The following is a 117,325-nucleotide window of genomic DNA, read 5'->3' on the forward strand; positions in this document are numbered from 1 at the left end:
ATCTAGTTCAACCCCCGCTGCCAGTGAAAAGTGCTATATAAGAGCCCGATGATGATATTTGTAGCTCTGCCTTGTGCTGTTAATAGCACCTCCCTTCTCCCAGGAACAGCCTTTTGTGTGCACAAATGACAAGACGCTTTCCCCAGCAGGCAGCCCCTTAGCGGTGGTCTGGGGGCGCTTCTGCCGGAGAGCTTCTCATTGTAACACACACAGCAGGGAGGGAGGGTAAACTCCCCCCAGCCAGAGCTCCTGCCTCCCACAGCGCCTGGCCCGCCGGCTGGTCGCTCGTGAGCGCCCTCAGCAGGGCACCGGCTGGGACTCCCTCTAGGACCCGGGGGAAGCTGATCCCGGGCAGTGGCCGGAATGCAGCCCCTGCGCAACGCATGAGATGTATGAATTCTAATCCCACCTCTTGGGAACCTGGGGCATCCCGAGCAGCCGCCGCAGCCATGGAGGCGGGGTGGAGGTTTGCCCTTAGAGGCTGCGGGAGACAGAGCAAAGCCACTGCAGCTGGCCACTAGGAGCAAGGCAGCCCCTGTGCACGCTCCGCGGGCCGGCCCCCTTTGCCCCGGCCCCCCCTTGCCCCGGGAAGGAGGATGCACCGCACGCCGTGGCTTTGAGAGATTGGGCTGATTTTATGCAAGCATCAGACCTGGGCTGCGTCTGGCGGGGCGGATGCTGAGGCTGCGGCTCTCGCCCAGCTTTGGGCTGGCTCCCTTTGTGCATTGATTGACCACTGAGCAGCTCCCCACCCCACCCCCTCCAGATCCCCTACCCTAGGGAGCCTGACAGTAGCAAGTCGAGCCCAGCGGGAGGAGGGGGTCGGGGGAAAGTTGCAGCTCAGCTGCTGGTGGTGGGGAGATGCAGGCTGAGGCTGACCTGCAGGGGAGAGAGGTGGTTGCTGTGTCCAGGAGGGGCAGAGCCCCGTGGGCAGCTGCAGAATCCAGGGCCAAGTGAAGAAGTGCAACGGACAGCACCATGAAGCTGCGGCTGCACCAGGCCCTGGCGGTGCTGCTGGCCTGGGGTGAGTGCCTTTGTTGCTTTGATTTTAAAGTGATTTGTTTGCGGGAGAGCTAATGAAATCGCGGGGAGAAGCTGACCATCCCAGCAGAGTTCTGTCCGTTGCAGAAGAGTTGCTAAGTTAAATCGGCTTGGACAAAGCCCTGGGAATAGACTAGTGGGGTCGATCCTGTCTGGGGACCAGTGGGGTGGACTAAATAGGATTTCTCTATCACTAGGAAGCAAAGTCTTGGGGAATAGACCGTAGGGACCAAACTGGTTCGGGTCCCCAGCACCTGGCGAAGTAAATGGCACCTCCCCTCTTGTCCCTTCTGTTACTGTAATTATTAAATAAAACAATAACTCGCTGGGTGTGAATGTGAACATCCAGGGAGAAAAGAAACCAAAACCACTCTGATCTCCCGGTCCTTCACCTCTAACAACCTAGGTAGCTCCCCAGAAGGGAACATGACTTGTTATTAGTGAGTAACTCCCCTCTTCTGTATGTTTCCCTGGAGTTTGAGTTATGTGCTGAATATTCAATGCAGTGTGCTCTTTACTTCTGTGCAGCTTTGAGATCTTTGCTGGGCAGCTTCTTCTCTCCCTAAACCATTATTTTTAGGGATATAAGATTAAGCTCACCCTTTCAAGTCTGGATTTTGGGACCCAAGTTTGGCTTCTATTCTTTTTCCTTCATTTGATTTTATGAAGGGTGCACGTCCACTCCAGGATAGTTGTAAGAATCATTTTATTATTACTATGCAGTGTGGGGATTTTTGGGGAGGGGGGAATCATTTGCTACTTGTATGTTCTAAAAGTTTATGTCTTAGGAAGAAGAATGTGTGTCAAGGCTGCTAAAAATGTCTTTGGGCAGGGAAGGTATATGCTACAATAAGCACTTGTCCAACTGAAGTAAACAAGGTGGTGTTATTATGGAGAGGATGGAAATAGCTCTGAATGTAGCATGCTTTCTGCATGCCATTCCTTGAGCTGGGATTCCTGCATGCTGTTGTTTTCCCCAAGGGGGCTGTAGAGATGCCACTATTTTGTGCTGCACAAAAAACATCTTTATTTATGGGCTTTTTCAGTTTACCAACTACTGTGAAGTTACCAAAATAAAAAGGAAGAGGGGACTAAATAGAAACAAGTCCACTGGCCCCAAAGATCCTAATCTTGAAATTTGGAGAAGGGGTGGGGCATTAATTAAAGCCGATTAAGCACATAAGTAATTATACTTAGACTAGTTATGAGGTCTGTGCTGCTATTTTTATATAATCTGCTTGGAGATGTTTTCAAACAAGGGGCCCCTCTCAAAGAACTCTGGGAAAGAGAGTTTTGCCTTTTAAAAGAAAATTAGTTTGAATTTTGGGGTAGTGCTGTGAAAACAGAACTTTGGAATGGAGCATTAGAAGTGTAAGCCTTCTTTGTCTGGGGTCATTTGATAGTAGCCAGGTTTGAAGGCATCTTATGCTGGATCTGGGAGCATCTCTCCCTGAGTGTAATGAAGGGCCAGTTTCATTAAAAGGGAGCTCGTTTGCACTAGATGATGCACTGCGGGCTCAGTAATATCCCACTTCCTGATGTCAGTCAAGGGTACACCCCCAAAACAGCCGAAGGAGAGCTATCAACTGCAAGTGCTTTGGGGCAGGAACTGTCTTTTGATTCTTTGTGTGCAGGGCCTAGCACAATGAGTCCTGGATGCCTGGTTGAGGTCTCTTGGCATTACAATAACAGAAAGAATATCTTTTTTTTAAATAATAAGGAGGTAAGAAGTTATAGGACATGAAGGATCAGAGGGCCTATTTAGGGGACTAGTACCAACTCCCACCATGGTGCTGAATCATCAGTGGTGTCCCAACTGCAAATACTTGTGGTTTCTTCCTGCCCCCATAGTGGGTGGACATCCCATCACTTAATACATTTCAAACCAAGCTGCACCAGTCATATGAGAATGTGCTGTAAGGAACCTTCCTGCTCTGTGTGAAGGAAGATAGACAAGCTGCAACCTAACAGTTCTTCTGCATCTCTGATTTCTGATTCAGCTGTTTACCTCTGTGTGCTGGCACTCTGATTTGCAAATACAGCTCAGAGTGCATCGCGGAGTGAGTGTGGAGCCCTGCACCACCAGAGATTCAGCGGTATCCCTAGTACTCTTAGCATCTTAAATCAGCAGAGCTCTGATGTGGGGGTAGGGGTAAATGGGCAAATCTTTGCTGGTTGGCTGACTATGCAGCCCACCCCAGTTTATGGAGTGATACTCATGGTGGTCCAGAAGTGATTATGTACCCTTTTGTCCCCATCCCAAGTTGGTGAGATGATAGTGGGGCAAAACGGGGAAAGAGGGGCCCACCAGTGAGGTTATATGGTGGGGTGGGGAACTCAGAAACAAAATGTGGTTTAAATTATGCCACCAGAGTGTGTCTTTGTTAGGAGGAGGAGGGATCCAGTGTCTACCCCTCTTTCCACTGAGGTCATCCAACTGTTACAGGATCAGGTCTCAGCCCATCTCCTAGTGAAAAGTTCTCTACAGCATAGAAAGCCACCACAGCTGGGACCTCCCTGTTGTGCATATCTGCAGGAGACCCCAGCAGTGAATGAGGATGGAGACAATGACCTTGTCCTTGGGGGGTGAGGTGGGGAGGTCCCTGGAGTGGAGCAGTACGTATGTGGGACGGTTGCCCTGCTGCTTCCCAGGCTGTAACTGGTCTATGCATTGAAGCTGTCTTTTGGGCTTAAAGCCAGCAACTTTCACCAACACTAACTTCACAATTATTATTTTAAAGCTACGTTGGTTACACAGACAGGCCCTTGGTTGGTGGCGTTAAACGACGTCTGGGAGCTACCGGAGTTGGGCTACATCATACCAATATCAGTTGGAGACGCATAGACCGGCGAAACCTTCCAAGTTTCATTTCAACTTCTGGAAGGGCCTCTCTTTCTGCTGAGATGCAGCTTTGTAACTTTAGAGTGATCCTCCAGCTGACAGCGACAAAAAGGGGTTTGGTCCTTAGAACTCTCCCGATTGTTTCCCTCTAACAGCACCTAGATAGTATGGGGATGGGAGGAGACGCTGAGATGGGCACAACTTAGTACCAGCTGAATCCTTAGGCTAGTGAAACTGGTGTTGTGGGGGGTCAGTGGGTGAACTCATTAGCCAGCTGCCTCTGGAAATCTGGATTCTTACTTAGTGTAGAGGTCACAAGTGAAGAATGAGGAGTCTGCAGTGAGTCTACATTGCAAAACCAGCGCATAGTTTTTCATGACTGGCAGTCCCAGCTGAGGAGAGGTTCAGGTCTGGGATAACTGGGGATGATGCAGGACAGGAATGAGGTGTAGCAGGGGACTGGAATAGAACGGGAGGCTGCAGGTCAGGAACAAGGTGCATTGATGGAGCTTCAGCTTGAGACTCCAGGACTGAAATACTGTCTGCTGCAGATTGTGTTTAAGGTACACTGGCCGAGCTCTGGGACGGTGGCAGGTCAGAATTGAGGTCCACTGTCAGATCTGGCAGGTAGTCAGCATGCCATTTGCCTGAGCATTGCCTTACTCTAGCCAGTTATCTAAGACCTTTGCTTTCATGAGGTTAAGAGAAAAACATCTCCCTCCTCCTCCCCATATCACCCCAGGTGTCTGTCTGCATGTGGCTGTGTGAGTGCCAGGCTCTATTAGATAATTCTTTCCTCTGCGTCTGTCCGCTTAGACAATTCCTCGTTAGTACTGTATAAATGAACCCATGCCTAGGGAGCATAAATCAGGATGGATGAAAATTCCCTGCAGTCAATTTTTCCTTTGCCTCTTCAGTAACATAAGGAAATGTTCACTTAATTATAGGCATCAGGGGTTGAAATAATTACATGGAGCCCTCGAAGGGAAGCTCCAGGCGACAGGCTACAGATCAGAACACATAAAAGTTTTCCCTCTGCTCAGAGTGGGAAGCAGCTCTAGAGTTTTGTGGGTAAAATAAGCCAACGGTAGCAACAAAGCAGGCTAGACTGCAGAGTACAGTGTAAGGGTGAAGGTGCACTGAGTCCTGCTGCTGGCGACCGTGTGAATTTGCTGCCAGTTCTCATTGGTTATTTAAACACGTAATCCCAAAAGAATGGAGACAAGCTATTTGTCACCCGCACGAGTGCGGCCTGGGCAGAGGCACAACGGAGGCAAAGCAAACACATGCAGCCATTTGTTTATGGGGTAGGGATGCTGGCAAGGCAGTTGTGCCCTGCTTAGCTAGGATCAGACCCGTGCTGTTCAAGTCCCTGGTTAAATCCAGTTGTTGGCAGGATTCAGGCATGGATTCCTTGGTGGGGGGAGAGAGATTGTGTGTGTGTGTGTGAGAGAGAGAGAGAGAGAGAGAGATGTTCGAGCTCTCCCTCAACATGACAATTACAACCAAGCCTGGTTACACTACTGTCTTGGTTTGCTCCTGTCAATGTTGTAGTCTAGCGTGGAACGAACAGTGTTTTAAATGATGTCCCCAAGCTATGCTGAACCCTTGAACATGTCCAGAGGTTTAGCCCAGTTAAGGAATATGGATGAGGTCCTGACTAAACTACAGCATGAAACTGTTGAAATTGGATCCTGTGGCTTGGATATAAATATAGTAGAGGGGCCCAAACCAGTGCATCATCTAACAGAAGGAAGCCTTGGAAGACCCTTTGTCACGCACGGGCTGGAACTGAATTTAACTGCTGTGTTTAAGCTTAGTTGTGGCAAAATCAGTGTAAACACCATTTGGCTGACTGTGCTGATGGGGCCTCTAGCATAGTTTGGCTAGCGTGTTTCTTAGAAACCTGTTCCTCTCTGCTCTGGTCAGGGAGCCCTGGCTCTGCAACAGCTGTGCTGTTGGAGCCAATAATGCAACTTTGTTTGGTACACCACAGATTATATAACACTTGGAGGGGTTATGCAGTAAACTGGGAGAAAAAATGAGAGGCAAGGACAAAGAGAAATTTTTCAGCGGATAGTGGAAATGCCCTGGAATGGTGATGGAGCAGAAGGATCTGTAGGGCTTTCTCAGACAGCGGGAGGTGCAGAAGGAAGATGGTGGAAAGGCAACTACTAGAAGAATGGAAGGAGCAGGAAGGGGAAGGAAACCAGGTCTGTGAGGATTTGAAAACAAGGAGAGTAGTCCTGATCTAGATCCTGGAATGAATGGGGCGGGGGAGGGAGGCGAGGCGGGTTTGTTCGATGCTGGTGGATGGGATCAGTTTTCGCTGTATGTGTGAGGAGGCATTGGGCAATGGTCTGCTCAGCATCAGTGACACATGCTGATGATGGGTGCATTCCCTACCTTTCATAGTTGGTCAGTGTTAAGGACCTGGCTTTTCAGAAGGGCTGTGCGTCTGTGTTGCGGATTGAAAATTGCAACCAGTTGAGGTCAATGGGAGCTGGGGGCGGGGAGGGTCCTCAGCAACTTTGAAAATGAGCCCCCAAGATCAGGGCCGCTTGGTTCTGAGGCGAGGTAGCCTCTGCCCAAGGAGAGGCAATTTACAGCAGTGCCTGAGCAGAACCAGTTGCCATGTGTAGGCCTAGATTCTCTCCTGCATCCTCCCTGAAACAGCAGTGGCGCTACCTTCTGGTGTGCACTTCTTTGTTAACTGCGGTGCCCTCCTCCCGCCAAATGCCTCCCAGCATTCCAAGGTCGTCTTAGAGCAAGAGCACCTGTCTTGCTTGGTTTGGTGGCTCTGGTGTCTTGGTTTGGTGGCTCTGGTGTGGAGAAGGAGCATGGTGGTACAGATTTACCCCTTCCCATAGAGCTCCTGCATCCTCTATAACCTCCCCGCAAAGAACTCTCCAACCACAAAGACCTGTTAGGCCACATCTTGCTCATCCTTCTCCAGTCAATGGAGAATTGTTCCCATGATGGGTCATTAAACTACCACCACCACCACCCCGGCCTCCCCACACACATACATCCATCGCAGTAGTCCAGAAAACATACTGGAGTCCAGGGAAGATAAGTGTGTTAGAAAGAGCCCTTGGTAAGGCACCTGTGTGCTTACCCCTTGGACTGTGCCAGAGGCATGCCAGCCTTCAAGCTGTGTTTTCCGAAACCCTAATTAGAAGTGATAGCTCCCCATGGCTTCCTAATCCAGCATTCAATTTAAAATGTTCCGCTAGTAAATGAGAGCGACACAGCAAGGGGGAGGGATAGAGTGAGGGGGGGAGGCAGGGAATCTTGTAGGGGGAAGGAGCAGGGGTCAAATAATCTGTAACAATGAGCACACATCAGGCCGATTAACTCTGGCTGGGGTCTGAGCCTCTCGTATGTTTCTTAGTGCAAGTCACTGAGTTTCCGTGGGGCTGCTGCTGATGCAGATGATAGAGGGGAGCATCTGAGAGTAGCGTCACGTTCCTTCTCCTTCTCTTCCTCCACCATCAGTACCTGGGATCAGAATGATCCTTGTGATTTCTCAGTTAGTTTTCATTCTGTGTTTCACGCTGCTTTAAAGAACCCAGATAATAGCTGGGCACTGAGCAGAGACAATAGTTGGTTGACATTGTAAGTTTTAGCCTTAATTCCAGATCCGTTTCCTTCCTCAGCTCCCTGTGCCCACACCTCCCTCCTCTCTTAATGCCCTTGGGCCTCGCTCCCTCAGCTATTCCAGACTACACAGTGTTTTTGGATTGGAGGGGGAGGGGACATCGCTGGCAGATGCTTCCCTCCGCCAGTCATTGTGCTCCTGTCCTAACTGATTATCAGTAAGTGACCCCTTCCTGACCCTGCTACCCTGGTAAATAACATTTGCTGGGCAAACCCTTGGACCTGTTTGGGGTAAAGCTTGAAATGGAAGCCGGACAGCAGCAGGACCAAACTCGGCTGGAGCCCTGAATACTTCATTTTCCTTCACTGTGTCATGGCTGCCCTCTTTCTGGTTGGGGACAACTTGAGACCCTCCTGACCCTCTGTGGTGCCTGTCACACACCCAGTTGGGAGGCTATGGTACAGAATCTGCCAGTCAGAGACATGCCCCCATTGAAGAAACTGGCTAACACTCCCCACTCGATCTCTTCTGCAGTCATGGTGTTTTGTTTGCTTGTGTGTGTTGTTCTCCTATCAGTTGATCTATATTTAAAGTACCGTGTCAGAAAACTGACACCAAATGGAAATCATTTGTTCCCCCTTTGCTCTCCAAAGGAGTCTGGCTTAGGAACAGCCTTGCTGGGTGTTGGATCTCCACTCCAGCCATTGTCCATTTCCTTCAAGGTATGCTCCTGCCTCTGCTTTGAGTCATCCATTGCCTGTCTTGACAACTGCCATGGGTCTCCCTATGAGGCACTTGGGAGAATGTGAGGGGTGTGTCAATAAAGATTCCAAAAAGACATCCTGGGCCTGATTCTCCAGGCCCCTGCCCCTTGTGTTGCCCCTTTCATCTGTGCAAAGTGGATGTAAGACATTCCCATGCATGTGAGTGAGGTGGTTGCATTTTATACTTACTATGCGCAAGTGTAAATGAATACATGAAATGCAGGATAGCAGAGAACGAGGCTGCGAGTGTGTGCCAGGGCTGGGAGGTGTCCTGAGTCCCATTCCTCCATCTAACCCCTCTGTGACACTATTACAAAAGTAAACACCCTGCAACAGACCCGGAGCTTTCCCAGGGACTAAAGCAACTACTTGGTCTTTCACCTGATGCTGGATGAAGTCACTTCTCTCGCTGCCATGCTCTCTGACAGACCCAGAGGCGCACTTGCATTTGGCAGATGTCCCTAGAGAGAGTGGGTGGTGCCCACAGGAACCATCTCTGCTGACAACTCACTGCAGAGTTTGGGACAGAGTAATTTCATCTTGCGCTGAGGGTAGTGGAACTCTGGGCTCATCAGAATTTGATTTTTATTATTTGGTAAATTCCACAGTTAAGATCAGTGATAACAATTGGAAGAAAAGGTTAAAAATAAACAATGCTAATACATTTTCACAGTTTCACAGCAGAGCTATGGGGAGCTCCTTGCATGGATGCGGGGCCATGACAGCAGGGTCGAAGGGGGCTCGCTGTGGGGCTGGTGACACCAGATTCCTGCAGGTGCAAGTTTCAGAGCAGGCTGTGGCCTTGGTGGGGCAGAGCAGAAACCCTCCCTGCCTAGGACTGTGAGGAGGAGGACAAGTCCCTGGCCATGAGGGAGACCACCCTATCACTGAACGGCTCCGGCCCAGGGACAGCCCTGCACTCCTAGCTGTTTAATGAGTAAATGGGGCCGTGACAGTGGGGCTGCAGAGGGCCCCCTGTGTGGCCACGGGGCCCGGATACCAGATCCCTGAGGGCACCAAATGCAAGGGAGGCTGCACTCGCTGGCTGCTGTCGATGGATATTTAGTTCGTTGATTTCTGTGTAGGGTGACCATATCTCCCATTTTGGCCAGGACAGTCCCCTTTTTTAGCCCTGTCCCGGCCGTCCCGACTTTTTTGGCAAAACTGGGCATTTGTCCTGTTTGCTCTTGCCAATTGATCATCCTGCACAGTTTTGCCAAAAAAGTGGGGTGCAACTCCTAGCAGGGAGTGGAGGAACATGCGGGGGAGAGTGGAGCAAGCAGCAATGCCAGCCCTGCACAGGAGGGAGGGCTCAGGAGAGCGGCTTGGGCTGGGCCAGGCGGGTGGTGGGGGTGCTCGGGCCGGTCTCGCACGCGGGAAGGGGGAGAGGGAGGCCTCAGGTTGGCCCAGGGTGGGTGGCAGGGGGACTCCAGCCAGCCGTGCGGGCATGTGGCAGGAGGGTTCAGGAAGGGGAGGGGGACCTCAGGCTGGCCCCACGTGGGTGGCAAGGAGGGCTGGGAGGAGGCTCATGCGGGGGCAGGGGGCCTCAGGCTGGCCCTGTGCAGTGTCCCGTTTTCCCTTTGAGAAAATAGTCACCCTATTTCTGTGTGTCAGATAAAGTCGATGTTTACCAACTACTGATGATTTCAATCAAATCCTGCCCAGCTTAGTTATAGCCACCTAGTGGGGAAGGTCCAAGAATGTCTATCTGCCACCACCATTTTGCTATAGCAAAAGTAATGGGGAAGGGTGGAAATGCTCTACTCCAAATAAATAGCAGCCATTTTTGTGGGACCTATGGAAAAAAGGAGCTGTGCTTTCCTCCTCTTGGTATTGCCCCAGCAAACCACGTGTGTAGCAGGCTAGAACTTCCTGGGCATTAGAGATACCAAAGGTGGCCTTGTGGTTAAGGCAGTGCGTGGGAATTCAGAAGATCAGGGTACCTTTCCCAGTTCTGCCACAGACTCACTGCATTACCTTGGGCATGTTGTTGCACCTCTGCTCCCTCACCTCTATAACTGGGAAAATAACACTCCCTTTCTCCCACTCTGTGACTGTCTTGTCCATTTAGATTGTTAGCTCTTTGGGGCAGGGATTGTTTTTTACTGTGTGTGTGTACAGCTCCTAGCACAGTGGGATACCCTTCTCAGCTGGGGCCTGAAGGTGCTACTCTAATACACATAATAAATTACCAGCTGTTTTTGCATGAGAACAAGAAAATCCTGAACAAAATTGTGTCAGTTTAAGCTCTTTAGAAGGGGAGAGCACTCCAGTAGAACTGAACCTGTGAAGTCATTGCCTATCAGGGACTATCCCATGTCTAGGCTTCTGCTGCAAAGCTCAGGATGTCTCAGTCCCATTGAGTGACTCAGCCACATGCCGATGAGTTTGCCCATCCCTTGGGATGCCTGGAAAAGTATCTCCACTGGCTGCATTATGCTGCAGTAGCTTTCCTTTCCATAATGCAGTTGCTTCTATCATAGTTTCTTTCCATTTATCTGTGCTGGGCTGAGCTGATCTTGTCTTAGATCAATAGAACAAAATTAGCAAAACCAAGCAGCACTTGGGGACAGGTGGGGGGAGAGAATAAATATTTCCTACATCAGTAGTGAAAAGACTCTTGAGGCCAAACACAGGCAGCATGCTTGAGAAATGCAGCCTGTCATTCCCAAGTTTCCCAGCAACAATGGCAAGAGATTTCATTCTAGAGCTCTGTACAGGAGTGGGAGGTCTGAGCACTCAACTGGGCAAGTCACCTGTGTTTCTAGGAGCTCCTTAAATCAAAGTACAGAGCCTCATTAGCTAGTAAATGATTCTGGGCTTCATTGATCCCCTGTGCACTAGATGGGTATTCATATAGCACTGGCTAAAGGCCCAGAGTCCTGTCCCAGGATGCACTGGGCTCAGTGGATGGAATTTGGGGCAGGACTGGCCTTGTCTTTGGTTGTTCCAGAGATCTGATCTGGAGTCTAGAGGGAATATCCCCAAGTGATACATCCTCTGTGCCTCAGATTCCCTGTAAGTAAATGGGGATAATACTTAACCACTTCCCAAAGCTCTAGTGATGATTAATTAACTAGATGGTTGTGAAGTGCATGGAACATGACCATCACTATAGACAGGCTGAGTCTGTATTTAAAAGTATGAAAGAGAAACTGACAAGGTCCCATGTTGGATATGTTCTTCTACCCTAAATCTGAGAGCATCTCGGTCCCTGTGTACAGTGCCCCCACAAAATCTTTGTTCCATGTAGGTACAGTGAATGGCAGTTAGCTCTCCACTCCCCAGGTGTTTCAAAATAGAAGGGTCGCTCATTCAGTTACGGGGAAGAGCCCCTTGCCTCTGTTCCTATAGGGAAGAGCTGAGCTTCTGTAGAGGGCTGTAGCAGTGAGCGAGAGAGCTGTATAAGGCTCATGTGAGTGAGTTGAATTATATGTGTAACATGCCCCTGTACAACGTAGTGTGCTCCTAGGAGAGAGAGAGAGAGTGTCAGTGTCAGTGAGTCAGACTTGGGGTGAAATCCTGGCCCTGTTGAAGTCAATGGAAAAACTCCGATAGACTTCAGTGGAGCCAGGATTTTACCCCGAGTGTTTAAAATTCTGCCTCCTCTCCAGGAAGGGTGTTTAACAAGAATTCAGGGTTTGTCGATCGATTTCAGCCTGCAAGGCAGGACATTCCCTTATTATTTATTTATTTAGTCATTGACCACAGTGTGCCACAGGCCCTGCAGACAAATGAAAACAGCCATGTTCCCTTCCCTGAATACCTCCCAGTCTAATGGTAGTTGCAGCACAGCAGATGATACAAGCAATTGGGGTGGGGAAAAGAAAGGGGAGGGTTACAATCATAAGGTCATGCAGTTACTTTGGTTTGCTGTATACATCTCCTGGGGATCCACCAGTAGAGGTATACACACATGCAGAGGATGTGTCTCTCTCACCCCCACAGAGTAAATAATGACTGGTATCTTCTCTAACCTGGTGTGATGAAGGTAGTTATCTCATATTCAGAGTACTGGGCACTTCTTAGCCTGGTTAGGAGATTCCACCGACACCGAGTCCCTTCAGGACAAACGGAGTTTTTAAGGTTCCAGGACTGCAGGTTTATATCTGACCGAAGATGCTTCTGTGCTTAATAAAGAGCAGGCAGGGGCACACTTTGGTGGGGCTGGGCAGTAAGTGAATGCATTAACAGAACTGTTCCCTCGAGAGAGTGGCTTAGCAGGGTAAGCCCTAGGTTGGTAATGTCTAGAACCACAGGTTCAACACTGCCTGGGTCAGCTCAGCCATTCATCCTTCTCATACATAACTGAGCTTCGTGCAGTTGAGGGAAGATCATAAAACTGTCAGTCTCTGTAACATGCACCAAGATGCCCTGGCTTAAGTTGGAGCCTTTGGATAAACTGTTCCCTCCCCATCCCTCCCGCTGTTCAAAGTGGTGACGCAACCTGCCCTAGAGGTGGTGCATTTCAGAGGTGCTGTCTCTGTGCAGCATGGGAAGCCCTTTGAGACAGAGGACCCTCTAGGGATGTAACATATGGTGGTATTATTTAGAAAATGGGTAGGACTGCAGAAGCAATCTAGCTTGTGTTTCCAACCTGTCTAGGTTATCAGACAACCACCACATGGGGCTCTGAACTTGATGGCTGCATCAGCCTCTCTTCAGATCCATTGGCCCAAGACAAACTGCGTTGCATTTTTATCCCTTCCCTGCTTATTTGTCATTTAGCATAAAACTGACTTAAAACGAATGTAGAAAAACCAAACACACGAGCTCCCAGAACATGAGCCTTCTTATGGGCTGAGGATTTTAAATGTTGCCACTGCATTCATGCAGTGTAGTCGTAGCCATGTTGGGCCCAGGATATTGGAGAGACAAGGTGGGCGAGGTAATATCTGTTATTGGACCAATGTCTGTTGGTGAAAGAGACAAGCTTTTGAGCCACACAGAGTCTTCTTTGGGTCCACTGCAGTCAGGCAACTTTGGCCCCAGCCACATTGCGTCTGATAAATTCAGTGGGGCCAGATCCTCAGCTGAGGTAGATCGGCCTAGTTCCCTTGAAGTCCATGGAGCTGTGCTGGGGTAAGTGCCTGGGGCACCACTGACCTCAGCAGAGTGACACTGCTCTACACTAGCTGAGTCCGGAGGTGAACTTCTATCTGTGTAGCTTCTTGTGTATGTTTCTTAAACAGCCATGATTGTTTTTGTCCTAAGCTAACAGTGCCCTCAGCCTGAGGGGGGAGAGGGGGCTATTTCAGAGACTGCATCAGGAAGCTAGATGGGCTGATGTGGTTTGACAGGAGGCAGGTTACTGGGTTAGATGGTCTTGTTGGTCTGACCCAGTACAGCTGTGTCTGGAGCAACAGAACCTGTGGTGAGATCAAAACCCCTGTGTCTCATTTCATCAGTTCCCACTACTGCCTCTCACTCTGTTATTCTGACATGGGTCTCCCTGTCATTGTGTAGGGACCTTGTGCCTCTGCCTTGTTTCATCAGAGGAGCCCACCGCTGAGGGTCTCACCTCAACCTCCTTGGTGGAGTTTACAATGATGTCCCATCTGGAGCTACTGGATTCCAGCGAGCAAAGCAACCCGGAGGCCACGGAGCCTGACCCCGTCCTCAGTGCCCTGCATGCCTCCGCGGGATCAGGCTTTGCTAGTGAGGAGAATGAGGAGTCCAAGATCCTACAGCCCCCCCAGTACTTCTGGGAAGATGGGGGAGATCTCAACGATTCCAGCCTGGATCTGGGACCAGCAACAGGTAGGTTAATTTTATCCCTTTCTTCCCTTCCTTCCTCTGGGGGAGACTCTGTTCTCCTCCCTTGACATGATTCTTGCTAAGAGGAGCTGGGATTAAGCATCAACTCTGTTATCTCACCTCAGTATCTGATGTGTCCCTAGGGAACCCTGGGCATGGGCGGATATTAAAAAACAAGGTACATCTGGATCATTATTCACAAGCTGAGGAAAGAATCACTTCTATCGCTGTCTCTTGCTCACCTCATCCTCCCCCTTTCTGTCTCTGTCTCTTATTCTCCCTTCAACCACCTTTCTCTCTTTTCCCTTGCCACTGTGAACTAACCTAAGTGCAATCTAGCCCTCTGAGCATAAGCCTTGAGGAATCCAGGCAGGGCCCTGGGTTTGAGTCCCAGCTGAACTCACTAGGCCCAATTCTAAGCCTTGACTTCAGTAGTAGTTTGGCCAGAGTATGGGCTGGCTGTGTCCTGTCAAGTAACTCAACCAACTTTCTTGGGCAGCCTGTCAGGCTAGCTGGAAAACTGGGACAAAAAGCAAGGACCCTCTGACTGTAACTGGGTGCCATGTCTGAGCTGAAGTTCCTCTGGAGAATGTAATATACACAGTCTCTCCCACTTACCCCCATACCAGATCCACTGGAACCCACTGCCGTGCCTGGGCTAAGCCTCCCCTGGAGAACATAAATCTATACACGCCCCCCGCTTCCTCCCAGGCCCACTGGAACCCACTGCTGCATCCAAGCTGAGCTTCCTCTCTGTTGACATTACAAAAATCAAGTTGAAACTAACCTGCCTGTGTTTGTCTATGTAAATATGGCTCCTACTTTAGCCCCCTCCTCAATCTCCCTGAGCTTCTTAGCAGAAGAAGACTTAACTTTTGAGACGCCTACTGGGAGAGGGACGGGATAGGGAGGGGGAGTGTTTTGCAGGCTTTCCTATAGCTTATGAGATTATCCCACATGATCCTGCTCTAAATTCCAGGCTGGGTATGTTTAAATACAGTGCAGGAGACTGACCTTCAGCCCCCCCACCACATCCTGTGTCGTCAACTCTTTCTCAGTAGGCACTTTCCTAGCTTGATTGAGATCTGGAATTAGAAAGCTGAAGTCTTTCTAGTCTTCTCTTTGCACTGATTCCTCTGACCTTAAAAAGACTTGCGCTTCTACTGGGATGAGGGTGGAGCAAGCAGCAGCAGCAATCTAATTGACAGTGGTAGAACACATTTATGCCAGTACACACACGTGCTCATACTCTTGCTCCTGCATGCACTGTCCTAGACTGTATGCTCCTTGGGGCATGGATGTCATTGTCTTAGGACTTGAAATCACCATGGTCACTAATTGTGCTCTGTACACATCCTAGTCTCACACATGGTGACACACACAGAGTCACAGGCACTCCTACACATCACACACTGTACATGTACACTCCCCCTCTGACACTCATGGATCATGCAGATGCTCCTCAGGCACTTGTGCTCATGGTGAGATACACAAACGTTTACACTCCACCGCCCCATCTCTTGTATGCTCAGCCCCCAGCCTCTCACATGTATAGAGAACACGCTTCGTTGTCACTCAGAAGCACTTTCACACATGTGTAAGCACGCACAATAGCTTCAAACACACACACACACACACACACACATACATACCCCTCACATCCCCATTGGCTTTTGTATATCTAGCCAAAGAATCTCACCTCCTCATCACACTTGCACATTAACAGCAATAAATACAGAGCACCAAAACCAGCTTCATCCCATGCACACACTCATCATGCAGAGCACACCCGCCTCTTCCCACTCTCGCACACAGAGTCTCTCACACGCTCTCTCTTTGCTCTTCTTTACACACACACACACGTCCTTATCGACTCACCACCAAACAGCTGCAGTACTTCTGAGGGCTGGCCTTCTGCCAGCCACTGCTCTGTGCAGCTCGCATCTCAGAACCTCAGTTAATACAACTCCTTGAATTATTCAACAGCTCGGGAGCTCATTTCTATTTAAAATTTAATTAGAAACCTGGCGTGTGTCATTTCATAATAAAGGATATAGTAATAGCGTCCCTAAAACGGGAAGCTTTCCCCAATCACACTTGGTCTACAAGTCTATGATATACGTGCCACACGTGTGATGGAAGTGCCGTGTGATTCCCTATGGAACTGTGTAACCAGTTGCATTTATTATGTTACTTCTAACATACCAACCCGTGAGTGATGGATTGTTATTGTTTTTTTAAACCAACCTGCCAGAGAAATGTTTGTTTCATTCACCAAATGTAAAATTTCCTCCCAAAATTACAGTGGAGTAAGGCCCATTTCTGGAGCAGTGACAGGTCTGAGGTCTAGTATCAATCAAGGCTAGAAATGGGTCAGAGATACTATTAGAAAGGAATGATTCCCAGCTTTGTAACAGGACACATAACATTTGCTTCTTTCACTGTAAAGTGTAAAGATATTGGGCCTCAAATTAGCAGTCTGATATAGGCCAGATTCTAGAGATTTCAAAGCTGTGTTAATTTTTTCCCTCTGAAGTCTGTAGATTTGGACTTAGCTCAGCCTTTTTGTGGCTTTGCAGGTGGGGGATACAAAATGTAATCCCAATACATTTCTTTGTAATGTTCTCAAACTTTCCTAAAATATGTGTGCTTTTCGTGGCAAACACGTGACATGTAGAGAACACCTGGTACTTGTTTGGGATGGCTGGCATCACTCACCTTGTGGCTTTGTTTCTCCTGAGTAACACGCTCCTGCTGATAAAATCTTCATGCCACACCCCAATATATTTACATCGGCTTCAGTGGGTCCCTGCCTGAGTAAGGACCTCAGGATTTGTCTCATACTGTCTTGGATTTTAATCCATTTTATCCATGCTCCTCCTCCATGACTGTGCATTGAAATGCACAGTCCTCCACACTAGCCCATTGGTACCCCCTGTGTTTTCTATATATGCACATCCATTACCCATCAGTTACTCAGTATTCGACTCTACAAGATAAATTAATGGGGCTTGGCACAGGGGTTTCTGTGGTGGTCAAGGTAGGCGTTGGAATGCTTTTTCCTTAGGACAAGGAGCGGCAGCTGAGTTGCTGTACAGCTACGACTGCAGCAATTGCACAGGAGGGTTTGACTGGCAGATTCACGTATTTGTGGACCCACCAGGCGTGCCCCTAACTCTTCCTTGCCCTGCTTTCAAAACCCTCTCCACGTACATGCATTGAGGCAAATGGCCTGCAGAGCACGGGGGGTGGGGAATGGGGCATGATTTCTCTGAATCCAGCCTTCCTGCACAGTGGAGCAACATCCGTGCCTTGCCTGTTGGGCTGTGCGTGAGATGGGGTTTAGGATTTACACCATTGCAGCAGCCCTGCAGTGGCTGGAGTCAGCCCACAGCACCAAAAGTGTCACCCCTTTAGCCTTTGCTTAATGGGTTGGCAGGTACGCTGGGGAGCACAGAGGTGTCTGGGGGCTAGTGCAGGGGCATGGATCAGTGTGAAGGTATTTTATTGCGTGTGTGTGTGTGTGTGTGTGAGGGCCAGTGCTAATTATCTGACTTAGTCTGAAAACCCCACAGAGGATGTGCAGAAAAAAGTAAAGAGAATTTGTAATATATCAGTGTCTCACTGAGGACTGGGGAATATTTCAACGCAGGGTGTTTGGAGACTTAGTCCAGAGTTTCCTGCTTCTCCCAAATGCAGAATGAGTCTCTTCCTGCTGGAATGGTGGCTGTAAATTGGTCTCCAAGGCATGATTAAATGATTCTGAATGTCTTGGGAAGCATTGGGGGTCTTCCTATGATATTAGGGTGACTGATATGTATATGCAGTAGAACATATGGCACCCCAGCCAGAGGATGAGTACACCCAAGGCCTAAAGTTATTGGCACTTCGGTCACTGACTTCAATGGGAACAGGATCTGACCTTTGAAGTTTAAAACTCTCCCTTGAGGATGATGTGCTTGGCCTTTGTCTCTGTCTTTGTTTCTGAATGCAGCTGATACTCTGGCCCAGGGAAGAAGTAGTCAGTGCTGTGCATGAGAGTCACATTACAGGGCTGACCAAGGACCAGAGCAGAGACTTGGAGGCAGATCACCGCTGGGGTGGATTACTTAAGGAGAGCAGATGTTAGCATACAAGGAGGGACCAGTGGAGGAAGAGTCAGGGCAGGGCTAGTGCTCAAGTCAGAAAGATAGACAAGGGAGGAGGAGCCCCTGTAATGTTGGAGCTTCCTTCTTGATGTCAGCAGCAAAGCTCTGTGTGTAACACAGTATTGATTTGGTCCTGTTGTAAGCATGGGGAGGTGAATGGGCTGTGCTGTGTTCCACATGGCATGTGTATATATGACAATTTCCTGTAATATCCTGGACAAACCCTATTGAACTAAGGTTAAGTGTTTTATGAGTTCATTGTATTAAAAATGCAAATATTTCTGTATTATTGTGGGATTGTGTGTAATGTCTCATGACTAATGTAACCCTGGGAAGTGTTATGAGCTTCAAAGGACTCTTTTAAACAATGTGCCAGATGAGAATGAACTTTTAGTTGAGTGGGTTTCCTACAACATACTTGAGAGAAGAGGAAGGCAAAGTCCCACTTCCGGACCCTGAGGAGAAATCCATTGTCTGCTCATCATCTGTTCCTGGGGTCCCAAGATCAAAGACTCCAATTGTATGAAGGAGCAACTCACAGATGCATGGGTGTTCTTGTTCTGAGCAAAAGGTGTTATGAACTTGTAACCACAGAAAAAACCCTGGGTGGGGTTTGAAGGACTGATCACCTCCCAGAGCCCATCTTGGAGTTGGGGGGTGACCTCTGGTAAGCTTATTAGTATTCATGTAGGTTCTTTGATTGTTTTAATATATAATGCTTTTACCTTATGAATAAATGTGCTTGCTTAGAAAGGGCTGGGTGGTACCTTCTAAATGTGGGCAATTATGCTGCTTATTGCCTCTGAGGAGAAAGCAAAGCAGACCTGCTTAGGCAGTTTGACTTGTAGGGGAATGCACAGTTTCGCAGGGGACTGTGCTGCTTGGAAAAACTGTGATCAGGAGGGAGAGATGCAGGTCTCTGCCCAAGACAGGTGATGGCAGAGAAGCTGGAAGCCTAGAGTGGTTGCCCTTGCTGGACCACAGAGAGGAGTACAGGCACAGTTGCTCTGAATTATGACAGCATGTTGCAGACTAAAGGACCAGGAGGCATGACCTCCCTCCCCAGCTGTCCTCAACTGCCTCCTGGTCACCTCCATTGGTCAGGTTAATGCTAGATGACCTGGTTTCCCCAAAGCTCATGAGGAAACCAGAAGCTGTTCAAATTGTCGTTTGGGTTTGACTTTTTCATTTCTCCTTTGCAGTAAAATTGGATTGAGTGACTCCTGCAGGCACTTGCAGCAGGGTCCCAAATGACTTCTATCCCCTCCTGTTTCCTCCTAAGGCATTGCCTCTCCATGGCAAGCAATGGGGTTTCCTCGCTAACTTAAGAGAAAGAAGAATGGGGTCTGCTTTTAAAAAAAAAGGCTTCAGCTCCATCCCTGGTGTAACCCCACTGACCTTTCTGACTTCATTGACACCAGTAGAGTTGCACTGGGTCATATCCATCCCTGGTGTGTCTGCCTGGATCACAAATCGATATGTTCTTCTTAGGCTCAATCAGAATCAGTCCCACTGCCCTTCCTGTTGATTTTTTTCCCAGTGGTGGGAAGTGTAGGCCTCTCAAATCCTCCATTTACCCCATCTGTTCCTCTCCTGCCAAGGCTCCCTGGCTCAGGGACAGCTCTGCGCTCCCCGTCTGCCGAGCAGCAAAGTCTGTTCCGAGAAGGGTCGCTTAACATGTTAGCGTACGTTAAACCAGGACGTAAACAAGCGGCATCCCGGAGCTGAGTGCAGGCAGGAGGCTGGTCAGCGCTAAGCCTCTTACACATGGTCTTTACCAGGTGCTTCATTGCATTAATGCCTTGGCTGAAGATGGGATTAAGAACTGTAGATTTGCTGTCAGTCTGGAACGGGAGGTGGCTCATTTCAATGAGCCTGGTGCCTGGAGGGGAGAGGAGGGGATAGCTGTGGTGGAGGGCAATTAATGCACTCAGGAGAAAGGGGGCTCTTAATAAAAGGGCGATGAAGTGGGAAAGACCTTAATTCACTGATTGTGTAGTTGGAATTTATAATTGTAATACAGTGTCCAGCCTGTCTCTCCTGTTACCCCAGCATCTTCTCTCTCTAGGAGTGGTCTCTGTTAAGCAGGGAATATGTGGGAAATTAGAAAGGGTTTTTTAAAGTGCCATATGCCACTGTAATGAACCACAGCCGCATGTATAAAGACCTGATAAAGCAAAATAAACCAAACTCCTAAAAGGGGAGAGTGACTGAGAAAGCACCTGCTGTGTGAAGCTTTCTTAACTGGGGAAGAAGGTGAAATTGAGGCAGCAGCAGGGCCCCAAGCCAGACTGGGTAAGTCCTGCTACCTGGAGATGTTAGCATCCTCAAACTGGAGTTGCAGACCTCTCCACATGCTGTCCTCTTGTGCCATTCTCCTTTGGGATACAGGTGGGGGGTCCCATGCAGGCTGAAAACCAGCAGGCTTCTGGGCAGCTGCCTTTTTGTGTCACTCACCCTGCTGTGCTGCTCTACTGTCTCTTAAATCTTCATTACTGGTAAATGTAGTAGATCCTTCCACAAGGAAAAACTCATCTTTGAACACGGCCCATATGTACCCAGGTATGATCTAATCTACCACCGACTTCAATGGAATGCCCATAGAGCAGAGCAGCACAGTCGGTAGAATGGAGATCTAGCTGTGAAGGGGTTAATGATGAGACTGCACTTGCTCGCTTCTGACCTCTTCTCTTCACCTCTCTCTTGCATCCTTCTACTCCATAAACAGGTCTCCACTTCCCTGTTGAAATATGATGCACTCATAAACCAGCCTGACGAATCTGGCATTGCAGCCAGCTACCTAATACCCATCCTGTTAACATAATACCCAGCACCTCCTCGCCAGGGTGAGTGCAAGTAACTTGAGTCAATCTGGACTTCATATTCCATGATGCAGGGTGACAGGATGCAGTTACTGTAGAAATCTCAGTAGTACTCTGGCGGGGGCAGGGGCAGTCTAGCAGCTCGGCACACTGGGGAGGATATCACCTGACAGTTCTATTGAATCCAAGTTCTGTGACTCAGACTACAAGAGAAGGTGATCTTGGGTCTCAGCTTGAGGTGCCTTACGGAGACCTGATTAATAGATTCATAGATTCTAGGACTGGAAGAGACCTTGAGAGGTCATCGAGTCCAGTCCCCTGCCCTCATGGCAGGACCAAATACTGTCTAGACCATCCCGGATAGACATTTATCTAACCTACTCTTAAATATCTCCAGAGATGGAGATTCCACAACCTCCCTAGGCAGTTTATTCCAGTGTTTAACCACCCTGACAGGAACTTTTTCCTAATGTCCAACCTAAACCTCCCTTGCTGCAGTTTAAGTGCATTGCTTCTTGTTCTATCCTTAGAGGCTAAGGTAAACAAGTTTTCTCCCTCCTCCTTATGACACCCTTTTAGATACCTGAGAACTGCTATCATGTCCCCTCTCAGTCTTCTCTTTTCCAAACTAAACAAACCCAATTCTTTCAGCCTTCCTTCATAGGTCATGTTCTCAAGACCTTTAATCATTCTTGTTGCTCTTCTCTGGACCCTCTCCAATTTCTCCACATCTTTCTTGAAATGCGATGCCCAGAACTGGATAAAAACAACAAGGAGTCTGGTGGCACCTTAAAGACTAACAGATTTATTTGGGCATGAGCTTTCGTGAGTAAAAACCTCACTTCTTCGGATTGTTGTTTTTGTAGATACAGACTAACACGGCTACCCCCTGATAGAGAACTGGATACAATACTCCAGTTGAGGCCTAACCAGCGCAGAGTAGAGCGGAAGAATGACTTCTCGTGTCTTGCTCACAACATACCTGTTAATGCATCCCAGAATCATGTTTGCTTTTTTTGCAACAGCATCACACTGTTGACTCATATTTAGCTTGTGGTCCACTATAACCCCTAGATCCCTTTCTGCCGTACTCCTTCCTAGACAGTCTCTTCCCATTCTTTATGTGTGAAACTGATTGTTCCTTCCTAAGTGGAGCACTTTGCATTTGTCTTTGTTAAACTTCATCCTGTTTACCTCAGACCATTTCTCCAATTTGTCCAGATCATTTTGAATTATGACCCTATCCTCCAAAGCAGTTGCAATCCCTCCCAATTTGGTATCATCTGCAAACTTAATAAGCGTACTTTCTATGCCAATATCTAAGTTGTTGATGAAGATATTGAACAGAGCCGGTCCCAAAACAGACCCCTGCAGAACCCCACTTGTTATACCTTTCCAGCAGGATTGGAAACCATTAATAACTACTCTCTGAGTATGGTTATCCAGCCAGTTATGCACCCACCTTATAGTAGCCCCATCTAAGTTGTATTTGCCTAGTTTATCGATAAGAATATCATGCGAGACCATATCAAATGCCTTACTAAAGTCTAGGTATACCACATCCACCGCTTCTCCCTTATCCACAAGACTCGTTATCCTATCAAAGAAAGCTATCAGATTGGTTTGACATGATTTGTTCTTTACAAGTCCATGCTGGCTAGTCCCTATCACCTTACCACCTTCCAAGTGTTTGTAGATGATTTCCTTAATTACTTGCTCCATTATCTTCCCTGGTACAGAAGTTAAACTAACTGGTCTGTAGTTTCCTGGGTCGTTTTTATTTCCCTTTTTATAGATGGGCACTATATTTGCCCTTTTCCAGTCTTCTGGAATCTCTCCTGTCTCCCATGATTTTCCAAAGATAATAGCTAGAGGCTCAGATACCTCCTCGAGTATTCTAGGGTGCATTTAATGAGGCCCTGGTGACTTGCAGACATCTAACTTTTCTAAATGATTTTTAACTTGTTCTTTTTTTATTTTATCTTCTAAACCTACCCCCTTCCCATTAGCATTCACTATGTTAGTCATTCCTTCAGACTTCTCGGTGAAGACCGAAACAAAGAAGTCATTAAGCATCTCTGCCATTTCCAAGTTTCCTGTTACTGTATCTCCCTCTTCACTGAGCAGTGGGCCTACCCTGTCCTTGGTCTTCCTCTTGCTTCTAATGTATTGATAAAGTCTTCTTGTTTCCCCTTATTCCCGTAGCCAGTTTGAGTTCATTTTATGCCTTTGCCTTTCTAATCTTGCCCCTGCATTCCTGTGCTGTTTGTTTATATTCATCTTTTGTAATCTGTCCTAGTTTCCATTTTTTATATGACTCCTTTTTATTTTTTAGATCATGCAAGATCTCGTGGTTAAACCAAGGAGGTCTTTTGCCACATTTCCTATCTTTCCTACTCAGTGGAATAGCTTGCTTTTGGGCCCTTAATAGTATCCCTTTGAAAAACTGCCAACTCTCCTCAGTTGTTTTTCCCCTCAGTTTTGATTCCCAAGGGACCTCACCTACAAATCCGCCTTCCTGAAATCCATTCTCTCTATTTTGCTGTACTACCTTCTACCCTTCCTTAGAATTGTGAACTGTATGATTTCATGATCACTTTCACCCAAGCTGCCTTCTACTTTCAAATTCTCAACGAGTTCCTCCCTATTTGTTAAAATCAAGTCTAGATGTTCAGAAAGTGCTGGACACCTGCCCGCTAAAAAATCAGACTCCTTTGAAGTGCTTCAGGTGGGGAACTTAAAATCAATAGTTGTTTTTGAAGATCTAGGTCCTGATGTACACTAACTAGAGAGGCTGAACCATCACTCCAGATCCCTGAATTCTGGAGGTGTCTGAATCCCGATTGTGATCTGGATTCTGCAAATATCTTTATAATGGGCAAAACCAGTGCCTGCCAGATCTAAAAACCCCTGAACTTAGGGGCAGTCCAAGGCCAGATCTGAATTTTGTTCATCTGTAAGGTAACTGGTAGAACAGAGTTCTTTGCAGGATTTTAGGAACATTTAGGTTTTAATCCATGCCAGGTTCTTGCTGGGCCAGACATGTAGTAGGACCCTGGGCTTAGCGTGCAGGGAGGTGGTGCTGGTGGGGAGTGGAAATGTTAAATCGATTAGCACTGAGCCTGAGGACTCCTGCCTCTGCTTCCATCTCACTGACTCACTGCTGGAGAGAAGCAGCTCAGGTTTCAGTTGTAGGCTGCCCTGTAAACAGGAGCCTGCTGGGAGGTGCAGGATCAGTTCTCTCTCAGCTTTGATCTTGGTGGTGAGACAGGAGGCTGCAATCCATCAGCTTCCCTAAGGGCTCACTCACCCTGAGTGCTCTCTGTTCAGAGGATAGCAGGCAGGCTGACTCAGGTGGGAGGTTTAACCCTTAGGGAACTGGCTAATTCCCAGGTGCTCTAACAGTTTAAGAAAAGGTCAGTTGCAGGTTTCAAGGGAGGCTGATGTGCCAGGAGGGTTTCCAGCTGTCAGGGAATAGTGCTCTTGCTTGCTACTTGGCCAGTTCCAGCCCTGTGCAAGGAATCTGCCTGCTTTCCTGCTGCGTGTCTTCGTAGTCCAGTGTCCCATCTCTGACAGTGCCCAATGCCTTACGCTTCGGGGGAGGCCAGTCCTCCTTTCCACACCCATAGTGCATCTGTGCAGGCGCAATTCCTACAGTTCTCAATGGGGCTACTGTATGGAATGCAAATGCCAAGCGTTTCAATGGAAGCGGAAGCCCGAGAGCCTGGTGAGGTGGGCTAGTCCTCCCCCGCCTAGTGCCCTCAATCCCATGGTCATTCCTGCCATTAACCAGCCTCTGGCTAGAGAGGCAGTGGCTGCTGCATTCCTTCAGACAGGAGGATGACGACAGGGCACTTGGAAAGGCTGGTGCCAGACTGCAGCCAGGGAGAGGTTTTCTCTGCCTGGGCATTAGCTCACTGCTCTTGCAGCCACCTTGCATGACAGGGCATAACCTCTTTGCTAGCCAAAGAGCGGTGGTGGAGAGCTTCAGGTGGCAACTGTCTCCTTTGGCCCTTGGAACTCTTGAGTCTATCGATCCCGTTTCAGGGGTTTTAGAGCACGTTTGCTAGTGAAGAGGCACTTGCCCAGTAACATGGATTTATGCCATATGCCCTTCAGAGCTCGGATTGAGCCTAAGAGCCCCAGGTGGCCCAAGTGACAGTAGATCCCGGTGCCCCGTATGGGGCCAGAGGTGGGAGAGGCCCCATGGGAGCCCAGTTAACAGCACCCTGGAGGAGCTTGACAGGCTCCGGTTTCACTTTGAAGGAAAGCATCAGGAGAAAGTCACCAGCTCCCTGTCACAGTGGGGGTGGGGAGCACTGAGCCATCACAGGCATATAAAGTAGCCTTAGGGAGAGTTGGGGGCTGATTTTAATATAAAGCTACTGATGTGGGAGAGTCATGTAAATCAACCACCAGCTGGGTAGGAATTTGTCTGTGACACGTTTGTGGTCACCGTTAGGGGTGAAAGGATCAACTTGCTTCCTGCTTTGGGACTATGGGGGCTGAGACCGATGAGTTGCTCTGGCAGCATGGAGAGGTTTACCTGCTATGGAGTATCCAAGCGACTCTTGCTGACAACACACTCTCCCCACCCCTGCTCTCACCCCCCAACTGAGCTCCAGACGCAGCAGCAGTAAGCGGCGGTTTGGGGACGGGTGTCATTCGGAGGCTCCTCTCACGGACGCGCACTGTAAGGCATCCAGACGGCTGCCTCCCACCGTGCTTAATGAAGCATCCACTTTGGCAGCCAGGCAAGAACACGGGCTTGGGGATGTCGGACAATCGCTTATTTATTTATGAAGAATAACCACAGCCCAGGGAGGTGGGAGGGCCGGTGTTTTCTGGCTGCAGCAAGACCGCTTTCTGGCTCCCAGCGTGCACTGCGCTAGGCGTGGGGGAAAGGGGACTTATTCAGGAGGGTGGCCCAGTACTCAGCAGCATTGTTATTGGCAGCTTCTTGATAAGGATGGTGGGTTTCCATTGGCCTCAGGGATGAGTGTGGCTGGAGCATGTGGCCTGTCAATTGTCAGTAGCTGATCTTGCTGTTACTGTGTCAGTCCAGGACATCTTAGAGGTCCTTGCTGGGCTTCCAAGAGGAGCCACTGACTGGTCTGATTTTCCTGCCGTGAGGCCTAGTGCTCCCTCGCCCTGATATTCCACAAGCTGCTGGATTCCCCTCAAAACCCCGCACATGCTGGCCTTCCAGAACAGCACCATGCTGCAGTTAGTGAGCCTTCAGTTGGGGATGTGTGGATTTAGCTCAGTCCCTGTTTCTGTCCTTTATTCCCTCGGCTAAACAGCTTCTTCAATAACCTGGTGGTTTGGAAACCCAGGAACCATCTGTGAGGTGATTTTATGCTGTGAGATACTTTCCTGACCCAGGTTAGTCTGTATCCGGAAAAAGAAGAACAGGAGTACTTGTGGCACCTTAGAGACTAACAAATTTATTAGAGCATAAGCTTTCATGGACTACAGCCCACTTCTTCGGATGCATATAGGAGTTGGTGAGAGGAAGGAGGGGGAATGGTTAATTTCTCCTTGTTTTAAGATCCAAGGGGTTTGGATCTGTATTCACCAGGGAATTGGTGAAGGTTTTTCAAGGCTTCCCAGGAAGGGAATCCATTGAAATGGTGGCAGCGGAACCAGAGCTAAGCTGGTAGTTAAGCTTAGAAGTTTTCATGCAGGCCCCTACATTTGTACCCTAAAGTTCAAAGTGGGGATACAGCCTTGACATGCATCCGAAGAAGTGGGCTGTAGTCCACGAAAGCTTATGCTCTAATAAATTTGTTAGTCTCTAAGGTGCCACAAGTACTCCTGTTCTTCTTTTTCCTGACCCAGAGTCTGCTCTCAGTGACATCCTAGTCAATCCAGATTTCAGTGGCGTTACCTGTGTGTAACTGAGAGCAGGATCAGGTCTATCATTCTGTCGTTCCTTTCCCCCTTAATCTCTATCATTTCCACCTTAGTCTGATAGTGGCTAAATGGCGGTACAGACTGGTATCTGTTTGAGAGCCCCTGTATTAAATGAATTGCAGGATCTCAGCTTAGTTCCTAGAGCATGCAAACCCACCTCATGAACACTGCCAACAGAACTGGCATTGATTGGCCCCTGGGTTGGCAGGCTCAGTGGAGAGGCCTGGTACAGAAGGGTCTGTGAAGTCTGAACTCCCCTGTCATCCCTAAAAGGGTTCCTCCAGGCCTGGTGGTGAATGCATGGGAAGCTTGCACTGCTGTTGCCCAAGCTGCATCTGCCAATCATATTCTTCTCGCTAACATATGAACTTAACTCTATTAAATGAACCCATTTCCCTCTTTGGTGGCAAACACCAGGGCACTCTCATAGGGCCTCCAACCTCTGTCATCTGTGTCCCTAAGTAGATAGACCCTGGGCTTGTTCCCTCCTCTCTGCTTTCATCCCCCAGTCTTTCAGCATTCATGATCATTTGTGATAGACTCCTAACATGAAGCATCTTGGATTTGTTTTAGACTACAGTTTTCCAGTCACCTCTCATAAGGCCCTGCCCAAGGGAAACAGGACGCAGGTTAAAGACAACTGGGAAACCGCCCCCCTTCAGCCGTCATCGGATTCCGTGGAGCCTGACCCACATACACCTTTCTCCAGTGCTCTGGAGGAAGAGGAAGGGCTGCTCCCCATAAACCATTCTAAGGGAGGGCAACAGAGCAGCCAGACTCAATGGCCAAAGGACATATCTTCAGAAGCAGCTGGCCAGGAGGACTCCTTGTTCTCCCTCCTGTTCTCCACAGCCTCCAGCAGACTGGGTGTTGTGACTGAGGCAGCTGTAGAAAGGCAAGAGGAAGACTCTGTTCCTGAGCACACTTCTTTGGGCTTTGACCTAGGGAGCAGCATAGGGCCAAGTCTGCTGCCTGTGTCCTCCATCCTGTCGGTCACCACTTCAGGATCCCAAGGTGTCGCAGAGCATGCCATCCAGGTGACTTCAGAAAATATTGGGGCTACAGTGGGAGTAGGAGTGGAGCTAGCAGGGACCGTGGCAACAGCAGAGTCCACACAGACCCTGGTGGGAGCTGGAGTGGAGACCACAGAGCTCCCAGTGAGAGGGGAGCTCATTGAGTCCACAGTACGAGAGGGTGGGGAGCAAATGGGGCCCACAGTGCTAACTGGAATGGAGCAAACAGAGGAAGCTCCTGAGGTAACATCTCCTGGAGGCAGCCCCCAAGATCCCAAGATTGTTTCTGGTAGTGGTGATGGCCCCGCAAATGCCAGCTCCTCGGTGGCTTCCTTGGATGGGTCTGACGAGCCAGCTGCAACTCCTGCTCAGAATGGCACGAAGCTGGCTACTGAGACCATGGCAGCAGAGCGGAGCTTTGTGCCGCAGACCGGGGACACCCACCTGGATGTGCTGTCAACAGGACTGCCCTGGAACTCGGCACAGGTATCCCATTGTGCGGGGGAGGGGGACTCATTATGGAATATGTTTGGGTATTAACCCTTCTTCTTCCAATGTTGTGTGGATATTAACTTATACTCACCTCTCCCTGCTTTCAAATGCCCCATCATCAGGCTGGTGGAAATAGTTGCTGGGACTTTTCCCATGACCTCACTAAAGGTTGTAGGGGATTGTTCCCTCTTTCATGGCACATTGTGGAGACATCTCAGATACTGAGTGTGTGTGTGGGGGGTCAATGCACCAAGAAACCTTCCCACACAGTTTTGCTCCTACCCTGCTGTCTATGCATATCTAATGTAATCTTTGGGCAGAAAACAGCAGTGAAAGGGTTAATAGTTAGCTCCTTTCAAGTCCAGTGATATTTCTTCAGGTTGCATTATTGGAAATATAAGTGCGTGAATGGCCCCAAACACCTCTGGGAGGTGCCTATATCACCAGTACCTGCATCGCTACCTGCGCTGCAACTGTTAGTGCCTGGTCAGATGCAGGGCACGTGGAGCAGGGCAGCAGTACACTGATCTTTGTCAGCAGGTTAGTACAGGAGAATTGCAGGGAGGGAATTGCAGGACAGACATACAATAGAGTTGCAGGGAGGGTTCAGAGGAAGGATGGTCCAGTGGTTAGAGCACTAGCCTGGCCTGTGGGAGACCTGTTCAATAGCTGCCCTTCCACAAACATCCCATTTGATTGTGGTCAAGTCACTTAGTCTCTCTGTGACTCAGTTCCCCATCTTTAAAATGGAGATCATGGTGCTTCCCTGCCTCAACGGGATGCTGTGAGGATAGGATTGTGAGATGCAAAGATATTATGGTAATAGAGGCCATATAAGTGCCAGGATAGATGGGGGTGGAGGTTACAAGATAGCAGTACAGTAAAATTGCAGGTGGTTGTGCGATTGCAGGGTACCTGTGCAGTAGCACCTGCTTTGAGGTCTATTGAGGCTTCTCCTGTGTTGCAAAATTTTCTGTAAGGGGTAGATGGAGAAAGAGATCCAGAGCTTTTCACCACTAGGTCAGCCAATTTCAGTGCCACTCAAGCTGGTAGTGAGTGAGGTGACCAAGTCATTATTATCTGATGGCTGTGGAACTGGACTTTGTCTAGTTTTGAAACCATCTGCAGTTTCTAGGAGTTCAGCTGAGGAGAAGGGCTCCATTTCAGCCTGCCTACAGAGCTGCTTCTTAAGGACCGTGAGGCTCTGGATGCAGTCTCTGTTGTGATAATATGCAGGCCACCTAAACAGCGGATCCAGCTACCAGAGTGTCTAGCTCCATTTGGACGATATAACGCAGTAAACAGGTGTCCCTATCACACAAATCAGTCTGGCAGTTAGCACTAATTGCCTGTACCCTCCCCCATTCTTATTCTGAATAAGGGAGCCAAGGACTGAATGCACCATTACATAGCCTCAGGATAGCAAGGCTGATTGGCATGGCAGCCTGTAGGGAGCTTACTCGGCCACTGATCGGACTGTCCCTGCTCTGTGGATTAACAGAGTACAGTACCGAAATCCACTAGCACTCAAATGAAAAAGAAGACATTTCTTTTCTATGCATGTATGTCACAGCCTGGAGAATGGGGCATGTCCTCCAGTATCCCGTCTTTGGAGAATCCCCTCCATATTGGAGAACATGCAGTTCCTCCAGAGCTTTCCCAAAAGTTCAACCCCCTGCTCAGCGTACAATACAACCCCTCACTTGCTCTGCTCAAGCTTCTTGTGCCTTCAGCAGGAAGCTGCATTCTCCTTCCAAACCCAGCTGTATGTGTCTTGTCTTTTCAGGTGATCTGCAAGGACTGGAGTAACCTGGCAGGGAAAAACTACATCATTCTGAACATGTCTGATAACATCGACTGCGTAAGTCAGACACAAGAGACCTGAATACAATGAGAGTAAATGGGAAATAGCTAGAATACTAACATGGGGGCTGGCTCTGCTATACAGGGCAGCAAAATATTTGTTAGTGTGATGGATCCTAGGATTCATAGGACATTTTCTAGGGCAGGGGCGGGCAAACTTTTTTGGCCTGAGGGCCACATCGGGTTTCCGAAATTGTATGGAGGACTGGTTAGGGGAGGCTGTGTGTCCTCAAACAGCCAGGCGTGGCCCAGCCCCTGCCCCCTATCTAACCCCCCCCCCCCCTTCTTGCCCCCTGATGCCCCCCCAGGACTCCTGCCCCCTCCAACCCCCCCATTCCCTGTCCCCTGACTGCCCCCCGGACCTCCCGCCCCTGACTGCCCCTCACTGCCCCATCCAACCCCTCCTCTCATTCCTGACTGCCCCCCGGGACCCCTGCCCCATCCAACCACCCCTTCTCCCTGACCACCCCTTCTTCTTCCTGACTACCCCCCCGGAATCCCTTCCCCCATTCAACCCCCCTGTTTCCTGCCCTCTGACCTCCCTGACCCCTATCCACTCCCCCGCCCCCTGGCCATCACCCTGAACTCCCCTGCCCTCTATCCAATCCCCCCACTCCCTGTCCCCTTACCACACTGCCTGGAGCACTGGCGGCGCTACAGCCATGCCACCCAGAGCACCAGGACAGGCAGCTGTGCCGCCCAGCTGAAGCCAGCCATGCCACCGCGCAGCACAGAGCACTGGGTCAGGCCGCGGCTCTGCAGCTGCGCTGCCCATCAAGAGCTCACAGCCCCACCGCCCAGAGCATTGCATCGGCAGCACAGTGAGCTGAGGCTGCGGGGGAGGGGGAACAGCAGGGGAGAGGCCGGGGACTAGTCTCCTGGGCCAGGAGCTCAGGGGCTGGGCAGGAGGGTCCCACAGGCTGGATGTGGCCCGTGGGCCGTAGTTTGCCCACCTCTGTTCTAGGGCCAGCACAAATCCTATCATCAGCACTGCTGTCAAGAAACTGCAGCTCTTGTGTGTTGCATGCACCTGTATGTGCATTTTCCATCCTCTTCTTTTTCTGGGGGTTAGCAGGCAAGATAGTGGAATCAAGATGATCCTAGGCTTAGGTATAAACCCAGTTTTTCATAGAATGTCTGTCCCAGTTCTTCAAATGGGCTTTTAAAAAAGTGTCTGCAAGTTTTGCATGTGCAGCCTTCACTTGTCCCTCTTGTTTCTCAGTCAACATAACTAGAAATTTGTGTAGGGAGAGTGGGAACCTTGACTGAGGCCATCCTCCCTGGGTTATGATACTTGATACATGTTCATCGCACTTTCCATTGGAGGATCTCAAAGCACTTTACTTTTCAGAAATTCACGGGACAGTTTAAAACTGAATTTTTTTAATTGATTTTTTTAATCCAATTTCCAATAGAGCGACCCCTTTAAGTACTAAGGAGTGCCTGAAATTAAAATACATATATTCCTTACATTTTATAGATTATTTTCTGCTATTTAGATGGGCCTCTTCAGTGAGGCAGTTTCTCTTTTGTTAACTGGCTAAACAAGAGAACAATGATATGTCCATTCAATAACATTTTGTGTATCATCAATATAAATTTGAAAATAGCTTTTTGCTGTATTTCAGTTTTAGTGATCTTGGATGTTCATTGTAACTAGATTTGGTATAATAGTTTCAGAGAGAAATGTGATGTTTTAAATTGACTGTGTTCCTTTAATTGAATCAAGTCTCTCAACAGGCCAGTGTTGTTGGTAAGCATTATCTCAGTTTTACAGCTGGGGAAACTAAGTCACGGAGCAGTGAAGTGACTTGCTGCAGGACACACAATGAGTCAGTGGCAGAGCTGGGAGTAGATCTCAGATTCACAATCCTGTGCTTTTAGCTCAAGCCCATCCATCCAGAAGGATAGAAATTGAGTTTATAATATATAGCCCTTGGTTTGCATTTTCATATTCCAGACTTTTTACAACTGCTAATCGTCACAACCCCCATGGGAAGAAGGTTAATATTATTCCCATTTTACAGATGGGGAAAGAGTTGGCAGCGAAACTGTTTTGTCCAGTGTCGGATCTGGACTTAGACCACAATAATTCCTGGGTAGAAGTCCAGTGCTCAAACTACTAGCTCATATTTCTCTTTCACACTCATATCTTCTAAACCAGTGTGCCATACTGGGTTCTATGCTGACAATGCAGTCACTGTGGAAGCAAGCACAGCATCTGTTCTTAGCTTAGCAATAGCTCTAATACAACCTGAGAGGTCAGAACCTATTTTACTGCAGGTAGGAACATGGCCTAAAGCACCAGGTTTGGGATCTTTAATTTCCACCTGGATGACCACCAGATGGGAAGGAGCCTTTTTTTTCCCATCTCATCTGCAGGACAGTACCTGTAACACTGCATTCCCTAATCATGCAATGAAGTGGCAAGATTGGGATCTGATCCCAAGACCGAGACTTTTTTCCTCTCCTCACTTTTGGGGTATGATGTCTCTGCTCATGTTTCTCTGATGATTCTGCAAATAAAGACTCATTGTTTCCAGAGTAAACTGGTTCAGACTGTCACTAAATCTTCTTTAAGTGCCTCTCCTCTTGTCCCCCTCGCCTCCCCCTTATCTTGTTTTCTTTCTCGTTCTGTTAACCAGAAGTGCTCTGCTAATCCAATACTCACCCATCAATCCCTGAAACCTGCAGTTAATTGATGAACCCAAAGCCCCTTGGGTATCTCTGGTAAAAGGGCCCATTCACCTTTGGAACCTCTCATGGGCCATTTATCAAACCCTTAAAGACCAGTTATCAAGAGGACAGGGTCAGGTTGTCCTTTGTGATTTTTAAACCGATTTTTAAAATACATGATTACTTTAGAAATTTGAAACAATGTTTCTCTGATGAAATATTTTCTCCTCTCTGTGTATCTGTTTTTTTTTATCATAGGTCCCTGCACTGGACTAAGCGTGCTGTTTTTGTTCTTGCGGGATTGCTGTTGAGCACTGATCTATGCACATTGGTCTTTTTTTAAAAAAAAGAGAAACCCTGAAGGATTTGGTTTAGAAACAATAAATATAGAGAATGAATGATGATAACTTTCTAAAGGGGTATAAGAAATATGTTCCTTTCAGTAAGCCTCCTGACGTTAGCATTGCCCCTTCAAACAGAGAACTGTTTGTCCTTCATACCATTTTAAGTGCTTCTGTCACAACTAACATTTACAGTTCAGAACATCAGCGCTTGAAAATAAGCTTGTGATGGCTCATTTCCTATCCACCTCGGTCATCATCCCTCTCTTCCCCATTTCATCTGAGTACTACACAAGTGCAATTTTGCTGTATGTAATAGCTCTCATCTCTTCCTGTTGCCATTTGCAATCATTGAGTTTTAACCATTGGAAGGAGATGAAAAGTGAAAGCAAAAGTGCGGGGGACTGGAGGTGTAATCCTCGGCTATTCCCTTGCCAAACATAGATGCCGCCCTTGGGCAGGCAGGACTGGACTGTTTTTCTACTTGACTTCATGTTTCAAAACAAATATTCCCAATAAGTGGTTTATGCTGTCTTCAACCTTATTCAAAGGAACACCTGTCAACTTAAATATCTAACACAAATGTTTCCCTTCCCTGTGTTGTATTAGTGTTTTATATGATTGAAACTGAAAGGATTTTTGTTGTTTAAGTCAAACTCCATCCTCCCCCGCCATCACAGTTGATGCAGTTTGTTTACTGTCTGTTGAACTTCATTCAGGTTGGACAGTGGAAGTAGACAGGCTGGCTTCCCTTGAGTATATCAGTTTTGCTTTCTGGCTCCTGTACACTAGGTCCCTGCTGGGTTTTGTTTGGGTTTTCAATGCTGCAGGAGTGTATTTGCATTTTTAAGCGATTTATTGATATATTTAAATTAGTTTAGAAAAAACATGCAGATATTTCTTTTTGTTTTAAGGGCCTGATGCTATGACGTGCTGAGCGTCAATGGGCACCTCTCAGCATCTTGCAAGATTGGGCCCTAGGATTCTGTACCCGTTACCACAAACACACATTTACCAAGATCTCCATTGTAGACCCAAGTTGGCTTGGTCCCTTTATCCTTCTAATGGGTTCTAAGTGCCCAGTCCCTATTTGGGCAAAACTCTCATTGATGTCTGTGGGAGTTTTGCCTGAGTAAGGACTGCAGGATTGGACCTAACAATGATGCATGTCCATTCAGGGCCCTGCCTCCATTCACAGGCGATTTGAACCTGAAGTCTCTCTAGCACTGCGAGTTATCCTTTTGCTGGATTAAAACTATGTCATGGCCGCCGTCTTTTCAGCCAAGGAGAACTGCCTGGGCTGTCAGGGCCTCTTCTGTCTCATTTGCTTCCGTTACTTCAAATATTCTCTCCCCTGCTACTTGTGCCCCCCCCCCCCCCCCCCGTTCTTCTCAGGCTGAGTGTGCTACCCCTCCCTTCAGCATCCCCAGGCCCCTGCTGAGCCATAGATGGTGGTTGTGTCACAATGCGGAGAGCTGGCCACTAGGACAGTGATGGCTGCATGGCCCCTGTGCGTGGTTCTGAGCAGGAGGCCCCTGCGGTAAAGTTGTGGAGCAGTTTCCCACCCGTGCCCTCTTCCCATGCCTCTCCTGACTGGCTGCATACGCTCCCTCAGCTGAAATCCATAACCCTCGCCTGATGAGACATGGCACTGATGGGCTCTTGTGATTCAGGCCTGAATCCTAGGTGTCTTTTCCAATTAGGCCATTCACTGCTCAGGCCTGTGCCTGCCCTGAGCACTTGGGATTGCCATGGCAACCAGGAGCGCCAGCATTTATTAATCATCCGGGTGGCCTTTGGGTTGGCATGGCAACTGCAGACAAGAATAGAAACACAGGAGTGGGAAAGTGGCAGAGGAGCTGCCAGGCAATGGCACATGTCAGGCAGAGCTGGGCCCCCCTGACCCAGTGCCGGGTGCTGGGAGAATTGAGGCCTTCCCTTCAGATCTGGCACTTTTTCTTGGCTTCTGAAACAATTTTACTTTAGGCTAAGAAAACAGCTCTGCACATGGGAGTGATTCTGGGATCCCTGCCTGCTGCAGGGAGGGGCTCAGTTGAGACTGGAGGATGCTACAAAGACAAACTCAAAGTGAGGGTACAGGTTAGGACAGAGATGCTTCAGCACAACTATGTGGGCCAGGACTGGACTGAAAGGAGACGCTGTGATTCTTGATAGAAGAGCCACTGCAGATCTGGACGTGGAACAAGCACATTGATGGTTTGCTTTCAGAAGTGCTAAATTGACTTAATTTACACGTACATTTAAACCATCCCTCAAGCCTATATGGTTCCCTTCCCACCACCCACAAAATAATCCCACCAACGGCCCCATTCAGCCCTGCTGTAAACAGGTATAACTCCATTGAAGTCAGTGGCATTGCACTCACTTACACCAAGTCTGCATTTGTCCCTGGTTTTCCACTCCACTGGTTCTACCTTGCCACGAAGTAGGGTAAGATGCTCTTCAATGTTCCTTGTTGCAGGAGGAGTTCCGGCTGGAGAAGGGTCCCCAGCTGCTGGCTCTGGTGGAGGATGCCTTCTCCAGGCAGACAGATGGACTGCAGGCCCAGTGGCTGATCTCTCTGAGCAAACCCAATGAGAATGACAAGCACCTGCTAATGACCTTGGCAGGGGAGCAGGGTAAGTGTTGGTAAAAAAGCGGAGTGGTGGTGGGAGAACTGGGAAGAGGTGTATCTGGCTTCAAGATTGTTTTCCAGTGGAGATTTCCAGTGATGCTGGAAAGCGCTTTCTCTGCCCTGTTACCCCCAATTTTTCTCCTGGTGATAGTGACATAATCTCTCCTGCTATACAGTACAATGCTGCCTCTGTTAGCTATATCTGGTGATTGCAGGCTTGTCGGTGTGTACATAGAGTATAAGCCTCTTTCCCACCACACACCATGTTACCTCCCATGTACAGTCCTGCGGTGGTTTTCCCTCTTGCTAGTCACATCAGATTCCAGCTTCTCCTCCTGACCTTCAAGACTCTGTGCTCATCTTTCTCCTCCCTTCACTCCTTCAGGGCCTCCTGCTTCACCCCCTCCCTTTTTATCCTTGCACACATTCATCTTTGTGCATTTTTTCCCGTGCTTGCCTCTGTGTCTCCCTCCCTCTTCTGCTGCAGAAGGTGAGATCGTCTGCTTTTTGTTCAGATCTGCAGAGCCTGCCAATGCTACCCAGTGAGGGTTAGAAGAACTATTGCGTGTCCATTGAAAAGCAGTCCCAATGGGAACATTCCAATCAGCTGGGGCTGTCTCTGTTCTGTAGTCTGTTTAGGGTATAGGCTTGATGGGGAAGGCCCTATAACTGTGAATCATAGAATAGAATATCAGGGTTGGAAGGGACCTCAGGAGGTCATCTAGTCTAACCCCCTGCTCAAAGCAGGACCAATCCCCAACTAAATCCCCAACTGGCCCCCTCAAGGATTGAACTCACAACCCTGGGCTTAGCAGGCCAATGCCAGGGCAAGTAAGAAGTAATATTATAAAATGCACCACAGATGTTGGGAAATAATGTTGATACTTAAGAGGTATCTTCTACGTGCTTGTTTAAATTAGTGTGTTTCTCCCAACACTGTGGACCATGCCATGTACCATTAAAAGGCTCTTGTAAGCACATGCGGCCCTAATGTAAACCTTTCTTTCTAGTGGAGGGGATCCCCTTGGGAATGAGAAGCTGGGCTGTGTAATGCTAGTAGCACAGCCAGGCTGGGCAACTGTCAGAAATGGAGTTCTGTGCCCAGTTAGGAACCCTGGAATCGTCAAGGGCTGAATCATTTTCTGCTGTGAAGAATGAGGCTCTTGTTAGGTTCCCTCTCTGTTGCTGGACCGAACTGGAGAGGCATCTGGAGAGGGAACAATTCTCCTTGGTCTCTAAATCCTACTGACAGGTGATGCTTTTCTGGCTTGCCAGCTTGGAGAGTATCCTGTGAGCTATGTGGGAAGGAAGCCACTTGGGGGCCACTCAGTGATGGCTAGTGACTCCCTAGCAGGGAGGCTTTTGCAGATTTCTTTCTGCCAGGAACAAAGTTGTTGCAATATGCCTCCTGACATGCCTGGTAGGCTGCCTTGCTAGGGATCCCTGCAGAGCACAACACATGTCCTTAAGGATGCTGCAGGTCAGGAGAGAGGTGTATTGACAGAACTGTGTAAGCACTCAGGAGTAGCAAGTGCTGCAAGTCAGGGCTGAAATGCATTGGCGGAGGTATGTGTGAGTAGCACAGTGCTTAGCCCCATGATTTTTGGATTCCAGTTAGTCCACACTTTCAATCACACTTGCATGCACCCGGAATTCCTGGCCAAACATTGCTTTTACCGCATAAAATAGTTTGTAAACTAATAAAACGTGTGTCCCCTCCTCCACATCCTGCCCTGGAATTCCCAGGGAATGCTGATGTGCTGAATGCGTGAGCCAAAGCAGAGCATGTAGGGCTGACCACTTCTGTCTGGTTCTCCTCCTCTCACCAGGTGTCGTCCCTACAAAAGATGTCCTGATGGCACTGGGGTATGTTCAGAGGAGCTTAGCCGAGGTAAGAACCTGTCTGCTTAACCTACAGGCTGAAGGCAGCCAGTGTAATTAAAATGGGATCATGCTTCAGTCTAAGGGGGCTCTGAACCCTTCATAAGCAAATTGCCAGAACCCCCTATTCCCTCCCTGATGACTGCAGAATGATCAGATGTCAGTTCCCATTAAGAGTGACTGGCTATGGGGTCATCTGCTGTCTCTGGAAGGCTTCTTTGAAGTTGCTGTCCACACTTCAGGGATCCTGCATAGACCAATCCCTTCCCTGCTCCCCACACCACCATCTGCCAGGATGGGTTGCAGATTTTGTCCGTAGGATTTTTTTATAGAAAGATGAGACCTGAGATCTGTCCAGCTCCCCATATTGTCCACTTAGAGCTCTTCTTGCCAGTAGTTGCTCAGCCTCTGCTGAACAGTCCCGGTGAGTTCCCGCACTGGGCAGAATGCCCTCCAGGGTTTCTCAGCCCTCTGTTTCCTAGGGAAGTATTTTTTAAATTGTTTTTGCCTGTCTTCGTATTCCCTGTGTAACTGGGACCATACTGAAGAGCTGAACCTTAGATTTGCTCCAGAGAGGGGGGACACCTGATGAATGCAGGTGACTGTGTCTCGCTTTCTTCCCTCCCCCCAGTGTTCAGGCTTGCTTTTCAGTCCCTCTGACATCACAGCCTTCAGTACTCCATTTCTCTCATTGACGGCACTATTCGAATTCCATAGCAGACTACAGTTACTCACCAAACATTCCCCTAAGAACCTTGGTGCCCTGGATGAGGAGCAGGGAAGAAGGCAAACTAGTCTATTTCCTTTGAGTCTGCCCCTTTAGCTCATTGGACTTGAAGGCATTAAGAGCCTGATTCTGCTCTCATTTACACTGGTGGAACTATATTGACTTCCGAGGAATAACTCCAGTGTAAGTGGGTGAGAGCAGAGTCAGACCAGAATGTGTTGGCAGATGCATGTCTTCTCCTAACCTAACAACCCAGTGCAGCTAGACAAAGCAAAATAAGTGCTCAATGTGGTATTGATTGGCTTACACCAGAGAAAGTGCTAAAAGCCCTATAAGGGGCATTGCTGAAATTGTGTAAACAAGGTACTAGCACCCTGAACTGTCCTTTCCATGGAAAACATGGGAGGAGACTTCAGGGCTTGCTTGGTGTTGTTTGAGAGAACAACAAAGCTACCTGCAGAGATCTTACACAACTTATATTGTACCTCAGCACCTGTAATTCTTTCTCCAGCCGTATCAATAATGAAACAGACTCTTTATCACAGAGACGTTGTGTAATCATAAGCTTGGAAGAAAGAGGGAGGATATTCTTTTACACTCTTCATATATACTATTGAATTGATACATAACCTTTTTGAAATCTGCCAAGTCACTGAGACCAATCAGCAATGTTCAGCTTCGTTTGCTGACATGCCGTTTCTAGCAGGCAAAGTTTGGTTTTGTTTTTTAAAGTTTTGGTATCATGCTTGTCTGGAGTGTGTGGCCTGGGGGAGTGATCACAGGACAGGGAGTCGGGAAATCCAGTGTTCTAATCCCAACTATGAGACTGACCTGCCATTGTGACTGTGGGCAAGACCCTTAACCTGGGTTTCTCCCTTGTAAAGTGGGGCCTTTCCTGCCACCAAGGAGTTTTGTAGATTGAAGTGAGTCTTAATGTGCTAAGATCATTTCTGTGAACACTCCATAGGTGTGTCTACACTGCAGTGGGGAGCAAACCTCCCAGCCCGGGTAGGCAGAGTTGGGTGGGCTGCACGAGTCTCCACCTGAGCCACACCTTCCACACTGCTATTTTTAGCGTGCTAGCTCGAATGCTGCTAGCACCAGTCTGTCTGCCCGGGATGGGAGGCTCGCTCCTAGCTATAGTTTAGAGACCCCATGTGTCTGATTGGCCTCTAGAATATTCAGTATCCCAAGTAGAAGCTGGTGGAGTGGGTCACTCGTGTAGGAACAGAACGCCAGTCTTCCATGGAAGGAGGTTTTTATCCAAAACTTTATTCCTGCCCTCCTGTGAGCCCAAGTTAGAGCAAAAGAAACAGCAGGTTGGTGCTTAAACATGTAACGCCCCACCCCAGGTTACACTCATCTGAGTGAGTAGTTCTGCCTCCCCGACAGGCTTTCCTCCCCTTTGCCCGCTAGGTAGCTGTTTCTAGAGCATTTCCTCCCTCTTATTGGCCTTGAGCCACAGCCCCTGCCTTGCTACCCCACTCTGCACACCTATGTGAGCCCAGAGCAGGGATTAACACCTGGTGTGCTGGTTTCTTCCCACTGTCACTCCCTAGAAGGAAGATGTTATGACCTCATGGTGGAAGATTTGTAGATAGTATTAGACTGAGATGTGCTTCCTTCCTTCCAACTGTGCAGCATAATCCCAGAGCGGATCCCACCAGTCTAGCTCTTGTCCCTGTTGGTCACAGTGAGCCTGTGCACACTGCCAGAGCTCTGGGATTCTGCACAGGACAGTGACTGCAGCTCCATTAACCCCCAAGTGGTTGAGCATGCCTTACTTTTCGGTTAATTTTAGATTGGCATCCAGAACTACTCAACCACCACAAGCTGCCAGTCACGGCCCAGCCAGACCCGCAGCGACTATGGGAAACTCTTTGTGGTGCTGGTCATCATCGGTTCCATCTGTGCCATCATCATCATCATGGGGCTTATCTACAATTGCTGGCAGAGGCGCCTGCCCAAGATGAAGAACATGGTGAGCACATGGAGGGTGGGGGAAGACATCTGGACTTGGCTCTTATCCCTTAGGATGGAAGGAGTGGTTCCTTCTCCATGTCCATCTTCCTAGATGAGTTTGGTAGAAGCACCTGGGCCAGATCACCATGGGTTAATGGCCGTGTCCAGATTAGAATTTGGGACCCTGATAGTGTTCTCTTATTGGATCTAACCCAATAGCATGAAGCATAGCCTGCAGTGGGCCAGATCCAGCTCAAAGAGTTCTTCAGTGCAGTCACCTCCATCTTTAATATGAAGGTGCTGCCTGCAGATCCCAGCATGCCATGCTCCATCTTGGTTCAAGCAGCCTGAGTGCATTGCATGCTGGCAACAATGTTATCCACCATAATTTACCCCTTGATATTAAAGTTATGACTTCAGGTGGCTCCATTTTATGTAGAATAGGTGCAGCCTTTGGGCTCCTGGCATGTGCCACCTCCTTTCCACCACGAGGGCTAGTTGACCTTCACATGGGGCCATGAACAAACTCCACCCAGTCCTGTTCCCATGAAAACAATGGCAAAAATCTCCATTGACTTGAACAGGAGCAAGATCTGGCCCTGGCCTTGTGCCTCTACAGCATCGGGATCTTTTCTCAGTTTCTGTGTCCCATCCTGCCTCCTCCTCCTCCCCCTTCCAGTCACACGGCGAGGAGCTGCGCTTTGTGGAGAACGGCTGCCATGACAACCCCACCTTGGACGTGGCCAGTGACAGCCAGTCAGAGATGCAGGAGAAGAAGACCAGTGTGAATGGCGGAGGTGCCATCAACGGCCCCGACGGCTGGGATGTCCTGATCACCAAGCGGGCGAGTGAGGACGCAGGTGTCTTTGAGGAAGATACACATCTTTAAAAAGAGAAACAGCTTAAATATATGTCTATCCTATCTTGACTTAAGGACTGTGAGGTGAGGGGCAGCTTCTCAGGAACCTCTTATAGGGCTTGGGACAGAGCGACTCTTTCTTGTCGTGGTCCTGAGGCTGCGTCCGAATCCTGGAGCGAGAAGGGTCACTGTGAGTGGAGGGAGGCGGGTGGGGCACTGGGGTATGTATGTGTATGTGTCTTTTGCTATCAGTAGCGCCAATGCTTTTTTCATCACTTTTAAATGCACTTATTCAGCTCTTCGGTAGCGGTTGAGAATGGCTGGGTTTGAGAAATAAAATGATGAGGCTAAGATGGATTCCAAGTGACTGGGGAGTCAACTCACACTGGGTGCCCAGCAGGGAGATGGCAGGCCAGACCCTGACCTCACTGGCCCCTGGAGCTGGAATCAGAATCTGTCCCAGCAGGTGCAATAGGAAAATCTGTGTCTTGTTCTGGATCTGGGAAGCAAAGATTCAGTTGATGTCCTGGGCAGAGAGTTTGCATTCTGTGCATGTATGAAGGTCAGATATTCTCTAGTTCCCTTGCTTTAGCTTCTGATGGGACGGGCTGTTGTGTTGTTCAGATGAAAACATTTTCCTGTGAGCTCTCACCTCTGCCTAATACCCCCCCAATCCCTTTTCGGTTCCACAAGCACCACGTTTAACCTGAAAAGTTTGAGCACTTTAACTTAGCCTGGTTTGGCTGGATGATTGCAGAGAATTCAGTGCTGCATTGCAGAGCCTCTGCTGGTACATCAGTGTGGGGTGGGAATTCACCTGAAAAGGACAATTACCTGCCTCCTGGCAGCTTGGGAGGTCACATCAGCAAAAGATCCCTTGTCTAAATCACAGAGTAGGAGGCCTTTTCTGCTCCTATCCCATTTTCCATGGTTGTGGCCTCCAGCTGTGGTTGATCTTGTGAGATGAACATACAGAGCAGCTAGGATATCTTAATGAAAGAAAATAAGATCCAGAGACTGAAAACTTCCCCCTTCCATTTGGGACCTTACCAGATCTGTTTCAAGGGAGAAGATTCTAGTCTTACTCACATCGGTATAAAGCAGGAGTAACTCCACTGAAGTTATTGCATTTAAACTAGTATAAAAGTCAATGTGAGGTCAGAATCAAGCCTAAACGCCCATACGAGTGCTTCTCAGGCAAGCCTTGGGCAAACCTTAAGGCCCCAGCTCCCTGAGGATGTGATAAAATGAACTTGAATATTCATAACTGTGCTCCCAGCTCTGCCTAAATCATGATGCTCAAAATTACTGCTCTTTAGTTTGAAATGTTTTGTCCCTTTTTTTCTCCTCATTGTTTCATGGACCTGGGTCCAAAATAAATACATAAGAAATTCCCCTCTTCACCCTGTTTTGCATATCTCCATTTTCAGGCTAGCTGGCTGCCTGCGGCAAGATGCTATTAAAGTTTGGTCTTTAAGGGAATAACTGTACAAAAAGATCCAAATGTATTTAATGAGGATTAGCAATTAACTTGTAATTCAAATCTATCTATCTATGTCTGTAGGATGCTCATCACTGATATCAGAGTGCTGAAAGTGAGGATATAAACGATGTTGTTAATACAGATTCATTTTTGCATAGCATCTTCCATACAAACTGACTCCCAAATCAACTGAATTGAATAATGCAGGACTATAATCAGTTTATGTTATGGAATTAAGAACCACTATGTTTAAAATGCTTTGAGGTTCTTCAGGATGAAGAGATGCTATATAAAATGTAAGACATTATATGGTGAATAAATAAAACATTGAGTTAAGTTATGTGTTTATACTGCACCTAGCACAATGGGGCTAACCTGCCTGTGGCCTTTAAGCAGCCCCACAGTATAATGTTAATAATATAGCCACTAATCCTCATTAAATATGTTTAATATTCAGTAGCTACTATAAAAAATAAAATCATATTAAATCAAACATGGATTAGGACACCCACACAAAATACATTTTTCCTTTGTTGGTTTCCCTCACTTGTTACTTCAGTGCTGGGTTGCTTTGCCACTTTTGTTTCATATCCTCTCACCATGTACAGAGACAGCAGAGGGCTGGTCAGCTAATACTCAAGTCCAACGGTGACATAAGTCACCATTTGTTGAGATGGCAGGGAGCCACCAAACTTTAAATTATTAAAGGTTTGTCATCGAGGCTTATTAATTAGCAGCTCTAGCTGTGAAAGCTGCCAGCTACCAAGCTCTGGTGGCTTGCTACTCCAGTTCCTTATGGTTAGAGTAGCACCATGATTGTATCTCAGGAGGCAAATTCTGAGGTTCAGGAGCTCTCCAAACGTCTAGAGTGGTCTTTGGATGTCTGTCACAGTGGCCAGATCACTTGCTTCGGAAGCATCTCAGAGGAGGTGTGGCTTGGCTTTGTAATCCCAGCTTGTCTCCAAAGGTCTTGTGGCTGATAGCATTTTACTATTAAAACTGAGAAATTTTTAAAATTTACCTTCCCCACTTAATTTACTATTTGCATTTGGCTGATCTTGGGGGGTGAAACTTCATGCATCAGTTACACTGCATGGGCCTGATCCTGTAATCCTTCCATGAGCAAAGAGCTCTTATTGACATCCATGTGCAGGATTTGGCCATGTATTCCTAGTCAGTTTTACTCTGGGTCTTGTGTTTGGGGTTTCTAATGCTGCAAAGGGAGATTTAAAGGAAGAAAAGAACCATTTGTTTTTTTAATTGATTATTTGTTTAAATCATGGAAACTTTTCTGTTCATATAATTTTGTCACACTTTTATTTTTACCGTAAACCCTCAGTGTTGGGCACCAAACTGGACAGAGGATAAGCTGACAGTTGAAAAACTTACTTCACATTCAGAAGAACAGGAGGACTTGTGGCACCTTAGAGACTAACAAATTTATTAGAGCATAAGCTTATGCTCTAATAAATTTGTTAGTCTCTAAGGTGCCACAAGTCCTCCTGTTCTTCTTTTTGCGGATACAGACTAACACGGCTGCTACTCTGAAAACTTCACATTCAGTAAGGTTTCTTTGTAGTCCTGTCTGCCACGTATTAGGGTACACTGACACCTGGTGGCTTCTGGTAGTTATAGGTTAAATGAATAAAAAGGACAGTTTTCTCTTAACTCTGAATGCTCATTTTTCCTGTGATTTTTGTTAGCACTTTCAATTGATAACCACTCACATCTTATTGATACTCTGTAGCTGTTGAAATAATTTGTGATCAGAGGGTTCGGTATGAGGTGAAGTGAAACAAATGCTATGTAAGCACACCCCTGCTTTACCTCTGCAAAGCAACAGGGAGCTGATCTATTGTTCTTTGGGGTCACAGTGCAGAATTCTGAGCTGAGATCTATAGACAGCAGTAGATGTTGCAGTACACCACGGGACATGTACTCATAAATGAGATGCATCTGCATGGAAATAAAGGAGGTTTTAAAAATAGCTGTCTCTGGTGGTGAACAGCATACATGAAGAAAAGATGTGAGTTGGTGCTTGACTGGAGTGATGGGTAAGTAGGAAGGAAGAAAGAAGAATGGCTATCCAGAAACATAATGAGCTACAGCCTGTATATTTGGTGGGGTAAAAATCTAATTTTGGGGGGGGGTCAAAGTACAGGCCTCTAGCCAAATGTAGCCCAGGGGTGTCTGGAATGGGACCTGTGGCCACCGTGTTGTTTAAGCTAGAGATGAAACCAAATGAATCAAGATGTATGCTAAGACTTGTCATAGCTATAGGCTACATCTCTAGGTGTAGAGTGTGGGGAAGGTATCCAGTAGTGAGCCAGCAATTATAGTTTGTAAATTGCCTTGAGAACCCTCTGGATGAACAATGCTGCATAAAACATAGGGATATTATTATAGAAGTTATTAGAATGATTATTTTGAGAGCAACAATGGATCTTTTTTACCCTTTGCTGCTTGTTCTCTGTGGCAATAACCTGTGTCCTGTCCACAGACAAAGTTCCCGGCAATACAGCAGCAAGAGTTTCTCCTGTGCAGTGGGTTGGGGTTCATGGGCCTGACTTTCAAAGGTGCTGAGCACCCTCAGCTCCCATTGCATCAGTGGGAGCAGTGTGTGCTCATCACCACTGCAAATTGGGCCAATAGCCTCTAGCTTAGACAGCAGTGAGTGTTCTCAAATTCATTGTTCCTGCTGGACTTGGCTGCAGCAAGCCACCCTTCGTATTTGTTGGGGCCGTGGCTGAAGAAAGCTTATGCTTGGTCTACACTGAAAAGTTATATTGGCACAGCTACATCAGCCAGGGGTGTAAAAAACCTAAACCACCACACCCCTCTGTGAGCATCATAGCCATGCCAACAGATCCCACCCCCCCCCCCCACAGCTATGTTGACAAAAGAGGGTTTCCATCAACACAGCTGGCTTTGCTGGGGGAAGTGGTGTTCCTACACTGACAGAAAAACTATTGTTGGTGTAGGCTGTACCTCCAGTATGGGGCTATGCCAATATAGCTATGCCAGTATGGTGTCTGTAATGTAGACACACCCTGAGAAGCCCTTGGGGCTGACCCTTAAATGGGCAGGATTGTGGCGGTGATTTGTTTATTTATTAAACACACTAAAAATACCTTCCGGGTGTCTGAACACTTAGTAGGGTGTGAGAATCCATGTTTGATCACCCCGGCTTCAACTGGCTTCTCTTGCATCTGCATACAGACATTTACATACACCCGTTGTCTTTTCAAAAAATAAAGCTACCCAAATCTTAGTTCCTCTAAGCTGAAACGATTGTTACATTAACTAACCCTCAAAGCTAGGTACACTGTTTCTGCTCTTTGATCCTTTTTATTCAAAGGCTTGGCTTCTAGGGGATAGGGTGGGAAGATACCTACTGGACTATCCAGTCTAACTCTCATGCCTCAAACACAAATATATGGCTCTGTCCATACAACTTTGCCTGGAACGCCTCCCATCCTATAATTCCTTCACCAGGCAAAGGGATTTTCCTATCTGCTCTGCCACATGGCTTGGAAGGTCTGACTTCAGTGGGTCTCTGGGTACTGGTAACATTAACCCTTTCCCTGCCTGTATTCCGGGGGATTATGATCATCTTCTGCAGCAAATGCACAGTCTGGACTGTGGTTTGCATTGCAGCTCTCATCTCTGCTCTCCTGTGTTCTCACCATTCCACTAAATAAACTAACTTTACAATGGTTACTTCTTTGTTTTCCTTTGCCAAAGTACAGTGTTAGCTCACCCCTTCCAGCCACCCCAACACCAGAAGCTGAGAGATGCTGCTGCAATGTCTCCACCTGGTCTCTTTTTCAAGCACAGCTGTAAACTAACGTGAAGAAGATGTGGGAGTGACTTTAATTCTTGTGGGAGTGACAAACACAAAAGGTAGAGCCCAGGCCCACTACAGAGCAGAGAGGCGGCTCTTCAGCAAACCCCTCTGCGCTATTCTGCTAACACAATTTCTGCTTTGACTGCAGCATCACAGGGGGCCTGAACCTGTTCACGTAAAGATTGATATTTGTATATTGTTGGAGTGGCTTTATGGTGTGGACAGATATCTACAGGACCAGGGATTAGGATGATCCTGTAAACTCCTTTCCAAATTTATTTCAGGATTTCAAACGGGATCTCCAGAATCAGAAGGCTAATGGAGAAATCTCTGTGGGTCCCTGTCTCACTGGCCAGAATGTACATGTTGAAAAATTTTTACCAGCCACCTATTAACCAGAGGGCTAATGTTCCTAGGCAGAGTCTGGGATAAAAGATAAGGGAATGGGACACATCAACACAATCTGTGGAAATGTTCTAGTGAGAAGCCCATTCAATTTACTCCCCACCAGGTGGGAAGGGAGAAGGCGTCACACTTCCTACCAGGTGCTGTTCATGATCCTATGCAGGGGCTCTATCTTTCATATGGGTCTCCAGCTCATAGGTGTCTGATAAACATAAAGCCTTCCTCTCCCACGGGTGGAAGTGCTGCTCTCTCAACCCCACCAATGTTCCCAGCCTCCTATCTACTGGGATGGAAGAATAACTATACTATCCTCTTCCGGCCTCCTAGCTGCTAATAAGTACAGCGTGTCTCTGCTAATCTATTCCTTTAGCTGTCTGCCTATTATTCCTTACAGAGAGAGTCTATATGGCACTGCTCTTCCTCAGCCTTCAGTTTTTGGGTCATCCTTTCTCATGAATAGCTTCAGTGTCTGATCCTGCTCCGGGCTTTCTAAAGTAGCAGTTGCAGAGTGAAATTAACATAATTCTCATTAATTTCCTTGCTGCATACTGGTCTGAATATCTGAGCACTGAAACTCACCACAAAGGTGTTAACATCAAACTGATGCTTCTTGGGAAAGTTATGAGCAGGAGCAGAGACACTGCAGCTGCCTGTGTGCAGACTCAGGAAAACAGAATTCCATGGTCTCATTTGAAAGATTTTCTTCTAAACCAATGGTGCTCAACCAGGGGTACATGTACCCCTGCGGGTACACAGAGGTCTTCCAGGGGGCACATCAACTCATTTAGATATTTGCCTACTTTTACATCAGGATATATAAAAAGCACTAGCAAAGTCAGTACAAACTAAAATTTCTTACAGACAATGCCTTGTTTATACTGCTCTATATACTATACACTGAAATATTAAGTACATTATTTATATTCCAATTGATTTATTTTATAATTTTATGATAAAAATGAAAAAATAAGCATTTTTTTCAGTAATAACGTGCTGTGACATTTTTTGTATTTTTAGTAGGGCTGTCAATTAATTGCAGTTAACTCATGCGATTAACAAAAAATTAATTGCAATTAAATTAATTAATTGTGATTAATCGCACTGTTAAACAATAGAATACCATTTGAAATTTATTAAATATTTTTGGATGTTTTTCTTCATTTTCAAATATATTGATTTAAATTAAAACACAGAATACAAAGCATAGAATAATAATAAGGCACAGAATACACAGTGTTCACTTTATATTATTTTTTATTACAAATATTTGCACTGTGAAAATGATAAACAAAAGAAATAGTATTTTTCAATTCATCTCATACAAGTACTGTAGTACAATCTCTTTATCATGAAAGCGCAACTTACAAATGTAGGTTTTTTTTTGTTACAGAACTGCACTCAAACAAAACAATGTAAAACTTTAGAGTCTACAAGTCCACTCAGTCCTACTTCTTGTTCAGCCAATTGCTAAGAGAAAGAAGTTTTTTTACATTTACGGGAGATAATGCTGCGCACTTCTTAATTACATCACCTGAAAGTGAGAACAGGTGTTTGCATGGCACTGTTGTAGCTGGCGTCGCAAGATATTTACGTGCCAGATGCGCTAAAGCAGTGGTTTTCAAACATTTTTTCTGGTGACCCAGTTGAAGAAAATTGTTGATGCCCGTGACTCTCAACAGAGCTGGAGATGAAGGGTTTGGGGTGTGGGAGGGGCTCAGGGCCGGGGCAGAGGGTGGGGTGCGGGGGCAAGGGCTCTGGGTTTGGGGGGGGGCTCAGGGCTGGGGCAGGGGGTTGGGGTGCAGGAGGGGGTCAGGGCTCTGGGCTGGGGGTGCAGGCTCTGGGGTGGAGCTGCGGATGAGGGGTTTGGGGTGCAGGAAGGGGCTCCGGGTTTAGGGGGGGCTCAGAGCTGGGGCAGGGGATTGGGGCATGGGCTTACCTCGGGTAGCTCCTGGGCAGCGGTGCAGCAGGGGTGCTAAGGCAGGCTTCCTGCCTGTCCTGGCACCGTGGACCACGCTGCGGCCCGGAAGCGACCACCAGCAGGTCTGGCTCGGTGGAGGCGCACAAGTGGCTCCACGTGGCTCCCATTGGCTGATACTGGGTCGTGACCCACAGTTTGAAAACCACTACGCTAAAGAATCATATGCCTCTTCATGCTTTGGCCATCATTCCAGAGGACATGCCTCCATTCTAATGATGCTAGTTAAAAAAATAATGCGTTAATTAAATTAGTGACTGAACTCCTTGGGGAAGAATTGTATATCTCCTGATCTGTTTTACCCACTTATATATATTTCATGTTATAGCAGTCTCGAATGATGACACAGCACATGTTGTTTTAATAACACTTTCACTGCAAATTTGACAAAATGCAAAGAAGATACCAATGTAAAATTTCTAAAGATAGCTACAGCACTAGACCCAAAATTTAAGAATCTGAAGTGTCTTCCAAAATCTGAGATGGATGAGGCGTAGAACATGCTTTCAGAAGTCTTAAAAGAGCAACACTCCGATGCGGAAATTACAGAACCCAAACCACCAAAAAAGAAAATCAACCTTATGCTGGTGGCATCTGACTCAGATGATGAAAATGAATATGCTTTGGTCCACATGGCTTTGGATTGTTATCCATCAGAACTCATCATCAGCATGGATGCATGTCTTCTGGAATAGTGGTTGAAGCCTGAAGGGACATATGAATCTCTAGTGCATCTGGCATGTAAATATCTTACTACACTGGCTACAACAGTGCCATGCAAACGCCCATTCTCACTTTCAAGTGACGTAAACAAGAAGCAGGCAGCATTATCTCCTGCAAATGTAAACAAACTTGTTTGAGCGATTGGTTGAACAAGGACTTGTAGGCTCTAAAATTTTACATTGTTTTATTTTTGAATGCAGGTTTTTATTGTACATAACTCTACATTTGTAAGTTCAACTTTCATGATAAAGAGATTGCATTACAGTACTTGTAGTAGGCGAATTGAAAAATAAAATTTCTTTTGTTTTTTACAGTGCAAATATTTGTAATAAAAAATAAATATAAAGTGAACACTGTAGACTTTGTATTCTGTTGTAACTGAAATCAATATATTTGAAAATGTAGAAAACATCCACAAATATTTAAATAAATGGTATTCTATTATTGTTTAACAGTGGAATTAATCACGCAATTAATCACAATTAATGTTTTTAATTGCACGATTAATTGCGATTAATTTTTTAATCGCTTGACAGTCCTAATTTTTAGGTCTGATTTTGTAAGCAAGTAGTTTTTAAGTGAGGTGAAACCTAGGGGTAGGCAAGACAAATCAGACTCCTGAAAGGAGTACAGTAGTCTGGAAAGGTTGAGAGCCAATGTTCTAAATCATAAGGGCTAGATACTTTTTTTTTAATCAAAGTTTAAATTCTATCCCACTTACAAAGGAAAGTTTCCTACTCACCACTGGCAAGTGGATTTTTCAGTTTCTGGCATAAACTGTAAAACATAGAATTTCATTGCATCTGTGGTTTTCCAAAGTTTCAGTTCATAATCATAGGGGAATCATTCTGGATCTGAACATGTGTATCACACCTCTGTGTGCATACATATTGCACATGTATGTATGTCATGTATGTTACATTGTTTATTGCTTGGCTAAAAAACAACAGAAACCCACCTGCAAATATCTGAAGGCTCACAACATCCAGGAGCTAAAGGAATAATTTAGAAAGGCCCAGAGGCTATAACTAGGAGTGATGGAACTAAAAGAAGCAAAGGAAAATGTAGACCATCATGAAACATGTCTACTAATGAGATCTAACAGAGTCTGGAACAGCGTCTTACAGGGGAAGTGGTGGATGATCCATCAAAATGGGACAGGACAAAGCACTAGAGAGTATACTGTAGAGAATGATCCTGTACTGGCCAGGGGATGGATAAACTGACCAACCTGTCTACATGTTTATATGGCTCCCGCACTCTTGTATCTGAGTACCTAGATCTTATCTGTCTCTAATTTCTATGATTCTATAATCAGCTTATCTATGAATGTATGTTCATTAAGGGAATTTACTAAAAGACTATGATCCCTCAGAGAAAAAGACTTTAATTAAAATGTAGGGAGACTAGCCAGCCTAAGTGCTCTGAGGAGGGAAAGCTAAACTGGAGACTAAGGCCTGGTCTAGGCACATATTTTATGCCACTATCGCTGCCAACTAGGAGTGTGATTTTTTTTTAACCAATATAGTTTACTCCTGGGGGAATTCTGTGCCAAAAGAAAAAAACCATTCTGCATGCAATATTTTCAAATTCTGTAAAATTCTGCATATTTTATTTGTCAAAATAACACAATATAATCACACCAGTTTCAATTATTTTTGGTCATTTATTTCAAAATACCTGTCAGCGAGTATGTCTGTAACAATACAGACAACAAAAAAGATTCAGGAAATGTTTTTTGACAAACAGATTTCTTACTAGTCATATTGATACAGAACGCTGAGTAATAATTCATTTAAACTACAATACAGAACCGTATTTCCCGCACCCCTCAGAAGCAGTGCAAATGCTTGGGGGAGTCAGGGATAATGGAGGAGCTGAGGGAGAGGGAAGTAATTGCTGGGAAGGAGCCTGGGTGTGAATTTGGAGGGGTTGTTGGGTATGGGTGGGAAAAGTATGGAAAGGTTTTTTTGGAGGGCGGGGAGGAACTATTAGGGAGCTCCCCCCATGCAGACCCTGGCTGACCCCTAGCCTCTCCCATTCAGTCAGGCACATCTGCTCCTCTCCCCATGTGTCCCTGCACCCCCATGTGTCTTTTACCCTCTGTCCACGTGTCCCTCCACCCCCACTCAAACACCCACTCCCCCCTTCCCAATATAGCCCTGCACCCTCTGCCCCTGTCCCCATGTGTCTCTGTGCCCCCACTCAGCCACACCCTGTCCCTATGTGGCCCTGCACATTCTCCCCCATCACCATGTGGCCCTGCACCTGCCTCTCCCTGTGGCCCTGCACCTCCATGCCCATTTAGCCCCTGACCCAGTCTCTCTTCCCCCACTACCCCTTATGAGCCCCTGTCTGACCCTGCAGCAGACCCACGCTGTCTGTCTCCAAATAGCCCCCGTCTCCTGCCCTGGCCTGACAGGCGCTGTGAAGAAGGCACTACAGCAGTGGTTCCCAAACTTTAACAACCTGTGAACCCCTTTCACTAAAATGTCAAGTCTCACAAACCCCCTCCTAAAAATGAATATTTCCAGGGATTTTCTCCTTTATCTGAGTATAAATTACAAAAGCAGTGATCTTTGGAACTATAAAATTTGTTTTTATGACATGCTTATTACACACTATTTATTATTATTTATCATTACAGTCTTTTTATTACATTATGAAAATGGCAACACTCTTCCAAGATCTCACTTCCGTAGCTTGTATCACTTTGAATAAGCCTGTTATAAGACAAGGCTCCTATGTTTCATCAAGGAGTATGAGATGTGAGACAGCACGAAGGTATTTAAGAAGCCAACTCAAAGAGTTCCTCCTACACAAGCATTCAGGTCTTGAGCAGGCCAGGCAAACAGCGCACGTTACAACAAAGCTTAAACTTGTTCTTCATAATATTTTAAAAACAATACTAGCTGCCTATTTAATTTTAAAAACAGCAAAAAATATCCACCTCCCTTTCCATTTCTTATAAGGAGTCTTGAAGTTGAAATCTCCTCAGTGTTATAGATATACTTGCTTTGATCTGCTTAGTTCTTGGAAGTCCAGGGGCTCCGGGCTGCTGGCCCTGTGCCGGGGTCCCTAGGGACAGCTCTGTCCGTCATTAGGGAATTTTTCCCCAAGAACCCCCTGTAACATTTCGCGAACCCCCAGGGGTTCACGAACCCCAGTTTGGGAACCATTGCACTACAGGCTCTTTCTCTTCCCAGAGCTGCTGCTCTGGTCTATTGCCACAGCGCCCTCTGTTGGGCAAAAGGCAGAATTGCTGCAACTTTCCAGCCGAAGTTTTTTCTCCTGGGTCTGGAGGGGGAGGCTGCTCTGTTCTAGCACCAGAGCTCCCTCTGGTGGGCAACTTTCCAGCAGAAACTTTCATCTGCACAAAAAATTAAAAATATGTGCAGCTCATTAATTATGTGCACGCGCAGTGGCGCAGAATTCCCACAGGAGTAATAGTTGCACTGGTAAAACCTCTAGCATGGACACAGTTATTGTACTCATACTAGGGCAGTGGTTCCCAAACTTTAACAATCTGTGAACCTCTTTCACGAAAACGTCAAGTCTCACGAACCCCCTCCTAAAAATGAATATTTCCAGGGATTTTCTCCTTTACCTGAGTATAAATTATAAAAGCAGTGATCTTGGAAATACACAATTTGTTTTTATGACATGATTATTACACACTATTTATTATTAATTATTATTTATCATTACAGTCCAAGCAGTCCAGGCAAACAACGCACGTTACAACAAAGCTTAAACTTGTTCTTCATAATAATTTTAAAACAACACTAGCTGCCTATTTAATTTTAAAAAACAGCAAAAAATATCCACCTCCCTTTCCGTTTCTTATAAGGAGTCTTGAAGTTGAAATCTCCTCAGTGTGATAGATATACTTGCTTTGATCTGCTTAGCTCTTGGAAATCCAGGGGCACTGGGCTGCTGGCCCCATGCTGCCCGGGGTCCGTAGGTACAGCTCTGTCCACCATTAGGGATTTTTTCCCCAAGAACCCCATGTAACATTTCGCAAACCCCAGTTTGGGAACCACTGAACTAGGGCCTAGTCTACACTTACAAATTATGCTGACATAGCGACACCAGTCAGGGGTGTGAAAAATACACACACCCCTAGTGCTGAAGCTATGTTGACCTAACCCCCAGTGTATATGCAGCTATGTTGATGAAATAATGCTTCTGTTGATGTAGTTATAGTAGCTCGGGGAGGTAGTGTTCCTACACTGAAGGAAAAACCTACCTCTTCTGTCTTTGTAGACTGCATTTGCACTACAGGATTATTCTAGCATAGCTCTGGGAACCTAGCTATGCCAGTGTAGTCTCTGTAATGTAGACATACTCCTGGGTTAATTTATTCCCCTTCCCATACTAGAATAAATTAAACCCACATAAGCACTTTTACACTGACATAACTGTGTCCACACTAGGGGGAGTTGTACGGCTTTAACTATACTGGTACAGTTAAAGAGAGTACAAGTTTTGTGTATCAAAGCAAAGTCAGATCTTGGGTATTGAAAGATCAACTTCGAGTGAAGCAGGATAGCTGTGGTTTATATAGACTGCAGCTATATGCCTTGTAGGAGCACAGCGCATGAGAAAACTGTATAGCGCCTTTTGGGAACATCATGTTCCCGAGCATTTACACAGAACCCCTATCTAGAATGTTGCCTGGAGAGCCTGTGTGGCATATTCTAACCCAATGAGCAGACAACTGTGTGGAGATCGAGTAGAGCCCAAATGCTCATCTAGAGCATGTCTAGACACCACATCATGGACTAGAGCAGACCCATCCATTCCCCCGTTTTCGAGAACATCTGTGGTTCTTTACAGCTGGCTGAAGGCACGCAGGGTATGTTGTTTTAGATCCAGTACAACAGAAAGCATTCCAGAGCAATGCCCCCTCCCACGGGGCACGATATTGAGCAGAACGCTCCCAGCCCATTCTAGAGCTCGCGGCAGCCCCGCACGGTCTAGAACAAACGGGGAGGGCCCCCGCGGCCATGTTCTAGAGCGGCGTCGTTCTAGAACCGCCCGCCCCGGGACAAGGGGTTGGTTCTCGGACTCCTCGCTCCCCCCGAGCGCCGGGGCGGGACGGGGGCGGGGAGCGGGGCCGGGCTTCGCGGTGTCAGCGCCCCTCCGCCCGCCGCAGTGTTTACATCCGCCGCCGCTCGCCTGCCCTGGCCTGGTCCGTCCCGTCCCTGTCCCCGTCCCCGGCCCGGTCCCCGAGGCAGAGCCAATGCGGCGCCGCCGCCCCTCGCCCCGGCCATGGACACCAGCGACCTGTTCACCAGCTGCAAGAAGGGGGACGTGAGCCGAGTGCGGTGAGGCTGGGCAGGGCCCGGGGCCGGAGCGGTCGGGGGAAGGGCAGGGGAGCCGGGCCTTATGGGGAGGCTGGGAAAAGGGGGTGCAGGAAACGCGGGGCTGGGACTTGGATACAGGCCAGCTAGGCCGTGGGGGGGTCCAGGGATAGGGGCCTGGGGCATACGGGCCAGGTTATGGGGCCCTGAGGAGAGGGGCACGGGGCATATGAGCCAGGTTGTGGGACCCCGGGGAGCGGGGCACATAGACCAGGTTGTGGGGGCCCCCAGAGAGGGGCACAGGGGATACAGACCAAAGCGTGGGGGCACTGGGAGAGGGGCCCATGGGATAAAGGCCAGGGTGCGGGGACACAGGGAGAGTGGTATGGGCCAGGGCACGGGGGATACAGGCAAGGCCTTGGGGGCACAGGGAGAGGGGCAGAAGTTGGAGCTGAAGGGGAATAGGGGGAGAGGACATGGGGTGGGCAGGGCCGGGGGCGTCATAGAGAAAGAAGCGGGGAGAGGCAGCAGAAAATGGAAGGTAGGGGTTGCAAAGAGCAATAGGGAGCTGGGATTATTGGTGGCAAAGACAGCTGGAAAGGGGCCAGGAGAGAGCAGTCCCGCTTGCTGCTCCCAGTAAGTTCTGCTGGTCTGTGGGATAGCTGTGAGCACCTCCCCCACATATAGAGTCAAGAGGGGGTAGGTGTGTGGCACACTCCTGTTATGTGACTTTTCACCATTCTGTAAAACCAGTATCAACTCCCTGTGCCTCTGGGAATAGGCTGGGGATCAGAGAGGTGGGAGCATTGCACAGGGAGTAGGAGGTGGCTGAGCTGAAGCAGTGGTATGATATTACTAGGCATTTCTATAATACTTCATCCCTTCAAAATGCTTTATGTCCACTAACTTCCTGACATCCTGTGAGGGAGTCAGCATCAACACTTTCCTGTTACAGCCCAGGAACTGAGGCGCAGAAAAGTTGAATACCTTGCCCAGGGTCACCCCCAGTGATTCAGTTGTACAGCTGGGGTTAGTACCCAAGAATCCTGGCTGCTAGTCCCATGCTGTCTCTGAGGTACGATGGGTAGGCAGAGGGACTTCTGAGTACTTACCCCAGGTCTGACACTGGCTCACTGTGTGACCTTGGAGAAGACATCTAATCCCTTTGGGTATGTCTCCACTGCAATAAAAGACCAGGAGCAGGGTCGCAGCTGACTCAGGCTCACAGGGCTTGGGCTGTGGGGCTATAAAATTGCAATGTAGATGTTTGGGGTCAGGCTGCAGCCCAGGCTCTGAGACCCCTTGAGGGAGTGGGTCTCACAGCGTGGGCTCCAGCCCGAGCCTGAATGTGTACACTGCTATTTTTAGCCCCACAGCCTGAGCCCCCTGAACCTGAGTCAGCTGACCCAGGCTCTCAGGGTATGTCTGCACTGCAATTAAAAACCCTGCGGCTGGCTTGGGCTGTGGGGCTATTTAATTGTAGTGTAGATGTTCGGGCTCAGGCTGGGCTGCAGCCCCTGCTATGGGACCCTCCCACCTTGCAGAGTCCTAGCACCTGGGCTGCAGCCCGAGCCTGAACATCTGCATCACAATTAAACAGTCCCACAGCCAGAGCCCTGTGAGCCCGAGTCAGCTGGCATGGGTCAGCCATGTGTTTTTTAATTGCAATATAGACCTGAGACTCCATGCTGCAGGTTTTTTATCTCAGTATAGATGTACACTCTGTGTCTGTCTTACCTATCTGTATGGGCTAATACTTGCTTAGTTTCCACTGGTTTTGAGGAATGAACTGTTTGATATCTGATGAGAGGCGCTAAAGAAGATTCTAATTAAATAGATATGTCACAAAATATTAATATAGAAATATTCACATGCACAACAAAGAAGAATGGATGTGTAAATAGAACAACTTCTTGTGATTGTGTTCTCTTTTCTAAGGAGTTCCTTGCATCTGTAACAGTGTTATCCCTGCTAGCTAGAACCAGAGTTGTGCTTCCTTTACAAAAAGTGCTCTAGGATAGTTTCCATGTAACAGTAAAGTTTGTTACCATGAGCATGTTTGACTTTCTCTCTACACCTCTCTATTTTAATAGTTTTGCTTTAATTAAATAACTCTAAAATGGACCAGGAATTTTGTAAGAGGATACTAAGAAATGTGTTCTTTCTCCTATTACACAGCATGCCATTTTCCCTTTATTACTGAATGCTCATTTAATTGGGCTGCCTAAATTTAACAGTCTGACTTTGTAATATACCAGGGGTAGGCAACCTATGGCACGCGTGCCAAAGGTGGCATGCGAGCTGATTTTCAGTGGCACTCACGCTGCCTGGGTCCTGGCCACCAGTCTGGGGTGGGGCTCTGCATTTTAATTTAATTTTAAATGAAGCTTCTTAAACATTTTAAAAACCTTACTTACTTTACATACAACAATAGTTTAGTTATATATTACAGACTTACATTTTAACATTTTTAGAGGGTCTCTTTCTATATTACTGGCACGCAAAACCTTAAATTGGAGTGAATAAATGAAGACTCGGCACACCACTTCTGAAAGGTTGCCGACCCCTGTAATATACCATTACCATGTTGCTTCCTAACTGGGTCTGTGGTCAGGAGAGTATGGGCGCTAGCATTTATGAGAATTCTTAATTTATCTAGCTCTGGATATCAGCTAGACCTCATAGCCTGAAACAGCTGATGACTTTAGATAGCAGTCAAAACACCAAGAGAGAGATGGATGCAAAGGGGAAAGTCACTTTTTAAAATTATAAACATGTTTTTCCCAAGTTGTTGGGTGTACTGTGTTTTTCTATTCTAATGTATTTGGCTTTGCTTTAGTTTGATATATTTCTTTAAAAATCAGTTTTTCCCAAGTTGTTGGGTGTACTGTGTTTTTCTATTCTAATGTATTTGGCTTAGCTTTAGTTTGATATATTTCTTTAAAGATCAAGCATCTCATCAGATCAACTGGTCCTAGTGTGCATTATTCACAAGGAACCAATCTATGGCAGCTGTTTCTAGTAGTCCTCTTTTTCTCTCCAGCTGGTCTCTTTCTAGAATAATTTCATACCAGTGCAAATATAATTTACTTTTTACTGCAATATTGGAAAATGATTATTAGGATATTTGCATGATGATCAATAACACAGTCCCATTATCTAAAGAAAAGGCTGAATATTTGCTTTGCTGATGGTATGAGTAACTCTGTGAAGCATTGGAATGTTAAATTCAAAATTATAGACTTTCAGGTCAGAAGGGAACATTGTGATGATCTAGTCTGACCTCCTGCACATTGCAGGCCACAGACCCTCACCCACCCACTGAATCTCTGGCTGAGTTACTGAAATCATCAAATCATGATTTAAAGATTTCAAGTTACAGAGAATCCACCATTTACTCTAGTTCAAATCTGCAAGTGACCCATGCCCTATGCTTCAGAGGAAGGCAACCCCCCCTCCAGAATCTCTGCCAATCTGACCTGGGGGAAAATTGCTCAAGTCTGTTCTCCTGTAGTGAGGCAGCATGGTCTAGGCAGGGGACCCAGAACTAGTTAGCAGACCAACATTCTTTTCTTGGCTCTGCCGCTGACCAGCTGGGAGACCGTGCGCCAGGCACTATATTACTCTGTGCCTCAGTTTCCCCTCCAGTTTTCCCTCGGTTTGTGTATTTTCATTGTAAGCTCTTTGGGGCAGGAATTGTCTCCCACTTTGTATATATATAGTGCTTAACACAATGGAGTGCTGGTCTCAGTTGGGGCCTCTAGGTGCTGCTGTAATATAAATAATGGATAATTTATTAATCTTGTGAGCAGAAACAACGTTCTTGTTAAATCATGTGTTATGCTTGTAAAAAAGAGAACAGGCCTTTTAATCCCCAGCAGAAACATTTGGGATGGAGAAGAGTCTGTGGTTTCTATAGCAAGCAGTATTAAAGTCAGTTACTTTAGTTCTGAAAGTAAATCTGCTCCCTTGTACATGAAACAGTTACATAGCACAGTACCCTGTGAATCAGTTCACCCTACTGTTCAGCCTTAGACAAAACTAGAAGAGGATATGTTAATTTAAGAGCCAGGCTCAGCTGGAGAGCAAAGGAAGCATTCTGTACTGTTACCAGCTCTCGTGACGCTTTGCCTTCCTTGCTCACTGTAATGATAAATAATGATAAATCCATAGGTCCACATTTTGTTATGGATTGTAACAGCACTGATTATGAGTTGAGTCCATAATTTTGTTTCATGTCTTTCAGTTCTACTTTATTGTTTATCTATGAGAGTACCCAGGATGTCGTAGGTCATTTCCAAATGCTCCAAAATGACCTCTGCTCTGAGGAGCACACAATCTAAGGACAAACAGGCAAATAGACAGAGATTAGGGAAACAAGAATAGACCGTTCGTATGCAAGTTAGCACACCTTACTGTGAGCAGCGCAGCAGAAGTGGATCTTTGAGAGACTTAATTGTGGACAGTGGTGGGGCCTTCCAGATGAGCTCTTGGAAATTGTACCAGGTTCAGGGACTGCATGAAGGAAGGCATGGAGGCAGTTGTGGGAGAAGTGGACCAGGCTGGGAATGCTGGCAGAGTGGAGCAGATGAGGAGGTAATGTGAAGCTTTACAGTAGTGGCTAAGTAAGGAAGGGCAGAGTTATGTAGAGCTTTGAAGGTGGTTAGAGGAATCAACTTTTTGGTGCAGTAGCAGATGGAAGGAATCAAAGAGAGGAGTGATGGGCAAGGAAAATGACTTGAATGTTTTGTATGGACTGAAGGGGGCCGATGTGTGCTCAGAAGGCCAGAGAGGAGGATGTTGCAGTAGTCGGGGCAGGCTATAATGGGACACTGAATAGGAGATGTGTCTGTGGGAATGGAAAGAAAAGGACCGCTCTTGGAGATGTCGAGGAGCAAGAAGTGGCGGGATTTGGCTATGGCCTGGATGTGTGGGGCAAGGGAGAGAGGAGTCCATTATAACCCCTAGTGACAGGGAGGATGGTATTGTTGTCAACTGTGGTAGAGAATTCTGGAAGTGGGCAGGAAGAAAATAAATTCTGTTTTGGCTATGTTATGTTTTAAGATTTTGTGTGTGTGTGTGTGTGTGTGTTCAGTTATAAGTAATTGCTCAGCAACAACTGTTGCAGAAGAACTTGGAGGTGGTTTTTTAAATCATCTGGCTTGGTCAGTGATTTGTCACCTTAGGCTCAGAAGGTTGTGGATTTGAGTCCACTATCAGAACTTCAAGTCAGAGCCAGCACTGACACCACAATGCCGTATCATTGAGACAGACTGCATGGGTACAGCTGCTGTCACTCAAGTGGGGTGTTAAACTGAGATCCTTTCTAACCATCTCTAGCGGTTGCCCAGTTGGAAGTTAAAGAATCCAGGGAACCTTTTGATAGTTATTACTGTACAAACCCAAAGCTACATCTTCTAGAGGGGAAAATGTGACATAACAAGTGTCTAGAAGAAGTTATAACTTATGAGCTTTTTCTTTCTTCTCTTTCAGATATCTTCTTGAACAGAGAGATGTGGAAATAAATGTTCGGGATAAATGGGACAGTACCCCTTTGTGAGTGTTACAGACTAGAGCTCCAGTGTGAGGTATTTGGGTGGGGGGGAAGGTGGGAGATTACATATATGAAATCTCTAGGAATCCTGCCTGGTTGGATGCTCTGCTGAATATTTTATTCTCCCCTTTGTGCATTTTGTGCAGCCAGGTGCTTCCTTGTCTAGCCACTGAGGCAGTGGATATAATAATCTGAATGGGACATGCTATGGAAGTGCCAGAAGAATCCCAAGGCAGACAATGGATCACTGCCTCCGCCTCTGGAGTGGGGCGTAGTGACTGATTTAGAGGTGTACAGGAACTCTGCACATCAGTGTGGGACAGGGAGTGAAGAATACCATGTTCACTATTGAAGTCTGGTGGGAGCTCTGTGCACATAATATGCTGATTCCAAAGTGCCTTGAGACATCTGCAGTGTATTCTGAAGACTAAATATCTTCCAGAAAGTTTGTACAAAAGTTAAGCAGTAAAGATGAAGGAGGTGGTGGTGTTTGAGTGCCAAAAGTGTGTGAGACACATGATCTCAGTTGGTCCCCAGGCACACTCGTAATAAACATGAGTCCCTGAAAGTTTACAATCCAAATAGGCAACATATAGACAAAGGAAGGGAGATGGGATGCAATAAGAATGAAGGCGAGTTGAGGCTAAGCATGTGTCTTGTTCCATGACAGTTTAGAACTATTTTTGGATGTTTTTGTGAAGGCAGGATGAAGGTTTACAGGCCTCCTGGCAGAAGTGTGCTTGCAGAGGGACTCCAGGGAAAAGAGCAGAGGCATAGTAGACAGGGCATGGAAGATGATGTGGAGATCAGCGTGGGTGAAATAGTGGGAGTGCATAGTCTAGTGATTATTGGGGAATTAGGAGTCAAGACTTACGAGTTTAATTTCCAGCTCTGTTACTGACTTGCTGTGTGACCTTGGATAAGTCATTTCCTGTCTCCCTGCTTTCCTGATGGAAAAGTCCTCTAGAATTCAATAGGGACCAAACCACCAGTAGGATTCTAAAATGACTGTAAGATCTGTAGAACTGAATAGAGACTGAGATCTCTTCAGTAGCTTTTTGGATAGTTCAAAACACCTATATAAAGCTTCTCATGTATTTCAGTCTATAGGACTTTTCTATAAGGGCCAGTTTTATCTGTCTGTAAAAGAGGGATAATACCTACTACATTGAGGGGTTATAGTCTTAATTGATATTTATAGTGCAATTTGAGATCTTCAACTGAAAGGTGCAAGAGAAGCATAAAATACTTGGGTTGTGAAAAGATGCCAAAAGGAAAATAAATCCATCCTAAAAGGGAATTGGGGACATTGGTTTACTGTACATCTGACATATGGGGTTGCGCCTACAGCATTCTAAGTATGCAATAATGAATGTGCCTGCTGAAGAAGCAGGAGTGTGTTTGGGGCAGTGGGGCATGGAATTGCTGGGTGCACGTGAAATAAACGAATGAATCAAGTTTGGCAGCCTAGAGGCATTACGAGGGGCTGAGTCAGGGTTTGGACCCTGAGGTCTCCTGGCAGTCCAAGAGGACCTGAGTGTGCTGAGAACAGAACCTGTCCAGCCTTTTGTATGGAGGGGGCACCTGGGGTCATTCCTGAGCAATCTCCTTACGCTCCAAGAGGGGACCAATGTTTAACCCCAGAAGGAGCCATAAGCACCCCACCACTGATGGAAGGACAGGTTAGTGCAGTGTGGGGCCTGTTGGGGAAAATAGGGGCCTCTTGAGGCATTGTGATACACTCTCAAAGCAACAAAGGTTTCACTTGTTGTAATTCTGACTTTCTTTCTCTTGTTAATTAACAGATACTACGCTTGTCTCTGTGGACACGAGGAGCTTGTATCCTATCTTCTAGCCAGTGGTAAGAGAGGGTGTTGAGATCATGCTGTTCTCTTCAAGTATCTGTCCCATTGCTAGCTTTCCGTTTATCATTTGCTGCTGATGTGTGTAGAAGCCTGTATCACTTTAACTGTTGCCTGCAGAGCCACATCATAATATAATCAAACCTCTGATTAAAAAACCTTGACTGTTGTGGGACTCCATAGTCAGGCTGAACTTACTAATGTCCCCTTTACAGACCACTTACCTCTTGGGCTTCCTACAGGGAAGGTTTTGTGTGTGTGTGTGTGTGTGTGGGGGGGGGGGTGTTTTCCTGGTGGCAGTAAGTTCACCACATGAAGCTGGTGAGTTAGAGGCTCTAGTGAGGGCTGCCTACAGTTACAGCAGACTTTTGCAGGAGTGTAATGCTGTTATCGTGTCAGAACTGCACCTTAGTCAATGAATCACCTGGGTGAGCTTTTTCCTTCTCTTCCTTTGTGGCTTTCTACTCTTTCTTTTTTTTGTTTTGTTTTGTTTTGTTGAAGTTTTGCTCCAGACACGGTATGTAAAGGCAGAAGCTATCTGAAGCCTGCATCCCAAACAAGGGGGAAAAAGTTCATAGGGAAGGGTTGCAGACCAAGCTGGATGAGCAAGCATCTTGAACAGGTGACTTAAGAGAAAGCAGAATGCCTACAAGGAATGGAAGATGGGAGGGATCAGCAAGGAAAGCTTCCTCTTAGAGGTCAGAAAGTGTAGGGATAAAACGAGACCTGCCAAAAGCCAAGCAGGGTTTGACCTTGCAAAGGGAATTAAAACCAATAAGAAGAAAACAAGGAAAGAAGAAGTGGGACCACTAAATATTGAGGATGGGGTGGAGATTAAAGATTATCTACGTATGGCCCAACACCTAAACAAATAGTTTGCTTCAATTTTTAATGAGACTAATGAAGAGCTTAAGGGTAGTGGCAGGGTGGCTAATGGCAAAAAGGATATGAAGGTAGAAATTACCACATCCGAGGTGGAAGTCCAACTCAAACAACTTAATGGGACTAAATCAGGGGGCCCAGATAAACTCCATCCAAGAATATTAAAGGAACTGGCACATCAAGTTACAAGCCCAATAGCAAGGATTTTTAATGAATCTGTAAACTCGGGGGTTGTACCCTATAACTGGAGAATTACTAATATATTCCCTATTTTGAAGAAAAGGGGAAAAAAAGTGATCCAGGAAACTACAGGCCTGTTAGTTTGACCTCAGTTGTATGCAAGATCTTAGAACCAATTTTGAAGAGAAAGTAGTTAAGGACATAGAGGTGAATGGTAACTGGGATAAAATACAACGTGGTTTTACAAAAGGTAGATTGTGCCAGATCCACCTGATCTCCTTCTTTTAGAAGATAACTGATTTTTTTAGACAAAGGAAATGCAGTAGATTTAATCTACTTGGATTTCAGCAAGACATATGATGCAGTTCCACGTGGGAAATTATCATTTAAATTGGAGAAGGTGGCGATTAATATGAGAATTAAAAGGTGGATAAGGAACTGGTTAAAGGGGAGACTACAATGGGTCATACTGAAAGGTGAACTGTCAGGCTGGAGGGAGGTTACTAGTGGAGTTCCTCAGGGATTCGTCTTGGGACCAATCTTATTTAACATTTTTATTAATGATGTTGACACAAAAAGTGAGCATGTGCTAATACAATTTGCGGATGATACAAAGTTGGGATGTATTGTCAATACGGAGAAGGACTAGGATATCATACAAGAAGATCTGGATGACCATGTAAACTGGAGTGATAGAAATGGGGTGAAATTTAATAGTGCAAAGTGCAAGGTCATGCATTTAGGGATTAACAACAAGAATTTTTGCTATAAACTGTGGACTGATCAGTTGGAAATGTCAGAGGAGGAGAAAGACCTGGGTGTATTGGTTGATCACAGGATGACTATGAGCCATCAATCTGATGTAGCCATGAAAAAGGCTAATGCAGTCCTAGGATTCATCAGGCGAGGTATTTCCAGTAGAGACAGGGAAGTGTTAGTACAAGGCACTGGTGAGACCTCATCTGGAATACTGTGTGCAATCCTTGTCTCCCCTATTTAAGAAAGATTAATTTAAACTGGAACTGGTGCAGAGAAGGACGATCAGAGGAATGGAAAACCTACTTTGAGAGGAGACTCAGAGAGCTTGGCTTGTTTAACCTAATGAAAAGAAGGCTGAGGGGAGATATGATTGCTCTTTATAAACACATCAGAGGGATAAATGCCAGGGAGGGAGAGGAGTTATTTAAGTTAAGCACCAATCTGGACACAAGAACAAATGGCTGTAAACTGTCCATCAACAAGTTTAGGCTCGAAATTAAATGAAGGTTTCTAACCATCAGAGGAGTGAAGTTCTGGAACAGCCTGCCAAGGGGAGCAGTGGGGGCAAAAAACCTAACTGGCTTTAAGACTGGGCTTGATAAGTTTATGGAGGGGGTGGTATGATGGGACTGCCTATGATGGCATGTGGCCCATCGGCGACTGCCAGTAGCAAAAGTCCCCAACTGCTGGAGATGGGACACTAGATGGGGAGGGCTCTGAGTTACTACAGAGAATTCTTTCCCAGGTATCTGCCTGGTGGGTCTTGCCCATATGCTCAGAGTCTAACTGATTGCCATATTTGGGTTTGGGAAGGAATTTCCCCCTGGGTCAGATTGGCAGAGACCCTGGGTTTGGTTTTTTTGCCTTCCTCTGCATCATGGGGCACGGGTCACTTGCAGGTTTAAACTAGTGTAAATGGTGAATTCTCTGTAACTTGAAGTCTTTAAGCCATGATTTGAGGATTTCAGCCAGAGGTAAGGGGTCTATTTCAGGAATGGGTGAAGTTCTGTGGCCTGCAATGTGCAGGAAGTGAGAATAAATGATCACGATGGTCCCTTCTGACCTTAAAGTCTGCAAGTCTGAGGGCTTGTCTACACTACCACGCGGGGTCGATCTAAGATACTCAACTTCAGCTATGTGAATAACATAGTGGAAATAGACATACTTAGATCTACTTACTGTGGTGTCTTCACTGTGGTAAGTCGACAGCTGATGTTCTCCCATTGACTCTGCTTGCGCTCCTCGTTCTGGTGGAGTACCGGAGTCGACGGGAGAGCACTCAGCAGTCGATTTATCACGTCTATACTAGACGTGATAAATCGACCTCCGCTGGATCAGTCGCTGCCCGCCGGATCAGCAGGCAGCATAGACAAGCCCAAAGTCTAAATGCAAAAGCTTTTCTTAAAAACAAACCAAAACACCCTTCAAACTTCCTGCTTTCTGTGCCAAAATGAGTGACTGTCCATTCAGTACTAAGGCACCCGTCACATCCCTCATTCTGGCAGACAAACCAGGGCACTTGCAGTTCAAGATCTCAGGGAGATGATTTGTCATTAATGCTGTATTTAAACACTTAATGCACTTAAACAGCTTATTAATTTCTCTTGAAATCTAATAAATTTCCTTCTAATTCTCTTTTTTAATAAAACTTTTGCGGTTCACCTTTAAAAAGGGTCCCTTGCTTTCTGTGTAAAACAGAAAATTGGTTTTTAAGTATCCTGTGGCTAATAGCACCATTCACACAGTGAGTTTCTTCCTCCTTGAATGATGGAGTTATGCCAGGGCTGAGGCCCAGATCCTGCTGTCACAGAAGATACATGAAACATCTCCTGGCTCATTCATGAAGGTGCGGTAGTGGTGGGAGGTCAAACTTGGAGTATGGATGGATGGGGAGCCTAATTTTGGCAATTGAATTCCAGTTCTGCATGGGATGATGATTCTCATAAATCATATAGTCAGCCATAGGACAATTCCCTCTATTTAGCGAGGGAGCCATCTTTTAGAGGTGTATGTGCTGTGTCTGTCTTGCAGTGTTACACCTGTTGCCATTTTGCAGGTGCAAAATGTGAAGCAAACACTTTTGATGGGGAGCGTTGTTTGTATGGGGCTTTGAGTGATGCCATCCGACGTGTGTTGAAGGAATACAAGCAGATCACAGCGAAGTGCATGAAGAGAGATTATTACGATGTCTTCTTGCAACGGTAAGGTGATGGGACAGTATTCAGCACGTTTCAGAATCCCAGCCTGTATGTCAGCTAGGCCACTTGAATCTGCTATTCTGGCTTAAACCATTTGCAGGTTGATCAGAGCCCTGCCTCATTCTATACACACTTTTACATATCTTGTCAAATTAGGCAGAGCTTAAAACATACCCTACGGATCATTTACCACATACATCTGGCTGTTGAAAGAAACCTCCATCAGCTTACATACACACACAGAGGCAGGGCCAGTGGAATGTTGAGAGCGCATAGTAAAAGCATGACATATGCAACGTACATTTTTGAACCCTTGACTGCCAAATCAAAACACGTTTTCATCAGGTTGCCAAGAAACGCATATGTGAATTGGAACGACGTGTCAGACAAATTTAAGTTTCGCCCCTAACCTGCTGCGGCAATAAGGCCAATATTTTCACTAGTGAGCAGTGATTATAAGTGCCTTATTTTGGGGGTGCCCAGCTTGTGACCTCTTAAAGAAGCCTGATTTTCAGAAAGAAGGTGCTAAGCACTTCCTGAAAATCTGGCTCCTTTCAGATGTCTCCAGTTGGGGTGCCAAAATCAGGAGTCATTTTTGAAAATCTTGGCCTTATTTTTCAAACAAACAAACAAAAATTTTTAGCTTGTTTTAGAATTTCAAATGTGTGGGATTTTCCGCACTCTCTTTTGTATTCAAAAATGATAGAATTGTCTTTGCTCAGTCTTCCAAAAAATATAGCTCTTGGGCTGAGAAGAAACATGGGGAAAACTTCAGCTTCAAAGATAAATGAAGGTTCTAAGCACCTGAAAAAGGCCCATTAGAATGGAAATGCTTAAGGCTTGTCTGTACACACACTTAGTTCATGACAAGCTGGGGTGTAAATTTTCCCCACTGTAGCATGCTGTGCACTAAGGCTGTATCCGTGGTAGAGCTAGGGTTGGGGTTCCCAGCTCCTATAGACATACCCATGCTAGCGCTCATCAAGCTCTAGTGTGCTAAAAATAATAGCATAGCTGGAGTAGCATGGGGAGCAGTTTCACAGGCTAGCTGTGCTGAGTACGTACCCCTGGGGTTCAGAAGGGTGAGTACTCAGAGTACCACTGCTCACCACTGTCTGTGCTACTGCAGCTATACTTGTATATTTAGTGTGCTAGCTCACATGAGAGCTAGCACAAGTATGTCTCTGCACACCGGCACTCACCCTCCCAGCTCATAGTGTAGATGTAGCCTAAGTGTCCGTGTGGACCCTGCTGCTACACACTAAAAGTTCCCAAGTGCACCTTGTACTCCCATTTCGCTAAATACAAAAAACGTAGGGAATGCATTATAATGAGGTGTGGCATACGGGCTTTGTTAGCACGAATTTGGGATGCTCACATTAGTGGGGAAATGGGCAATCCACAAGTGAGCCACGCATCCCCAAACAGCTGATAAGACCTTCATACTGCACTGTTATGTGTTCGCTGTATGCCATTTACTTTACAGAACATAAAAAGAATGTACAATAATCTTAAAATCTTTTAATAGTCTCTATATATTATGTTACTTTAGTTACAATGAATCCAATTACAAGGGGCTCAATGGAGCCATAAGTATGTCTAAAACTGATCTAAAATAGATTTTAATAGACTTTTAAAAAAAATCATGATTTTAAAGTCGGTACCTTCAAATACTGGAAGTAAATGAGTCTTATTGGGAGCTGGGAATTTCCCCCTTAGTTTCCATTTTTAACCCTGCAGGGAAACCAGAAAAAATAGCTTGATTGTTTTTGCAAAAAATTACTCTCCCCAGGTAAGTACAATTTTGAAAAGTTGATTTAAATATCTCAGATGTTGCATTGTTGAGCTAATTCACCAGAACCAGGGTGAAACCGGCTACGTTCCACGTTCATTTTTCAAATGGAGCTAAAGTTAAAATTGTAACAAATGGCAATAATGCTGAAAAGTAAATTCATTCATCTTTCATTTGTACTTAGGTGAGATATCCGTAGGAAGGACAGTACAATGGTTGGTGTCCTGTGTGGACTTGGCAAGCCTCTTTGCCTCTCTGTGGGTACGTCTATACTTACCTCCGGGTCCGGCGGCAGGCAATCGATCTTCTGGGATGGATTTATCGCGTCTTGTCTAGACGCGATAAATCGATCCCGGATGGATCCCGGAAGTGCTCACCGTCGACGCCCGTACTCCTGCTCCGTGAGAGGAGTACGCAGAGTCGACGGGGGAGCCTGCCTGCCGCGTGTGGACCCGCGGTAAGTTCGAACTAAGATACTTCGACTTCAGCTACGTTATTCACGTAGCTGAAGTTGCGTATCTTAGTTCGAAGTGGGGGGTTAGTGTGGACCAGCCCTTTGTCTCAGTTCCCTATCTGTAATGGGGATAATGCCTTCCTTGTGGGGATGTTGTATGGATAATGCATTACAGATTGTGAGGCACTCAGATTTTATGATAATGAGGGCTATATAAGTACTGAAGAAAAACTGCAACACTCTTAATCTTAACAGTGTCTCCTTAAGGAGCAAGATGTTCACAAATTGCCTGTTTCCCCAGTGTGTGAAAGCTTCCCTCTCCTCCTTCACTTTTCTCCTTCCTCATTCGGTGCAGCCGATTTTATCTTCCCCTCTTTCTTTTTCCCTTCCAGGCTTCTGGAACAGGGTTACCAAAGCGACATTGTCTTCATCGTCCATGGGAAATCCTTCTGTGCCCACCGCTGCATCCTTAGTGCCCGCAGCGTGTACTTTGCAGAAATGTTTGAGACCAAGTGGAAAGGGAAGAACATGATAGCATTAAAGCACCCATTGGTGAGGAGAACCACGCTTCAGGTTTTTTCCCCCCACATCTTAGATATTTTCTCTCTGTGGAAAGTGAGGTTGAAAAGGAAGTTTCAGGGGTAATTTCCATAGTTGACTCCTTCCATAACACAGAACAGTTCCAGAACTCAGAGGGAGATGGAACACTTTGTGCACTAAAATGGCTTCTTACTCTGATACACTGAAAGCTGTAGGCTGTATGCTGTCAGATTCCTCTCATTTCACCTCTAGCATTGGTTCAAATTCAGCTCAGGTCAATAATAAAAGAGCTGTTACTGTCTGCCAGCTTGTTTGGTGACCCTTATGTGAAATGAGTTGAGCCTTTGTCTAATTCCCAGTAGACAGGTGGTCCACACCACAGAAATCACCACTGTAATTGGCACTAATTGGCTCCCACTTGTTGCCTCAGCAGAAAAGCTAAGGATTAAATAGGCCATAAGTGGATTTTGCTTGTCCGTTACCAACGCTCTCCAGCATATGTTTTTGTGGTTTGGCTGTCTGTCGGAAACCTCAGATTTTCTCCTGTTGCAAACATCCTTCCTGTTTCTCAGGACAACCTTAGTTTTCATCACCTTCCAGCCGTGTTGCTCTTTAGGCTGTAACTTGAGTTCCTCTTTAACTGGGGAGGTTGGAAGTGGTGGGGACTAATGGATGACTTGTTGTGATAGTGCTTCTACTGTAGTTGCCTTCTTAGATGTGAGCCGCAATGTCTCTGTTACCTGCCAACTCTGCAGGCACAGATTCTGTGCCTTTCCCTGCAAGAAACCTCATTCTCTGATGTGTAACATGAGGTGGGGGTGGGTAAAGCAAAAAGTTAATATATTTACTGATCTATGTAAGCTGGATAGAGAGGGAATACTAGTTATGTGAGGGAGCAGAGGAATGGTGTGTGTAATCAAAATGCTATTATTGCACTAGTTGGAGTTTCCACAAAGGAGGCATCCTCACTTACCTCCCTTGCATTCTAGAGTCCTTTTCTTGAACATAACCCCCTGACCTTTACCTTAGTGTGTAATGTACTATCACTTTAGTTAGGTCATATATATACATCTGTATTGACGTTTCAAGCTCCTTGGATAAATGTGTGTGCTTTATATAGGTGACCTTTTCATGTCTTATTTTAGATCAACCCAGCGGCCTTTGGCTCCCTCCTGCAGTATCTTTACACAGGTATGTTGCTGCTGCTTGACATGTGCATGCATGTTGGAATGCAGTAGTCAGCACCTCTTTGCCATGGCACTGTTTGGGTGGCAAAGGCTTCTAGACAAGCTTGTTTGGGTGGGTGGGTGGGTAATCATGGCTTAGACACAATCTCTCTGTCATCTGGCAGATATAAGGAGTATGAGCAATTCCATGTTGTTGTGGAAAGCTGGTGTAAATGCATATTTGTACCTCCTACCAGTTGTGGTTCTGCCAGTAACTGGGGAGTCAATAAAAATCAACTTTGGTTGAGTGGACAGATGTGGGAAATGTACCTTCTCTAGGATAATAAAAATACATGTGCCATCTAAGCGGATGATCTTCCCTTTGTACACTGGCTTGTGAGCATTTTGTAACTGGCAGCCCTGACTGCTGAATGGTTTGACTACAACTTGTTACTGTTGTTCCAGCAGAAGTTGTTGTTCTTAAACCTTCAGCCAGTATTAACCAAGTATTTTGATGCATCCGAAGAAGGGAGGTTTTTACTCACGAAAGCTTATGCCCAAATAAATCTGTTAGTCTTTAAGGTGCCACCAGACTCCTTGTTGTTTTTGTAGATACAGACTAACACGGCTACCCCCTGATATTTGTATTCTAGGGAATGCAAGTGCAATATTCCCTCAGACCACAGGGTGGTGCCCTAAATTAAACTTCCAATATGTACTGTAAGGGAAATGTTACTAAGGTATCTGAGTTTCTTCACCAGAAAACAATAACTGCTTATCTCTTTAGGGTTAGCTTTCCTCAGTGCGCACTTTAAAATGCTTTTTAGTAAATTTGGTGCTTCTGAAAGATTGAGACCAAAGTCCTTTCTCACGCCAAAACATGATGGCAGCAGCAATGCAAGCTTCCACCGCCCTGCCCCTCATCTCTGTTCTTCCAGAGAAAATTAAATTTTGTCTCCGAGATCCATTCAGTTTTTGGCCTCTTTGCTGAGACTGTCAAGTGTGGGTCCAGCTGCAGTGTGGACAACTGAGGAATTGAGCTGATATTCACCGAATTTGGTTCAGCCACTCAGCAGTCAACAGATAGTAATTTGCACTGCTGTAATGACACTTGAGCTAGAATCATACCAGTGATCCAGAAGTGAGACTGCATAGCCCATTAGCACTCCTTCAGGCAATCCAGTCCCTTGTCTATAGATTAGCCATTTTTATGCCTAAGTAAGTAAATGGTGACTGGTGCGAGGTCAAGGAACTGGCTGATAGAATCTTGGTGTTTCTCTTTGGCAGGTCGTCTAGACATTGATGTAGAATATGTGAATGATTGCAAGAGACTAGCCAAACAGTGTCGGCTTCAGGATCTCATCGAGGATTTGGAGATCAAGTGTAAAAAGGTCTATGAATTTGGTGAGCTCCCCTTTAATAGCTGCGTCTTTTCATTATGTTTGTTTTTCCTTTTGGAGTGGGAAGGGAGATCATGACAATGGACGTTCCACCAATGGGGCACCTGCGGCACTCATAAACTAATGGTGGGGGGGAAAACCCTGAGTAGTTCTATGCACAGCTGTTAGCAGAATAGGTCTTTCACTTCCTTGTGGGGCAACTTCTGTAGTACTCCGTGTCTGAACAGTGAACAAGTGTACATCATAGTAGTGGGGACCCTGGCAGCAAGGCTTTATTGAATAGTCCAGCAACCACAGCAGAGCACTGAGGAGCATGTTTCAAAGTCCCTATAATCAGAGAGCTAGTGGGTTACAGTGGTGGCTCATGTTTTCTCTGCATGTTAGAAACGCCTGAATCATTTCAAAAGGGGGAACTATGCAAAAATGAGGGGGTTAGTTAAACAGAAGTTAAAAAGTACAGTGACTAAAGTGAAATCCCTGCAAGCTGCATGGGCGCTTTTTAAAGACACCATAATAGAGGCCCAACTTCAATGTATACCCCAAATTAAGAAACACAATAAAAGAACTAAAAAAAGAGCCACCGTGGCTTAACAACCATGTGAAAGAAGCAGTGAGAGATAAAAAGACTTCCTTTAAAAAGTGGAAGTCAAATCCTAGTGAGGCAAATAGAAAGGAGCATAAACACTGCCAAATTAAGTGCAAGAATGTAATAAGAAAAGTCAAAGAGGAGTTTGAAGAACGGCTAGCCAAAAACTCTAGAGGTAATAACAAAATGTTTTTTAAGTATATCAGAAGCAGGAAACCTGCTAAACAACCAGTGGGGCCCCTTGATGATCGAGATACAAAAGGAGCGCTTAAAGACGATGAAGTCATTGCGGAGAAACTAAATGGATTCTTTGCTTCAGTCTTCACAGCTGAAGATGTTAGGGAGATTCCCAAACCTGAGCCGGCTTTTGTAGGTGACAAATCTGAGGAACTGTCACAGATTGAAGTGTCACTAGAGGAGGTTTTGGAATTAATTGATAAACTCAACATTAACAAGTCACCGGGACCAGATGACATTCACCCAAGAGTTCTGAAAGAACTCAAATGTAAAGTTGCAGAATTGTTAACTAAGGTTTGTAACCTGTCCTTTAAATCGGCTTCTGTACCCAATGACTGGAAGTTAGCTAATGTAACGCCAATATTTAAAAAGTGCTCTAGAGGTTATCCTGGCAATTACAGACCGGTAAGTCTAACGTCGGTGCCGGGCAAATTAGTCGAAACAATAGTTAAGAATAAAATTGTCAGACACATAGAAAAACATAAACTGTTGAGCAATAGTCAACATGGTTTCTGTAAAGGGAAATCGTGTCTTACTAATCTATTAGAGTTCTTTGAAGGGGTCAACAAACATGTGGACAAGGGGGATCCAGGGGACATAGTGTACTTAGATTTCCAGAAAGCCTTTGACAAGGTCCCTCACCAAAGGCTCTTACGTAAATTAAGTTGTCATGGGATAAAAGGGAAGGTCCTTTCATGGATTGAGAACTGGTTAAAAGGCCAGGAACAAAGGGTAGGAATTAATGGTAAATTCTCAGAATGGAGAGGGGTAACTAGTGGTGTTCCCCAAGGGTCAGTGCTCGGACCAATCCTATTCAACTTATTTATGAATGATCTGGAAAAAGGGGTAAACAGTGAGGTGGCAAAGTTTGCAGATGATACTAAACTTCTCAAGATAGTTCAGACCAAAGTAGACTGCGATGAACTTCAAAAAGATCTCACAAAACTAAGTGATTGGGCAACAAAATGGCAAATGAAATGTAATGTGGATAAATTTAAAGTAATGCACATTGGAAAAAATAACCCCAACTATACATACAATATGATGCGGGCTAATTTAGCTACAACAAGTCAGGAAAAAGATCTTGGAGTCTTCGTGGATAGTTCTCTGAAGATGTCTGCGCAGTGTGCAGAGGCGGTCAAAAAAGCAAACAGGATGTTAGGGATCATTAAAAAGGGGATAGAGAATAAGACTGAGAATATATTATTGCCCTTATATAAATCGATGGTACGCCCACATCTCGAATACTGCGTACAGATGTGGTCTCCTCATCTAAAAAAAGATATACTGGCACTAGAAAAGGTTCAGAAAAGGGCAACTAAAATGATTAGGGGTTTGGAATGGTTCCCATATGAGGAGAGATTAAAGAGGCTAGGACTCTTCAGCTTGGAAAAGAGGAGACTAAGGGGGGATATGATAGAGGTATATAAAATCATGAGTGATGTGGAGAAAGTGGATAAGGAAAAGTTATTTACTTATTCCCATAATACAAGAACTAGGGGTCACCAAATGAAATTAATAGGCAGCAAGTTTAAAACAAATAAAAGGAAGTTCTTCTTCATGCAGCGCACTGGCAACTTTTGGAACTCCTTACCTGAGGAGGTTGTGAAGGCTAGCACTATAACAGCGTTTAAAAGAGAACTGGATAAATTCATGGTGGTTAAGTCCATTAATGGCTATTAGCCAGGATGGGTAAGGAATGGTGTCCCTAGCCTCTGTTTGTCAGAGGATGGAGATGGATGGCAGGAGAGAGATCACTTGATCGTTGCCTGTTGGTCCACTCCCTCTGGGGCACCTGGCATTGACCACTGTCGGTAGACAGGATACTGGGCTAGATGGACCTTTGGTCTGACCCGGTACGGCCGTTCTTATGTTCTTATGCCTGACTTAAAGTGGAACAGTCAGATAATTTAGACTTGGTGTGTTTTGTGTGTGAACACACACACACACACACACACACACAAAGTTAATATAAAAATGCTTTATGTGTGTTTTTAAAAATACAAACAGTTGTATGAGTTTTAAACATTCTTCTGGAGTGTTCGTGATCCAAACACAACAGCATTGAGCCATTGAATGAGAACCAGCAGGTGGAATACTAGTCTTCTAACTGTGTAAATATAGCAAAGTAAGATTAAATTTAGAAAATGAACTGCTTTCAGATGTAATAGTTTAATGGCTTAACTGGTAAGGAAACATGTAGTTTGAAATCACAAAGGGTCTGCGACTCCCCTAGAGTGTAGATAACTCATTTGACTTAGTCGAGTTACTTCTGATGTGAAAGCGGAATCTGGCTCATTGTTTTTAATCTGATTGTGTCCTTTCTCTGATCTAAGAGGTAAGGTTGTTGTAGCTGCTCAGATTTTTACTTTAAATATTAATTGTTGATTCATATTTTCCAGATTTGTATGATTACATATGTAGCCTGGAGTGACAGTCCTCCCATAGTGCAAAGTTAGCTTTATAGCTACATCACAGATATTGCATTTCGTTTCCTGTTGTGATATGCATGTGTGTATACAAAAATATTTAAACACATGAAGAAAGAATTGTTCTGCTGCTTGTAATGAGTGGTAGAAGATTTCACTTGACGTACCAACTGTATGCTGGAAAAGAAAAGGCTGTGGTCAACACCCTTAAGAAAAAATAAGTTACTAAGTCAGACTGTCAGATAACAAAAATGATGTTACAATCTACAGCATTTTGCAATACCGAAATGTTTCAATGGGTCACTAGATGGCAGCTTTATGGTGTTGCAGTTGATTGGTGTGGTGACCATTTTCTCCAAAAGCCCATAATACAATCCCTTATTAGGCGGCAAATTAAATAAGGTTAAGGTGGTCTATTAGTGTTACGGTTTGTATATATTCTGAAACCATTGTGCTGTTTGGCATGATTGGCAACATCTACTCATGAGGGTCAGGACAGAAATAAAAAAGACTGCAAGTAGCATTGAGTCATTGGGCCCCAGGATTAGAGGAACACGAGAAGCATTACCTCATAGCAGCAGCAATTTGAGTGGGAGTCAGATATAGTTTCTAATCCCACCCTGGTGTAAGCTTCCTATATGGCACTGGGCAAATCACTTTAACTTCTGTGTTCCCCTCTGTAGAATGGGGATGATGATTTTATTTCACAAGGGTATTGTGGGGCTTAATCAGTGTTTGCAAAGCACTGATATAAGTGATAGGGGTTATGTGTTTGTGGCAGAGCAGGACTGTGGTGAATTGGCAGCATTGTAGTTAGTAACATTAAATGTGTGCCTGTCAAATCAGACATGTTCTAGGTGAACCAGGGGAACTAGTGTTGAATCCCCAGGAGAGAATGAATATGAAAGAATCATAGAAGTTAAGGGATGGGAAAGCCCCGTTGGGTCACCTGGTGTCCTTTACTTGCCAAAACATTATTGTTCCCTATTGTATATTTAGAAGTTTCTGCTCAGAATATTTTCTAGAAAATAGGCATCTGGTTCAGGTAAAACAAATAAATAATAAATTTATGGAGATATCCTATCTCCTAGAACTGGAAGGGGGACTCATAGAGTCCAGCCCCCTGCCTTCACTAGCAGGACCAAGTACTGATTTTGCCCCAGATCCCTAAGTGGCCCCCTCAAGGATTGAACTCTCAACCCTGGGTTTAGCAGGCCAATGCTCAAACCACTGAGCTATCACCCCACCATCTGGGTGTCTGGCCTAATTACACTGGTCAGGGTCCAGTGTCACCATCCATGGTACAAAAATATATCCAACATGTTTAATGTAAGCAAAAATGCACACTGTAGCCAGTGCAGTTCCAGGGCGTAATCGCACGGCAGACACTTCTCTCTAGTCTCATTATCTAAGTCTAGTCCATATTTCTAAAGCACCTTGTATCTTGATGCTGTGGAGGAGTATTAAAAAGACAACAACAACAGCAGGAACTGGTCTGATGTCTTCCATTATATCTGAGGCCAGCCGGCAGACAGGCATCTGCTATGCTGAGTGTAATTACTTCCATATTTCCCCTTCCTGCATGCTCTGGATATCGCCACAAAAACCTGTTACACTATTTGGAAGAATTCAGACAGGATTTGTCCAGATTAAGTCATAATCCTTGCTATGGAACTGGAGGCATTTAAAAAAAAATAAATAAAAAATAAAATAAAAAAAGTTCAGGAGCATTTTCTGTATGTTGCAAAGCATAAGAATTCAGGTCAGGATTCGTGAACACCTATTTTCAGACCTCAGGTCCCTGATCTAAAGGGCCAGTGGCGGTAGTTATGCACAGCATTGTACAAGTGCATGTGTAATGCAGATGTCCATGTATTGCATGATCTTGGAAAGTTTTCTTTCAACCCAGCTAAACCAGTGGTGTATTAGTAAAGACTACAAAGAAGTATTAAGCTAGTCGAGAACAAAGACAGATCATGAAGCAGTCAGTGATGTACTGTGCAGCTGTACCAGAAGGGAGTTTAATGACTAAACAGTATATTCCCTCCAGGCAGTGCAGGACTGTTCCCTACAGTGTACTTGCCAGTGCTTTGGCATACCTTTTTTTTTAGACTTGAGTGTCTTCTCTTGAGACCATTCTACAACTCTCCTCCCAAATACTCAATTTATATTTGTTTGCTTCATTTCATACCTATTACAATTCCTTAGCTCGCCTTAAATGGTTATTGTCCCTCCTCGGTGCTTATACTTGGCAAACGTTTGCAGGAGGTTAGCGTGCTTTCCTGTTCTTCTTTAGCTGAGCTACACATGGATTTGCTTCATTTAATCTTCCTTCCTAGCTAGATAAGTCGCTCCAGCTCCTTTTATTATTTGTCTTGCTGTGTTCTGTATTCCCTGCATTTCTTGCATTTCACAAACATCAGATGATGGCCCCTCCTGCCTGCGGCTGCCAACAATCTATTTTTTGTCTCTTTCATCTTGTCTCTTTCATCCTTTTAGAAGCAAAAAAAATTGTAGCAGTGGAATGTTGCGCCCGTGCATTTGAAATATGCAGTGTCTGAATTGGTTTATACGGACAACACTATCATCCAAAACCCACTGTTTCTGGTGTGAGCCTCATCAGAGATTCTTTCAAGTTACTATGGAAGTGCCTAGTTATGTTGGAGAACCTAGGGATACTTACCATTGTGTCTGCCATATTTCTTGGTGATAACCCTGAGTAGGCACATCTGATGTGGTATGAGCCTTGTGTGTGTGAGGGAAGGATTTCTTGGTCAATTCTGTCTTCCTCTCAAGTTTTTATAGTGTGCCCTTCACCATGGTGTCTGAGTTCTTCAGTTACAAGGGAGCTTCAGATAGTTTCTCTGTTTGACCCTTTTAATCTCACTTGCTGTTCCCAGATGTCTCTTGGGTGGGATTGGTAGGTTGACGCCCACAAAATATGTTTTTAGAGCAATTACATACACAACCTCTGCTTTAAACTAGCACAAAGCTCTTGCCAGCCTTATCTACAGTAGGGTAAAAAGAGTGAACATGCTCTAACAAACTTTTTTATTCTAGTCTAGACAAGACCTCTGTGTCCATCAAAGGTTGATGGGTGGAAAGTGCTTTGAGAGCCTCTGATGAAAGACACCCATAGAAGAGATCGTTATTATCACACAGTCCCCGTAACCTGTCTTCACAGAGGAGTAGAAATCTAGTCTAAGTGTATGTCTTCAGTTGCAGAGTTAACGTGGGTGATCGGTGGCCAGGTCTGAGCACCTGAGTTAGCCTGGGCTGGGCGTAAGCAGCCACGCTGTGAAGCCGTTCCAGAATTACAGTGTCCTCACTGGTGCTACACTTACCCATGTGTGGTATTAGGACTTCTGGGGGCCTATCCCGTGGTTCTTTGTGCTGCAATAAGATGAGCCACTCTGATTATCTGCCAGTGAATTTTGGAAGATCTTGTCTGTCCTTCTAGGCACTCTTGGCAGGTAAATTGTGGGAAGGCATTGGAGGAGTGTTGGCACTCTAATGATTTTAGCCTGCATTGTCATTGCAAAGTGGGTGGGTTACCAGTCTGAGTGAAAGTGCCTCTCGGATTTTAGCCAGCAAGCCCTAGACAAGCCAGCAAGCCCAGTCTGTAAGCATCACTGAACTTGGGTGAGAGGATTTTGTGTGTGGACAGCAGGGGGATTAGGGGAAACACCTGATTAAGAGCCTGTGATAATTCTGCAGTGAAGACCTACCTTAAAGGGACAAAGTGTTCTCAGTTGCTTATGCGGATCTGTAATTCTGTGGGACTCTGTTCTGACAGCTTTGTCAGTTCGGCTTGGGTGTATGCCAAACCTGTCCTGCCCCTCTAGTAAGTATGGTTGTTTGCTGAAGACAAGGGCATCTGCATTCAGTCCTATAAATAGAAACTGCATAGCTTGTTCTCCAGAGCACCTCTCTGGATATAGATCATAGAATCAATAGTCTCTTTAATTGGTGGATTGGGTTTTTATGCACCCTACTGTTTCCAGTACCATTTGGGATATTCAGCCAGTTCAGGTGTCATGGTGGCCCGTCTTGATGGGTGCAATGCTTTCTTGGCGGTGGGGGCGGAGGATTCATATTGTGGCACATCTCGGTCTCATTTCGCCCACCATCTGATGGAGTCATCTGATGAAGCCCATATAATGATGAGCAAAATGTCAGGAAAAATGAGGTCTCATGGTGATGTGATTCACCTGAGAAGAAAGGGGTTTTAATGCAGTGAATCACGCCTGTCAAAAAGCCTTTGTAACATCCAGTACAGTGCAGTTTAACTCTTTAATCACCGATTGTTAACGTCTCTTTCATTATGCTTCCAATGGAATCCATAAGATTTCATTGCAGCAACGTTCATAGTTTCAACTGCACTTTGTGTTTTACGAGCATTCCCCGCTAAGAAGCTCTCAAAATCTGGCAAAGTCCAATCTAAATTGGACTTGATACAGCAAACGAGGTTCATAAATGATCATGGAGAGGAAAGATTACACAGTAATGCATGTACACACTTTGATAGTGCTTCTAACTTTTTTAAAGCCTTTCCTTTCCATCTGTGCTCATGCAGCTGTACCTGAAAGAGGTTGTGAAGACCTCTGAGACCTTTAATTTTACCTGTTCTGCTAGGGACCTGCCATACTACTTGCATTCATCGTTCCTGCCAGTGGAACAAAAAGTTTAAAGATACGGCAGGCAGCTCTTTCTAAAGAGACAAAGCTGTTGGAGAAGAAGGGCCAGAGGAGAGATTTAAAATTAAACCCCTACAGGGAATCCAGACTAGCTTCAACTGAGTCTCCTGTTGTGGCCTTTGCCTATAAGGTGCCCATCGCAGTGTTGTCTGGGAGCCCTTTGTATGATTTGGATCAAGGGAATACCAATTTCCCAAAATGGGGAGCACTTACTGTGTTTCCTTGTGGTAGACTAACTAGCTACCCTGACAGGACCAGAAACTGAGGTTTCTAGCCAGGAGGATAACTGAGAAGGAGCGTCCCAGACCTACTCTTCATTAGTCTTTTCTTTATTTGCTGCTGGTGGCTATTAGCATTTAAGACTTACATTGCAGTAGCACCTAGAGGCCTCAATCGATATAGGGTCCCCACTGTGCTAGGCTCTATATAAATATATAGAAAATGACAGTCTCTGCCCCAAAGAACTTGGTCTTAAAGGTTATAAATCCTCTTCTCCATGGGATTAAATCACAGCAGCACTACTAGCACCTGATCCAGGAGAGTTGTGGTGCAGCAGAGGGAAAGCATAAGCCAGACTTCACTCTAAATAAATAACCAATGGGGGCACCAGTGGCGTGGAAGCGTGTCTGTAGTTAAATACGCTTCGCCCCCTTGCCTAGCAGGGATGTATCTTCTGTTATTACTGTGTCACCTAGGGCTGACTCCAGCGGCTGGGAAGCAGCCTCCATAAGGCAGTTCTCGATCATGTCTGTAGGGAGGGGAAGCAGAGAGGAGGACAGAACAGGCACATAGCTGGTCCTTTTCCTCACCATGGTCTCTGCAACTGATGTTCTGGAGGCGAGGGATGAGTGGAGCCGTAAGAGGGGAAACGGTGGAATCTGTGTCCTCTTTCTTCCTCCCCAGTGGTAGTTACAGCCCTGATCACTGCTAGCAGGTGCATGCGTGTGTATGTCTCTCTGAAGGACATGTTTTTATATTTCAGTGGAAACTAAGAGCCAGACAAAACAAACAAACATTCCTCAGAGAGATTTTTTTTTTAACAGGAGGGAAAGTTTTTAGATTTAGTTTTTTCTAGGCATCTATACTTTTTTGTTTTGTTTTTGTTTTGCCTTTTCCAGTCTCTTCCAAGCCAGGGACCTGTGTGAAAGTGCTGACGATTGAGCCTCCAGGTAACTGCCGGCTGCAGGAGGATCTGGCTCTACTAGCAGACTGCGCCCTGCCGGCTGAACTGCGGGTAGGGAGTGTTTCTATTTCTTCCCACACTCCACTGGGACCTTCGGACTGAGTCACAGGGAGAGCTGTATGTTCACACACATTTAGGCTCAGTTTCTCTGTTGGGTTCTGTGGTCACTTGTTTGCTGGTAGTAATGGCACAAACTGACTTTCCAAACACTGAAGCCATGTATAGCACAGGGAAATGCTGTAAATCTCATAACCAGGCTGCCGGTTTTCATTCTTGCAGCGAGATTATTCCTCCCTCAGAGATTTGTAGAGGTCAGATCCCTGGTCTCATCCAAGTCAATGAAAGTTTCCCCATTGATTTCAATGGGGACAAGATTTAGCCCCTAGTTGAATATATTACTGGAATGCAAGAAAGGGGGGAAAAATTCCTTGGATGACAGCAGTACCTTTGGATATGTATTAGATGGAATGGGATGCCTAATGGGGGTTATCGGTCCACAGAGCTTAACTGATCCCTGGTTAAGAATAGACCCCCGTGGTAGTGCAGGGAGTTGGTTTGTTACTTTTCTCAGAAGCATTGAGTCAGGATTACCCATTAGACTCGGCTATGTGTATTCCACACAATCGATTCCCAGCGATGCAAGTGAACAGGGCAGATATTGGTGGACCCCAGTTCTTCCTGCCTTTGTTCATCTCTGTAATACCGATAGTTGCATCTTATATTTTCCTTCCTTTAATATGTTTGTCCCAGTTTCTTCACATTGAGTAGTAAAACTAATAACAGACTCATTTTAAGCAGCTCTGTGCCTGTGGGCTGTGTAACTGAACAGTGTGACAAAGCTTATTGCTTTCTTGCACGAAATAGAACTGCCTGATGCAGAGCTCAAGGAAATGTCTGAAGCAAGGTAGAAACTCTGTCATGTGTCTTTTTATGTGCTGGTGGCTTAGGTTTCTTAAGCAAGATGTGCCAAGGTATTTTGTGCTGGCTCTTAGTGATCCAGTTATTCTAAGTACTGAGGGATTTAAAGAGGGAATTCTGCCCATTGATGTTCCCTCTGTCAAGGCAGAAAGCTTCTTTTTTTTGTATACCTTTGTTGTGGTTTTCTTTGTTTATCATTAGGTACTTGGAAAAATCAAAAACCGGAGAGTAGTGTAGAATGAATTCCAGTAGTGTCAACCCCAAGCGCTTAAAAATCATGAGTGGGGTGCCCAAATACAATGAGATTGACTTAAAAATCATGCAATTAAAAAAAAAAATCAGGTTCTTTGTTTTTATTTTCTGGTTTCTGAGCCTTTAGGGTGCACTTGGGTCACATTTTCAAGCTTTTTTCCAAAATCGTAAGGGCTAGAAACACACTTATTTAAAAATGAAAACAGAGATTCCTCCATAGTTGTATGGGAACTGGTTCTTTAAGGAAGAAAAACCCCAAATATCATGAGAATCTGCATAAAATAATGAGTTAGCATTGCTGAAATTTCCTGATTTTTTTTTCCAGCTGTTTTATGTATCTTAGAAAAAAGTACACTATAATCCAATCTAAACATGTTGCACTGATATTACTGTCCTACTTTGTGTGTGTTTTCATGAATGCTAGGAAGGAATGGGAAAAAAATTATTAGAGCATCTGCATGGCACCCATAACCATGGAATCAGGGTTCATATTACCCCTAATTGCCTTGTTTTAACATGATAATTTTAAAAGCTCTTTTTCCTGGCCATTTATAAAGATCCTAAAGACAGGATTGTAGCCTTTTAATCTGCCTTCTACTGCTTAATTATCATTTACATCTTTTCTAAATCTTCGTTTACTGGGATCATCCCATGAAATAGGCATTTGAGTCCCAGGACCAGCGATTCTGCAACCTCACTAGTAGATTCTGATACCATACAAATAATATAATACAAAAAACTTATTCCATGAGGCCAAAGAACACTTACCAGTCAGTCACAAACATGATGTTTCTTGTAATAAGTTACCAAACACTTCCTGGAATATGTGAAACAACAAACAATACATGGTTATAAGATACAAACCAAATTTGTTTTAAGCAACAAACAGGATTGATCACAAAAGCAAAGTTCTGAGTCACTAGGCAGCATGCAGCTTTGTGTTATATGAACTTTTGATCCAGATAATGTTTTAATAATACTCTGATATTGGACATTAAATGTAGAATTTTATAATCCCACATATGTTTTTTCTGTCTTTCAAGTGAAAACTGTCTATTCTTTGAGCTTTCACAATTTTCTCTCTATATAAAAAAGTAATACCTGGAAATTCTGCTGCAATACTTGAGACATCTTCTCTAGTGCTGTGTAGTGTTACTACAGTTCATGGCACTGCACAATACGAATATATGGAAGCTGTTTGTGGGGTGTATTAGTTTTTGGAAGGCTGTTTCAGACACCCATCTATTTTATAGTTTGGTAAACCATAAGAGCAATTTCTTTAAACAAAGTCACTACAAGTTAAATGCAGTTAAAATCTTGATGTCTTAGATTGTCATTTCTGCTTATACTTGAAATTTGCCTTTTCTCCATTACTTTTTGTGTATGGAAACGTGATGTTTTCAGTCGTGATTAGCGTGATCGGAAAAATTCAGAGGAAACATTTTGTCACTCAAATTTGCTGACTTATCTAAATCTAAACGTTTTACGGAAGTAGTTGAATTTTGATCAAGTTCCAGCAGTACCCAGGCAAGACTCTGATAGAACCCTGCCTAGCTTGCTGCCAGCTCCAGGGTAGCCGATCAGAGTCGGGAATGCCCGCGCTTTCAGGGGCTGCTGCTTTGGGTCAGCCTGCCAGATAGACTGTCTCGGAGTGGGGCTCCATTCCATTTCTTGGAAGATTTTGAAATTTTTGGTTTTCATTCCAGATTGGAACAAAGCCAAGTTTCAAAATATTGAAATCCTCCATGAAACTAAATCACTTTTCTCCACCCAGCTTGGTGCTGCAGGTGAGCTGTGAACATCTGTTACACCTTTGGCCACTGTGCTAGTTTTTTTTTTTTTTTAAATTCCTAGAAATTAGAGATGCAAAAGACCTAGTCTTTCCCTTGACCAGTGTAGGCTTGTTGCTACAGTACATTTTCTGGTGCTTTGCTTTGTGCTTTTGTAGATGCTCTAATTTGTTCCTTGTGTCATAGAACCCTGATGACTCAACATGCAGCTGGATATAAAATCTTGAGTCTGATTCTCCGCTGGTAATCCCATTATGGATTGTTAGGGTATAATGGACCTCTGTAGGTTGTCATAAATTATTTACGGCTGAATTTTTCTACTCTGCTTATTCCTATCTAGGAGCAAATTGCTTCTCCCTGTTGGTTGTGCACGTTATTGTCCCCGCCCGTTGTTCTTGTCTGAATTTAGAAGCACTCTCTTTGGGGCAGGGACTTAGGTTTCCGATTTTTCTTGAAGTGCCATGCATGTCTCCTCTGGTGCTGTATAAGATACAGAGCAGGTAACAGAGCAAGTGAAAAGCCGTGGGGATAAGATGGGGTGAGACAGATACTCTGAAGTGCTACAGATCTTTTATTTTCAGGAGCTGTAAAAATTCCCTTTGTCCTGCTCCCCACAAAAAGAAAGAGTAAATAGGTTGTAACTAAAGTCATAGACGAGAGAGACCAAGCAGGGTTGCTGCAGAGTTTGGGAAGGTGGCTTTGCTGTTTAATCACCCAGAAATTGTGACTATCATTAGGCTTAGTTGTACTATAATTAGAAACCACTCTGCCAAATCGTGATGAGTACTGACAGAGAGCCCAGAGAGTAGGGCCAGGTTGCCATTCTCCGAAGTACTGTGAAATTCAGAGCCTTTGCTAGCTCAGTGGCTTGCCACAGCCTGGGACCAGGAGTGCCAGAGAATCCCCACTGTGTATGAATTGAGCTTGCCTGATGGTACTGAAAGCAGCATGTAACTCTGTTTGTTTCCTGCTGAGTCAGATTGCAGGGAGGGGGAGCCTGATACATCTCACTAATTCCCCACTATACCCAATGCTCTCTGCTAGTGCGGTTCGGTAGGAGATAATATTTGCCATTCTTCCACTGGATGTTGAACTTCCTGGCTTCCAGCCCTTGCACCTGGGGAAACCTGGAGCCAGTTTTTGATGTGACTTGCTCAGAGGAAAGACTTGTGGTAGGGATCAAACTTTTCATCTCAGGCTGCTCAGGGTATATACCTAGATAGGAGAAACCAGAGGAAACTCTTGTTTCCAGGGGATAATTGCTCTGGTTACATGGCTGTGAATATAGATTCACACAATTGATTCCCTTGTGTCCATAATGCTATCTTTTTAAAAAAAAAACCAAGCCCACAAACTTTTATGCTGGTTTGTTTGGCACATTGGATTGGAGGGAGTTGTGTTAATAGTCTAGTGAATTAGTTTAACTTTAATTTCTTTAGACGGCAAAGTGACAAGAAATTGAACTGTGCATGGGAAGCTTTGTATTGTGTTGAATGAGATTGTAGTTTCAATTAGATTGTTTCAGATCTGTGCATTCCTTTATTTAAGCTATAAAATGACTTTTTACATATACTCTGGTTAAAATAACATGCCTTTCCTTGACTGGTGTCAATATGAAGATGCCCATCCCATGATGTAAACTAAATACCCACCCAGCAGTCCACCTCCTCATTTAGAAGTCTGAGAGGAGTTATGAGCCTGCCAGTGTTGGCTTGAAGGTCATTTGGCTCTGCTGGACAAACTGGGAAGAGAAATTTCAGTTCAGAAGCCTCTCCACTGAGAATACCAGGCATTGAGCTCCCAGATGTTCAAATCTAGGATCAGTCAGGAAGGGCATCTCTGGTGATCTCCATTGCTGCTGAGGCGTAAATGGGTAAAGGTGGGTGTCTCAGATAGACAAGACACACAGGACTTTATAGATCAATGTCAACACCTCTAATGTTTATACCATGGATGCTAACTGCAGACATTTCTTATCTTTTAACTTGTCTTTCTAGGTGGGTTTTGGGGAGTTGCCGTTTGACAGCACTGACAACTTTAGCAGCTGTCCTGATGTGTGTTTTCGAGTGACGGATTACAACTTTTTATGCCATAAGGTATGCGCATACATTTAGAGACATCAAGGTCCATGTACATGTCCTTCCCACGCACTTAGTACGAGATAATTAGATATACTGCAGGGGTAAGCTTAAACTTAAAGCACTCTTCTTAATGAAACAACCCAGCCTGCCTCCCTTACAGGGTAAGGAGATTCGTGAATTGCAGTAAGAGGCATCTACATTGTGTCTCATGCTGTCAGCAACAAATCTGAGCCTGTCATTGGAAGTGTTGGATCCTTAATAGTTCAGGATGACTCAGTGTAAGGGTGGAACTGGAAACAGAACTCAGGAATCCTAACTAGAACTATATTGCTACTCTAGATTAACTGTCACTCTAGTTAATCTCTTTTTTGCTTTGAGGGCAGCAATGTGTAAAAATAAGACATGAAAGAAATAAGAAAAAAAACAAGTTTATCAGAGTTTAGGGATAAAAGCACAGAGCATCGGCAGAGGATATGCTACTGACTCGGTGCTTTGAAACTTGCTTAATGAATTCCTGAAAGTTGATCCCTTGCCTAGTGCTGTTTGGCTCAGTGCAGCAGAAAAGGGAGATGCTAGTGTTGGATTTTTCCTTTCCCATGCAGGCATTTTTCTGTGGCCGCAGTGATTACTTCAAAGCCCTCCTTGAGGATCATTTCAGTGAGAGCGAGGAGCTGCAGACTCAGCCCACCATCCCTGTGGTGACCCTTCATAACATCTCAGAAGACATCTTCATCAGGGTCCTCTACTACATCTACAGCGATGACACTGAGGTGAGACCAGCCTACTCTCTCCTTTCATTGCCTTCAAGTTATGCCCAAATGTCTTTGCAGAAGTGTCATCCTATAGCATTCTACTGCTGGTTTGTTAAATATCACTCCCCCATTCTCCCACCTGGCTTGAAGAACCTCAGTAACCCAAATACTGGTATCTCCATTTTATGCATGTTGTAGGCTAGGCTGGGACTTTGTTTCCTGAATATATCAATGCAACTGCTCCTATATGCCATTTGTGTATCTTTCATCCTAAATTCATATCCTGTAAATTAGGATACATGTTACTTAGGCCAGATACATAATGCATGATTTGTGTGGCTGTGTATTCTTCCCCACTGAATGCTATTGTGCAGCACTGACTGCTCTCAATGGCACACAGTCAGAATTCTGCCACTAGATGGCGGCTGAAAACAGATTTGCCCATGTGCTAAGGTTAAGAGGCTTGTTCATTTACTATTGGCATTACAGCCTATCTTTGCATTTAAAACAAAAATTATTTGCATCGCTGGAATGCCTAGATGTTCCACTCGGAGATTAGGGACCCGTTGTGCTAAGCACATAACAAAAAGACATCCCCTGCCTCAAAGAACTAACGATCTAATTAAAAGTGCAGCCAGCACTATACATCTTTTGGCAGCACTGAAGGGATTAATGATGCTGATGAGCTGGCTTGTGTCCTCTCCAAAGCTTAAGGCTTTCCTGTATGAGTGAGACTGTACCATTCCTACTCTGGGTTACCCTTTGGTTTTGGTTTGCTGTGACCACCTGCACAGCTGTGACCTTATTCCTGCTGACCAGCTTGGCTACAGGCAGCAATATAGAATCTGTGGTAGGCAGGGAGATGATTTATCAGACAGGAAGTCACTGGCTATCCTGCTGAGGCTGTCATTAATACCCTGTAGAACTTCCTCACATTAACTCATTCTGCTCACAGCCTCCTGTTGTCTACGCTCTGGAGGACAGGTGGAGTGGGAGGTGAGGAGCCCTAAGGCACATCAGAATCTTGTCACAGCCCTGCAGCCTGATCCAGTTCCGCTGCACCTCTTTGACGCTCCAGAATCTGGCTAACTCTCTATTGTTGCTAAGTAGAAGTGTTTCCAAACCAGAGCTGTAGCTGCAGCCTTCCCTTTCAAATGGCTCTTTGGATGCTACCTGTTTGTGCAGTGCACATGCCTGATGGCCCACCTCAGTAAAAACAATTTACTGTCATTAAAAAATCGTTACTCATATTTTCCAGTGGCTATTTAAGTCTCAAGCCAAATGAGCTTTTGTGGAAAGAGGCCATCTGTTTGAAAAATTATATTAACGTTGTCTTCATTATTTTTCCTGGCAGATTTTCAAAGTTCAGTACTTTGTACAGTGTTTTTTTCTTCCCAAGCTTAAGTCCAGTCTGGTGCTGACATAACCAGTGTCCCCATGCTTCTTGACCTCACCTTTTTCAAAGGATTGACATTTCTGTCACTGTTGTGTCTGTCACAGCAGCCCGTGTTATCCATGTTCGTGTGGTTTCTGAGTGGAAAAAATAAGCAGCTGAGTGGAACTTGTGTGTGTGTATGTTTGTGTATATATGGGAAGTTTGAAAAGGAACATCAAACTGATTCTGTTTTCTTATTGGACAGTGATCAATCGAGCATTGGTGTTTTCAATTCAGTCCAATTCAAATGCTCATGACCTTATAGGTTCCCAAAGCATCGTATTAGATGCTACAGTAGAGAGACTTGCAGTTACTGTGGGGGTGAAACTCAAGGAAGGGGGTAGGTGATGTGCAAGCCTCATGTGCAAAAGTCATGAACTTGAGAAAGGTATAAACATGGCTTTGGACTGTAAGTGAAGTGAGAGGGAGCACAGATCTGTTAGACCTGCGTCTGTAACCGCACTTGATGAATAACCCTGACAACCTTGCTGCTGCTGCATAGCTTTGTTACAGCACTTTAACAACTGTTGCAAGCCTCTGACGTGCCTCCTAATGCACCTTGCATTCTTATGTACAGTTGTGCACTGTGGCAAACGAGCCTTCATCTTTCCAATCACATTCCAATTCAAACTTGCGCTGAGTGATCTTGTTTACTCTAGTACCAGTGTGGATAGCCATGCAAGCACTGCAGCGGCAATGGTGCAATTAATCCTTCTAGTGCAACCCCACTTTGAAATAATCATCTGTATCTGTGTGTGGCTGTGGGCAGCACTGCACCTGGCCCAGAATGGCTCGTGTGGAGGCACTGCAGCTTGCACCTGTGCAACTTGCAACTGTGAAGATTTTTAGCATAAACACACAAGATTTTGTTCTCCTCAGAATCCTACGTGACCTGGTCTCTTCTAAAGCATGTGCATGCCATGTCCCACAAATCTAGATGGGTAATAGTGCTCTTCACAATTCCTTTCATATTGGCAATAGCAAAACTGCACAGAAGAGAACTCTAGTTCCAGATTAGTGACATAGATGATTGATTAAAATAAATGTCAAGGATTTGACCAGCCAGGAAAAAAAGAGAATGTGACTTTTTTGTTTAAAAAGACCTTCTACAGGAATATAGTCCTCAGACCTTGCTATTTAACCATCTGTTGCCATATTACAGGGTAAGCATCATAACAACACTTCATTTCTAGAGATTTCATTAAACGGAGTGAAAATTCTATGTACACATATTTAACACAGCCCGGGCATGACGATCAAGTGTTTAAAATTAAAAAAAAAATTAGACCAGTATGCTGGGTTTATTTTTGCAGGTGAATGTATTTTGTCTGAGTATTGAACAAAAGGTAACCAAATATCTTGATTGACGTGCCTAGTCTGTTAAATATGTGTATAATAGCTTTTGTTTAAAAAGACAAGTGTTGTAACTATTGTTTTGTTTCCCATATTTACATGGCAAGGGTTTGTAAACTTGTTAAAACTTCCTAAATAAATTAAAAAAAAAAAAAATTTATGTCAACCTAGTATGTTGCTTAGCGGTGTGAAAAATTCACACCGCTGAAAGAAATAGGTAAGCCAATCTAAGCCCTGGTGTAGATATTACTAGGTCAACAGAAGAATTCTTCCTAGCTACCGTCTCTTGTGGGGGTGGATTAATCACAGTGACAGAAAAACCCCTTCTGTTGCAATAGCAAGTGTCTACGCTGCTGTGCCGCTGTAGTGTCGACATAGCCTCAGTCTCTCGAATGGTGGCATAGAGCACTCTCCTCAGGGTTAGTACTCTGCGCTGGTGGTTTTCCCCTAACTGCAAGAAATTATGTCTGAAATTAAATCTCAGTGCAATCTATCTGTGCCAGAGGCACGTGGTGTAGGCAGGACTTTCTTTATGGTGACTCTCTTCTTTGCATTACCAGCTGTCCCCTGAGAATGCTTATGACGTGCTGTGTGTAGCAGACATGTACCTGTTGCCTGGCCTTAAACGCTTGTGCGGAAGAACCTTGGCTCAGATACTTGATGAGGACAATGTTGTCAACATCTGGAGGATTGCAAAGCTGTTCCAGCTGACCCGACTGGAGGACCAGTGCACGGAGTACATGGCGAAGATCATTGAGAAGGTATGCAAAACCCTTCCCTAAGATGTTTCAGGTGCGACTACTAAATGTGTATCTAAGTGTTGCCATGGTTTAATGTATGCACTTTTCACTTCTGAAGATGTTGGGTCATAAGTGAAGTGAATTTTGTAGTCACACCTCGGTCCTCAATAGGACCCACCTGGCAGTTTGACATGACTGGTGAAGAAGACTGCAGGTATGGAATAGCAGATCATGACTGCTGTGCATTGGGTTGCTGTGTGAAGGGGGTATGTGGGAGTATTCATCTCCATACATGACTCTTCCTGGTGCAATTAGTTCTCTTGTACTGTAGCCTCAAATTCATTACAACCCCCCAAAAGCAGATTATAGGGGCTTCCATAGGGAAAACTTATTACTGATGATTAGCTAAATACCAAATCTTATTACACTGGAATCCTATTTACAAGGATCAATTTGAACATTCCTTCCCACTGCTATTTTCTCTGTTCTCTCTGACGGCTGCTTGGCGATCCAGGAGCCAGTGATGTCTGCAGAGAAACAGTGATCATATGGCACAGACAGTTCAGTTCTTCTACTAAGTATTTTGGTTCCTAGCGGGGTCAGTAGTTTTATATAAATGGCTCTAATTAACACTCCCACATGAGCTGTAATATTCTTTACCTGCAGCTGAAAGGCTCGGAGAAAGGTGTGAAACTCTTTCCTGCCTGTGAAAACAGTGAAGAAAATAATTTCCAAACAGTTCTTCTCATTCAAAAGTGCCATTGATCAATATAAATTAGGGAACTAACCGATCAGCATATGGCCAGAACTGGGTTCTGGAAAGGGGATTTTATCCAATGGCTGAATGAACTGTACAAGCCGTGATCGGGAACACTGAATTCTTGCCACTGGGGCTTTGCGTAAGATAAGAATTTTAGGGCATTCCCCCGTTGTTTTACTAGTGCTAAGAATGGTGGAAGTGCGGGTACAGGGAAGGCTCCAGGGGACCGCAAACTGTGTCATCTAGTGATGCACAGAGCAAGTTGAGATGACCCAGTAGTTAGATTGCCAGCAGATGTCAATCCCTTGTCTGCAGTAGCGCTTTCTCTAGGAGAGCTGAATTGGTATGGGCAATGATGGGAAGTTCTTGGCAAAACACTGTAGTGTAGACCAGGCCTAAAGTTCCATTGCAAAATGGACATCTCTTGTCTGTCTCTGCCATGACAGGAGCTGTTGGCTTTCCCTGTGGGGGTTTGTTTCCTGGTTTTTCTCTCTCTCTCTCTCTCTCTCTCTCTCTCTGCTTTGGGGGAAATATTGTGAGTTCATGTAAATGGTGCCCAAACACTCAGTGATAGACATTTGGTCAGTGTGCGTTTATAATAATACGCTGAGGGCGGGAGGGCTGCAGCCTACTGACAAGTTTTATCTGCTCTTTAAACGTTTGAGTCTTTTTCCTGTTGGTTAAAGGTGCAGGATTGACAGCCCTAAAGACTGATCCTTGTGTTTATCCGTAGAGCAGATACAGTCTTGGCAATGGCAGGACAAACTTTTCCTATGGGCTGCCCCTTGCTGGTGTGCCTCATGCTGAACCTGGAAGGATCCCTCAGAGTGTGAAAGGGAAATTCAGTCCTTGGCACTCTGTATCCCCCTTGTTGGAAGTCTCATCAGAAGGGCCAACTATGGGGATGACCTTGTTTTGGTCATTTTCTCAGTGGTAACTAAGCTGAGAATTCATTTCACAAACCCAGGTTCCTGAACTCTCCAGACTTTCACCCATTACCGGCCTGAGCCAGATTTGAACTGGCGACTTAGTGGTAAAAGGCTGAACATCACTTTGCCACTTCCCATCAGCCTTGCAGCTCCCCTAATTGATGTCTTGTCTTCATCCTTCCAGCTGGTGGAGCTAGAGGAGTTTGCGGCTGCTGTGAAGGAGAATGCTGAGGCAGTGGAGGAACGGCAGGAGACTGATTCCATCCCCCTGGTGGATGACATCCGCTTCCACATCACCAGCAATGTGCAGACTTACAGTGCCATCGAGGAGGCCAACCAGAAACTAGAGGCACTGGAAAACCTCCTGGCCAGTATAGGACTCGAGTGCTGAAGTCTGTAAATCCTGCTGTTGGATGCAGAGAGCAGCTTGTGTGACCTCCAGTGGGTTGCCTCTGAGTGCAAGAACATATGAGTCTTAGTCAAATGACTTTTCTTTTTTCTCTCCTCCTTCCCACCCACCCCCGGGCATGGTTTCCTTTTAATTCATTCATGGCTGGACATCCACATGTTTGCTTTTTTCCTTCTGTTAATAGGATCCCAAAGTGCAGCCCAGTTTGATAGTTACTGCTTGTACGATACAGCACTGAGAGCGAACTGCCAATCATGTGGCTAATGGAGCTGTATTAACGGACTCTGTGACATCTGGCCCCAGGAGCTGCCCCACTCTCTTAGCCAGCAATGCATTTCTGAAACTGGTTCAAGCCAGGGTTCTTGTATAGTTATCAAGGGAACAAAAATGGATTATACTGAGTGTAAAGGAATCTATTAGAATTAAACTGGCTGGTCTTTCGCTGTCAGTATTATGGGGAGTTAGCGGAGAGGATGGCATTTTAATGGGGCACAGGAATGTAGCCTTATGGGGCACTAGCTGACTTCACCTGCTCTTCTTGTTTCTCAGTCACAAACTACTGGGATCCTCCAAGTATTGACATCTGGATTTACACCCTCAGTGTAGTATGAAAGTTTAGGTTTTAAGTCCATATTCTGACAGATTGTGATAGTGTATCCTTGATCGGGGGACATGGCTAAATTGAATGATTTCTTTTCTGGATACTTTGTTTAATATATGTCCCAAATATAAACCTTTAGGAATACATTAGAGAGCAGCAGGAGAGAAACCCAGTCTCCTAAAGAGCCAGTAACTTTTCAAAGGCACTGATGCAGAGGTACTGCCCTTGTCTCACTCTAACAGGAGAGCAACTCCTTTCCTCTCAGAGTTGCCAGGTATTCTTTTTTTGGCCTGTTGTGTCAGGATGAAGGAAAGACTTATCAAAGTTTTAAGGGTGGGTGACAAGGAAAAGGGAGCTTTACAAGCCTTGTCTCAGTTCATCTGCCCTGCTCTTTCGTCTTCTGGCTTTACTCAGGCTTCAAAACCTTAAGTTCCTTGTTCTTCAAGAAGCTAATTGTTCATCCTTGCAAAAGTGTTTGAGGATTCTTCCTCTGCAGTAGATATCATTATCTTTAGAACTCTGGTGTCCCTTGGCTTTTAGAGAGGGATGGTGCTGGTTTTTTCCTCTTTTCTCAACATCAGTCAGCGGGGTACAACTCTTGCACTAAGTACACCTAATCATATGGACTAGTTCTCCACGCCCTGCTCCAATGCTGTTACAGCCCTGCCCTGTAAACAAACCCATCCTGTCTCACTAGATATCCCTCTTTAGTGTTGCCTTGTTTCTAGACACCCTCGGAGGTGGAAGTGTAGCAAGAGTTTTACTTGTCGTTCTGTTTTGTGTGACAGCATGGCTGGAAGTTGCAATTTTACAGGATGTTCGGATTATGAAATGACTTCAAGTTGGATTCAGTGGTTCTGTGTGCTGATACTGGGTGATACTCCAAAGAGACAGTATTGCCAGAGTGCAGGACAATTACATCCTCTCTTTGTTAACCTGTGAGTGAGGTCAGGCTATTTTCTTGGTGTTGGCCAAAGAAAGGAAGGGGATCTACAGTCACAAAACCTTGCCTGCACCCAGATTTTGTTCTTTCTTCTTAAATCTCCTGCCTCTTGTCAGAAGGACGCACTATGGTTGCTAGACTTTCTAGAGTTGTCGTCAGAGTCCCAAGGATTCACTGTCAGGTTTTCCCAGAGAGCAAAGCATGGAGACTTAACTGCTCTGACCCTTTAGAGAGTCATAGAAAGCAGGTGGCTTAATGGTGGGAGACAGAGGAAGTATCGTAATGTTGGAAATCTAATGCTGCCAAGGACTTTGCGTGCTCTGTGTTACTAAGTCTCCTCAGAATTATGTACTACATGAGTCTTGATTTGTCAGGGGAAGGGAAGTGGATTCTTTCTGCAGTGCTTGGGGCCTGGGAGGGAGAAAATTGGGCTGTACTAATTGCATGGGGAATCCTATCAAAATGTTGGTGCTGCTGTCACTGCTGGATGTTGCTGTTTACAGTAACTGCATGATACAGGGGGTTTAAAACCAGACCCCAGTGACCTGTGCTTTCGTGTGTTGGCCCTGTGCATTGCTCATGCAGGTAGGTGATCTGGGTCCTCAACAGCTCCTCTGACCACGCTTCTGGTAGCGTTTTTCCAACATAAGGGAACGGATTTAAGTTCGCCTGTATGGCAAGGACTGTTACGTGGGCTTTATGCTGTGTCCTTTCCCATCTGCGAGCCTGGCTTCTGAAGTGGCTTGGACAGCTAATGAAATCACAGTTGATGGTCTTGGTTTAGTTATGATTATGAAGTTGCTGCATAGTTTGGCTGAGACTGTGCTCCAAAAAGGCTGAGTGTCGGTAGAGTAGTGGGTTGAGCTGCATTGGCAGAGGGGTGCATGGAAGCCCAAGAATAGAGTAGCAGGTCAGGACTGAGATGCGTTGTCAGAGCTGAGAGTTTTCAGCTATGTACTGGCTCTCCCAACCCCCAGCGGATTCTTCTATCCATATTTATGTGGTGTCTCCTGCAGACCAAGCATCTTTGGGGAAGAGGGTGTCTCTGGAGGGTGTTGAGCTATTCGAGCAGTATCTGCCTCTATTTCTGTTAGAAATTCCTTTGGGGAAACAGGTGAGTTTTCTGGCTTGCTTTTTGCAGGCAGGTGCCAGTATCTTGGTTCCATAGTGTGCGTGCGTGCATGCCTGGTCCTGTATCAGAATAGTGACATGGAAAGAGGAACTGTATGTTCTGCTCCGTAAATGTGTGTATTTAAGAACACCCTAGGTCTGTGTACTTCAGTGTCCATCTACAGAGCACAGACTAGCTTTGGCTGAAGGACAGAATGACAGGACAATGAAGTTCTCAGGTTACTTTTGGCTCTCAGCTGGTGAAGCGTGTCTCAATTTAAGATGTGGGGGGAGGGGCTGGTTGGACAAATGCTAAATCCCTTGTATTTTGTGTCCGGGGAAGGAGTGAGTGTTGTCTCACCCTCTGAGGTGTAAGCTCTTTAAAGATCCCGCAAAACATGTTATTCAGAAACACCCTTCTAGCTAAACTGGTACGATTCACCTGCCTTTCTCCTTCCTTTATTACTAAAGATGACTTTGTATATAAGCATGATGCTCAGGTTTTTATCACCTCTTCTCTGCTTCTGCTGTATAAATTTCTTAATCACCCTTCTTACAACACAACCTTCCTTTTCACAGCAACTGTTGTGACATTTCCCCCGCCCCGCGTCCTACCCCGAAGACTACGGGCCACCACTTAGATGGATTTACACCAGCAGTGAATTTGGCCTTTGCCCTCAAAGCATGGTGTGTGTTGGAAGTAAGATTCAGGAGCAGGACTGTTGAGAAACACACTATCCTTTTTCCATGCAGGTATCTTAACTCTTAAAGTACAAAGGACAGTGGTACAAAAATGGTGAAATGGCAGCCACACAGTTTGTAAGTATTTTCCATGCGGCAGTTCTTAAATGTGTCCATTCCTGTCCCTTTAAGTGGGGAACCACTTAGAAGGTTGTAACTTGTGGGATTAAAGGTCAATGTGGCCTTTTTATTTTCCTCTCTGGTAATGCAGTTCTGTTAAACGTGCTGGATGAATTCAGAACACCTTTTCTATCCAGCTGTACGTAGTGGCTAAATCGCTGAACTAAACTGGATTGTCAAATTACTGAGTATCTAGGGCTCCTTCATCTCTCTGAAAAACAAATAAGCAGGTGCTTAACATACAGAACAAGCTCCTTAATTGAAAAATAAATAAACTAGTTTGTAACCTGAGTTGAACTCACTTTAGTGTTGCAAATAATTTTATTGCCAGATGAAAAATTAGGATTTCTCTTCTGTTAGTCTTTTTTTGTGTTCTGTTCTGCTATCCCCATCTTCTTCATTTACTATTAGCAATTTGTTGAAATAAGAAAATTGTAAAGTTTATCAGAGCAGCAATATATTATAATAAAAATATTTAAAAATGTAATGTGTGAGCATGTGTGCAGCAATAAAAAAATGTATATTTCATTATGCCTTGTCTCTGCTGCGGCCTGTTTGTTAATGACCCTAATGTTGTCTGCATGACTTTATTTCTGAAAAGACCCAGGTGGTACATTTAGCCTGCATTCCCCATCCCATCAAATAGCTAGTTTTTTTCAGATCTCAAGCAATGGGAGAAAATGTGTGTTTCCACTCCCGAGTGGGCCAGTCAGATAATCCCTGATACAACACAACAGCAAACAATTGAGACTGTTATTTTTTTTTCTCCACATATGGGCTTTCTTCTCCCCATCACTGGAATGTCTTGCCTTATTACTATTGCACTGCCTGTGCCAAATTCATCCCTGGTGTAACTCCATTGAATTATGCCAGGATGATTTTTGACAACAATGTACTTTGGGGGTTCTCCCTGAGGCACAAATAATTTCACAGAAGAAACCTCAAGATCACAGAAGTATCCCAGCCACATCCACCTCTATTTCTAAGAATAGACCAGACTTTTGTCTCCCATTCAGATCCCATATGCAGCTAGATGGCTAGAATGTTGTTTCCGTAGCAAACGGTAGTGACCTGACTTGTAAAGGTGCTGAACACCTACAGCTCCCATTTACTTCAGTGAGAGTTGTGGGTACCCAGCACCTAGAAGTAAAGACCCAAGAGCATGCTAGGTGGTTCTATGTAAGAACATACAGTATTCCTGGGAGAAGCACAGAAGCCTTTGAATGACTTGAAACTGACAGAAGGGACCTAGTTTTGAAAAGTTCAGACAGTGATCAGTCTTCAGTTTGTGATTTGTACCAGCAGGACAACAGTGTTTAAGAAGGCTATTCATGGGGAAAGTGGAACTTGCTGAGATCCAGGAATAAAAGCCATGGACTGGATTATCTTTTACCTGCTCGAGTAGTTTGTGTTGGTGCATTTATGGCCAGATTCTAAAAATGGCACGTTCTCACTTAACAGATCTCATTCACTGTGTGCGGACAGATTCCTCCGCTCTGTCTATTGACTGAAAGGAAGTTTTCTCTATATCTTGCTCCTGTTTGCACTGCAAAGTCCACAAATTTCTGGGAGTGGGATTCAGTTTTGGGTTAAACATAGTTAACAGTTCAGCGGATGATGTACATACTCTAGTTGCGGAGTCTGCAATGATGAAGTTAAAGGCAGAAGGAGCTCTGACTCCCACATTCCAGAGGGAGTTTGGGGGGCTGGCAGCTAGAGCCGTTCTTGGAAGCAAAACAAATCTGACATGGAGTTAAGAGACAGAGTCCACACTGGGACCCACTTGTCAGAGTAGAACCACAGTTTAAACAAGGAGTCTACACTTTTCCAAACTGTTTCTTTGTCTTGGAAGAAAAGCAAGAGTCAAATAGAGACTGTTGGAAGTGTGTGTGTGAGAGAGAAAGATCTTGGCTATACCTACCTGGCCATACTCTACTTCTTTGGCAGATAAAAGGGACTTTGGTTTCCAGGACTCTCAATCCAGCACCTTTCATGAGCATTAAATGCACATGAAAAATTAAGCTTAGAAATCAGAGGTGCCTAGAGAGATGACAGCAGTTAAGAATGATCAACATTTTTTGGGGGGGGGGGGAGAAAGCCCTGCAGTATTACACATGCTTTTTTTGATGAGGCACTTCTCCTATAACACACTGAGGTTAGTAAGACTTGAAGGGAGTGTGACAGCAAGCAATCGCAGGAGAATAAAGAAGGGGACTCGAGGAAGGGACTTCAATGCCAGCTAATGAGCTAGCCATGTTCCCAAGGGTCTGTTTGCCAGGTTCCTGAGACACACTCCCTCCTCTCAGAGCTTGAGAGAGCTGCCCTTTCCCCCTAGTGTTGGCTGACTAGGCTCCAGGACTGGAAAAGATCAAGAAGCAAGTCCAGGGAAAGCTCCAGGCTCTTTTCTCATTGATCTCAAGCCATGGTTCAAAACAGGTGCTCTTCACTGGAAAGAGAGAGGAGAAAGCCAGGTGAGGCTGTCTGAATCTCTTATAAGAGAGTGGGGGAAGGGAGGCCTGGTCATTGTGCTCCTCTTGCTAGGCATGCTGGGAAAGGGGAGGAGTCTTGGGCCTTTATAATTCAGGCTCCTCTTCTTCTCAGTTAGTGCTTGGAAGAACTGCACCCAGGAAGAGTGCTGTCTGCTGGGCTGAGAAGACCCTGGGAGGTAAGACTTGTAGGAAATACTTGAATAAGTTTTATTTGGACTGTATGTATTCTTGTATTGAAGAAACGGGATTTGTATCATTGTGTATTTGGGGGAGCTGGTCTGTGTTGTTAGGGTATAAAAATCACTCTGTTAAGGGACGGGATGAAGAGGGTCTCTTATCCCATTGTTTTGGGTGGACAGGAGCATCCTGATGCCATTATGGTTAGTGACAGGGAATTGCATGAAAAGTGACACTGATCAACTGAGAGAGAGAGAGAGAATCTGTACACAGAGAAATCTGCACTTCAGGCAAATAAAGTAATACTGTAGAATGAAATCCTCTGCTCAGACGGAATGGTAGGATCATCTTAGCCCTTACTGGAAAGATCAGCTTTGATCTCCCATAACTAACATCTAAAGAAGTGAGCATTCTAATATAATCTAGGCACAGAACAGCACAAGAACTAATATTTCTATTAATTTAATTTAAAATGCTTCCATAACAGTGGAGCCAGCATTCTGCTGCTCTAGAATGAATTACCGCCCCCACACCAGAAGAACTTGACCAAGTAATTTTAAGACCTAACTTATCAGTGGCCTCGTTTCCTTTCCCCCTCTTCTCAAAAACGCTATTGCTGAGAAACTGAGAACACAATACAAGATGGACAGGAGAGTTGTTCAGAGGGGCTCTTGCTTTTCAGATCCTGATTACTTGTGGTCATTGAAGATTTTTAGAATGCTTTTTGCAAGGGATGAGTGTATTGAGCTTGGTGTCCTGGACAAGTTTTAACTTGGGTAACTCTTGTGTGTCCCTGAATTCCCCACAGAGGGTCAAGTAGGCACAGCATTCCTCGCTCCCTGACCTAACTTGCTTTGTAGTGATGGTGTATGCTGCTAGCTAAACAGTTATCATGTTCTACTTCCGAAGGAACAGAATTAGAAAATGATTTCTCCCCTACTCTGCTGCAAAGTGGTGATCGTGCTCTCAGTAAGAATCTTGAACTCAAAACTTGGTGGGTAAGGCCTTGTCTCCACTAGGGGGGTTTGGAAAAAAACTTCCCATTGGTGCAGTACCCCCCTACAGGTGAGTGCAGTGCGTAGGAGCTGGAACTAGGGTTGGGTGGTGGGTGTTGCCACACCCCTGGCTTGAAGTGGTTTCCATTCTATACAAGGTTTATAGTTTGGTTCAATAGCTCTCGGCCTCCCCACTATGAAAAATTGTTCCAGCCCCCCTGAAGTTGTGTGAGCACCGGTGCAGACTAAGCTCCTGCAGCCAGTGACATTAACACCATGTCACATACACCTGCTTTGAGCAGGATTCGAAGCCAGTGGTAAAAACGTCAATGAGTGGTGGAGGTTATCTCCATTAGGGATCCCAATGTTGTTAATGCAGGCGCAGCTCCATTGGTGTTAACGGTGGTGAGAAGCTTCCTACCAGAAAACCAACCCTGTAATCCAAAGTGAACGAAGCACTAACTTCTTCAAATGATAATATATTTGTAATGTGAGCTTGCATCTGGCACATAATCCATTCCTAATTGGAAGTCTTATTCAGAGTGCTTCTTTGGTTTTAGAAAAGCTGTGCAGGTCTCACCATTTTCTAGAGGAAAAGACAGTTTTCAAATTAAAAACAAGAATTGTGGAAAGAAATATAGAGCCAAATCTTGCTCATCTCAGTAAACCTAAAGTTCCATTGACTTGATCGGTAACTTTGACTCAGGATACCAGCATTTGGTCCATAGCCTTTGAGTGATTGAGTCTTGTTTTATTCTCTCTTATTTAGGGAAACTTTCTTAAAACTTGAAAATACTTAAGGAATAGTATTGGCCATTGTCTTGACAGTTCTCTCTTATTGTAGCCTTAGCTGCCTCACTAAATCTTCTCCCCTGCCCCTCCATACTTCCTCCTCTGTAGACATTTTCCTGGGAGATGGAGTAAATGCTTCCTCAGCTGGACTATTCACCTCCTTCTGGGCTAAATAGATTTCTTTGCCAAGTTTCCTGTAATTAGACATTAGTGCATATCAGGAGATTCAGACAAACTCTTAATTGATCTCTTAGGAATTTTTTCATCTGGATTTCTGGAAATAGTCCAGGCGTTGAAGAGCGTCCACAGCCTGACTTAGTCCCATGGAGAGAGAAAGCTAATCCAATGCCTAAATAAATTAAACTCTATCTCTCAAGGAGCCATGAAGGGCAGGGGGGGGGGGGGTGATGTATAGACACTGTATGTGACCTGGTTATTGGGATAGTTACTGTTTGGCTGTATTGGATTACTGGAATGCTTACTGTAGACATATGTTGGTTTAGTTGAATAGTCATGTTAAGAAACAAGCAGGAAGGCACCACAATAGCTCCAGATAAACAACCTCTCACTAAATATGGGAAGGGTCATTAAAAGAGAATGTTTCTAGCCAAAGTTACAAGATTTGTGTTGCCAAGGCTGAAAGTAAGAAGATCAGTGAGTGACTAACAGTTTAGTGTCCTTTTGGAGAGAGGCTGAGGCAGTTGTTGTGGAGAACCAGCTGAGTCAAATAGACTCTGCTGGAGGGTCTGAAGCAGCAAAACCTGCCTGGCCAGATACCACAGGGTGATGGGGCTTTAGGTTTGTGTAGCCTGTTTGTGTTAAATTTTTTCCCCCTCTTCCGGCGTGCTTTGTTTCAACGGTTAAAATTAAACAGAACTTTGGCTTGCGAAAGCTGTCTGGTCACTGGCTAGGGGCAATGGGGCACGGCGCAGGGGGTTGGTCCCAGCAGTGAGGAACCGGCCGAGAACAATAGGCCTGGGCTATGTGAGGGTGACTATACGTCCCGTTTTGGCCAGGAGAGTTCCCCTTTTTCAGCTCTGTCCCGGCCGTCCCTACTTTTTTGCCAAAACTGGGCATTTGTCCTGGCTGCACGGCAGAGCAGAGAGTGGCGGCTGCTGCTGGGGGGTCAGCTGAAGGCAGCACTGCCCGCCAGCAGGAAAGTGGAGAAATTTGCTGCTGGTGGGCAGTGCTGGTTTCAGAGCTGATCCCTGGGTGGTGTAGAGCTGCGGGGGGGCAGAGGGGAGGACAACCTCAGCCATGGGAGGCTGAGAGCTGGGGGGGAGATCAGCCTCAGCTGTGGGTGGCACAGGATGCGGGGGGAGGACTGAACCCCAGCTGTGGGAAGTGTGGAGCTGCGGGGGTGGCCCCAGCTGTGGGCGGCTCAGGGGTGGGGGTCAGCCCCTGAGCTTGGGGGGGCCAATCTCAGGCAGCATGGGGGAGGGAGGGGGTCAACCCTAGCTGCGAGCGGCACAGGGCTAGGGGGGTCAACCCCACCCCCAGGAGGCATGGGGAGGGTGGCTCGGACGAGCCCTGCAAGGCAGGGGGCGGCTTGGGCGAGCTCCTGGCCGTCCTGTTTTTACTTTAAAAAATATGGTCACCCTGGGGTGTGCGTGTGTCAAGATCTCTACTTTTCTGCTGGAGCTGGGATGAGAACCACATCTTTCTCTAGCCTCTTCTCTTTCCAGTGGTGGCTTGAGTTACTGTCCCTGACTAGGCATAGGTTCTCCAGAGCAGCTCATGCTGCCCTCCTGCCCAGAGGGTCTGCGATTTAACATGTGTTTAAAAAAATTAACGTGTTAATTGTTAATCACACACATTAATGGCAGTTAATTGACAGCCCTTATATCTATATATAAAACAATTTGCTGCTGTATAGTGTTATTGGTTTATATCATATGATAGGTGAATCTTCTAGATTAAAATGCTCCATCAATGTTTAAAGATGGTGGCAATTCAGACCTTTCACCAGGCTGCCTATCTTAGGTACTTATATGGCTTCCATTACCATAGTATCTGAATGTTTCACAATCATGAATGTATGCACCCCTCTGAGGCATCCTCATTTTATAGACTGGGAACTGAAGCACAGAGAGGCTGATTTGAACCCAGATCTCCCAAGTACTAGGCAAGTGCTCTAATCAATGGATCATCCTTCCTCTTGTCCTTTACTTTGTCAGTCTCTTGTCACCCCTCTCCCCATGTCGCATGCTTGACAACCTGTCAAGCAAACTCTCGCTTATGGACCAAAGATGCCATTTGCTCTCATTTTAGATCTGGCTAGTAATGAAACTGGAGGATAGAATTTACAAAGAGGATCTTCACAGAGCAACTGAGCTAAGCACTGGGTCCCCACAGCAGTGTGATGGTCCTAGTTAACATCTCCACTGTGCGTTTCAGCATCAAAGAGATTTGCTTGCTTGTTTATTACAACACTACAGGTGCACATGGTGCTTTATGACAGGTGAGACCAGGCCCTGTCCTACGGGGCTTACAATGTAAAGAAATGGGGGAAGGGATGTAACAGTATCTTTTTTTTTTATTTTTTATTTTTTAACCTTTCCTTCCTATTTTCCTTTCCTATGTGAGGATAAATAACAAAGAAACACCCTTGGAATTCCAGGTAAATTTAAAAAATGCCAGTACCCTTTGGGTGCTTAGAATGGAAAAACATATGCAAAAGAGACACAGTAATATTTAGGGCTGTCACTTAAGCACAGTTAACTCATGTGATTAACTCAAAAAAAGTAACTGTGATTAAAAAATGAATCCGATTAATCTCACTGTTAAACAATAGACTATCAATTGAAATGTATTAAATATTTTTGGATGTTTTTCTAAATTTTAAAATATATCGATTTCTATTACAACACAGAATACAAAGTGTACAGTGCTCACTTTATATTACTTTTATTGCAAATTTTGCACTGTAAAAATGATAAACAAAAGAAATAGTATTTTTCAATTCACGTCATACAAGTATTGTAGTGCAATCTCTTTATTGTGAACGTGCAACTTACAAATGTAGATTCTTTTTATTACAGAACTGCACTCAAAAACAAAACATTGTAAAACTTTAGAGCCTACAAGTCCACTCAGTCCTACTTCTTGTTCAGCCAGTCACTAAGACAAACAAATTTGTTTACATTTACGGGAGATACTGCTGCTTGCTTCTTATTTACAATGTCACTAGAAAGTGAGAACAGGCATTTGTATGGCACTTTTGTGGCCAGCGTTGCAAGGTATTTACGTGTCAAATAGGCTAAACGTATGTATGCCCCTTCATGCTTCAGTCACCATTCCAGAGGACATTCTTCCATGCTGATGATGCTCATTTAAAAAAAAAAAAAAGTGTTAATTAAATTTGTGACTGAACTTCTTGGGGGAGAATTGTATGTCTCCTGTTCTGTTTTACCAACATTCTGCTATATATGTCCTGTTATAGCAGTTTCGGATAATGACTCGGCACATGTTTGTTTTAAGAACACTTTCACAGCAGATTTGACAAAACGTAAAGGAAGTACCAATGTGAGATTTCTAAAAGTAGCTACAGCACTCGATCAAGGTTTAAGAATCTGAAGTGCCGTCCAAAATCTGAGAGGGACGAGGTATGGGGCATGCTTTCAGAAGTCTTAAAAGAGCAACACTCAGATGCAGAAACTACAGAACCCGAACCCTCAAAAAAGAAAATCAATCTTCTGCTGGTGGAATCTGACTCGGATGACGAAAATGGACATGTGTCGGTCCGCTCTGCTTTGGATCGTTATTGAGCAGAACCCATTATCACCATGGACCCCTGTCTTCTGGAATGGAGGTTGAAGAATGAAGGGACATATGAATCTTTAGCGCATCTGGCACATAAATATCTTGCGACACCGGTTACAACAGTGCCACGGGAATGCCTGTTCTCACTTTCAGGTGACATTGTAAACAAGAAGGGGGCAGCATTATCTCCTGCAAATAGTAACCAAACTTGTTTGAGCGATTGGCTGAACAAGAAGTAGGACTGAGTGGACTTGTAGGCTCTAAAGTTTTACATTGGTTTGTTTTTGAGTGCAGTTATGTAACCAAAAAAAAAAATCTACATTTGTAAGTTTCACTTTCATGATAGAGATTGCACTACAGTACTTGTATAAGATGAATTGAAAAATACTATTTCTTTTATTATTTTTACAGTGCAAATATTTGTAATCAGAAATAATAATATAAAATGAGCACTGTACACTTTGTAATCTGTTTGTAATGGAAATCAATATATTTGAAAATGTAGAAAAATATCCCAAAATATTTAATAAATTTAAATTGGTATTCTATTGTTTAACAGTGCGATTAATCATGATTAAATTTTTAATCGTGTTTAATTTTTGTGTTAATCGCGTGAGTTAACTATAATTAATCGACAGCCCTAGTTATATATTGTACATAATTCCACATTTGTAAGTTCAACTTTCATGATAAAGAGATTGCACTACAGTACTTGTATTAGGTGAATTGAAAAATACTGTTTCTTTTGTTTTTTACAGTGCAAATATTTGTAATAAAAAATAAATATAAAATGAGCACTGTACACTTTGTAGTCTGTGTTGTAATAGAAATCAATATATTTGAAAATGTAGAAAACATCCAAAAATATTTAAATAAATGGTATTCTATTATTAAGAGCTCAATTAATCACGATTAATTTTTTTAATTGCTTGACAGCCCTAATTATAATATGCATATGACACTTCATGGGATTATGCTATGTTCTCTGGGCTCCAAAGTGAACAGCCTGTGAGATCTACAGATGCTGTCCTCACCCCTAGAGCTGTGGGGTGTGGCTTTCAGAAACCCTTAGCCGTTATAGAAAGCCCTGACTAACTTCCCAGGCTGCCTTAGTTTTCTAATAAATTGCCCGTTAGGGGAAGGTGAACAAAGTCTTAGCCCTCCCTCTGTTTCTCTTCTGTCCCAGGACTCCTCTTGGGAGCTGTGGGCAGAGTTCAGACTTGAATTAATGGGTGGGGGAAGTACAGGCGTGAGAGAACACCATGAAAACTAAAATGCTTTTTAGTGAGGGTTAGAAGCTGCTGGGAATTTTTTTTAAATAGGCAATAAGGTGCATGTGATACTGTTTATAGCTGGACATTGCAGGAGAAATGGAATAGAATTGAACTTTCTGTAGGGGAGTTTCTCTCCCCCCTCTAATGGCACACTTATAATGCTCCCCCAAAGTGCCAGTCTCTTTGACTGGGACTGGTCAGCGGAGCCCACCAAATCAATGACATTCCCCCTGGGTGAGTGAGGGGTCACAGAACCCAGATATCAACAGATCACGGCAGACAAAAAAGTATAGACAATGAGGGGGTGCAAGTCTCAGGATCAAAATGAGGGAACCGGGAGGGGTCATGGAGCAGAAAACTTCAGACAAGGCCCACTGCTGCAAGGTGTCCAAGGAGTCAGGAGATGCCATCCAGTGGAACTCTGCCCAGGTGTCTAAATGGACAAGGGCCCAGAAAAAAAAGACTCCACAGTTGCAGAAACCCCTCTTCCTCTGTGCAGGTTCCTCCTGGAGCATGCCAGCTGTCTATTATCCGCAGATAAGTACCGACTAGCGCACACAGTATGAGTACAAGTGTCCTTCACAGCAGATACACCCCCATCACCTGTAGGCACCAGATAGCTGTTTACTCTCTCTGGCCCATTCATTCATTCATTTGCCCAGCTGCTTTGGCTGCCAATAAAGGTATCGCTTGTGGGGGAAACTTTCTGTGATGTGGGCAGATGTCCCGCAAAGAACTGCACAGAGAGCACTTCATGTAAGCCCCCTGACAGCTGTCCCTAGGCAATGACTCTGTCACTGTTGACCTGGGAAAATTTGGCAAATTCTCTTCAATTGCTTGTCCCCTGATTCAGGGCCGTCCAGAGGGAGGGGCAATTTGCCCCAGGCCCCACTTCGGAGAGGGGCGGCACGTCCAGCTGTTCGGTGGCAATTCGACGGACGGTCCCTCACTCCTGCTCGGAACAAAGGACCTCCTGCCGAATTGCTGCCGCAGATCACGATCGCAGCTTTTTTGTTTGTTTGTTCGTTTGGCTGCTTGGGGCGGCCAAAACCCTGGAGCCGGCCCTGCCACAGGGGCCCCCATGAGAATATAGTATTCTATAGTATAGCAACTTTTTTTATGGAGGGCCCCCGAAATATCTTTGCCCCAGGCCCCCTGAATCCTCTGGGCAACGCTGCCCCTGAACGCTCCTGCTCCTTCTGCCTGTGGAAGTAGAGAGCCAGGCCCTGTGTGGTATGTGCAACAGTGCACGCTCTCTGGGTAGTGGAAGTGGGAAAGCAAAGCCAGGCATACCAGTGACCATGGTGCGTTGCCTTTTTTCTGCTTTGGGGGCTCCAGTGGGCAGCCTTGAGCTGTGTCAATAAACTTGCATGTGTAACTCGCCTGCTACTGTGTATTTAAAAACCTCATTTGGGAAGTGAGAGCCAGTGACCCTGGAGAACCTGCTAATTTGTTTACCATCACAGAATTGTGCCTGTAATTGGAATCTGAAGCTAATTTCAAAATAATTAGGCAGCTGCTTGTGTAGTTTGCATTTCCTCTGACAGAAGAACCCTACTCCAGTATGCAATGGAAGGGTTAATAGGTGTCTTTAAGCTCTCTTCTCTTCTCTTCCACCTGTGCCCAGGAGCAGTGCCTTGCCCCCCACAACACATGAGGCAATCCTTCTTTTCAAAGCAATCTGAAATGTTGTAGATGGTCAAATGCTCTGCGTCCGTTTGGAAATGGGTAACATCGAGCTTCCATTAGCCATACGCTGGAGAGCTTCATTGTGCTTCAGAGGGGTGTGGTAAACAAAGAAGCCACCTGTGACAGGGAAAAAAATGTTTGTCTAGTGATCAGAGCAGTTCTCTGGCAGAGTCTGTGGGTTCTACGTGGTGTGTGACTTTGGGCAAGATGCTTTTGACCTGATCTTGTGCTGATCAAGCCACCTTCAGGACACAGACTAGGGGTCTGATTCAATTGTCCTGTAAGTAAGATTGGGGAAAAACCTATTCCCCACCTCATACAAAGGTTTAATGTATATGTATATGGCAGTTCAAAGATTGGTGCTATAGTAGTGCAAAGGTTTATAGTCTAATATCAAGTGGCACAACACTTAACTCCTCTGTATCGCCGCTGCTGTTTTAACTGTAGGAACCTAAAGAGAAAATATGTATCAAAATAATAAGAGAAAATAGTGTTTTTTGTTTTGTTTTTTTGTTAAGCATCAAGGCTCAGTGATCAGATTAGAAAGGCTGGGGGGAAAAAAACTAGGGTTAATTAGGTGACAGATTGCACAGCCCCAGGTGGTGATGGTGTCATGCCTGCCTGCTGGAAAAACTGCAAAGCACAAAAGGCTTTTGCATGTGCATGCTGCTCCTGTCCTGTCCTTTCTAATTCTTGGACAATTATCAGGAACTTATTTTTCCTCTCTGAGAGTGCGGCTTCTACATATGCCTACTTGTGGGGGTCAGGTGTGCAAGCTCACGTGTTTATAGAGAAGGCTATTGGCTGAGAGCCACTTGTTTCTTGTTTAGATTTCTAAGATTACAGAAGAGGGAGCAGCCCCTCCGGTTCTGTCTGGCTGCAGTGAGCTCAGAGCTCACGCAGTGTCCTCACACTGCCCTTGATTTCTCCCGCCCCCCCGTAATGCTTATTGAACCAAATGACACCCTGCTCCAGCAAGATGCTCACGCTGGCCACTGAAGGAGTTCATTGCAGGGCAGTTCTGTGGATGCTGAGAAAATAGCACGCAACTGAGCTCAATAGCATATGCAGCATAGAGTGGAGAAAACAGACCAGACCGGCACCTAAGCGGTGCCTGCTGTGTGGTGGGACAGAAGGGCAGTTCATGCCACTGTGCCTATTACACTAACACTCCCTGCCCGCACTGACACTGCACCAGTACTAGAGATTATTATAGAAGAGGACCACACAGCAGTTGACCTTTCATAGCCCTTTGCGGGGAGGGATAGCTCAGTGGTTTGAGTATTGGCCTGCCAAACCCAGGGTTGTGAATTCAATCCTTGAGGGGGTCACTTAGGGATCTGGGGCAAAATCAGTACTTGGCCCTGCTAGTGAAGGCAGGGGGCTGGACTCAATGATCTTTCAGGGTCCTTTCCAGTTCTATGAGGTAGGTATATCTCCATATTTATAATTTTTATTTAATAGAGAGCATCTACTTCAGATGGTGGTGTGGATTCTGCCAAGGTCTGATCTGGATCCTGCCTTGATTCCAGTTTCCACAGGTTTACATGAGCACAATCAATTGGAATCTGGCTCGCTCAGGGATTCTCTCCTGGACTCAGGCCTTGGGGACTTTCTGTGGCTTTTTTTTAGACAGGCTGATGACATAAGGGGTTGGATTTACCAGATTTCAGTATCTGTCCATTTGCTTCTCATGGAGAGCAAGCTTCTTACTTGGACTAGACACTTGTGCAGCAGAGTCAGAACTGCCCCCGTGCACATTGTATCCCTGTGTGGGTGGCGAGGACCTTGGGTCTGGGTACAGAAGTAAGAGGTGCTTCACAACCTGCCTGCTTGCTCCCTGAAATGTGCTCAGGGAATGTAGAACCTATGACCTGGCCCTTGCTACTTCTGGCCAGCGTAACTGAGTCAGCATGGGGGGGCGGGTTGTAATGTGATATAAACCATCTGCAAATAGTTCCTTCTTAGAGTAAGGAGGAAGTGAGAGAGGAGTGAGTCAGACTCACAATACCCCGAGGTGTGATGCAGCTCACGTTAGGGTTACCATACGTCCGGTTTTTCCCGGACATGTCTGGCTTTTCGGCAATCAAACCCCCGTCCGGGGGTTCCCCTCTGGGGAAGCGCCGGCCGGGGGCGCAGGGTCTGGAGGCTGCCTGGCAAACCGTGAAGCCGGTAGCGCTTGGGCACCCCTTTTCGCGTGGCTGGGAGGGAGGAGGGGGAGTTAGGGCGGGGACTTTGGGGAATGGGCGGGGAATGGGCGGAGTTGGGGCGGGGCCGGGTTGGGAAAGGGGCGGGGCTAGGGCCCGTGGAGTGTCCTCTTTTTTTATTTTTTAAATATGGTAACCCTAGCTCACGTGCTCCCCTTTTCCCAGGGCTTTGTCTAAGGTCACAATCTAGTCCTTTAAGTAGTGAGTATCCAGAAACCATAGAAATCACCCACTCTACTTGCTTAGGGTTACCATTCGTCCAGATTCCCCCGGACATGTCCGGATTTTTGAACTAAAAATAGCGTCCGGGGGGAATTTGTTAATGTCCGGACTTCCCCTCCCCCCCCCCAATGCAGAGCACGCGCGGCTAACAGGGCAGCTGCATGGTGCCACTTACATGGGGCTCCGACAGCGAGAGAGAGTCCCTCCTCCCCCTGCAGCAGAGCTCACTCACTCCCTCCCTCCCTGCGTTCACCTCCGGCAGTCTGGAGCTCCTCCCCCACTGCTGCCCAGCGTGCCGGGAGAACGGCTCAGACAGTTCCTGAGCAAGCTCACAGAGAGACCTTAGGCAAACCCAAGGCCAACGACAAGGGAGCCAGGGGGTCGGAGAAGGGGCAGGGAGGTTCTGGAGGGGGCAGTCAAGAGACGGGGGGGAGGGGTCGGGAGTTCGGGGGGGGGCTTTCTGGGAGGTGTGTGGATAAGGTTTTGGGCAGTCAGGGTATGGGTAGGGGGTAGGGTCCTGGGGGGCAGTTAGGGAGGGGGGTCTTAGGAGGGGGCAGTTAGGGGACAAGGAACAGGGAGGCTTAGGTAGGGGGTGGGGTTCTGGAGGGCAGTAGGAGCAGGGGTCCCAGGAGGGGGCAGTCAGGGGACAAGGAGCGGGGGGGGGGTTGAGAGTTCTGGGGGGGAGGCTGTCGGGGGGCAGGGGTGGGGAGAGGGATCGGAGCAGTCAATGGGACAGGGAGCAGAGGGGTTTAGATGGGTCAGGAGTTCTGGGGGGGGTTGTCAGGGGGTGGGGAGTGGTTGGATGGGGCATGGGAGTCCCAGGGGTCTGTCTGGGGGTGGGGGTGTGGATAAGGGTTGGGGCAGTCAGGGCACAGGTAGGGGGTAGGGTCCTAGGTGGCCAGTTAGGATGGGGGGTAGGGTCTCAGGAGGGGGCAGTCAGGGGACAAGAGGCAGGGAGGCTTAAGTAGGGGGTGAAGTCTTGGGGGGGCAGTTAGGGGCAGGGGTCCCAGGAGGGGGCAGTCAGGGGACAAGGAGCGGGGGGGAGGGTTGGAGGTTCTGAGGGGGGCGGGAAGTGGGTGGGGCAGGGCCGGGGCTAGGGCAGGACGGGGCAGGGCTAGGGCGGGGCTCCTCCCGTCCTCTTTTTTGCTTGCTGAAATATGGTAACCCTATACTTGCTCTCAGTTTTGATCTCTTCACTGAGGTGTCTGAGTCAGGTTGATTGACCTTCTAGTGCTACATGGTTCCCAGTGGGACCTGTCAGGTGCCTCAGTGGGGATCACACAACAGCTATCCCATGTGCACCATTTGCCTTGAGACACAACATATTTCCTTCGCAGCAGTGTCCTCCTCCCCCTCCCCCGCCCGCACGCCCACACACACACACAAAATGTGGGCTAGCTCTCTCCCAGCCCATCTTCTCTTTGAACCTGGCGAGTTCAGTGAAACTCTGCATCATGACTTCTCAGTAGGGTCTGAAAGGGCTTTTACTGGAATGCAGGGGGCTGCCTCACTAGCAAAGGCGAGATAGAAAATGGCTCTGAATGCCTTACAGATCCCAGACATTTTACTGGGTTGACCCTTTCCCCCCAAACTCTCTTCCCAGTCTCTCTCCAGCCTTCACCAACACAAGAGACCATACCGGGTTCCTGACCGCATTTTACAGGTAGATTTCCCCACCCCCCCAGCCAAACAAAGGGTTTTGCTGGACATAATCCAAAACCAAAAGGACCTCAACACACCTTTTGTGATGTGTGTTCTGAAACCAGCTTAGATGCCTGGACAGTCATCCCAGGTGAGAACCTGAACTTGGTTTCATTTTCAAGGTGTTCCCCAGCCTCTGCCCTTCAATGAATGAGGCGCTTCCTCTTATTTTGGTCAGTGCATTTAGCACACATGGATTACTGAGTGGGGTGATACTCTGGTGGTGCGAGCAGGCTTGGATTTTAATGTCTTTCTTTGCTGCCCTACTCTAGCATGCAAAGCTGTAACCCCCTGCAGCTGAGATCACTACAACCAGTGCCCTCCTTGTCACTGCAGTTGAAAAACAGCTTTTCCCCACTCCCACTCCACTGTGCACATTTGTCAGCTAATTACTGTACTCTTGTGTTTAGGCCCAAGCTGTGACGAATAAGATGGGTCATATTATGTGCTGTGACGCTTTGATGGGGAAAATACACAAGGTGAAGAAAAAGTATAATGACACCTTTAGGGAAGGAATGGGGGATTCGCTGATGGTAAGAAGCCCATGCACTTAGAGGTTAGTTTATGATTCTGATACTTCCTACCTGGCTTCAGAGAGCTTTGTTAAACGATTGTACGTCTCCTCCAGGTGTGTGCTGTGCAGGCCAGAGATGCGTGATGTCAGGACTCTGAGCTATTCTCCAATCCTCCTGCTCACATCAGGTTGCAATTGAATGCATCAGTAAAGAGTTGGCTTTTCCCTAGGCTCTGTAAAACTGGAAATTTGCAAATTGACTTCTGTTAGCTAGGTCTGACTGTATCCGCTAGATAGGAATAAATGTTGGGAGACTCTGAGCGTTGAGCATTGTGTAAAGAGGCAACTGACTTGGTGTCCCAGATCCTGAATGTGCAATAATACCACTTAGTGCTTATGCCACCTTTCAGCTGAGCCTCTTCGTGTGCTTTGTCAAGCTGTGTCAGCAGCATTATTCTCCTTCTTCCAATGGAGTCAAAGAGGTGATGGGATTTGCCCAAGATCACAAGTCAGGACAGAGCTGGGAACAGAAGCGAGGTCGCCTGAGGTGTAGACATTTTTCATAAATGTGTTACAGAAACAGGCAGGACAGTTTCACAGGAAAACTGACTAGCAGACACATTGCCACACACAGCACAACCCAGGTGTGTGGATATATGGCGCAAGCCTTTGCTTTTACATTATTGCTTCAATAAGCAGGGATGCTAACACCCTGCCCTGCTAGGTAGTCCAAATCTCCAAATCTATGTGCAGTGATGGTCACTGGCTTAAAAAAAAAAAGTAGTGCTTTTAGCTCCTCACAAAGTTTAAAAGGATGTTGGCCTGGCGCCTGCTGAGTGTGCATGTCGCTTTCCCTCCGGTGATCTCCCATTAGCTAAAGGCCTTTTCCCTTTTGTCCTCCTGCCAAGGCCTTCCGTGAAGTGTTCAGGAAGAAGCATTTGCCTTTACTCTAAACTCTTTGAGCCTAGCACACTTCTGTTCCTTTCTTATAGCATTTTATGGGTGAATTTCTCTTCTGGTATGTATTAAAGGGTGCTCACTCCTGCTAGCCTCAGAGATCTAGTCTCATCTCTTACGCAAGTCTGAACATCTGACTTCAAACACTGAAATGCATATGATGTGCCTAATCACCCACAATGGCTCCTCCTCTAGTCTCCATCAGCACAATGGAGCTACACTGACAGACACCAGCTGAAGATAGAGCCCTAATTCTCCTTTGTGAAACTGTCAGGATCTTAATGCCTCTATTAATGTCAGGACAATGCTGCACGTGGGCAGAAGGGCAATTTTCAAATGTTAACAACTTGGTACTATGACAAATGGGAATGAGGATACGGAGGTAGATATTACCACATCTGAGGTAAAAGCCAAACTCGAACAGTTTAATGGGACTAAATCGGGGGGCCCAGATAATCTTCATCCACGAATATTAAAGGAACTGGCACATGAAATTGCAAGCCCATTAGCAAGAATTTTTAATGAATCTGTAAACTCAGGGGTTGTACCGTATGACTGGAGAATTGCTAACATAGTTCCTATCTTTAAGAAAGAGAAAAAATGTGATCCGGGCAACTACAGGCCTGTTAGTTTGACATCTGTAGTATGCAAGGTCTTGGGAAAAAATTTGAAGGAGAAATTAGTTAAGGACATTGAGGTCAATGGTAATTGGGACAAAATACAACATGGTTTTACAAAAGGTAGATCGTGCGAAACCAACCTGATCTCCTTCTTTGAGAAGGTAACAAATTTTTTTAGACAAAGGAAACGCAGTGGATCTAATTTACCTTGATTTCAGTAAGGCATTTGATACGGTTCCATATGGGGAATTATTAGCTAAATTGGAAAAGATGGGGATCAATATGAAAATTGAAAGGTGGATAAGGAACTGGTTAAAGGGGAGACTACAATGGGTCGTACTGAAAGGTGAACTGTCAGGCTGGAGGGAGGTTACTAGTGGAGTTCCTCAGGGATCGGTTTTGAGAACAATCTTATTTAATCTTTTTATTACTGACCTTGGCACAAAAAGTGGGAATAAAGTTTGCGGATGACACAAAGCTGGGAGGTATTGCCAATACAGAGAAGGACCAGGATATCATACAGGAAGATCTGGATGACCTTGTAAACTGGAGTAACAGTAATAGGATGAAATTTAATAGTGAAAAGTGCAAGGTCATGCATTTAGGGATTAATAACAAGAATTATAGTTATAAGCTGGGGACGCATCAGTTGGAAGTAACAGAGGAGGAGAAGGACCTCGGAGTATTGGTTGATCACAGGATGACTATGAGCCGCCAATGTGATATGGCCGTGAAAAAAGCTAATGCGGTCTTGGGATGCATCAAGCGAGGTATTTCCAGTAGAGATAAGGAGGTGTTAGTACCATTATACAAGGCCCTGGTGAGACCTCATCTGGAATACTGTGTACAGTTCTGGTCTCCTATGTTTAAGAAGGATGAATTCAAACTGGAACAGGTACAGAGAAGGGCTTCTAGGATGATCCAAGGAATGGAAAACCTGTCTTATGAAAGGAGACTCAAAGAGCTTGGCTTGTTTAACCTAACCAAAAGAAGGCTGAGGGGAGACATGATTGTTCTCTATAAATATATCAGAGGAATAAATACCAGGGAGGGAGAGGAATTATTTAAGCTCAGTACCAATGTGGACACAAGAACAAATGGATATAAACTGGCCATCAGGAAATTTAGACTTGAAATTAGACGAAGGTTTCTAACCATCAGAGGAGTGAAGCTCTGTAACAGCCTGCCAAGGGGAGTAGTGGAGGCAAAAGACATATCTGGCTTCAAGACTAAGCTTGATAAGTTTATGGTGGGAATGGTATAATGGGATAGCCTAATTTTGGCAATTAATTGGTCTTTGACTATTAGCGGTAAATATGCCCAATGGCTTGTGATGGGATGTTAGATGGGGTGGGATCTGAGTTACTACAGAGAATTCTTTCCTGGGTGTCTGGCTGATGAGTCTTGCCCACATGCTCACGGTTTAGCTGATTGCCATATTTGGGGTCGGGAAGGAATTTTCCTCCAGGGCAGATTGGCAGAGGCCCTAGGGGATTTTCGCCTTCCTCTGCAGTGTGGGGCACGGGTCACTTGCTGGAAGATTCTCTGCATCTTGAAGTCTTTAAACCACGATTTGAGGACTTCAATTGCTCAGACACAGGTTTGATACAGGAATGGATGGGTGAGATTTTGTGGCCTGCGTTGTGCAGGAGGTCAGACTAGGTGATCATAATGGTCCCTTCTGACCTTAAAGTCTATGATTCTATGATCTATGGTCATTGCGAACGTGAAGGTCTATTATTATTATTAATTATTTCTTTGTATGCTAGTAGTGCCTATGGTCTGGAACGTGGCCGGGCCTCTCCTGCCCTTGGTGCTGCACATATGCACAATGAGCCATTGTATCTGTCCTGCAGAGCTGGCATCCCATCAAACTGACCAAGGGGCTGGGGAAAGGGAACAGGAGTACCCTGATTTAACAGACTGGGGACTGAGGCCCAGAACTATTCAATGACTTGTTCCCGGTCACAAATCAGGTTTAAAATATTTCGACTACTCAAACCAGAGCCTTGAATTCTTAGGAATGCTGATTCAGCACTTCCCTTTCTACAGTAGCAGCAATAATAACTAGGGTTGCCAACTTTGTAATATTTAAGAACCAGACACTCCAGCATGAGAGCCAGAACCTCCCTTGCCCCACCCTTTCCCCCTGCTGCCCCGCCCCCCTTCGCTCCTCTTTCTCCCCTTCCTCCGTTGCTCACGGCTTTTCCCCTCTCCACCCCCTCCCTGTGTGGGGCGGGAGGGACTCGCCTGCAGAGCCAGGGCTGGGAGTTGCAGCCACCTGATGCAGTAGGAGGTGACCCTGGCTGAGTAGGGTATGGCATGGGTGATGACTCAGTGCTTCCCCGCCTCCTCTGCCTGCAGTAACTGGATTTTGGGTGTCCGTCAGATTTACACCATCAGGTCCTCTTTTTAACCAGACTTGAAAACCGGACACCTGGCCACCATAGTAATAACATGTAGCAAGCATGTAGTTCACTGTGTGTGTGTGTGTGGGGGGGAGGGCTAGCACGGATGCCTCTTCAAACTGGGCGACTCCCTGCTCTCCTTGGACAAAGATCCTCTAGTGCTGTTTGTAAACGGGGCTGGAGCATGAGAGGAAAATATTTCTTGTGTTCTTGGCCATAACCCACCTCTCTGCCTGAGGTTGTGCAGCTATGTATGTAGGACCCTGATCCTACAGCTCTCTGCATGTGGCTGGATCTCTTGGCCTTTATAGAGCCCCAGTGACTTCAGCAGGCTCTATCTGACACAGCAGGTTTGCACGTGCAGAGCCAGTTCCAGGATTGGGGCCCTAGTTTATAAAGGGTTTTGTTATCAAAAGGAGGCGCTCAAGTAGATGGGTAGGGCCTTTGGGGAAGGGCTTGTATCTTCATGTGTGAGGGCAGCCCCTAACGCTCTGAGGGTGCCCCTGGAATGTAAACAAATACAAGGGGCCAAGTGAACCTCAACTTGGGAACTTCCAGCCTCCTAAACGTTGTTTCAAAGGAGAACCCCCTGGTCTCCAAAGCCGGGTTCTGAGTCCCAGCCATGGCCAAAGGTAGTGTTTAAAATATTTCTGTGACTGTAATGTTACAAACTCTTCTGGGTTGCTTTCAGTATTGGTAGAATAACAGCTCCCATGGGGTTAAAAACTAGTTTGGTAAATTTCAGCCCAAGTCATATTTTTAAAGCTTTTTATAAACCCTTGAAAAGTGGCCTGTAGGGAAAGATGAGCAGTCCCTTTCAGTGAGGGTTACTGCTGTGTAGTGAAGGCATTAGGGCAGGTTATTGAATTACGGTAGTGGCAGGGACAAAATCAGGATACAGTCCCCATGGTGCTAGGGATTGTGCAAACATGTAACAAAAGGCCAGGCCCTGCCCTGGAATGCTCAGGGTTTGTTTACACATGGATTCCTTGCATCAGTGAAGCGTCTCTGATCCAAACCTGAGAGTATGTCCATGCTATAGTGGCACAGCCGCTGTAGTGTAGACACTTACTACAGTGATGGAAGGGGTTTTTCTGTCAACAGTAAATCTGCCCTTTCGAGAGGCAATCGTTAGGCTGACGGTCAACCTAGTGGTGTCTACACTGGGGTTTAGGCTGACTTAACTACTTCTCTCAAGGGTGTGAATTTTTCATACCCCTGAGCGATGTAGCTGGGTCAGTCTAAGTTTTAGGTATAGACCAGGCCTAGGGCATGGCTACACTTGTAGATGTAGAGCACTGGGAATTAAACTAGCCTTCGGAGACCGCAGCAGGGAAAACGCTGCCGAGTGTTTACACTCTCAGTTGGAAGTGCACTGGCGTGGCCACATTAGCAGCTCCTGCAATGCCACAAAGAGCAGTGCATTGTGCTAGCTATCCCAGCATGCAAGTGGCTGCAAAGTGCTTTTCAAATGGGGGTGGGGTGGAGTGTGACAGGGAGTGTGTTGTGTGTATGTGGGGGGAGAGAGAGTGGGTTTTTGGGGGGCTGAGAGCATGTCAGCATGCTGTCTTGTAAGTTTAGACAGC

The 117,325-nt window shown here is 45.7% G+C and overlaps 2 protein-coding genes across 18 annotated transcripts; both read left to right on the forward strand.

Moving 5' to 3' along the window:
* The first annotated feature begins 205 nt into the window (after positions 1 to 205).
* PODXL2 (podocalyxin like 2) lies at positions 206 to 43,159 on the forward strand. 2 transcript variants are annotated; one of them, XM_005288401.5, is made up of 8 exons: positions 206 to 1,024; positions 13,715 to 14,008; positions 27,465 to 28,390; positions 30,183 to 30,257; positions 35,759 to 35,915; positions 37,741 to 37,802; positions 40,321 to 40,500; positions 41,161 to 43,159. In XM_005288401.5, the coding sequence occupies exons 1-8, from the start codon at positions 979 to 981 to the stop codon at positions 41,368 to 41,370; spliced, it is 1,950 nt and encodes a 649-aa protein (XP_005288458.1). In that variant the 5' UTR covers positions 206 to 978; the 3' UTR covers positions 41,371 to 43,159. The 2 variants fall into 2 exon arrangements, with proteins under 2 accessions (XP_005288458.1, XP_042705763.1); XM_042849829.2 differs by having other exon boundaries at positions 350 to 1,024; positions 41,066 to 43,159.
* Positions 43,160 to 54,790: 11,631 nt separating this feature from the next.
* ABTB1 (ankyrin repeat and BTB domain containing 1) lies at positions 54,791 to 96,463 on the forward strand. 16 transcript variants are annotated; one of them, XM_042849821.2, is made up of 14 exons: positions 54,826 to 55,103; positions 60,573 to 60,635; positions 60,780 to 61,090; positions 62,439 to 62,494; positions 62,997 to 63,117; positions 66,348 to 66,517; positions 69,153 to 69,312; positions 70,446 to 70,491; positions 71,754 to 71,870; positions 80,934 to 81,049; positions 85,956 to 86,054; positions 86,642 to 86,809; positions 90,140 to 90,340; positions 92,193 to 96,463. In XM_042849821.2, exons 5-14 carry the CDS (start codon positions 63,097 to 63,099, stop codon positions 92,397 to 92,399), a joined length of 1,305 nt encoding a protein of 434 aa, XP_042705755.1. In that variant the 5' UTR covers positions 54,826 to 55,103; positions 60,573 to 60,635; positions 60,780 to 61,090; positions 62,439 to 62,494; positions 62,997 to 63,096; the 3' UTR covers positions 92,400 to 96,463. The 16 variants fall into 16 exon arrangements, with proteins under 16 accessions (XP_042705752.1, XP_042705762.1, XP_042705756.1 ...); XM_042849818.2 differs by lacking the exon at positions 60,780 to 61,090 and having other exon boundaries at positions 54,791 to 55,103; positions 60,573 to 60,667; XM_042849825.2 differs by lacking the exon at positions 62,997 to 63,117 and having other exon boundaries at positions 66,373 to 66,517.
* The last annotated feature ends 20,862 nt before the right edge of the window (positions 96,464 to 117,325 follow it).

The sequence above is a fragment of the Chrysemys picta genome, chromosome 7, assembly GCF_011386835.1.
Source record: "Chrysemys picta bellii isolate R12L10 chromosome 7, ASM1138683v2, whole genome shotgun sequence".
Taxonomy (NCBI): domain Eukaryota; kingdom Metazoa; phylum Chordata; order Testudines; family Emydidae; genus Chrysemys; species Chrysemys picta.

Bases quoted from the DNA above. Each gene is read 5' to 3' on its own strand.
- PODXL2 (XM_005288401.5), top strand. From the start codon at position 979: ATGAAGCTGCGGCTGCACCAGGCCCTGGCGGTGCTGCTGGCCTGGG. The intron at 14,009-27,464 runs GTAGGTTAATTT...GATTTGTTTTAG, and splicing joins GGATCTGGGACCAGCAACAG to ACTACAGTTTTCCAGTCACC. The intron at 30,258-35,758 runs GTAAGTCAGACA...TCCTTGTTGCAG, and splicing joins TGTCTGATAACATCGACTGC to GAGGAGTTCCGGCTGGAGAA.
- ABTB1 (XM_042849816.2), top strand. From the start codon at position 62,205: ATGGAGGGGGCACCTGGGGTCATTCCTGAGCAATCTCCTTACGCTCCA. The intron at 62,316-62,438 runs GTTAGTGCAGTG...GTTAATTAACAG, and splicing joins CACCACTGATGGAAGGACAG to ATACTACGCTTGTCTCTGTG. The intron at 70,492-71,753 runs GTATGTTGCTGC...TCTCTTTGGCAG, and splicing joins CCTGCAGTATCTTTACACAG to GTCGTCTAGACATTGATGTA.